The 123869-nt window shown below is 46.2% G+C and overlaps 2 protein-coding genes across 2 annotated transcripts; one reads left to right on the top strand and one right to left on the bottom strand.

Moving 5' to 3' along the window:
• Positions 1 to 8241: 8241 nt before the first annotated feature.
• CTNNA1 (catenin alpha 1) lies at positions 8242 to 120680 on the top strand. The gene is made up of 18 exons (XM_082771825.1): positions 8242 to 8376; positions 23112 to 23218; positions 24965 to 25160; positions 32252 to 32418; positions 33203 to 33322; positions 35451 to 35717; positions 38358 to 38561; positions 73679 to 73759; positions 74557 to 74709; positions 88362 to 88454; positions 98035 to 98191; positions 103225 to 103425; positions 104469 to 104620; positions 107370 to 107480; positions 109019 to 109200; positions 109964 to 110069; positions 116224 to 116358; positions 119228 to 120680. The coding sequence occupies exons 2-18, from the start codon at positions 23114 to 23116 to the stop codon at positions 119513 to 119515; spliced, it is 2718 nt and encodes a 905-aa protein (XP_082627951.1). The 5' UTR covers positions 8242 to 8376; positions 23112 to 23113; the 3' UTR covers positions 119516 to 120680.
• Positions 64226 to 65830, bottom strand: LRRTM2 (leucine rich repeat transmembrane neuronal 2; the record flags this gene model as incomplete). Its single annotated transcript, XM_082771672.1, has 1 exon — positions 64226 to 65830. A coding segment is annotated over one exon (1605 nt), but the record flags the coding sequence as incomplete, so codon positions are not given.
• Positions 120681 to 123869: the final 3189 nt, after the last annotated feature.

Raw genomic sequence — 123869 nt, forward strand, 5'->3', positions numbered from 1 at the left:
CTAAAGCTGTTCAATCTCCCTCTGATGCAACACCCGTAGGTCTACAAAACCTGTCCTTTCTCCCTGAGCTTGACTTAAGGAGCCACCCAGCTAATTGGTGATAATTAGCACCGATAACTAGCAGGCACACCTCAGGACGGTGATAATTTGGGCCTGACCCTGTGTGAACTGCCTCTGCTCTGGGTGCTCACGCCCCATGTTGGGCACTGCTCCCCCTGGGGTCTCGCTGTTCCCGGGCACCGTGCGAGTGCTGCGTGGTGGGGACGGCCGTGCTCGGCTCCAGCAGGACAAACAAGGTTGTCTGGGTTTTTCCCCAGCATTTCAGCTATATTTGAGCACTTTCTGCCATGAGGCTCTGGAAGGGGTTTGGATCTGAGGCGCTGATGTCTTTTTGAACAGCGAGAGGTGGACTTGTGCTGCTCCAACCTGCTCCTGCAGAGGGGAAATGTCCCCGTGCTTGGGGACATGGCAGCGTCCCCAAGCCTGGAGGTGCCTCCTGGGGGTTTGATGCTCTGGACAGGACATGGCTGGGGACAGGGACAGCGCCCAGGGGTGAGCCTGGGCAGAGCTCTCCCATAGCCAGGGTGTTTGTTCCTTTTTTGTGGCTGGTTTCCAGACAGAAATAACAGCTCTGAGCCTCAAGGCCTTTCAACCGGCTCTTCCCGTCGCTGCTCTCTGAAAATAACAATAGTGGGAGGTTTATGTTCCTTCCTTTTTTCCCTAATTCAGTCTTTCCGGTGATGTTACAATTGCTTAAGTGAAGCTTTCCCTGATGCGATGTCAGGGCTGGCCGTGTGGCAGAATTACAGCTGGCTGAATTAGTGCTGCATTTTCTTGCTGCGCTCGAGCCTTTGCAGCAACCGCTGGCTTTGTGTCTTCCACCTGCTCCCAGCCCTCCTGTTTCCCCCATGTGTGGGAAAGATCCGCCCAGAGCTTTCGGGTCAAGCACCTGATGTGCCCTGCCCATGACGATGCCACCTATGGGTGCTGCCACCGAGCTGCTGAGCTGAAATGTGCTGAAATTGCCAATGTTCTCCTGGAAAGACACAAAAGTAAGCAAGTGCCAGGGATATACGCTGTATTCTGCTCTGCCTGTGCTGTAAAGCCATGCAGGTCTCTGGAGAGCTGGGGATGGTTGTTCAGAGGCATGGGGAAACCCCAGACGTGCTCCAACATCAGTGAATCCAGCAGGATGCTTCCGAAGTCGGTGTTACTTTTTCTTCCTTTGCATGAGAGGAAAGCAGATCAGCATAAAATCAGCAAATACATTTGCTGGGCATGATGCTCTTGCTGCAATACCCCAGGGGGTGGGAAACCCCACTAATCCTTCCCCTGGTTAAAAAGTATCCCGCTGAAAGTATTTATTCCAGCCTTCTTGGGAAAACAGGAGGAAATAGCAGGGAAATACTGCCCCATCCTTTCCGTGCCCCAGGATACGGCCGCAGAGCATGGCCAGCTGCCCATGCAGACAAGCTGAAGGATGGGGAGGAAATGTGATTATTTTTTTTTCCCCTGATGACTTTCTTCCCAGTGATCCTAGCTGCTATTTGTAACGGCAGCAGATCCGTGTCCTCAGACAAAATCTGCTTTTCAAGTGATGATGTCCCTTTTTATAATAAATGCTGCCAACTCTCAGAAGTGATAGCTCACAAACAATTGGCGAGAGGACACGAGGACTGCTCTCCAAGATGCCATGCAGAATAGATCTTCCACTGTACAGCAACAAATCAAATTTAGGGAGAAAGGATTTGAAAACAAATTACCAGTGAGATATTTCAAGCTGACAGCAATTTGGAGCAACTTAGGTCTGTCTGGTAAGAACTGTATTCCTTTTATTTCCCTGTCAATAGCAGCTACCTTATAAGATTGGTTTCTCGATGATAACTCTCTTGTCTGAAACAGAAACTCCTGAGTACACTTAAGTTGATAACTCCCTCTTTGATCACATTTCAGCAGCAATACTTTTCACCTTGACGACAGCATGTCTCCCTTTGGAGGGAGTTTCAATGCCCAGAGAGCCATGTGTCAGAGGATTGCCAGCCGCAGGGAGGAGAGGGGCAAGACCTGAGCTTGGACACAGGGGTTGGGGATGGTGGGGACATGAGTTTGGGTTTTTTCCACTGCTTATATCTGAGAGTGCCACCAACCTGCCGTGCCTCAGTTTCCCTGCTGGCACAAAAGAATAAAAAGTGTACACATTTGTCTTCACGAGAAAGAGGTGATTGTCTGCCAGTAATCCCTGCTCCTTGGGAATGCCGAGGCACTCGGCCCACCCGGGGGGTGTTTCTGCAGCTACCCACTGAGAGCTCACCCTGTGGTGAGCGTGCCGGGTGTTTTAAGCACGGAGGCACACCAGCAGTGTCCGTCAGGGGGGACGCAGTGGTGAGGAATGTGTCAGGGCAGGAAGGAATGCAGCAGCACTGACATGCCCCGAGCAGCACAGACATAAAAGGAGTGCGCCAGCCTGTAATTTGCCTGCAATTTCTCCTCAGGAAGCAATGAAAGTTTACGACTCGCCCTGGCCATGCCCGTGTATCTCTTCCAGAAAGAGGCAGATAAAAATAGGCTGGAATTGCATGGAGAAAAAGAGAATGCTGACATCCCTTTGAAATCTCCTTGCAGCCAACTGTTCCCAGCCTATTTTGGCCAAGGGTTTAGCAAGGGGGGTGTCAGCTGCAGCTGACCAGTGCTTCTGTCCCCTCGGTGTAGCACTGCACCGGGCCCAGCTCATGGGCACGAACATCTCTGCTGGGGAGGTCAGCTGGGCAGAAAGCTTCCTCTAATTAGCTCAACCTTTTGGGGGTGGAAGGAAGGGACCGGTGCTGCTGCAGAGCAGCACCAGCTCCCCTCCAGGTCACCTTGGCCATGGGACAGCAGGAGGGTTTCCACGGTGCTTCCTCCATTGTCCCACTTGGTGTTTGGGGCCAGATTTTGTCTTGCTGAAGCCTCTGGATGCTCCAGTGCAGGGCCAGCTGCTGCCAGCACGGGATTTGTTTCCTCCACTGGCTTCTGCCTTTGTCTAGCATTGGGAAATAACATATTCGTCAGGAAGGAGGAAAGCCTTGATCCAATGATGCCTTAAATTTGTGGGTTATCTCAGGGTCCTCTAGCACCCTAAATTAAAATCACCCAGCACTTGTTTTGCACTGCGTCCCCCCCAGGATAAGCACTGTAGATTGCTTTCTTTATTTATTCAAGTGGTGCCTTAGAAACTAAAATCTTCTATTCTCCGTGGATATGAAATGCTCAGTGATATAACGGAGGCTCTATTTAAAATTAAGAATGTTCTCCCAGTGCCCTTGGCTAAGCTTTCCTTCCCTGCACAGTCCCACCTCTCTGGGAACCACATTTCAGTGGTTCTGTATGCCCTTAGTCTTCACAGCATTTTAGTATCTTCCCAGATGGAAAGTGCCAAAGAAATGTAAAACCTTATTAATTAAAGGCTAAAATAGATGCAGCGTGTGGAGGTCAGTGACTCATACAGTAGGATTCTCAGGCTTCTGCTATGCATTGCCTCGGGGCACTTTTTTGAATGTTCCCTTCTCTGGGGCTACGGCAGTTTATTACACAAAGGCTGTGCGAACGGGAGGTGAATGCAAACTGCTCTGGCTGCACTGCTGGCAAAGCAGCAACCAGTGAACCCAGTTCATGCTGACTCTTTTGGGACAGCATAATTTCTCCTCGTTAGGGTTTCCGCCTGTTTTTTCAGGATGCCCATGCCATGGAAGGGGGGAGGATGCTGACCTGTGCTGCCAGCCCCTGGGTTTGGGGTCATGCTGGTTTTACGGATCGCTTTCTCTTTCTGCAGGCCCAAGGAACATTTAGCAGCAGAGGAAGAGACGTGTTTCAGTTAGAATCCAGTAGCTTTCTAAGAATGAAGCACAGCATGTTTCTAGTAGAACATTTTTCTTTGAGAAGGTGGGCAGTGGTGGTGAATGAAGTAGTTGTAAGCCCTGGAGTCACTGGGCAGGACAAGCACCGTGGCTGTAGCCCTGGCTGGAACAGACTGTGCCGAGCTTGGAGGCAGCAAGTCCCATCCCCACGTAGCCCACAATGCCAGCACGAGCCCCTGGTGTAGGTGCAGATGAACCGGTAAAGCTGTTCTCCTGACTCAGGTTTCTTTAATTGAGGTGGGTGCTTTAGCTCTGAAATGCACGGCTCAGGTGGTGCGGCTGCAGTCCCACCAAAAGCAGCACCTACCAGTGTTTCCACTCTGCTAGCACAATCCTGAGGCATCCATCGCCCCAGGACATTGAGATTTATTTCCTGGCTGTGCAGATTCCTAACTGGATCCTGGGAGAGTTTCTTATTCCTTAGTGTGAGGAGCCATGCAGAGGAATGGTGATGTTTCCCAGCTGCATGGGGACACTGAGATTGACACTGGGGAGCCCCTGGGACTCAGTGCCACACCATGCGTGAGATGGTGTTTGTGCCAGACCCTCCACTTTGTCTCACTGTGCTACATCGCTGGCTTCACCAGAGCCACCCGAGGGGATGCTGCTTTTTGGGGTAAGCACCAGACTGAAGCCCATCCAGCTGCAAGGTCCCCACCCTGCCCCTGCCCCCCATGCTGGCAGACCAAGAGATGGGCAGCGAGGCAGGGATGGGCAGAGGTGACAAGTCTCTGCACCCTGTCACTCCTCTGTGGCTGTTCTTCCTGCACGGCATGGCATCGGCTTGCAGAAAGCCTCTACCCCCTGCTATTTGGACCCTCAGATTCTTTTAACTTATTTTTACTCTTCCCACAGACCATTCAGCCTCTTCTGCAGCAACTTCTACCAGCATTGCTCTGCATCCTTCCCACTTCTCTCCCTCATTCCTTTCATTTCCTGCCCTCTCCCATTTTCTCTTGATTCCCCCATTACCACTCCTTGACCCAGCAGTCCTGTCTTTACACTTCTCACTTTGCTTCAATGATGAGTTCTCGGAAATAATAAAACTGAAATGCTTGTATTAAAAACAAACAAACAAAACAAAACAAAAAAAAACACACAACAAAAGCACATATACACAAAGATCAAGCGTACGCTTTGAAACAGGCATGAATGTATGCATAGAGCAACTATTTTACTTTCAGTAATGTTGTCACAGAAACAGAAAATCCAATTCTAGCTAAAGCACATCATTTAGACCCCGTGTATGCGGTGACTAGTAGACAGCACAGGTACACCAGGTGCTATATAAACAAGACCCTTGCTTGGCACACAAACCTACCCTGGGTTATAATGGTGAAAGGGCAGCTTTGCTGCTGTGACTACACCCACACGGGTATCCTTCGGCAGCGCTAGGCAGGGATTGCCCTTGTGCACACCTCTGACTAATGCAGTTATGTTGCCAGCAGTGCGCAATCGCCAGCCGTGGCCTGCTGTGACGTGCTACACCTCGTTTTGCCCTAATAGAGACAGGACTGAAAGCGTTTGTTTGTTTTGTGCTTAACAACCTACTTGCGGTATCACTGCAGCAGCCTCTCCTTGCCTGTTCTCTCCCTGGGTTTATATTTGCTTTTTACCTAGTGAAAAGGGGTGAGAAAAACGCGGAGGAAAAAAAAAAAACAAAAACAAAAACAAAAACCTACAAGAAAATGGAATTACAAAACCACAAACATTGTTAAAAGGGAGATTCAGGGTCAAGCAGAAAACTTCTGACTCATTTCAGAAAATGGATTGGATTTCAGCTGCTGGCACAGCCTGATGCTGTCTTAATGACATTTGCTGGATGGGAAGTGCTAGCTATTGTTCCTGGGTGCCTGTCTAAACAACACCCTGCATTTCAGTCTCGTTGACAGAGCCTGCCACCATGTTCCAGAGCGAGCTGTTAATTAAGAGACAAAGTCCAATCCCAACCTAGCTGGCTCTATTTTTACATGATTTTGTTTTTTGTTTGCTGAGTCTTTTAACTTGATCCACGAACCAACAGAGCTGCCAGCTGATTGCCTACTTTTTGCTTTGCTTTTCAGCAGCACAGTACAGAACGTGTGATTCTCCACCACTCCAGGCCTTCTACCTTTGAGTTTGTAGTTTTAAAAGGGACTTTTTTTTTAATCTGACATTTTGTCCTGAAAGGATGTGAGACGTGCAAAACCGACGAATGTGGAAGCCACCACAGGAGGCCAAGACATGATATTAAAAGGAGTAATGAAAGAAAGCAAGCTATTGAAGTGTAAACTCAATTTTACTGAGAGTATGCTACAGATCAGAAATGAGTACTTTGAATCCCTGGTGCAACTGACACCAAAATATTAATGATTTGGTATAAGCAGGAAGTACAAAGAGCTTAAAAATCTGTTTTCTCTATGTTTCTGAAGGGGAGTCTGTTTGTTAAGACACTGAGCACCCTATATTATTTTAATAACTAACGTTTCAGTATCACGATTATAGATCTCGCTTTCTGTCGATTAACTTTGCTCACAAGGTCGGACTCTTGATCCCTATTTTCTTTCTGGATTGTAAAACAGGGGCATTGCATTTATTTCCCTGTCTTGGATCCCTTTCTTGGATTAAACCTGCAGGAAGGAAAAATGCAATCTAAATCGCTGCAGGACACCGTCTGTCTTCCTGCAGGAACGGCTTGCAGAAGTATGGCAAAAATAGGAAACGGGGTCCTGTTAATGTCATTGAACCCAGACCCGGAGGAAAATCGCAGTCATAAACTGCTGCGTGCCTCTGCGGTGCCTCTGGCTGGGGGCTGGCCACTGGGGAACCTACACAAGCTCTTTGCTCCCTCGGCTAAATTAGAAAGCTCGGACGTACACTCCCCGATGGTTGCCCAGTCTCTGTGTATTTTGATTAATATCAAAGGATGGAGCAAATAGATTCAGGTATCTCAGAAATATCAGTAAATGAGTCATGAAATGTATTAAATTTATTCATTTGTTTTCACAATCCAGTGCAAGCATAAGTTCTGTAGAGATATTTGAATTAAAAGTCATGTCAAAACATACTGTGAAAAATCCCAGTCATTTGGTACAGGATAAAAATGGTCACTGACATTTTTCAAAGCATTTGAAATAAATTACTCCTTAAAGGCAGCTCTTCCTATCCACAAATCTACCTCCATTGACTAATGTTCAGCTCCTAAAAACTCACTCTCTTCTGGCAGGGGCTCTGGTGCTGATTACGCCAGACACTAGAAATAGCAAACCCCAGCTCAGGAAATCCCCCACATCTGCCTTGTCACTGCTTGGCGGTGCTTTTATGTCACGGATTTCCTCCTGTATCCCTTCTTGTCTGCATTTTCATCATTAGAGACATTTGCATGAAAACAAGACTTTTCCTGAAAGCAACGGCTCTCAAGAATGTGAAAATAATATACATTATTTTTCCAAAAGAAAACACCATTTTACATAACCCCAGAGGAACTGAGCTCCATTTTTTTCTCCATTTTTTTCTCCATTTTCTTGTAAGGCCCCTACCAGTTTCCCAGTCGGTTTGCTATCCTTGCACCCTGCAGCAGCCCAGGAAGGTGCCTCAAACTTTTTTTTATGAACTCTCACAACCAAGGGTACAATGGATGTTTTCTCTTGCTGAAATGAGATATCAGAAGATTAATTACGACAACGCCCCAGTCAGCAACCACGGCTTGGACTTTGGATGTCGCCATCCTCGGGCAGCCTACAAACCTCTTCAGCGGAAACAAGACATATGAGGAGTGGCCGAAGGAACTGGGGCTGCTTATTCTGTATAAAAGGAGGCTGAGAGAAGGCCTCACAGCTCTCCAAGACGACCCGATGGGAGGTTGCAGTTGGGAGGTGTTAGTTTCACTCAAGTGAAAGGACCTGGGGCAGTGGCCTCGGGTTGTGCCAGGGGAGGTTTGGCTTGGACATCGGGAAGAATTTCCTCATGGAAAGGGTGGTGGGGCACTGGGACAGGCTGCCAGGGGGTGACGGAGTGTGTTTAACAGACATGGTGCTGAGGGATGTGATTTAGCAGCGGACTTGTGTTAGCTGGCGGTTCTCCTTGGTGGTGTTTCCCAGCACAGTGCCTGATCACCACCACGGCCATTTTCCATCCCCACGAGGAGTTCCCACTGCAAACTTCGATCCCACCTCGGGACCCAGCCCAGCCAGCCTGAAGCAGGCCCTGCTGCGGGCCCGGACCCCCGGGGAAGGGCCGAGGGGAGCCGCGGGGTGCACTGCGACCACCATGGGCCCGGCGGCCCGGCCGCCCCCAGCCCTCACCTGGCCGCGGGCGCTGCGGGGGCGGCGCCGCGGGGAGCGGCCGGGCCGGGCCGGGCGGCGCGGGGCGGGGAGCGGCGGCGGGAGGCGCCGGAAGAGCCCAGAGCCTCCGCGGGACGGCAGCGGGCGGCGGCCGGGACAAAGCGGCCGGGGGCCGGGCAGCAGCGAGTAGAGAGCGGCCGGGGCCCTCCGCCAGCTCCCCGGTAACTCTCGGGGCCGCCCCTCGCCGCCTTGGGGCCGCTTGGAAACTTTTGGCCGGGCCGGAGGGGGGGGAGTCGGGTACGGGGGGGGCGTTTTGGGATCGCTCCGTGCCCGCGGGTCCCTTCGCGGGGGGCTCCTCGGGTGCCCCCTCGGGGTCCGGACCCTGGGGGTGGGCTCCGGGAGCGGGCTGGGGCCTGGGGCGCCGCCCGGGCCTGGCTCTGGGGCCGCGCTTTGGGGCGTGTGGGCTCGGCAGGGGCTGGGGTTTCGGCCAACTCTGGGCGAGTTTCGGTGGCTGGGGGGGGGTGGGGAAAAGGTTTCGGCCCTGGGGAGGGTGGGGGGCGCCGTGGGGTGGGCTCGGGTGGGGGGTGGGGGCGATGCCTCTGTGGGCAGCCCTCCTGAGGCCATAATGTGCCCGTGCCCCCGTGCTCCGAGCACAGCCCGTGCCGGCAGCTCCCCTCAGCACAACTTTGTTTGCCCAGCTCCGACCCGGCAGTGTGTGGTAGAAGTGCAGAGCTCCTCTGCAGGCCACAAGTTTTGTCCTGCTGCTCGTGCCCCAAAAGGCTCCCGGCCCCATTTACCCCGGCCCATTGGGATGGACCGGCCTGCTCCTACCCCTGCCCGCCCCACGGTGCCTCGGGCTGGAAGCCCCCAGGAGCTGTGTGGCTTTGGGGTTTAGCAGGGAGCTGGGGGGCTCCTTGGGCCTCCCCCCTGGGCTGTGTCCCCTGCCGGAGCTGTGTTGTCCCATGCGTGCTGCGAGCGCCCAAATCCTGCTTGCAGCACCCAGACCCACCAGGGGCGGCTGGGTTGGGCTAAGCCAGGGTCTGTGCTGCTTCCCCTCACCTCCCCCCCTTTATTTTCCCTTTTCCCTTTGTGTTTTTGTGAAAGGTGTTCCCGGGGCTCACTCCGGTTCCTTGTTGTTTCCTGCGTTTTTCCTGCGGGGAAGCGGGGGCGGTGGGAGAGGCCCTGCTGGCAGCGCCTTGCTCCCAGCACACAGCCTCCACGGCCAGCCCAGGAAAGGCTGGGGCTCCTCAGCTCCGGCCTGCTCTGAAATGGACCGAAAGCCCAGTTTATGGCCCAAAACGCCGGGTCTTTGGGTGCTAGGGCCGCCTTAAGTGTTTGGTGAGAGTTGTTTCTGCTTGTCGAATTGAAACTTCTTGTTTAAAGAGGGCATTGTTTGATGTTGAGTCATTAACAGTTTGCTATTCACAGAGAAGCCGTTTTGGAAGGAAATGCCTTTGACTTTTCTCAGGAGAAACAGACAATGACTTAGTTTTTGTTTTTAAAATGCTTTGCCCCAACCTTGTCCGTAACAAACAACGTGCCTTCAGTCGTTCATGCTTTTTCAGCCAGCTCTAATAATAGGCCTCCGCATCCGAGATTAAAAGTTTACCCAAGGTGGCAGGGGGGAGCGCAGCGGGCAGAGATTAGAAATCCTGCCCTGACTTTAAAATACTGAAGCATATATTTAGGTCTCGGTACATCCTCCAGCTTTGTGAAACATCAGCGTTTCCAGGGTCTGACGTGTAATGGCAAACGTTAATGTACAGCTTCTTCACAGGGCTTCAGTGGGTCTGATAAAGTGAATTGAAAGATGTAATAGCAAATTAATTTGTGTGTTTTCAGCGGCATGAATATCTTCCTTCTGCAGCTGTGAGATGGAGAAACTGATCTTGCAAAAGAATCCACATAAGTAGAAATGTTTATGGGCTGGAAATAGGCTTCAGTGGAAAGTCAGACCCGCACTGAACTTGTGTCTAATGTTACGATTTGATTTCTAAACTTCTTTTCTTACGGAGAGAATTAGTTAAGCTCACAAGCATTTAACGGCCAAAGCAATCTACTCGTCATAGATGGATAGCGAGGTCAGCCTGGGGTGAGGACATAGGAGGCCGTGCCATCCTGTCAGGGCACTTGCTGTGTTGTGTCAGCTTCAGTCCTGCTGGCATCTCTCAGCATTGCTGGACGCCAGAGGAGACTTGGTGAATGAAAGAGGAGTGACTGTTACTTTGTTGGGACCATACCAGACTGAGACAAAGTCACCCAGCACAGCCTTGAATGGCTGTTACTGTTTTCTGCTATCTTGCCGTGATTGGAAATTGCTCCGAGTCTCGTGTTGTGGAACGTTAATGTATATAACCTTGAGGATTTGGGTTCTTTATTACTTCTGGGAATTCACCCTAATTTAGCTTTATAGCTAATCCGGAATAGCTCCGCTCAGTGAGCTTGTAGCTCGTGCATTGGTTGAACAGAATTGCAGCTTCACAGAAAGTGCAGATGTTTGATAATTACTACTTTTAGCTCCATACTATTTTAATCCAGCGTGTGAGACTGAAAATAAAAAGTACGCACAAAGCCGTGTACCAGCACCCTTGCTGGAGGAAGTAAACAGAAAAGCTGAGCACTGAGGGTGACCTGTGGCACTGGGAAGCAACGGTGGCAGGTAGGAGTAGATGCAGTGAGGTTTTTCTTTGAGGTAAAGGAGTCGCAGCAGGCATGCAGTGACTGCAGCTGCAAAAGGGATCTTTCTCCTGAAAACCTGCGACTCATCGGCTTCCAGTCAGGGTGACAATGGGCGTGACTCTGTTTTCCTGTGCGTAATGGCTTACTATAGCACTCTCCTACTAGCAAATCTGATACTCAAATATGATTCATAATTCCTCCTCGACTGTTCTTTTTAAAGAGCCAGCTACCTTTTATCTGAGCATGATTACATATTTTTGATAGTTAATCCCAGCTGCACCATGTGAAACATCTGCTGGTCCTTTCACAGATGTTTATAAACAGCTCTGGTGGAATCAAAGGGGAGCAACCTTTTTTCTGTGCTGTGTGAAGTGATGGAAATTATTCGGTATTCAGATCTAAACTACCCCAGTTTGCAAAGGGAGGTTCTCCGCTAGGCCCTTGACATCGCCTTAATTCTCTTATCATTTTTCTAATTTATAAGACAGCTACTTGATTAATCATCTAAACTCAGAGTATATTTTGACATGTTTTCTTTAAACCAGGCAGCTACGAATGGGAAAAGCAAGCTTGGGGGCAGTTCTAACTAACGGGGATAACTTACCAAGGTGGAGTGGAACAGCAGTGAGAACATTGAACCAAACTGGATGCCCACCAGCTCCCCAGCAGGGCTGTTTTAATATATTAAATGACACAAAGAGGAGGAGTGTTGATGTACGTGATGATCTAGGAGTGAGTTAAATTCCTTAATGTTTCCGAGGGGGCGAGCAAATAAGCTAGAGCAGTGGCAGCAGCGTGGCAGGTAGGGTTTTGCTGCTGCTAATGAGATACAGATTTAGTTCTGTGTGTTTTTTCCCAACTACATCCAGTTTTCTAAGCTGTCCCTGCCTTGTTAGGGAGCAGAGCAATGCTTTGCTGCTGGTGCTTCAGAAAGCTTTCTGGTCAGCGGGAGCTGATGCCAGGGAGCAAATGAGATGTTGGTGTAAGTTAGGTCTGGGGTGCTGAGAGCCCATTGGTGCTCCCTGCTCTGGAGCAGCCTTCAACAGCTATTTTAAGAAAAAGAGACTGAAATTAGAGGGCTTGTGGAGAGCCGATGAAGGATCGGGAGAAGAAGGTTTTATTTTTTTTTTCTGGAGATGAGAAAGCTTGGGTCAGACGCTTCTGTCCTTGCTGCTGTGCAGCACCAGATTGAGAGGGTGTTCAGGGAAATAGCAGATTTGCTTCCTTTCAATTAATAAAGGAGTCAGAAGTAAAAAGAAGTGGTGCTACCAGGAACATTTTTTTAACCCTTGCCCTTGTACCGCCTTTCCCACCCCCTCAAGGGTTCGAAGTTTTTGTTCGTTCAGTTTATTTTGGGTGCTTTCACAGGTGGTAAAGCAGCTCTAAGGCTTTAAGGGAGGATTTTTTGTGTCCTGTCTTTTTTTCTGGGTGATACAAACTCTGCCTACGAGATCCACTTAAATAGTCTGCACAAAGGCTACGCTAGCAATATAGCTTCGCATACCCAGAAGGGTCAGCTTAATTTTTCATGTAAACAAGGCTGAGCTGTGTGCCTATAAAATGGTGTTTAACCTGCGTAGCACTGGGCAAGTCAGTATTCATCTTTGCAAAGTGCTCTTGAGATTTTCAGCTGGCGCCATAGAAAGGTAATTTTTTTTTTTGACTAGAATAATAATTGTATTCAGAGGCAGCGTTGTCGAGCAGCAGAGGACGGAGCTGGCTGTGTGCTGACAGACGCGGGAAGGTGCACGCGGGTCTCTGCTGCATAAATGCAGCTAATGGAGATGTACAAGCTGCCTGTCCTGTACCATCCTGCTTGCAAATGTGTCATTGTAATGTATGCTTGTAAAACTAATTTCCTCTGGCATGACTCGGAGACCTAGCGAGTCTCATTGCTCAATGTCGAGGAGATGCTTGGGATCTTGGATAATTCATAAAATAACATTTGCGGGTATGCGTGGAGGTGACGAGCTCCGTACGGGCTTCGCGTGTGATTTGTCAGTGTGGAGGAACAGTTCGTTTCCAGCAGTACCTGGTGTCCAGGTGTCTGAGCCGAAGCATCTTGGAATTGAAATAATGTATTTAAAGGATGAGAAGTCAGAACAAGGAGCTGGAGGTGGTGAGCGGGGCGCTTGGTGTGATGTGATGAGTGTGGCTGAGATGCCCGCCCAGCCTCCCGTCCTGCCTGCACGCCCCTGGCTGCGGGGAGGCCTTGGTTGGATGGGTCCCATCGGCTCTGTGCCCGTCACCTGGTCCTTGGTGAGGTCTGAAATTACGGGTCCTCTGCCAGGCTGCCAGGTAACACCGCCAGAAGGAGGGGATAGGGCAGGAACCCCAGGGTCAGTCCCATGCAGTCCCATGCCTTCTGTGTCATGCTAGTGGCTCCATGTGATGCCTCGGAGCTCTGGTGGATGCTCGTAGGTGGTGGCCCCGTTCAGAACTTCTGACCCTGGCCACCTTTCACAATCGTTCAGCTTCTCGTCTCCGTATCCCTCTCTGTCTCTTTCTTGGGCGGTGGGAGTGTGTAATGCCATCCTGAAACGGGAGGGGAACAAGCAAGCAATAAAAGGAGGAAGTACAACGTAAGAAAAGGTCATTGTTTCCAAAAGGCACAGTTCAGTGACTTAACTTCTTTCAAATCCACAAACCTGGCTGGGAGTTGAAAGGCTTGATACAAAGGAGGAACATGCTGGATTTTCTGGGAGAGCAAAAAGCCATCACCTGGTTTGGTCATATGAAAACGGCTGAAATTTCTCTATGAAGTATTGGTTTATAGTTACTGCCACTTGGAAAATGTGTTTTATTACGAATCTCTGCTGTTACAACTGGAAACATGTTTCCGAACTCACATTAAGCAAGGTGCCCTAAGAGCAGAGCTGTGGGGAGCGCTCCTAGGGCAGTGGGCTTAGCCTTTTCTTGTTGGTCCAGGGCACTTCCACTGCTGCTGGAGTCCTCAAAGTGCTCTAATTTTGTACTAATACACTGAAGAGAGCAGTATAATCGTTTTTTTTATTTTTTTCTTCACTTTTAGCTGGGATTAGGGAGAAAAGCAATGAAATTCAATGCAACAAACACCAGCAAAAAAAGAAAAAAGCTGGAAGGCTTATTTGTAGTGAAACAGAGTAATGCAAGCTAGTTGTATGGGGTTAAAAATCCTATAGCCTGAAAGGGCTGGGGGGACAAAAGTTCCTTTCTTGTCTGTGTGTATCAGTACTCTTCCATCAGGTGGCTTAAGCCATTTTACTGAGTTTGCAGGAATTTGCAGGATAGTTTGGTTGTGTTTAATGAACATCGTCGTGGGTCTGGCAAGTCAGTGGCTATCAGTGAAGGGTGCGGAGTTCAGCAGAACCTGAGTGCTGGTGGAAAGGCGGTGGGACAGGACAGGAGCTGTGTCTTGTTTCTTCCTCTTGGAGGTGAGGAGACAGAGAGAAAAGTTTCTTTAAGCAGGCTGTAACTCCTTTTTAACTCAGTAAATCGCTGTTAGCAGATTAACCCTCTCTCTCTTTTTCTCCCCCAGCAAAAACCATCAAGCAATGACTCCTTCCTCTCAAACCTTCCAGTTCCTTCCTCCTGTTTTTGGAAGTGTGGGTGGATTAATGAGATTTATTATTATTTTAAATTCCAAAAGCTGCTTTCACTGGCCATCCACACGTTAAGGCAGTGACAGGCAGAGGCTCCTGTCCGGGCAGACCACTGCGTACTCACAGTGACTTCGTGCCTGGTGGGTCTGGCTGTGGCTTTGCAGACAGCTGTGGTGTGCATCCAAAAATTAATTACAACAGGTTTTTTTTAATTATTACTACCTGATTTGCTCTTCTGGAGAAGCTGTGAAGCTGCTGTTGGTCCATCCCCTCCACGTTGGCAGTGTCTTTGGCTTTGTTCCAGGCTGGTGGGGAGAGGAGAAGGTGTTTGTTAGAACATCCTCCCGTACTTATTCCTCCAGATAATTGCAGTCAGTTAAAAGACACTTAGCTCATCCAAACAACACTTGTGTATTACATTCATGTTCGCTCTTCATCCTGGGGTTTGTTTTTCTGTTTTTCCTTCCTTCTTAACCAGCAGCATGTGTTGGTGGAGCTGCAAGTTGAGAGTTGTCTGGAGGCGTGCAATGATGGTGCAATTCTTATTCCCACATAACTAATTCCTTGTTTATAGTGAAAAGATGTTATTGAAGGTTGCCGTGTGCATAAAGAGAATTTCTGGGCATTATCACTTCTGGATTTTATTCTGTATTTTTCCCCCCACTAATTGCTTTGTCACTTCTTAGATGAGTGTTCCTGAATGAAAGCGAAGGCCTGGGAAAGAAATTCTAAATGACTTGGTTGAAACTTGAGAAAGCATTGTACTTTTGAGGAATCTTTAAGCTCACATTCTTCTTTGCTTTAGTGGCTGTTGCTCTCTCAGTAGCTTATGCAAATGGAAAAGGCAATGGAGAAAATGCTTTCTCACTTTTGTAACGTGATGGTGAGTTCTTGCTCTGTGGTCTTCAGTTGTTTCTGTGCTGGTGGTGCAATTGAGAAGAGTATCGTGTTTACTCTCTCTCAGTATAGACTGTCCATTTTGTCCATGTTTAAGCAAATTCTTTTATCAAACCTCTAATTAGAAGAGTCTCATTTCTCTTCTTTCAAAACATGAGTGTCAGCTCCAACAGCCCCCGTATTTGCATACTGCAGTTCCATAACTGTTAATGAAAGCCCAGATGTAGGAGATGGGGTCAGCGGAAAGCACGGAAGGGTATTGCATAACAGCGCATCCATTTGGGAATAGAAATGTGGTTGGAGTGGGGTCAGGTCCTGGTTATTTCTGACTCCACAGCTTAAACTGCACTTTTATGGAGAGCTGAAGAAGATCTGGATGAAAATACCCTGGGTTTGTTTGCCTTTTATTGCTAGCAATTGTGTGTTTTTTTTTTTGTTTGTTTTTGTTTTTGTTTTTTTTTGCAAGCTAAACAAGAATTAATTTTGCAGAACTGGCAGATTGTTGTGCCAACTGGTAAAGTAGGTCAATTTATTACAAACTTTGAGGAACCTTTTTAACAAATTAATTTCTGCCACAAGGTTGTCCCTTTTTCCTCACGTTCACTCACTGCTAACTTACATCGGTAACGGGAACCTGTGCTGGCAGGGCCTGGGCTTCGTGGCGGTGTGCTCTGTAGCCCCAGCCTAGCTATTACATCTCCAGCTCCTGCGGCTCCCCTAGGGTCTGAAATTCGTGCTGTAAGTGGCAGGCAGCTCTTCTGCCATTAATGGCTTAGGGAAGCCTTACTTCCCCAGGGATTTGAGCTTCAGGGGTGGGAAGAGGGCTCTCAGGAGCGGCACTGAAGTGGTCCCGCAGATGTACAGCTCTCACCTGGGCTCTGACATCCCCGCTCCAGCTGGGTCTGCTTGTCCTGTCTGCAGGTGCTGTCAGCACAAGCTTAAATCTAGGGAGAGTGGTGGCGAGAGGGCTGGGGTTGGGGGGGTGAGATTGCTTTTGCTGCAGAGCTGAGTTAGCGAGGGATGCTGCTCCTCTCTGAAGCTGTGGGTGCGTGGCCCTTCTGGCTGGCTGCAGTCCTGATCCAAAGAGCAGCTGAAATGCATGGGTTAGAAACCTGGTGATTACTTGTGCTGATTTTGGAAGGTGTCTTCTGGGTGTCGGTATTGCATGTTCTGGCATAAATGGCACCAGTATTTTCCTGAAGATGGAATGAGTGGGCTTACTGGGAACGCTGATAGCTCCCTGCGCAGGCTGTGGTGTCTCCCTTCCCCAAAGGTAAAGTTTTGCAGCTAGAATGTGAAAATAAATCTTGGTTATGACAGAGATCCTTGCGCTAAGTAGAAGCCTGTGCGCCTTGTAGAGCAGTGCCCGATACCTCATCAGTTTTCTTTGTGTGTAGTTAGACTCCTAGGTGTATTTTGGAAGCCACAAGCCATACAGAAATAAATGGGAAGCTTGTTGGGCCGTACAGCCGTATCCATCTGGACAGTTAAGCAGGCACAAGCACGAGTTTGGTTCTTGCATCCTGTAAGGATATCAGCCATGACTTGAAGCCTTAATGTGGCATGAATAAACCAGTAATTGCCCGTGCTTGCTGTGATTTGGCTTGCTCCGCCATTCCAGCTCCTTTGAGGCAAGATAATGATGCCAGAACAGAACAATCAAAGCCTAACGCTTACGTAAGGAAGGCGGGAGGCTGCTGCTAGCAGTTACTGCTCCAAAAAAAGTTCACTGGGAGCTGTGCAGTCATTGCTGTGGTCCCAGGAACGCTGGTGAGGTTGCTTCCATCTTCTTAACGATAGCCAGAGGAAATTGCAGGTGTGAAAACCTGCTCTTACAGAACTTATTCCTTTATTTTTTTCCTTCTTTTTTAATGCAAGCTACTTAGAGACTTGCTACAGCAGCAGCTACATGAAGGTGCACGTCTGGGTGCTGGCTGGTGGCTTCAGGTGGCTCCCTGCAGGCCTCCTGCATGGCGGTACCAGGGGTACCTGCAGAAAGGTGCTGGGGGTGGCTGTGGGTGGGCACCGTGCCCCCAGGGGCACTGACGAGATGCAGGCTTACCCAAAGGGAGATTTCCTCCTCCCACTTGGCTGGTTACTACTGCCTGTGCAAAAACTTGTCACGGGGTTGAATACATTCAAGTGATGGAAACAGTTTAATAATTAAGGAGCAGTCAGCGCAGCATCTATAGCTTGTGGTTGCATCTCAGGTGGTGAAATCCCAGTACTAGAGCTCTCTGTAGAGGTAAAAACTTCACTGCATTTGTGGTGGAGAGCACGATTTGGTAGCTGAGCAGAAGGACTTTGAGATTGTTATGTTAGAGGATGGCTGTCTGCTCTTAGTCGCGTATGCTTAGCTTTAAGTAAACAGCTTCAATCAAAACCACTTAAAACCTCCTTGGAAAGCCCCATGTGTGCCCAACAGCCCTGGCCAGCAGCGATTCCTCCTCTGAGAGGAGCGCTGCGTTAGGTGTGGAAGGAGGCAGGCGTGCTGATTAGGGGATGGGTTCGGTGCTTGGGTAATGAAACCAACCAGAAGAATTCCTTTGGGAGTGGAGGAGCGTGGCTTGCCTTCTGGCTGGAGGATGAAGCTGGGTTGTCACGAACCCCGCCCTGTGCCAGGCTTATGACCTGGGTGATGGAACAAGGGATAATCACGCTGCATCGTGCAGAATATCCAGAGAGACTCTGCGAGCACACTAGAGGAGAGGATATAATTCAGAATGACTGTGACTGCATAGGGAAATAGGAGAGGAAGAACTAAGCCACAAAACAATGTGCTGGAGTGCATGTTGCTGGGCCTGGGCACGATCAGCTGCACAAAATGGGGAGCTAGGGTGGCAGACAGGGAGCGAGAATGGAGAGTGTCCTCCCAGGTACAGACAAAATACTGTCAAAACTACTCATGTAATACTCGTTTGTTTTTTGAACAGCATAATGCTCAAGTTCAGCATGCAGGCTGTTGTGCTTGGCCCAGCATTGACCCCGCTGCGTTCCTCAGACCACGGGTGGAAAGCTGTCTTCCTGAAGAGAAGGGCGGTGTGCTTCAGCTCAGTAAGGCTTCGGGAAGCTCCGTGTCAGGGTAGCTGAAATACGAGGACTGGTAGAAGATGATGGGTGAGAGGCTTAGGGAGAGGCCAACTTGTTTGCTGCCGACAGCAGGAGGTGGTAGGGCTTGCCCTGCAGCAGGGGAGCCCCGTGGTTAGGGCTGTGGCTGCCCGGTGGGAGAGGTTTGCTGTGGTGCAGAGCCCAGGAGGCTGGGGGATGGCGTGGTGCAGCGCAGGTCGGCCCTGCTAGCTCAGTGCTGCCTGAGCCAGGGCCAGCTCTGCCTCCGGGTGCATTTGGGAGCCCAGCCTGGATGGAAACCCTGACTGTGAGCACACCTTGCCCTGGTGCTGCGATTGTGTCGGTGCACAGAGCTCGCTGTTGGAGGACGGCTCCTTTGTCAGCCTTGGGTGCCTTCGTTCTTACCCTTGCCAAAGAACAGAAGTTATTTGCATGCCACTATTCTAGCAGTAAGCACCTGTAGTTAGTCTTAAAGCCTCCAATTAGTGGTTCTGGAAAGCGCTGCCACCTCTAGCTGTGCTCCCAGAGCACCGTGGGCCTTCAGCGTGTGCACGGCGTGCCAGCTGCTGAGAGCACAGCATCCTTCAGCCAGGGCGAGCTGCTGCTGGCCGTGCCACAGCCTCTCCCGAGCAGGGCTGGGCACTGCCATGGGTGCAGCTGGGTGGCACGGCATGGCACAGCACATCATGGCACGGCACGGCACAGCACGGCTCACCTCCACCCATGCTGTGCAGCCCCGTGCCCTGCAGGCAGCGCAGCAAGGTCATGTACATGGGCTGGGCTACCCCAAGAGCATTACAGTTCACTGCAGGAGGCTGGGGCAGGTTTATGGCAGGGAAAGGAGGGTCTGTACCCCAACAGCATGTGCTTGAAGTTGGGAGTGTAACGGGAACCTGTTCTTCAGCTTGAACTGTTGATTTGCTGGAGGAGGCAGGGGGTGAGGTACCCAGGGATGGCTCTTGCAGAGATACTGTTTGGCTGGGAACTGAAATTTCTGGAAGCAGCAGGGAGCTTTGAAAGTGGCTTCCTTAAACTCCAGATCTTCCCCCACCTGTCGTGGCCTTGTGTGCATGCCAGAACCAGGAGGATGAAGTGCGTTACTGCGGGGCACCTACAGAAACACCGAGCACCGTCAGGACCGCTGGAACGGCCTGGGGGGTTTGTGGGCAGCCTCTGGGCTGCGAGCGTGGTTTAACCTCGTGGCCTCGTGTCTGAGGCTGAAATGAGCAGGGAGCAGGAATGCCCTCCCAGCCCCTCTTGATGGTGTTTTTTCAGCACCCAGCCTTGCACCGTGTCCCCCTGAATGTCTTTGTAGCAGTCTTCTCGTGCCGTGGCTGCTTCTGCTGGCAGTGCTTGTGGCAGTGCGGTGAGCCAGATGGGCAGCGCGTCCCGCCCCGCAGAAATGGATTTCTTTCCCTCCAGCCAAATCAGTTCTTCCCCATCTGGTTAATCGCTCAGCCATGGGCAGAGCTCTGCCAGCACAGAGCGGGTGGGATGTGAAGCCGGGAATGAGCTCCTGGAGGGCTGTGGGAGGATGAGCGGCGGTTCGGCAGCAGCTTCCCTGCTGCTTCTGGAACCACGGGCAGGGCAAGCGCAGCTTCTTGTGCGGTGACGTCTTTCTGTATATTCCAGTGCTTCAGACTGAGTGTTGCTCACGCTTTTCTGCTTCGTAGCACGCAGTGCTTTGTCCTTGAGAGTCCTGCTTGGGGTATGTCCTGCTCCTGGTAAGTCTGTGGCACAGAGAGGCTCCTCTGCAGCCCTTGGGCTGTCCCAGCTCCGAGAGGCGCTGCGCTGGCCTGCAGTAGTGTCTGGCTTCCAGGGGATGTTCATCTCCGTTAGACATCGCAGCCTTTGCACTGCGACCCCGTCTGCTGGCACTGTGTGCTGGATGTTAGCCTGGGGGGATCCAAGGGGCACAAACTTGAGCAGGCACAAGAAGTGCCACCAAATCGCAGCTTCCTCATCTCAGGTGTACAGCCCTGCTTTCACTTGCCCCTGGCAGCTGTCCCTTTATCCCCCCAAACCTCCCAATTCACACACATATTTGAAGGCTCTCACCTTTGCTGTGTTCTTCGTGAGTATTTAAAGCTTTGTATCTACTGCAGCGTGCGAGTGGTACCCGAGCTGTAGCTGCCAAACGGTGTAGTTGGTACCAAGCCATGTTTTTAAGATAAACTTCAATAAAGTTCATACTAAGTGGTTTTATGGACCATTACTTTTGGCCAATTCGTGAGCCGTCATACGAACTTGTTTTCAGATGAATTGCCTTCATTATCCTCCTAATACAATTAATGTATCTTCTTGCTGTTACCTCCAGCCCCGCGCTTTGTTTCTGAAAGAGGCATAACAGCATTAAACATACAGAAACAGCTTTTACCTGGAAAGCTAATGGGCTTTCCAGAGTCCTGGGTATGTATCTCAGAAACCATAAAGGCTTTCAGCATATTTGTCTTGGCTATTTACATAGGCAGCATTCACAACCAGCTAACCAGGAGGGAGTAAAGCAGTGACATGCCTCGCTCAGGGCAGGGGGATGTGTGTGGGCAGAGGGGGGTTTCTGAATGCATTTTTACAGGCTGGCACCTGAAAAACTTACCTTTGTGGAGGGAGGAGAGCTTGCTGTCACTGACCTTGGGGAGCAGCATGGACGTGCAGGATTTTGGAGAGCCTGAGCCCATGGTTCCTGGTGGTGTGCTGAGGTCGCATTGCAGCCTGCTGCTCTTCCCACGCCAGCCGTGCTGCTCGCCTGGTGCCAGCATCGGCACATCTGGGACCTGGCACGAGCTGGTGCAGAGCTGGAGCAGCAGAACAGAAAGGGGGAGATGAGGACAGTGACCTTGTGAGTCCCTGCCTGGGACTCGCTGTTGTTGGGGTGAGGAAGCGGAGGGAGCCCTCCTCCCCCTGCCATGGCAGGGAGGTGTCGCAGCTCGGCCCTTCGTCCGTGCCTTCCAGCTTTTTGCTTTAAAACCATCAGGAGTATTTCACACGCTAACATTGGCCTCTCCTTATTCCCCTTCTCCAAGCTTCCAGCTTTTAAAGTTTGCATTCCCTGCAGCAGTGTAGGCGCTTGGGGCACGGAGGGAGTGGAGAGGTTTGTGCAGGTGAGGTGGGTGCTCCTGCCCTGCGCCTTGCAGAGCTGTGCTTCGCTATGTGACCGTGTGGACACTTCTCAGGGCAAAGATTTGTTTTGGTATCATAGCGAGTGTTTTATCACTTGTGTCACCTCCTTGGTGTCACCTCCTTGGTGTCGGACACCTGCCGAAGGCGCTGCTGGCTGCAGCCAGGTGATGCTTGGCCCTGACCTCCTGCTGCCTTGCTCTGAGCTTCTCGGGTGCTGGAGATCTTGTTTTGAATGGGAATTAACCATCCGTGTGCATGCTGCTGCTGCTGTGTAACTGCCCGTGCTGCTGTAAAACACTTGGTGGTTGGTGTGTGTTGTAAACATGGTTGGGCACCAAAATTAGCACTTTGCCTCCTGCTTAAAAATAGCGGGCTGCTGTGCTCGCCTGGCAGCTCGGGGACACCGGGTGCTGTCGGAGCAGTCTGTGTTCTGAGATGCTGTGCGGGCAGTGTCCTGTCCAGAGCAAGATGTAAAAATACCAGCTGAGAAGCTTTGAAAGCAACTCTAGCAGGAGTGCTTAGGAGGAGGGGGGAAGGAGGTGTTGAGAATTGATGACTCTTCCCGGCTTTCTGAAAACACCAAGTTTCAAGACAATGCCGAGCCCAGGTTTGTGTTTTGAGGACAACCTAAAGCAGGATGAGCTCAATCTGTGGTGTCTGACGTACCATTAACTGGTCCTGTGTGCTTGTTTTAACTGGAGGTATGGCTGTGATCACCAGCATTAGCTGCTGTGCTATGTAGTGCCGTGGTGTTAACCTGATCGGGGTTCTGTTTCCTTGAGAAGAGGAGAACAGTTGTAGTAATTGCACTAAACCTTTTCCGTGATCGTTTTAGCAGTTCCATTGGGACGTCGGCATAAAAGCGCAATGGGAAGGAAGGGCTCAGTGACAGCTTTTAAGAGATCTCTTCATGCCAATCTGTTCTCTCCCTCCTATGTAAATGTTAAGGGGCAGTGTAACAGCTATCTGAGCCTCTAAACGTGAACCAGCTGAATTCTCAGGCTGCGTGGGGCTGACCTTACATTCGCTCCTTTACTCCTGTACTTCATGAGGCTGAATGGGATGAGCGAGTTGAGCTGGCCCCCGGCTCCTTGTTTGCTGAAGCATTTGCAGCACCAACGTTGAGTGGTGCTGAGTCCCTGGGGCAAGCCAGCAGCTGCTGGGTGCTGCTGGAGCCAGGAGCTGGCTGCCCCAGGGGTGGTGGCGGTGGGCAGGGGTGATGTGCTTCACCTCTAGCTTCAGGTCTCCAGTCCCACCTCGCCTCTGAGGCCCTTTCTCATTGCCTGGGGGCCGATGATCAGCAGCCGGTGTTACCTGTCCTCTCACTGTTCTGATTCACGTACTGGGGCATTGGGGTGCTTCTTTGGTTTTGTAGTTTGCATGGTTTTACTTCCAAACCGGAGCATACGTGGAGTGCCTGTAAATGACAGCAAGCCATCACAGTTCTTTAGCGTTGGCTGAGCTGGTAATAAATAACATTGCCATATGCAGTATAGGCTTAACTTATAGAATGGCCTCGCTGTGGGTTCGATAGCCTCTGGCTCTATACTGTTTCTAAATAAGTTCCAAGGGAGCTGATCAAACCAAGTACTGATGGAGCTCTCTTCCTCTAGAGATGACGGCTGTCACTGCCGGCACCGTGAACTTCAAATGGGACCCCAAGAGCCTGGAGATCAGAACACTGGCGGTGGAGAGACTGCTGGAGCCGCTGGTCACACAGGTAAAAACCAATTAATAGCCTGGTTACCGACCACCTGGTTACCTGTCACATTTTTTTTTCTCACTTATTTTTTGTGCGTTATGTTGCTTATTTGTCACTTGTTTTTAATAGGCTGTGTTGTGTCACTTGTAAACTTTTGTTCAGGATTGACAGACCCCATTTGCATTAAGGCTATTAGTGGTTGTTCGAAGCAAGGTCTTGTAAGTTTTCTTTGAGGTTACCTATGGTTATCGTTCTCTTCGGAAAGATATTCACATAAATGGTGAAATTCCCAGTGGATTGTTTTATTAATTTCAAGGCAATGGGGCAGCAGTTTCCTGTGAAGGAATGCTTGCAACCCGTTTATAGCAGCCTGGTGTTGTATATTGGTTACCAACCCCTCCTAACTGGGTCCCACATGAGAAATATGCTTTTATGGCATTTGTCACTGTTTCAGTACATCTTTTACAAGCTATACATGCTTTTTTGAAATTCTGCCCACGCTTCTTACTGGATTTGTGAATAAAAGCGTATTTCTGCATGGTGTCTGTTGCTCAATGAAATGCACAGAAGAATATAGGGAGGCTACAACGAGTCTTGTAAGTGTAAGCTGTACCTTTTGGGCATTTTGAAGATTCTTTTTCCAAGAACCTTTCTCCTCCAGACCTTCTGAAGTGCACTCAGGAATTAACTCGTGTCTTCTGGTGTTGTTTTCCTGAACTGTGGCGTTCTTAAGCTGACAATATGAACTGGACGCAGCCTGTGCAGGGCAGGAGCTGAAATGATTAAGTTGTTTCCAGTGTTTGCATCCCTGTAATTGCCAAGTTGCAGTCCATACTTCTGAAGTGAGTTGCCATTTGTTCCCCTCTAGATGCTTGGCTGTGCAGTTGGTGATCTGCTGTGTTGCTTTGATGCCAGAGTTGCTGATGGAGCCTTTTCTTAACAGAAATAGTCCTAATTTGGCAAACTTAACTGAGCAGACTTGTTTAAAGGACCTTTTTGTCCAAGTTCAGTGTCTGTAATTCATTCCTCAAGTAGCGTAAAAGGCGGTGCTGGCAATCTCAAATTTTGGGAATGATGAGACTGATAAAATGCAGAGAGGAAAGCTGAGCAAATTGCCTTGCTGCAACTATTTGTAATACATGATGAGCAGAGACTACCAGATAGAAGTGCTTCCCATTCAAGGACAGCTGAGGAACTCCCAGCTGATGGGCTTTCCCTCTCTGAATCAACCTGAACTAACTTACTGATAAGATGGATTCAGCTCTGAGGTCCTTTCTTTGCTTTGCATTTAGTTGGCTGGCTGTAATATTCACTGTTTTGACCTGAAAGGATATTGTGTTGCTCGATTTCTGTAGTTAATGGCTTCAACCTTGTTTTAAGTCTTTTTACGCCTGGAGAACTGTCCCAACCTAATTATCCTCAACTTGGTTGGTTCTTTCTAGTGTAATGCCAAATAGCTGTGGCCTGTTATTGAGATTGCAGTTCATCAAAATATAAATAGAATTCTATTCCTAAAATGAAATTTTCAGGTCTGCTTCTGATAAGAAAGATCTCTAAGTAGTTTAGCTGAATTTAGAAAGCTCATTAATGAATCAGAAAGCATGGTAATGTTTAAAGAGAAGTGAAAAACACTTGTTTGCTAGCCTAACCTTTGGAGCTGACAGTAGTGGAAGCATTACAACTATGCTGCCTAAAACCAGAAAAATGCTTGTGACCTTACTCTCATCTGAAATTATTTTTTTCCCCTTCTGTTCATAACCTTAGGTTACAACATTGGTTAACACAAGTAACAAAGGCCCCTCTAATAAAAAACGAGGGCGCTCTAAGAAGGCCCATGTGCTGGCTGCTTCAGTTGAACAAGCAACAGAGAATTTCCTGGACAAAGGAGACAAGATTGCAAAAGAGAGCCAGTTCCTTAAGGAGGAGCTGGTAGCAGCTGTGGAAGATGTTCGCAAACAAGGTAAGAGAGATGCATCTGATAGCTTTTTGAACTAGAATTTTTCATAGCAAGTAGAAATGTTCCCGTTACCCTTCACTGTTATTTCTAATGTTTATGGTCCTGTTTACTTGTGTAGCTTCTCAGCTTGTCTAGCTGGCTTCCTCTAGCAAAAATTATTAACTGGGCTTATGTGGAAATCAAATCTCCCAAGCAGAGATTCAGAGGAGAGAGAGAGGGAGGAGGGCTGAGTCTTTGAAGAGTATTTAAAGCTCAATTTAGGCTAAGAAGCAACTTTCCCCCCTACAGACTACCACCTATAAATGTTACAGAACTAAGTCTCAAAAACTTGTCGATTACCTTCTGCAAAATTCAGATGTATTCAAAACAGCATTGTAGGAGGAAGAGCTGAGTATTGACTTAGAACTGGATGTCTTGAATATGCAAAATGTAAACAGCGACAAACAGAATGCAAGGACTTTGATTAAATATTCCAGACTTCCTCCCCCACATCTAGTGTTGATTTTTATCATTTTCCTTGTTGCTTTTCTTACAGGTCTTTTCCAAGAAAGCCTATGGAGCTGGCTTACTCTAAAATATGCACTAGTAAATGTTGTTCCTCATAAATCATTTATCATTCTTCCAGTCATGAGCCTTTTCTATGCTTCAGTGAAACCCAGTCAACTGGTATTAATGGTGGCTGCTGCTGCAAAAAAAGAAAAACTCATTAGCATTAATTACTTGTTTGTAGCTGAAGTTGCACAGTGATGAAATATTTCTTGAAAATGGCTTTAAGTTTTAGACGAGCCAGGTTGACAGACCAAAGAAAGATCAACATAAGAAGGCTGCAATGTAAAGGGCTAATTGAGTTGGCTTAATTTAACAACAAGCAACAGCAAAAGAGACCCCATTGTCTCGAAGGACTTTAATTCTTTGGTGCTAGCTTGATTGCTGCTCATTATTGGGAGTCCGAGTTCATCTGTGTATATTTTCACATCGCTCTTAGTGATATTAGTGTGTGAGGGAGGTGTACTTAGTCCTTGGGATTACAAAATTGAATTTTCTGAATTTGTGGTTGTATACTACAGTGAGAAGCTGGTAGGAAAGACTGCTACAGGAAGCTTCAGTATGACCCTTTCACTTCTTGGCCCCATTTGATTTTGAAACTATGCAGGCTTTGTGCCAAAACTTCCCATGGTCTCTGACGGAGGAGCTGGAGTTCAGAGCTGAGAGGTGCTGGAGGAGAAAAAGCACTGCCACCTGAATGTCATGATGCTGCTTCCTCCTGCAGAAGGAGGCTTGCATGAGATCTGGTGCACAGAGGGGACAGCTGCATCCCTTTTAGGAAGATGCATGGGTGATGGTTAGGCTCAAAGATGCACCCGGTATGACTGGTGCCCTCAGCTGCTTGCTGGCTGCTGGGGCAGCACCACTGCCTGAAGCCTGTGTCCCCAGCACGGTGGCAGTGTCTGGGCAGGTGGAGCTGAGTGGAGCAGCCTCTTGTACGGGAATAAAACCTTTGAGATAATTAGAAGCAAGTGGTGGAAAATGAGACAGCAGTCTGAGGAAGGGAGGGTTGTTGTTGCCATGCCCAGGGGTCTGTGCTGGTAGGATTGCGCTTCTGTAGTGCTAATGACAGGAAAAAACTCACAGAACCCATTTATGTACAGGCTCTGCACTTCAGAAGTGCTGCCAGTATTGTGGCAGACCAGTTGGATTCATGAACTGGAGAGATGAGAGAAGTGTGGTAGGTCAGAAGAGTAGTGAGAGAAGCCCCATGCCTGTCAGTGTTCAAGGCGCAACTTGAACAATGCCCTCAATAACAAGGCTAACTTTAGGTTAGTCCTGAAGTGGCCAGGCAGTTGGGCTCGATTTTTTTGTCTAATCTAAATCTACCGTCTTTTAGTTGAAATCCATGACTCCTTGTTCTGTTGCTACATTCCTTGACAAAGAATCCCTCCCCAGCTTTCCTTTAGGCACAGGCTGAACAACCCCAGCTCTCCAGCAACTCTGGATGCCTTGGTCAGCAGAAGGGTGATTGTGGACTGGCTGTGTCTGTGAAGGCAGCAGTAAGATTATAGATGTATAACCCAATTTATCTTCTGCAGAAGACAGGAAAATAGAATTAATAATGCCTCTATTTAGAGTAGGGAGAGGTTTAGATACCGTAATAAAAAAAGATGAATGAATGTAGACAGAGGTTATGAAGATGATTAGGACAATAGATAACTTGTCTCATCAGAGAAAATTAAAAATTTTTTTTTAGCTCAGCAAGAAGATTGAGAGGGTACACGACTTTAGTGAACAGGCTTGTTCATAAAATCCATTTGTTGGGGGTAAAAACAAAGAAGTGAAAAGAGCTATTTAGAATGAGTGATAGTATGGCTACATACTAAATCAATATAAGTGGATCACTTCAAAGTCTTCATGATTTTTAGAATGTAAGAATAAATTACAACTGGCTTTAAATATTAAACAGCTTCATGGAAATCCCAAAGCAGGATTTCTGGCCCTTTAAGGGTTTGGACTTTTGGACTTATTTTGAAGTAGTGAAACTACTTAAGAAGAATATTTTTAAGAGTAGTGGAGACAAAGAACTGAAGATTTTTATTTTTTTTTTTTCTTTCTTCAGAATAGATCCTGCTGTGGTATAGAAAAGCTGTAGTAGTGGGAAAATGTCTGCTGTGAGCTCTGATTTCAGCATCCTTGCAGTGTCTCACGTTGATTTCAGCTGTTCTGGTTTTGCTGGGTAATGGAAGGGGCAATGATGGTCTTGCCCTGCCTTACTCCTCACACTGCAAGCTCCTGTTCCCGAGCCTGTTGTAGGGTTTTACCATCTGGAAGAGACAAGGACTGGCTGTATGTTGAAGCAGCCAGCTCTGCCGGTGCTGTTGGGCAGTTTTGGAACAAATAAGGTTTCTGGGCCAGATGCTTGGCACTGTGACAGGTTGCAAGCTCTGGGGTCAGGTAGGAGATCTCTCAGGTCTGGCTGCCCAAGGTGTTCCTGTTCTCCTGCAGAACTGGCCGTAGCTCACTTCCTCTGTGTATCCGTGTGAGCCTGAGGATCCAGGGTATTACCCGTGTTCTTACTGTTGCCTGTGTTCCAGTGGTAATTTTACATGACAGACCAAAAATTAAAGCTTAAAATTAGAAAGCACGAGCCTGTGTGTAGGGTTTGATGTAAGAGAATGGATGGTTTTATGAGTGTGCCTGTGGGTTTTGATCATGTCGCATGGTTGTGGTTGCAGGGAAGTGGACAGACTGATTCAGCATGGTTCCTTTCAGCCCTGTGTTTGAGTAAGTTTTCTCCAAAACCGAACAGTGGGGCAGATTATGAAAGTGTAAAGCTTTTTTTTTTTTCAGCTGTACTTCACACGAGACGCACAGCTTAAGGATTTCAAAAGACCAGAAGGAAGCCAGCTGCATGAATAGCTTCACGTTAAACACTGAGTTCTTGGAAATACTCAACTTTACAGCTCTGTTGTGACCAGTTAGCTTAATTTCTTGAAAGGCTGCAAAGAGTTCTCACTTGTTTTCCTGCAAGAACAATGTTTGAGGAGTATGCCGCTCCTTGTGTTAGAAGTGATTCCCCAGCCCAGAACTTGAGACCTTTGAAAAGCCGTAACCCAAGGGAGGTCTGACACAAACTGCAGATGAGCCATACGCACAGCATATGGATTTAACTGAAGATAAGATTAAGGAATTAACAAAGCTTTTGTTTCCACAAGTATCAATTCCCACGTTGATATGGCAGAAAGAAGCCTGAAATACAGCCTTTAATACAGTCACTGGCTGCCTGCTGGAGGGCAGAAGAGGCTTTGTCCTTCCCAGTAGGATGCCAGGACAGCCTCTTCCCACCCTCATGGTGGCCAATGAAGGTGGCAGTAGTGGAAGATTGGACTTCAGTACCCAGGGTAATAAAGTCTTCAAGCTGTGGCTTTATCTCCACCATCACTTGGCAGGGAATTGGCAGCCGTGGGGGAAATGAGAGAGGGAGCCATGGGCAGGCAGAGGCATGGCCGGGGTGGGAAGGAGCCATGAGCTGTGGGATCACGGGCAGGGAGCACCAACAGTGACCCAGGCAAAGGCAGGGCTGTGCACGCTGTGTCTGCCAGAGCAGCAGAAGTGGTTCATTGAAATGCTGGGGGAGAGCGTGCAGGAGCTGGCGTGCTGGTGGCACTCCTTGTGCTGCTGATACCGTGACAGGAGCAGCCTGCAGACAGGCTTTAAACTGCAAGGTGCTGAAGGGCACGAGATGATGCATGGGCACCAATTTGTGGCTTAGGGAGGGGAAAAAAAAAAAAGCATCGGTGCCTGTGTGTGTCCTTACTGCACAGAGGGCTTCCCCGCCTCCCCTCTGCCCATCTCCGCCTCCGATCAGCGCCCAGGCGGTGCTCACGTAGAGAAAGCTTTTCTGTCATGGTCATCGTGCACCACGCTGCCGAGGAGGATTAATAGTGCTGTCTGAAAGTGCTGTCAGACCCTGTGGGCATAGTGGGAATGAGACTAGAAAATGGTAATTTTCTTTTGATGGACTAAAATCTTACTATTTCTGAAATGGGCTTTGTTCCATTAGATTTAATTGAATTCTTAGCGTTTTATTGACAGGATCATAGTATGGCTACCATTGCCTCTTCTTCCCTTGACTCTCTTTTATTATCTCTCCCTTATAATATCTAGTGAAAAAAATCTAAGGTGGTATTGGAAAAACAGATTACTCGTATAGGAATTCATATCAGCTGTATAATCTAAGTTGCAGTCTGACTCTCTTGCAGTGTATATTTTTTATTTAATTCTTGAAATCCTACTTTTAAACTTGCTTTGTTGCTTCTGGCTCCAATTTGAAAATGAGAAGACCGTGTTGGTTCAGAGTCGAACTCCTAATGAACACCCACACGCAGTACCTGGCTGCATACAAAGGTCGGGGCACTGTTCCCTACTACCCTTTGAATCTAGTTAAAATAACTGCACCTGCTGAGAGTTCTTTATAAAAAGTCTGAGAGTTAGCTTTCTTTAATTTGTGGAGGAAAAAAAAAAAGGCAACAACTTTCATCTTCCATTAATTCCAGAGAGCTGGTTGTCTTTTGACACTCTGACAAGCTGTTTGAAACTTACTAAATCTTTCAAAATCTCTCATTAAAATAAAAAGGAATAGTGTTTTTTTTTTTTTTTTTTGAGACTGGCATGTGAAATTATGAATTAAAGGATGGGTGGAAGGTAATTTTGTTTTTTAGGGTCGTTTTAGTGATTGCTGAGATTTGAGCGAAGTAAGTGGCCACCTCTAGGTTGTTTGGAATAGGAAATTGGTGAAAACAACATGACTGTTTTGGGGGGATTGGGAAAGTGAGAGTTTTACATGTGGATGAAGGGGGGAATATTTGTCACGAGCTCGGTTGTGGCATATATCTTAAATGCTGCAATGGCTTATCGATTTGTATACCTGGGGTGGTGAAATGAATTTCACTATTATTAGTCTTTTCCAGAATAAATAAAGAGAGTCCTGTCAGCTACATAATTTCATAATTTCATGGCTGGTTGTCATTTTCCAGCACCAGAGGAACATTTGTCTTTTTCACCAGCAGAAAGACTAAAGCTCTTAACGCTTGTTAAAGTAATGAGTCATGGTCCTCAAAAAGTTGGGTAAGGGATGGCTTGAGATTGACATTTATAGCTCATCTGCGCTTGTACAGCAGCTTTTTCATGTGTCACAGTGCTGAAGTGGTGCGTTTTCATCTTAAAATGTTGTGTGCCATTCTTTGTAGTAGTATTTAAGATGATGGAAGGGTGTTGCATAGGAGGGCGCATCTGAACAAAACGGAGTGTCTGGGTACAGCTGCTCGGCCAGGCTGCTGGCTGTGCTGGGGCTGCGCTGAGCTCTGGAGGTGCAGAGAGCTTGGGTGCTGGAAACTCTTCCAGGGCAAGCGTGTGGATGGTTAACCTCGGGCTCTCCAGCTGTAGGGGATTTTTGAGTAGTCAAAATATGTCTCCCAAATAGGGGATGCGCCCCGCTCGCTGCCTGGCTGGGGGAGCGGGCCAGCTCTTGGCAGTGCTGGTGCAGCATCGTCTTGGGATTTAGACGTGGACCTCTCCCAGCCCTGTTTGGTAGTGGGATTGCTGGGAACTGATCAGCTTTCAGTTCTGCAGCACTGGTTGAGGTTCTTCCCTTATCTGTGAAAAATGTGCTATTCTGGTGCTTGCCTGTGGCCACGTGGATGCTTTCGTACAGGTTTGGGAAGCCTCTGACACAGCAATTAGTCATAAAGCAGTTGGTGTGCTTTCCTGGTCACCTCCCCTTGCCCACAGATCTGTGACCTTGGGTACCTAGCGTTTGCTAAACTAAATCCTAGCCGTTTGCCAAACGGTCCTAAAGCACAGCAAAGTCCAAGAGCACTGGAGCGGATGCCAAACCTCCCTGCTGTGACGGTGGGAACAAAACGCTGCCCCTCGGGGGGCGAGGTGTGTGTGTGGGGGGGGGAAGAATCCAAATTTTACATCTGAATACGCACAGAAATGATCCTTCGGGCTTTTAGAGGAATTTCTGCTGTTGTTTAAAGCAGCCTTTGCTTTTCGTGGTTGCCCAACTGCGCTGTTACCATCTGAAGCCCAGTCTCCTCCCGCAGCAGATGCAGCCCCACAGGCTATGAAATGCTGGAGCGTGTCACGAAGCAGAGCCTTGCCCCGAGTGCAAGCGGCGCCGCAGCCAGCCAGGTCATCGCCCCGAGTTGTTTACAGCCCCACGAGCTGTGGCGCTTCCCCGTGTGTTTACAGGACACGCTGCTGCTTTCTGCTTAAAAGCAAAGCTTTCACTGGAGCTTTGAAAGCATTGTAGTCCAAAATAGCCAGAGACTGCAGTTCTGCTCGGAATGGCCGTGCCGTGTTGTGTTTGTGTCCCTAGGGGATTGTGGCTTATTACAGCACCTGTATAATTTGAGATAAGGACCAAAGTGTCGTTACTGAGCCCTTCCTCCCTCCTGCCCCACTCTCCCCATTCTGTGTGGTGCCCTGGCTGTATTTAAGCAAACGCATTTTGTTTTCCAAATCAGGTCCCCCAGGAATCCTTACCACTGTGTCAGGAGTGCCGTGACAATAAAGTGGGACAATCTTTTTTCATGCAGGTGACTTGATGAAGAGTGCCTCTGGGGAGTTTGCCGATGACCCCTGCTCCTCGGTGAAACGAGGGAACATGGTCCGGGCGGCACGCGCCCTCCTCTCCGCTGTCACCCGCCTGCTGATCCTGGCTGACATGGCAGACGTCTACAAGCTGCTTGTCCAGCTCAAAGTAGTAAGTGCAGCTCTGAGCCGTGCCTGGCACGCCGTGCTGGCTCTGCCGCCTGGCTTTGCCTCCTGCCGGTCGTACTGACCCTGGAGCTCACTCCCAGCGGCTTGCCTCTGGAGCGGTGATGCTGGCAGGTTTTTTTTTTCTCTTAGCAGAATGTGTGCGGCTGAGGAGTGTAAAAACATCTGACAGATGTTGTCAGTGGCTTTTGACTCTGCGTTGCACTTCATTCTCAACTTTTAGTATTGAGACTAATGCACTGTGGTCTGTGAACAGCAGATGATAAATCGTTTAATCAAAAGAAATAATTTGGTTTTCTTATTGACTACTACTCCCTTGTATCTAGCAGATGTGACTAGTTATTAGTAGGAACAAGTAGCTTCAGTGGACTAAATCAAATGAATGTGGAATATAGAAGGAAGGCTTTTATTTTTATGAGCAGGAGGTGGGTGGTTTGTGCAGAACCTGAGGTGCAGCACAGCTTGGTGTTGGGCTGGCTTCAGCTGGGGTGTGAGGGCTCCACTCTTACCCTTTGACAGCCGCAGCCGGGGCTCTGCCAGGGCCCTGGGCTCTTTGAGACACGCATGCCTGGCTGTCCCTGCTGGCTGGTGAGCATGGAGCTCAGCCTGAAGTACTGTTAGCCCTTGACACGTCTCTCTCCAAACAGTGAAAGGCGAGAGAGGAAGATCACTTTGTCTGCTATGAAGCCCATTCTGAAAGCCCATAACTTTCTAAACTGTGTACTGGAATGCTCGGAAAAATATGTAAATATATCTGTATATTCTTTCAGGTGGAAGAAGGTATCTTGAAACTAAGGAATGCTGGCACAGAGCAGGATCTGGGTATCCAGTACAAAGCCCTCAAGCCAGAGGTGGACAAACTTAACATCATGGCAGCCAAAAGGCAGCAGGTATAGTGATAGCAACTCTTTCTTCCATATATATAATTTCTTTTTATTTTTCAAAACAAGAAAATAAGGCAGCCTTACTGCTCTTGGGGACTACCTGTTGCTGCTGCTAATTCTTTTTTTTTTTTCTTTTTTCTCAATACATTGTGTTGCACTCAGTGGTTTTTAGGAAATTGAATGGCGCTTGCCTGGTAAGCAGAAAATCTGCTCAGCTGTAGTACATTGCCTCTGACTCAAATTTTCCTGATAGCATTTGTTTGTTAATGCTTTAGTACCTTAATGAAATGCTGCTTCTATAGAACTGCATTGATGGATGTCAAGACTTCCCATTTTGCAGCAGTGCAGGTGTGGGTAAGGAAAGAGAATTGAGACAAATTTGTGGCCGGTGCTCTGACCATGAGACCACACAGCCTTTGTGATTTGCACAGATGTAGTGAACCCTGGTCACTTAAATACGGAACAAAAGGCACGGCTGGGAACAGAATTACAGCTTTTTCCAAGGGAGCACTGTGCCATGCCAAGCAATGCACCATAGCTGGCTAGTCTTGCACGGAAATGCCTGTTTGAGGAAGGGTTTGATATCCTGATTGCTTTGTGCATGTCCTGTATTTGCATAGCTAGCGCTTAACCTTAAGTCACGTGTAAAGGTTTTGTTCAACATCGCCGTTGTGACTCACTCCTTTGTAAGTTAAGCTTCAAAAGAAAGTAGAAATACTGGCAGTCAGAGTTACCTGAAACAGCATAATTCTTTTAGAGCATGTTTCTTATTCTGTTGTTCTGTACAAACCAAAACTGCTTATGCATCTCTGACTGCTTGTTTGCTTGCATGGATTCATCTTTGAAAATAAACTGGATTCAGTTTAAAATGGATTGTTAGTTGGTTATGTATCTAGAATCCGATTGCAGTAAATGGGAGTGGGGTTACGATGGCAATACAATAAATGTTCTTAAACTGCTTCATGATGGATTGTTTTACACTATGGGAAGTGGTTGCATTAAATCTGTAAGCCTGCTTGGCGTGCCCTCCCTGCTTAGTGTGCATCTTACAGAGGTCTTGTATTACACATCCATTTTGAAGGGTCTGTCAGATTTTTTTCCCTGTATGGTAAAGCAGCCCATTTTTTTTCATTTTTGTTGCCTCTTTGTAAGGCTTAAGAAGTAACTTGAAAATGTTCATGTTGCTAATAATTGTGTTCATTCTTCCTTTTCATAAACCTTACTGCTTGTGCTGGACTCAGAACCTCTATCTATTCATGGTACTTCATTCCAAAACAGAGGTGATGATGCTTTAGAGAATTGCAGTAGTGAGTGTTTTGGAAAAGACCTATGGACTCTTAAATCTTTATCTTAAATTAGCAGTAATTATAGTCATTGGATTTATTTTCTCCCTTTGGAGATGAACAAGAAGTTGAATGAGATGATACTCTTGTCCTTCTAAAATTCAGTGTGTGAGTCTCTTAAGGAAAGTGAGCTCCATCTTCTAGGTGTGATTAAAGAAGACATTCTGGTTGTGAGTCTTGGAGTTTAAATTTAAGATCTGGCTTCTCAGATGCAAATTCATGACAAGGCTCTCTTGGTTGAGCTGCTCCATACAGAACAAGCATGTGAATTTTTTAACAAGTATCTCTGTGCTAGTTGCACAAATTAATTGGGTTAATCACTTGTGAAATAGAGCCGATAGACTAATGTTAGCGATTGTCAGAGATTGCCTTTCTTTTTTCTTCCTTCAGTTAAATGATGCTTGCCACTTATGTCTAAGCATCTTAAAGCACATTTTATTTTAAGATGTGGAAGACTGAGGTCGCTACTTATGCATTCTCCTGATGTACCGGTATTGTCTGCTTTCAGAGTGCTGGTCCTGTAGTGTGGCAAGGAGCAAACATGTCTCAGATCTTGAAATGTGAAGCTGTGAATTGCCCTACAGTACTTTTTTGAGTTTTTGTGGAGCTGTTGTGTTCTAAGATGAGTTGAGCTATTAATAATAGGGATATGGGGAGAGCTCAAGGTTGGGTTAGATTTGAGCATACTAGCCAAAGAATCCGCCTGTCTCTTGAAGATGCAGGGAGACAGTGTATGGATTGAATGTGGGGACTGTTTTCAAATGACTTTCTTTCTTTAATTTTCCTAATAGGAATTGAAAGATGTAGGTCACCGTGATCAAATGGCGGCAGCCAGAGGAATACTGCAGAAGAACGTTCCCATTCTCTATACCGCATCTCAGGCCTGTCTGCAGCACCCTGATGTGGCTGCCTACAAAGCTAACAGGGACTTGATCTACAAACAGCTTCAGCAGGCAGTCACTGGCATCTCAAATGCAGCTCAAGCAACCGCATCAGATGATGCTGCCCAGCAGCAGGGTGGAGGTGGAGAGCTGGCTTATGCTCTGAACAACTTTGATGTAAGTTCTGAACCTGTATGTAAAAAGTGGCAGCTCCGACTGCTGCCTTCGCTCACCTGATTTATGAGCAACAGCTTGCTTTTGCTTATATTACCTGAAAAATCACTTTCTGCTGAAATACTGCAAGTCCCAGGTGAAGCAGGCTTTTATTTTTTCGAATATGGCTCTTTTGAAACTAGGATTGATAGAATATAGAAAGGAGCGGTGCTGTTCTCAGTGATTGAAGGCTGTCAAGTTAAACTAGCTCAAAAATAGCTCTTAGCCTACTGATACATTAGATGTAAGTCCTTGGTTTATTTGAAATTGATTATTTCATAATATATTTATGTAATGTATTCTTGTAGGTGACAGAAATGACTTTTTAAAAGTGAATAATATACTTGCAATTGCCCAAACTACCTATTGAGAAGAACTTGAAGTGGGAAGTGTAATATGATCTTTGGTTGGGAATGAAATCACTTCAAACTGATGTGTTGTACTGATCTGTCATATTCTTTATCTTGTATTCTGTAAGTTACTGAGGATAGCCATACACTTTTACTGAGAATACTTTCCTTTTGAAGCCAGTATTTTGTCTACTGCTGATTCGGCCTCAGAATTTTAAACACCTTGGCACCAGCTCACTTCTAAAACTTATTAAATAACACAGGTCTGTTGCTCAGAAAATGCATAATGCTTTTTTCCCCCAAGTGTTGTTCACCTCTATTTTAGCTCGTAGCACCCTTGCTCTTCTGTGTTAATTTCCTGCCATGTTTCTTAACTTCTTTTACCATTTCCCTAAAGGATAAAATGCTATTTGAGGTTTTCCCTATGCCAAGTGTAAAGCCTTTCTATGCGACCTCTTGGGTAACGAGATGTCGTGATTATCTTGATCTTTGGGACTGAATTTGGTTTTAAATCTCCTAAATTCCATCAGTTGAGCATTCAGCTACCTGAGTTTTATTTTAAGACTGTGCCTTGGGTTTGCACCCAAAGGACCACAGGTTTGATCAGAGCCCTGTAGGACAGGAAGGCAGCTCTGGTAACAGCACGTGACATTAAGGCCTGGCTTTGGTATGTAGAAGTAAATCTGAACTGACTTGTTTTTCATGTATTGGCTAATCTAATTCAAAGCATTTAATATGATTTCTGATCCATGTTCATATTTTACTATATGAGCTTTCTAATACATGGCCAGAGACTTTTTTTTTTTTTTTTTTTTGGCTGCAGCCTGCGTTAAGCTTCTGAGCTTTTAGTTCTGTGTGGCACGACTCCCTAATAGCAGCAGGGCTTGTTCAGCAGGCTGGCCTGAATGGGCATTGTGTGCGAGGGCTTTGTCTGCTCATCCTTGCCAAAGGAGATGGACAAAACAAATGTGTTCAGGTTCTCTGCAGATGTTATCCCTGCACTTCATTTCCTGTTAACATTTGAGTGCTATTGTGCTCCTGTAATAGAGGTTGTGCACACGCCCTCCCAAATACTTCAGTGTTTCTACTGTGCTGGTGAAATATTAAGTGATTACCAGAAGATAACAAGATAATCATTATCTCTCTCCCATTCATATGGTGCAGTTTTGGAGTTGTAGCATACTACCATTGGAGTGTCTGCATGGCTAAAATGTTCAGGAGAAAATGGGACTGTTAGAAGAACATGTGCTGTGGCTAAACCTGCTGTGAAGGCCGTGCGGTTACTCAGTAGGGAGACCAATTGTACTGACAGTAACGCTGAAGTTAGCTGGCGTACAAACTGAGTGTGGAAAATTCTTTTTCAAGAAACTTCGGGGCTTCTTTCATAAAAAGTTACCATCATTTTCCCCTCCTGCTCACTTAATTGGAAGAAAACCTATGCAAACCCTAAACAAACCAGCAAAATTTGGAATGGCCAAATCACGCTCCTTAATAAACTGCAGAACCTGTTTATTTAAACTACCTGGAAGTACTCACAAGGTGATGTATGCTCCACACTGCTGCTTGGTCAGCTTTCTATGGAGGGTGATACTTGCCCCTTGAAAAGTAGATGCTTAAGGCTGAATAAGCAGTACTGATTTTTCTTAGTATGATCTGTGCTTACTAATAATCTTTCAAGATAAAGCTGTCTTATTCCACGAAGAAATCTATTTCCCTATTTTAAACATTGATGTTGATGTTTCACTTGAATATTTGAGAACACTATTATATATTTACCTGTATAATTGCTTACTGGTGAAAGGAGGACTGGATAAACTAGGACACCAGAGTACTATATATAGGACTAATTTTGGACATTTGTTTTTCATGTTTTTTGTTCATGATGAGGTAATTATATCTGACAAGTTTAAATAGTGAAGGCATGTCCGGATTGACATGTAGTTAAAAAGAGTTCTGTATTTGAACTTTATTTGTCCTGGCACATTTGATTTTGCCATTCATATAATGAGACTTCTTGTGGCCAAGTTCGGTTTAGCTGTCAAAGCAGCACAAGAAATGACTAGCAACTTAATGTGATGGGGGACCTTTTAGTAATTTTACTAAACTACTCAAGAAAATCACTCTTGGTGCCAGAATGTCATTTTGCTTTTCATGCTTGATCAGGGGGTTGCTGTAAGTGTTGGTCTTTTTGATGACTTAACAGTAACTTACTGCTCAGTCTGATATCTAACTTCCAAAACCTTTATTTTACCAGAAACAAATCATTGTGGATCCATCGACCTTCAGTGAGGAGCGTTTTAGGCCTTCCCTGGAAGAGCGCCTGGAGAGCATCATTAGCGGAGCAGCCCTGATGGCTGATTCATCCTGCACACGTGATGACCGACGGGAACGGATAGTTGCAGAGTGTAATGCAGTGCGACAGGCCTTGCAGGATCTACTTTCAGAGTACATGGGGAATGTGAGTATCTTCTGTTCTGTTTGTTTGTTTGTTTTTTGTGGTTTTAGCTCTGTGAGATCATCCAAAATAGGGGAGTCAAAGCTCCGGGTCTTGAAGCTGGTTTGTTCTACTCCCAAACTGGATTTGAGCGCTAACCAGAAGTACTGAAAGGTTTATCAGAAGGCAAGCCTGGAGGCAGAATCAAACATAGGTTTAAATCATCTATGATACTTAAAATTGATCTCTGTTCTATTGTCATCATAGTACTGTTTTTAGGTTATGATTCTTACATACTGGTTTGTGTAGAAATTCTATAGAATTAGGCCGTCTTCCTCCTCGGTTTGCATAAAGTAACTAGGCCTATGGAAAAAAGTAGTGTTTTTTAACTTTTTTTGAAGCTTGGAAAATTTAAATGTGTTAACTTTTTAGCTGAAGGCATAGGTTTTCAGAATCAAGTTAATTGCAGTTGCTATTCCATTTGAACAGAAGTGATGTAGAAAATTAAAGCTGAAATATTTAGTAGGAAATTTGGAGAGGAGTTTGATATAAATATTGAACTGAGAAGCCTTCCTCCAGTGTTTGTACATTACACTACACGTCGTGTACATAGGGTATTTGGAGCTCGAGTGTGTTTCTACAGTTGGAAAAAGTGGTGTGTCATGAAGATGAGCTTCTGTGTTTGAAGGCATCATGCTATAATATCAGATGATGCCTCTTTTTTGCTTAGCCCAGGGGTTTTTAATTTTAATAGCTTTAGCAGTGTTGAGTGATAAGCTTGGGATTTCATAAGAGTCTTTAAGCTTAATCAGGTTTTTAAACATAAATATTGTAAAAGGGAATTGATTTCAGGTGAGAAGTTGTGGGAATGACAACAGTGAGATGGTTTGTAGCATCATGGCAGCTAAGATTGACTGAAGAAATCATAAGGGGCTGAGGTGAAGCCTTATTTAGACTTCTGAGCATGTTTGAGGTAAAACTTAGCTCAGAGAGATTTTCTTCAGATGGCAGAATTTGTTTAGCAAGGTTGCTGTGTTAGGTACCTTACCTCCTTACCTGTGATTCTGCTGTCTTTTGGTGAAAGCTACTTCAGCGTGAAATAAGCAGTCCGAAGTCTGTGTGTGAGACTTAGGTGGTTGTTATTTGGAGAACAGAGGCGTGCAGTGAAAGGTAGAAAATAAAATGAGGGTTTCTGTTTACCAGTGGAAGACAAGGACAAAGTAATTGAGCAAAACTGAAAGACAAGTCCCACGTAGCCTGTGGGCTGAGCTAGGTGCTTCATGTAGTCTTCCTTAATTGCTTGTGAAAGTAGCTTGTGCTTGGCATTGATATTGTATAGAACTGGAGGTGGCAGCTGGGGAGCAAACCACCACAATGCGCCCTTTGAAATGCCTTTCAGAGCAGGGTGTTTTATTAGTATATGAGGCATCCGTGGTAATCCCTCAAACAAATGTGCTGCTGGACTGGATGCAGGCCTATCAGCACGACTGAGGATAAAGCATCCACCAAATGCTAATTAAAAATGTGGAGGAAGTAAATGCTCAGTCTTGTGCACAACAGATTCGGTTGCGTTTCTCTCCTTGATAGATGGTCAATACCTGCGTAAGATCTCAGAGCTTTGACTTCCCTGTGCCATAATGCCTATCGTGCTCCTCTGGCTGTGTACTCTTGTCTCCGTTATGCAAGTTAAAGTAATCGCGTGGAGATGGAAAGAATGTATTCCCTATGTTATCTCTTTTAACACATTGTGAAATTAGTGGAGCATACTGAATTTTTTAAAGTCAGTGCTATGTTGTGATTGTAGACAGCGTAGTTGGGAAAATGAGATTAGAAATTCAGTGAAATGGAGTGGAAAAAGCAATAGATAAATTATGGTGAAAATGTGGGATGGTGTGTGAAAATCCATACCGAGGGTAGAAAAAACTACAGGATGATGAAGCTGAAGAATGAATAATAGCTGGGGACCTATAAAAGCGTTTGGTTCATCTACAGGAAGAGCAGGGATGTGCTACTTTTAATGTTTCCTCTGCTATTACTGTATTGTGCGTGTACGAGATACCAACAGCACGGCACCCAGCCATCTCCTGTTGTGCATTTCTCCATCCTACCTTTAAAGATGGAAATGAACTGGGCATTAAATCTGTTAATTGCACGATACTCACAGTGCATCATAAATGTTGAATGGTAGAATACGACCAAGAGACCTGTTTTTTCAAAGAGAAAATGGGGATGAGCAATACTCTGAAAAGGTTGAAGCACAGGAGTATCTTGAGGCAGATTCCCTTTTAGTTTTAGATGCCTTCTGTTTTAGTGACTTCCTCTAGCTTCTGGGCTTTCTTTCAGGTCTCTGGTAATAAAAAGGCTTTTTCCACAGGTAGTTTATAACTCCAAGTTTAGTGTTTTGGACCCATGGTTTAGCTGTCTCTTCAGGCCTGTCCCCGAGGGTTCTGTAAGTCTTCAAGCGTTGCTGGCTGTGTTATGATGTGTGGCGGAAACTTCTGTCTGAAAACAATTTTCAGTAATAAAGAAATTGAATCACAGGTCCCCTTGACCCTTGCATTTGCTGGCATGGTGATGAAACCCATAGCTAGAAGAAGGGCAAGAGTTGCTCCTTCACTAGTTTGTTACAGAAGTTTGTATCTTCTTTTCTTGGATTGGTGTCCATCTGGCACACCTGTTACAACTATTTCCAAAACAGAAGACTGGCCCAAATTGGTCAGACTAAATTTACATCAAGGCCAGAATCCTGTCTTGAGAGTAGTGAATGGCGGATGCCTACAGGAAGGAGGACAGTGACAAGGGAAGGATGCAGTCTGACTGGCCCAAAATAGCTCCCAGATGCCAGCAGTCTGTAGCTCGGATAATTCCAGAGCTGGCATTGCTGGCTGTGTTTAATAGCTCCTGCTGGACTTTTCCCCCTTGAATTTCTAGTTTCTTCCTGAACCATCAGGAACTTGCAGCACCCACAAGCTGGAAGGCTCCTTGCTGAAGAAGATGAATCGTGGCGCATGAAGCAGCACCTCCTTTTGTTTGAAGCAGAGCGCCCTTCTGTCTGTTCGGTTTGCTGTTCCCTCCATCTGATTTCAGAAGAGCCTGAGCAGCTATTCCCTGCTTACCCTTCTCTGTGCCATACCACGTAGCAGACTTCTGCCGCCTCTTTCTCAGAATGAAGTGTCCTAGTTTTATTAGTTGCTTGCCATAAGGAAGGCGTTCAACACCACCTTTCAGCTTTGGCTGGGCCCTCGGTGCTAAACAGCACGGTGCAGTAGGACGGGGTTTGTAGGGGGAAGGAGGACTCGATGCCTGCCTAGATCTGTGTCTCTCACAGAGTTTTGCATCAGCTGGTTGTAGCCTGGTCCTGAGGGCTGGGTGCTGGTTATTGTTCGGTGCGAGGGTGGCTGCCCCCTTGCTAAGGGTTGTCCGGAGGGGCTGATGGAACTATGTGAAGATTTAGCTTCTGAGTCGTAGTTGTTGGGGTCTGTTTTTGTGAACGTTAAGTCAGATCGTCTTTCTCTTGTGCATCGCTTAATGCCTCTGTCTGTTGAACTTCATCCACCATTTTGTTAGCTGGTGTCTTGATTTATATCCTAAAAATGCCAACTGTTCATCCCTTAATTGTAGCATTCAATTTTTAGTGTTTTTTTTCCTTCTCCATCTTCCATTTTCCCCCAAGGAGAGCCGGCTTCCATTACGGCTCTTGCTCATTTCAGCCCATGATTCTAACAGAAAATAGTTTTCCTTTTTAAACCAGCACTGCAGATCCCTCCTGGATTCAAATAGCAAACACAAATATCTGAGTGTGATATTTTTTTTTATTACTTTGAGTAAGCTTTATACTTCTTGCTAGTGCTGAATGGCACAGCAAGAATGGGGAGGTTTAACAGAATTCATTATTGATTCTGACTAGCACTGTAAGAGCAGAGTAGTCTGAGGTCTTGGATCCGAGATCAACTGCCTAGAATGCAATAAATTGCCCGCTTCAGTCACAGCTGAATTTGTAATATAACTAATCGATGGCGAGAGCCAGACCTTTGTGTGATGCTGCATTTGAGAGCTCGCAGTGTATATTTTATTAATGAAATTAAAAAAAATAAAATTCACAGCATATGTGAGTTTGGTTGGTCATTGATGACAGACTTTGAGACAGGAGGACAGAACAAAGCATCTCCTTGAATGTTGTTCAAGTTCAGTGTTACACCAAGGAAGCAGTTGGTAAGAGAGCTGGCATTTAGAGTTCAGGAGTAGGCACAGAAGATGGTTTTTATTGTATTTTGTTACAACTTCATAATCTTATGTGGGTAGATATTGATTGGCTCTAGTTTGCCCCCAGATAAAATATATGAAGCAGAAGGGTTTTGGACAGTACTACTAACTTTTCCCAGTATTGCCCTTATGCTAGCAGATGGTGCACCTTCTTCCTCAGCATACAGAGCAGTTACAATGCTTGTTTTTGCTTTTCTGTACTGTATTGGTCAACTCTATCTCAAATTTACACACACAGCTTTCGTCACAAGTTATCTAAAATAGTTAAAGTGAATTCATAAAAAAGAACAGTGGGCTGATGAGAGCCGAACCACTTCTGCAGCTTTAAGAAGCAGGTACGTAGGATGGAGAGGTAACGTGTCCAGCAGCCACAAAACCCCACAAACCTCAAGCTGTGACAGCGTGTGCTCTGTGCGGTAACTCCCCATGGGTGTTATTAGTGCAGAGCTTGGGCAGCTTGTCTTCATCTCAGCCACTGTGTTAAATATGGGAGGCATACAAGGTCATATTTTTTGAGGTTGGGGTTTCGCAGATTAGGAAGTGCAGGATGTCAGCTGGAAGCTAAAGCAGAAATTTTCAGTCTGCTCTGTTTGACTACACTGAACTTGAAAAAGACACCAATTTGCTGTGCTGGGCTAACTGATTGACATGTAAGACTGAAAATAAGGACTTCCTTCGGCTTTTTTGACAGTCCATTTTCTCTGTTTGACGGAGAGGCTTTGGAGGAATGGGGGCTGTTAGGTTTCTTTCCATGAACGCTGCTTTAGAGCCATTTGGCGGCAGTAATCACAGGTGTTTCGATCTATTTAGTATGCACAGAAAGGTGCAGAGAGGTCTCATTTTAAAGTCTATTCCATACCCCACCGATTTCTAATGCCTATAACTACCCTTTCGGGCAGACACAAATAACTCAGCCTGGTACTTGCATAAAGTTTGTCAGAAACTCTAGTTTGGCTAGCATGGAATGTGAACCCAGAGCCCCATTGTGTACAACATGCTCTTGTACAATAAAATCCCTTGTTACTACATTTGGAAACGATAAATCATGTTACATAAAGTAGCTTGACAGGTCCTATTTCAACGGGAATTTTAATGCTTTCATATTATCATTCTGCCTGTGTCCTTGACTGTCTGGATTGCATTAGAGGTGCTTGGCAGCAAATGGAGAAAAACCATTTGGGGCCAGCTTCAGAGCAGGCATTCCAGGCACAGATTATTTCAGCCGATCTTTCCAGTTTCCATTTTCTGCTTGGCCTGAAGCAGGGTGTGTCTGGGCGGGTGGTGCCTGTATTTCTTTTAATATTGGCTTTTAGCACAGCTTGAAGGTAAGTGGGGCAGCTGAACCCCAGGCTGCTGCACTGCACTGCCTGGTAGGAGCTCCTGCGTGCTGGCAGGAGTGCCGTGGCTCTCAGGATACCTGAAGTAGATCTCAGCACTTCTGGTTTTAGACTTGTCTCGTGATTTACTAAATGCTTGTTTTTCACATTGTTTCTGTGTTCAGCACAGCTACAAAAGTGTGCTTCTCCAAACAAGTGCACTGTTTTCCTGATCTTAATTGCCCTGGTTTGCTTTTCTTTCCTAAAGCTTCCTTGAGCATCTCCGGTGCTTGAAAATGAATGGGTGAGAGCATACCTAGCTCACATCTTCAGTATGTTTTGGGAGAAGTAATTTTGTCTTCAGAATGACCATTAAGGGTCACACGTGTGACTTATAGAATGGAGATGGGTTTTCATTCCGAATTTGCCTATTAATAATACTATTAATAATAGTGACCCACAGCTTTATATTCCCATCAAGCTCTGAAAGGAACATGTGAATTTTCACAACTGTTAAACTTGTGTACGATTTATCTGTGTATTTGGAAGGGCTCTTGCATAGCCCTTTCAGGCAACTGTTTCTGTGGAAATAGATACGAAGTAAAATGTCAGACTGATCCATATTTATGATAGATGCTGATAAAAATCTGCCTTGAGATAATCTGCACTTTCTTTTTTTTAATATTGTTTCTGTCAGTTTAAGACACTCGGCTGCTGAAGTGATGGACATGGCTTGAAAGCCTCGATGGATTTTCCTGTCATGGAGCTTGCTGCTCAGGAAAGGGAGCTGTGCTGGTGTGCTGGGCGCTAGTTGCCATAGATGGTACTGGTTTGACAAAGATGATGCTTTTAAAAATAAGTTTCTCAAGTGGTACTGTTTTTAAGCTTGTAATGCTTACAGGGTGGGGTAGAATAAATAACTGAGCATGCTTGGAGTGAAGCCTGATGAGTATGATGAGAATTTCACGTGGCATTAATTGGGTGTTTTTTGAGCCACAAAAAGGAGCTTCCAGGTTGCTTACAGAGGGCATTCTGGAAACTCTTTTTTCTTACATAGTAACACGAGGCCTATGGAAAGAAATGGAAGGATTTAAGAGTCCTGAATACTTCTTCAGGCAGCCTTTGTGCTGTGCAGTGAAAATGCATTCCTTAAAGAAGAATATGACTGTCTTAATGCGTCCTTATGGGAAGTCAGGAAAGCCCAAGGCAGACCTGCAGTCTGGTTCCCGGGTGGGTTGAGCAGCCTGTTGCAGTCTGCAGTCATTGCTCTCCTCCGTGCGCTGCATTCAGCCCATGCTAACCACATTCGGTGCCAAACAGCAGAAATAACTTTTAAACTGAAGAGACTTGACAGCAGTTGGAATTTGGACTAAACTGTATTATGTAACTGGTCTCTACTTGCAGTCTTTACACGCTTCTCAGCATTTTTGTTGTGGATTCTAAATACACAAACAAGAAGGAAGGTCACTGCCCCTTGAGGAGCAGCTGAATTCTGCTGAAGCAGAGCTGAACCTAGTGCTGTCCTTAAACCTGAGAGCAGAGTCCTGCAGGTACCTTGTGTGGCAGTGAAGGCTTCCATCCCACCAGCTCCTTCCTCTCCTGCCCCTACCCTTTAGGTTTGTAACGTTGAAATGTCCACTTCTCCTTTCTTGTTAGGCATGTGCTATCCTCAATGCTAACACATCTAGTATTTCCTAATACTACATAACAAATACAGACCCTTCTTGGTTTAATGTTGTTCAGGTGGCATTTAATATCATAGAATATCAGAGTTGGAAGGGACCCACAAAGATCATCAGGTCCAACTCCTGGGTCCCCGAAGGACTGTTGCCTCCTCCAAAAAAATCAGTCTTAGAGTGTTGTCCAAACACTTCCTGAAGATTGGTGGAAGACTTGAGCTGTGCCCACTTGATCGTGGTGTGCTGCTTGGTCTTTAGCAGCATTTTACTTCTGCTGAGCTGTAAACCATTTTCCATAAATATGCTATAATGTTATGCATGGATTCTGCTTAAAATTCTGTTTTGTGACTTAGTCCACTTCAGAATTCTGCTGTTTTGTAGGAAAATATTTGAACTTTATCTGCCTACGTAAGATAATATATTTAGTTGCCAACTGTGAAGCTTTATTCGGTGATACTTGAGTACTCTCTCAAAGCCAAAATCAGGGAGTATAGATAGAACAGAGCATGTAAGTTTGCACAGTGACTGCTCATCTGTGGATAAACAGCCTTTTAGCCTCTGGCAGGATCATGCTCTCAGTGTGCAGAAGTATTACACACACAACTGGGCTTTTTAATTTCTCTTGTTGGAAGAAAGGGATGATGGAATTATTACAAAGCTGGAATGCTACACTTCTTGCATTACAACAGAATACTTGCATCTCAAGTCCCGGATTCCCCTTTTTTCCTTTAGCCGTGCTCTAATACCAACTTTGGATTAAGTTCCTATCTGCCTGCACAATGGGATTTAGAAGATAAGAGTGAGAGAAGGCACAGGCACTGCGTGTGCACACATGGCTCTGTGTTATGGTCTGCTAACAGTAATATCCTCCCCGGTTCTCTGGTGATAGGCAAAGCTGTTAAGCTTTTTTTTTTTTTTTTTTTGCTTGCTTATATCTCTTCATTTCTAAAAAGACCTCTGTGCAGGCAGTCCAGGTTTTGACCAGAACCTGGGGTACCTGCTCTAGGTGAGGTGGTATTTACCATCCAGACCGTGTTCTTTGCCTAACCTGTTCTCTCCTGTTGAGGAAAGCTGATGTTCTGTAATGCTCATAATGTCTCCTGGAGCTCCAGACCTACTTTGTCCCGGAAAGTCAACTAAATCAATACGGAATAATTAGCACTTGTGGCTTATCCAAGTAGTGGCAGCCCTCTTGAATGTAAATAGGGGCAGAAGAGTGACTTAATCCTCCTCTAGCACGAGGAAAGGATGAGGGTTAAGCCGTATCTTAAAAGGCTGTTGAAATAGAGGAGAAAAATTTGGTTTCCCTCTGGTTTGCACAGGGCCGTGTTTCTGCAGCAGGAGGGACAGGAGGTGGAGGCAAATGGGCAGAGGAGAGGCAGCGCAGAAACAACTTGCTTGTGCCAGGGCTCAGCCCCTTTCTGCTCAGAGCTCCTTGCAAAGCCTCGCTTTGTGCCTGTGGAGGCTGCTTGCTCAGAAAGCCAAGGTTGTCGTTGCTGAATTGATATGGCAACAAAGCTCTGGGCTTTCAGGCTGAGAACTTCCCCGCAAAGGTGCACTAAAAGATGCATTTTTCTCAGCGCCAATTAAAAATAAAACCAACAATCGTTGCCCTGGGCATCCAGCCACGAGGGGGGAGGCAGGGCACTTGTGAAATTAGCAGGAGCCAGTGAAAAGGCAAAGTCCCATCCGTCTAAGCATGCTTTCACGAGGGGCTGTGCCTTTAATATGGTGTGAGTGCTTTTCCCTATCGTCTGTGTGTTTCAGGCTGAACTTAAATGTTGCGTGATGTGCAGCTGCTCGTGGGTTATTGACTCATCCTGCATGTACGTTAGCCTTCGACTGTCAGAAACAGGCTTTTGCCATTCATAGGGTGCTCCGCTGCTTCCATATGTGGCCAGAAAAAGAAAAAAAAAAAAAAAAAAAAGCTTCTCAGCTCTGAATCTCTTCTGTATGCCCGAGGTGCTGTCAGCTGTGTTTTACTGAATATGGTAACTCGAACTGACGTTATCAGTTACTTTATAAAACCTGTGGAAAAAAGCTTGAAAAATGAAGCCTGATGCTGCTTAGGAAAATACAAAGGTTTTGAAAGCAGAAGGGGTTTTTTTCCTGTTCCTTTCAACTTTGTAGGTACAGCGTCTCGAGAGCGAGGTAGCTCTGTGCAGCAAAGGGAGCTCAGGAGACGTGGGGGTGTGCAGGGCGATAATTTGAGAGCTGAGTTCCAGCTCCTGTGCATGCGGACAAGTTGGTCCTGCTGCTTGCAGACTGGTTTATTAGCTGGGGCAGGCAAAGGTGTTCTGGCAGCACGCAGGTGTGCCCGGAGGGAGGTTTCTCTGGCCCTCCTGCTTTTTGCTTGCTCCAGATTTGCATTCTAGCTTGCCTTTCATCTGCCTGACTTCTATGGAATACACGTTGGTCTCTTACTTAAAAGACAGACTCCTTGGAAAAATAAAAGATGTACTTTTTATTGCCTGTGTGCTCAGTTAATTAAATTTTGGACTATGATTCTCACCTACAGTTGGGGCAGGCACTTTTTAACGACAAATTTAGGAACATACTGTATAGTTAGAGGCTGTACCTAGGGGCAGTTGGGGCAAGTCAGGGCATTTAAGACCTTAAAATATACGAGACTAGATAATTCTGATATTTTTAAATTTATTGATGTTGTCTTGATGTGTGAATACAGTTGTCATTGTTCGTGTCTTTAGTTCTCTTTGAGAGAAACATTAAGGAATGCTGGAGATCCTGAAGTGTCTTCTTGTGACTTCTTCCAAGACACCCCTTGCTTAGGTGCTTGAGATTTATCTATATTTTGAGTTTTTTCTTCCCTGGCACCAACTTGTCACCACTTCTGCTGATGGGTTTCAGGTTCACTCCGGAAGATGCCTGTTAGCAACTTTGGTATATCATGCTTTTAAAAATCCTGGTTCCTCAGGAGCGAGATAACCCAGGGCTAGTTTGCAGCCCCCCCAGTCTGCCCTGTGTCCCCAGTTAGGCGGTTGTGATGGACACTTCTCATTTTCAGGCAAGTGAATTATGGCCATGAGCATCAGTGGTGGCCCAAGCCCTGATACCTCCATCTACTCGGTAACCTCTTTTCAACCAAACACTGTGTATTGTTTTAAGGATGCATTAACTTTTCCTCAAAACACCTTCATTAGCAGTCACCACGTGCCTCCAAACCCCAGCAAGCAATTCTGCTGATGTGGAGGCTGAGCAGCCATGTTACAGCATCCAGCCAGGTGCCTTTTGTCAGGTTTGAATTCCCTCTTTTTTTTCTTATTTTTTGGAGGGGGGAGTGGAGGTCATTTGTGTATCTTCCCTACTTCACTGTTCAGCTTCTTGGGCTGTGCAGGGGGAAATTTCCTGAGCCTCTGGCCATACCCTGCATGCTCCTCTGGCAGCCTGGGGCTTGCTCGCTCATCCCTGTGGCAGCTTTGAACCTTTACTTTGAGGACAACTTCAGAAGAATTGTCTTCATTGAGTCATTTCAGGGGAGGAAGGTGACAGGAGAGCTCTGATGTCAAGTACAAAATAAGACTGCAGCTCTATCACTTGATACTGTTCCCCTTAAATGCCAAAATGTGAATTTCCTTAGAGGCAGAATGAGTTCTTGGGCACTTCTCCAGGAGTCAAAGAATCCCAATTCTAGAGGTCAGTGGACTGAAAAAAGCCAAGAAAATGAGAAGTTAATGCGGAAATAACTGAAATGAGGTTCAGGTAGGGGAAAAAAACTGAAGCCATTCTGTCCTGCACCTGAGCAGTTGACCCCTCTGGAGCTAATGGCCTGCGAGGTGCTCACAGCCCTTCCTGGGGGATCTTTTAAATCACATCTGTGACTGAGGAGGACAGGGCCCTCCAGGCTTCCGAATTTACGTTCTTGGGCTGAGTCGGAAGAGGCAGTTTGGAGCAGGCTTTGTATCACAGGGCTCATGCAGCAGGGGCTGAGCTCCCTGCCCAGGCTGACGGCAGTGCTGGCTCCGGGTGGGCGCCGCCTTCTGCTGCTGCTGCTCGGGTGTGCATGGATGCTGCGGGACCAGGTGATGGGAGCTGCTGCTAAAAGGATCAGGAGATCCGAGGGGGAATGCAAATGTAGAAGAAATGGTAGTGATTAAGCAGCAAATCGGCATGGCCTTGGACTCCCCATACACTCTGAAGACTTATTTGTGGATAATGTAAAAAGCACCTTTTTGGTGACAGACGCTGAAATCTCTAAACCTCTGCGTTTTTATCTTCAGCTGCTTTTATGGAGCTGTGAAAACATCTCCTGGCGTTGTCAGGCATTGGGAACATCTCGCCCCTCCTGCTCCCCCAAATCAGCCAGAGTTCAGGAAACCTTTCTGAAAGGGCAAGGCTATATCAAGTGTACAAGGGACTCATGCTGCCCCAGAGTGTTCCCGGTGTCATTTCTAGCAGACAGATTAATTTATCTTATTCTTCTTGTAGCCTTTCTCTGTGGCTTTGGTTATATTCCCCACGTCGGAAGCAGGGTGTGTGTAAAGGAAAGCCTTCAGTACTAGGCTGCAGCGAGCTCTGCGTTCAGTTACAGCTTATTGCTTGGTGTGAAACTGAATTTAACCAACTGTGTTTTTCAGATCATTATCAGCTTAAGTGCATTCAATTTCCCTGTTTCACTGCACCAGATTGTACAGTTCTGTACATTAATTGTTTGTTTTGAATAGCTGCTTCTTTATCATCTCTCATGATAATTTAAGTCATCTATCTAATGATTTCTTTGTGAGTAGTGGCTGCTACAATACAAACGGGAGGTACCTCTGCATCCCCTATTTGTCTGATTTGCTTTGCTTCCTTTTTCTGAACACTTAGATGATGCCACGGTGCCGCTCCTCCTCAGATGTGCTGACTGTTCCTAAATGGTTTATTTCCTTTGACACTAGTTTTCTTTTGAAGAAGGGCAGCCACTTTGTATGTGTCAGGCTTGTGCTAGAATTTTAAATACTTTAATGCATCCTCATTATCCGCAAGGGTGGCTGTCTAATTAGTTAACTTAGTAAATAATGGCTTGATAGTGTCTCTGCAAAGTATGACATTATGCATGCCACGGTTTAGTGCCTTTCTGATCCTGGACAGTTGCTTGGAGTCGCTCGCTTTAGGTAAGCGGAGCAGCTACGAGGTTGCTGGCTTCCTTCAGCATCAGCAGCCTCGTGGTCAGCCAGGTTGTTCCTGGTTCAAGCAATTTCCTCTTCCGTGGAGGAGAGTGAAGTTCCCAAGATCTGTGTGTAGGAGGGAGAGGAGATGTTTCTCAGCTTTTTGGTGCTGGTAAGGCTAGAGGTGCTCGTTAGCTAGTCCCTCAGCAGTTAGTCAGCTTTTGGTGCTATTTCCAGTTATTTTGGTGCCTCTTGCTTCCTGTTGAAGACAACTTCATGTCTAGTTTTTCGTTGCTATGTTGCAGGGTAAGTGTGCTGAATCCTTTTCTACAGGAAATACTTAAAAATCTGTCATAAACTAAAGCTATTTATATTTCTAATAATGAATAAAGGATACATTAATTCTCGCTTTGAATGTCTTATGACTGTATGGGTAGGATTGTTTTATTATCTGTTTCTCTGAGCTGTCTTGCCAGGAGTTAGGTGGCTTTATTCCCAGATTTATAATGCATTCTCTTCCTCTTGGAAAGGGCATATGCTGTCTTGGCTCACTGCTTTTAATTTGAGTTTTGCAGGGGTCTGTGTTGTTCCAATTTTAGTTGTTCTATTTCTAAAGCCTTTCACATGCACGTAAAGTATGATAAAAACTAAAATATTTCAAGGCTTTTACAATGACTTTGGGTGTAAGCCTCAGACTGCTTTTCATACTTCTGGATATATCTATTAGTTCGTGTAATTCACAGAGGGAAAACTTGAGATATTCTTTAGACTAGGTTACCAATTAACATAAAAATGAAAAATCAAGCCTGTTAAAAGAGACTCCACGGTAGCAGATTACTCACCACCCCCAGCAGCTGTCTTGTGGCTCAGCAGCACTTTGTCCCTCTGGTTTGGTGTTCTGGGACGTTCCCCCATCCATCCTTCCACGCGATCTGCCCAGCGATACTGCAAGTGAGACGAATTGACCTGTGTCCAAGCTCAACTAGCTGTCATTCAGCAAACCCGCTGCTGGGGAAACAGCCGTAAGTATTGACAAAAATATTGTGCTGCCCTCCTGCAGCTCCTCCGCTGTCAGTCGAGGGCGGTGTGGATGAGGCCTCACCCGATGGCTGTGCGGTCAGAGGTGGGCCAGAGCAGTTCTCGCCTGCAAGGAGGAGCTCCCCGGGGCTAAACGGAGCTTTTAGCAGCAAGTTGGGTGGGTACTTCTCAGGGCTCTGAGCAGACCCACCTTGTAAAGCTGCAGAGAGTTTTCTTTTCACTACAGAATGGTGCTAATTCACCGGTTTTCCATTGCACGTTGTCTTTTTGCTTTCTGCTGCATCGAGGGAGAGCTGGGCTTGAAGCCCTGGTCCAGGAGGAGACCTCCTCTTGGCTTAGCACAGCAGGGAGCAGCCTGAGCCCGGCATCCTGAGCACCCACAGCAGGGGAAGGATGGTGGGGAGATGGAAGGAATACAACAGGTCTGCAAACTCACTTCGAGGTGCTGTAGGGCACTGAGCCCACTGCAAAATAACCTCTTTGCAGCTGGAGTCCTGTAAAGTAGAGCTTGGGTGCCTCTCCTTCCTACCTGATGGCTGGATGTGAACTGATAGAGCTGTCCAGGGAGAATGGGTGGGGAAGGAGTTTGCTGCTTGAGGAGGGGTGGGGGAAACCTGCCAGATTTAACCAGTTTCAAGTTAGAGCCTTGCAGCCTGGCTGTCAGAGCTCAACTGGAAAATGTTCAAGGTGCTAAGTACAAACCTCTTGCATTTTGCAAAAGATTCCGGATGTGCTGGGTTGAAATCCTGCTTTTAGAGGTTGTCCTAACTGTGCCTCAGTCCTGGTTTTGCCCCTGAATTGTGATTTCATGTAAACTAGGAAAACTCGGTTTTAGGGTGTGCTGTACTGCCCATCTCAGCTTTCCTTTTGGCTTTTAAGGAGATGAGGATGCATGCTGAGAAAGGTTGACTTTCCTAGCATTACTCCTCATCTGTATGGCTAAATGTTTTTGCCTTTGTGGTGGAAATGTGTTGCAGAGGCATAGAGCCTGTATGTGTGTTACCATGAAACCCATGCCCTTGACTTCTTTAGATATAAGAATAAGCCTCGAGAGAAGACTGCTAACTCCATTACCTGGTAAAGCTCTTTCGCAAACATTTTGTACCACTTTAATCTGTTCTATTTTCCAGACCAGAGATCTTTTTCATCTCTTCCCCTCCTCCCCAAGATCAGTAGTGAATATAATGGTAAAAAAAATTACTTTGTGCTGTCGCAATATCATTTTTCCCTCAAGAAATAATACATCGATAGCACTGCACAGTAATTTTAAAGCTTTGATTTCACCTTTGCTTATAGGAGCACTTGCTCAGTTGCTATTGCCTGTGAAGACATTTGAATGAAACTGGTAGTTACCCGTGCAGCTGGAGCCAAGCAGGGTTTGTGTGTGCGGATGTGTTACAGGTTAGTAGTTATTTAGGAGCTGGGCTCCTGCCTGGGCTTGGAATGAAACTTGGCACCTCGCATGAAGAGATGAGCAGCTTACCAACCAGCCCTGTGTGGTGGTGAACCAGCCCTGGTATTTCCCAGTGCTTCCAGCATTGCCCTGGAGCGGCAGTTCTGGAGCAAGGTAGGTGGGATTAGGAATGGGTTTTAGCCTGGGGTGGTCCTGAGGATTTTGGTGAGCTGCCATTGAAGATAAAATGTCGTGAAATTTGGTAGACGAGTAACTAGTGTGTTCTGATTTTCCTGTTAGGGAACAGACTGTGCAAGAGTAAAACTGCAAATTGTAGCCCTCAGATGAGGAAGTAAGACTTCCAGAGCATTTTATATTAATGGAAAGACTACAAATATGTTACTAATTTAAAATATCTGTTTCAAAGGCAGTAGAATGCTTTTGATAAAAGATAATGGTAAAATAGGCCTTTCCCAATGCATTGCATTTGAATTTTTTTAAAGCTTGTCAAAACATAAATCTATCTATGTAATGGCCTTGGAAGAAGCTGTTTTAATAATCAAAAAACTTCTTTTTTTCTGCTCAGAATGTTTTTTTTGAGTCAGATCGCAGGAAGCTATTGTCGTTTCTCGCATATTGTGCTTTGTGAGCAGGCTTTGTCAGGTATGTGGTCTTGTTACTTAGTCCGAGTCCTTTCACTAGTTTAAAACATGTCTTGCATAAGCAAATGTAGGAAACTCAGTATCAACAAAACCCAGGATAAAAATGAGTAATAGTTTAGCAGAGTTTACCCACTTAAAGCAGGGTATGGCAACCAGCAACACGTAGGCTGGCTGCAGGGTTAGATGACCAGGAAATAGCCAAGGTGCAGGACAGATGGCCTGCAGCTGCTAATAAGTAAAAAGCTCAGAAAAAAGGTGGTTGAGAAGTAGGCACGCAATCTTACCAGACATAGGTTAGGGTAGGATATGACCAGATGTGGTTTATACAGATGAAAATAACGTGAACTTACTGACTAACGTAATACTGGAGGAGTCTGGTGCCACAATTACATCTGTGCCGCGTGCAGGTCCCCATCAGCTGAGGCACAAACCCTCCTACAAGCTGAATTGCTGGAGGTTTTGTCTGCACTGCCTAGGAGAACTTCCTTGCTATTGATTTTTTTTTTTTTCTTTTTCTTTTGAGATTTAACTTTTGATTTTTAAATGTTATTTGCAGTTAGTCCCCCGGGGGCACCGGTTGTGTATGCTCTGCATTGTTTCATGTGCACTCTGCTGTGTCACATCTCCATTACGGTTTTTACATGTTCCTTACGTGTATAGCATTAAGTATTTTAGAGGAATGGAGTGGTTGGGTTGTTTCATTACCTAATCTCATCCTTTTTGAGTGGTTCCCTCTGCTTTCCTGGGTTCCCAGCTGCAGTCTCCACGTTGCTATCCCGCCTGTCACGGTGCGGGCTGCGGTCAGGGGAGTTGCAGTGAGCAGAAGGAATGTGCTGTGATCTAGTTAAGTTTGCATAAACAACTGAAACTGTTTTTTGCTGATGATCACTTACTAATTTGCCTGATGAAGATGACTGGTTTGGAATAAATGGACAGTGAAAATAGGTGTCCGAGAGTTCCTCTTCTGATGATGCAGCTTTACTTGGGCTTATTTAAATGATAGAGAGCCCACTGAGAAGAAGCAAGCATTCAGCACTCTAATAGCACCAGCTCATCTGAATGTAGTATAAAACTTTTTCATGTGTCTCTGGACACTCTCATTGGCACGCTTTGTCAAATTAATTGTTGTCCACGGACAGTTGTAGATATGAAGGGGTAATATCCCTGAAATTTATCTGCGTGCTGCACTGGAGTAGTTCTCCGCTTCGTCAGTGCTTTCATTTGTCTTCAGTGTTTTACAGCGTGCTGTCAGGTGGCTGTTAGTCACGGGAAGATCCCCGAGTCGTCTTGAGCTGTGTCAGAAGACGGCACGGAGCGCTTCCAGGTCTGCACCTACTGCTGCTGTGGGTGTGCGTGCAGCTGCAGCACGTCGGGACCTCGCTGCTCCTCCGGGGGCTGTGCTGTGCCAGCTCCTGCTGGTGAGGGTAACTCCGTGGCATGGGAGCAGAGCTGTGAATTCATTCCATAAATGCTTCTCCCATTTGGAACAAAGTGGTGGTTTTCTCCAGGTTCCAGATCTGTCAACAAACGCCAGTGCTGCCAGTGAATCTGAAACGTGGCGTCACAGCTTGTTCGGTACTTCCCCAGGCTGAGGGGTATTTCAGCTGCAGCATGTGGCCCCCAGATCCCTGGAATGCCTTACTCCTGACCACATTGTTGCGGGCTGCATGGGTGTCCAGTGAGTTTAGCTATGGGCAGCAGATGTCCCTAATCCAAAGGAATGACACATTTCAGCTGCTCTGAAGTAGAGAATTACTCTCCACTTACAGGCAGGCTAACACTTGGCAAAAGCTCACTACGTAGAGCACACTGAGCATGCTGCTCTGCGCTGCCAGTAAAGGATGGGCTGGGAAGTTAGCTGCCACCATAACCTACAGCAACTTGCTGAAGGTGCGGTGCTTTTTATTTTCCTCGGGTGGTGTGTCAGAGATGCAGTGCCTGCCGCTGTATTTTTTCCTGTAGTCCAGCCTAATCAAATGTCTAACCTTAACCTTTTTAATAACCTTTTTAAGTTTCTGGTGTCTTAGGAGTAGATGCTAATTGCAGGGAAAAGGCATCTGTCATACAGTCAGCGCTCCCCGATTTCCAAGTTTCACAGCTGCCATGGTGCTGATAGATGTCCCAGAGCTAAATCGGTCATCTGTAGAGAAGAATATAAATGAGAGGTGGCTTTCTCTGCCTGCCTACCCTGTGGCTGTTAAATTCCTGAAGGTCTGAACCCTGAAAGTATGCACTTGATACCCATACAGCTTCCAGTTATTGAAAGGAGGGAGCAGTTTTGGCAGCCCGTGCCCCATCTCTGGCAGCAGCGTCCCTGTTTTCCTCTCCCGCCAGGTGCTGAGCTGGGTGACACCTTTCTGTCCTACCCAGGAAGGCAGTGGCACGGCCGTTTCCATCTGCAGGACTACCTGGAAAGATTGAAGAGGAATTCCTTCGCTCTTAAATTATTCAGCCAGCATTTCAAGTATGGAGGGAATCCTAAGCCTCTGTAGACCTTGGCACAACAGCTGTGGCTGTTGGTTTGGGGATGCTGCGCTTCAGGGCTGGGCTTGATCAATGAATAGCTCCACGCCTTTCCCGAGGCATCACATCTTATGCGAAGGGAAAGCAGAGGTGGTGCTTCATCTCCCTGGGGGGCTAGGCACAGGACCTTTGCAGCAAGCCCCGCAGCGTGGCTTCCCCACCTTGCGGGTTCGTTCCTGGTTTGGCACATGCTGAGGATGCGCCCGCTGCACGGCTCCTCGTGGGGCAGGAGAGCTGACTCGGGGATCTCAGCAGCACTTTACGCTGAGCTGAGTGCTAACAAACCTTCCGGAGGTGTCTTCACCGGAGGGGAATGCATGCGTATTTTCCTGTTGTGAGCCATCGTGCCGTGCCTTCGGTGATGGGAGCTCGTTTACAGTCTGCGTCCCGATCCTTTCGCCCATATTCCCGCTGCTAACAGATTGGATCATTATTAGCTTAGTAAGAGCTCTATTAATACGACAGTTTTTCTTCTCTTAAAGATTAAAATCTTAAGGTGGTATCAGGGTTGAAGGAGTCTGTTTGAGGGCAGGAAATGATAGTCCCAGTTAACCAGCACATGGCTTTTGAGCCAGAGGTTCAGGGCGTGTGATGGATTATTTAGGAGCTAAAGGAGAGAGCAAATAGCTCATAATAAAAGTACTTACTGTAGGGCTGAGCTGGATTTCATTTTCACACTCTTCTCAATATTTTTAGCTCTTTGCAATCATATAAGTAGCGCTGCTTCTTGCAATAAGCTTTTCTGCAATAGTTTGTACACTTCGTAAAGGATATTTCAGGATTTCTGTAGCTGTATGGTTGGGAAGCGTCTTGGAAGGACCTTTCTACTTGAAATGCATTTCCTGTATCTAGTGGTGGCTTTAATCTCAAGCGGTCTCACAAAACCTGTTCTACCTATTAAATATGCAGTAAAGCTGTTCTGTTTGGTAGAAGATTGTATGTTTAAACAGCAGAAGTCCTCGTTGCTCTTGTATTTTAAAATTAAAAATTCAGCTGCCATGCTACCTTCAGATTCAGAGCCATTAGAATGGATTTTTCAGATTTATTCTTCTGATTATAATACAGAAAATTAATTGCTTTTGACTGTAAAGAATTGACCCATTCATTATTTAGGAACCTTCTTGATGGATGAACATTTTCTGCTTCCAGACCTTTAATGAAATAAAGCTGCTTTCTAAATTGATATAAAACATAATACACCCATGTCAAACAGTGGATGCACAGCACCCTTCTTTAGGGGAGAGAAAAATAAAAACACTTTGTCTAGTTTGTCTAAGTATTCAGCATACAAGTTGTGGAGTCGGCTGGGAGAAAACAGGATTAACTTGCTCGAACTGCATTTAAAATAATATAATTTGGTAATTTTAAAAGGAGGATGTACCAGTTTCTTAAAATGTTCTGGCGGTGCAGAATACCACTCTAGTTCTGCGTGCGTGTGCCACATATTGGAGAGATGACCTTGTGTTGGGCTCGAGATGGACGGCCAGACACAGCTGTGGTCTCCGCTCAGCTCCTTGCTGTGCTTGCGATGCCGGTTCAGAAGCTCTCAAATGATTTGTGTGTATTTAAGTCTTGGGTCTCATCCTTTTAACAGGTTAAGAAAGATGAAAAAAAAAAAAGAATTTGTAAGACCGTATTGGTTTAAAACAGCAGAAGAACTAAAATATTTTGGTTACCTTTAAGCCTGGAAGTGTTTGCTGAGTGCCCTCAGTAGCCAAACCTCTTCAGTCATTCAGCACAGAAATAAAGGCAGAATTCAGTGCATGAGGCAATTGTAGTCAGTTTTTGTTTCATGGGATAATTCCCAGAGCACAGGGCTCTCGATGTCAAATATGACAGGTAAAGCTTTTTAATAGTACAACTGTTTTCCTACTACCTAATGGCAATGAAACTGTTGACAGGGAACAACTTAATAAAGACCCTTTCCTCATGAACATAACTTGAGGCTTTTATGGGCAGATGAAGGTTTGTGCCGAGCCCTGTCCCTGCCCTGCACGCCTGCTGGGAGGAGGCGGGCGGCGCTCGCCTGGGTGTGCTTCAGCTCCCAGTCCGTTTGTGCAGTCCTCTCTGGCCAGATTCTGGAGTCTCAAATTTTTTTTGCAGTTGTCTTAACACAGCCTACGTTTAAAAGCTAGCTGCTAGGGATGTTGGTATTTCCTTGTTACTAATTGGTTTTAAGAGTTTTGCATAGTATTTTCTGAGCATCGTTTTTTTCCTCTTACGCATCCTGCCTTTCCCTGTGAAAGCAACTGGCTTTGCATTTTAGAAAGATGGCCTTTGTCTTAAAATTGGTCTCTTTGAATGTTTAAGAAAATAGGCTTATCATGTGCTGCTTTGAAGTATGAGAAGGATTTGAGGAGTGGTTAGCCAGCTGGCATTGAGAACCTAGGAGAATTTGTTGTAGCCAAACCTTTTGCACAAGGAAAATGCAAATGCAGCTCAGGCTCAGTCACTAAACTGACTTTAGCAGGCAGTTCAGTGTGTGTAGTCACCTTAGAACATCCTGAAACTCCTCCTTTTTCAGCTGTTATATCAAGTCTGTTGGGTTGTGTCTGCAAACTTGTCACTTGCCTACGTGAGAAATTTCCCTCGTGCTGTTGAAGCGCCGCTCCTGTTCATTACAGGAGCCCACATAAAGGACACTCGTCAGGGAGGTGCAGGCCATGTGCTTCCTGGGCTGCTGCAATTCAAAGCCAGGGCGACGTGCTGCTCGTTTGACATCTCTAAGTGGTAGGGGTCTCTTGTCCCTGCACATCTCCTGGCAGGGCACGGCGGTCCCCCTGGACCTGCTGCGCCCCAGCTGCTGCCCCACCAGGGACTGAGGGTCCACGCTCCTTCCCCTGCTGTATGAGCAACTCCTGCTAGTCAAGAGGCATTCAGGCTGAGAAGAGCTCTGCTTCCTGCAGGGAAGCAGCAAGGGCCGTGTGTGCTGCAGTTCCAGCAAATGGGCCAGCTCAGACCTGGCATGGAAAATGTTGAGGCGCTCTGAGACCCGAGGGATGTAGGCAGCACTCAGTGTAAGACAGCTTTGGGCACCTCTATTTGGAAAAGGAGGAAGAAAGAGGCGAGTTCAGTTTTACAGTATACACAATTTTAATAACAAAATCTTTCTGTACACTGCACTTTTTTTTTTTACTCCATTTTGCTCCGTTACTCGTACCCCCTCCCACCAGGAATCGGCTCGTTAACCGTAACTTAATTACAGTGCGCATAGGACTCTTAATCTCTGGTTGCCACGCTGGTAGAATAGTTCACTCACTAATGTTTTCATGATGGTGAAAAGAAAAAGTGTGGTGTTTTCTGTCTTTTTTTAACAAAAGAGTAGTTGAAGGCTAGCAGTTTCAGTGTGTACATCACAGGTGCACAAGCCACATGGTGTTTTGCTCTTAAATCACACAAGTTTTGCCCTGTCTGAGGCCAGATTATATCCATCAAAGCTTCTGTCACCTCTCCCTAGATCTCTCTCTCGGAAGGTTTTTATACCAGACACGAAGTGCTGTGTTTCCAGCTGACTCTGAGATGATCTCCAGGCATCCCGCTGGCATGGTGCTTAAAAAGCCTGGCACCGCTTTTGGTGCATGGGACTGCAGCGCAGAGGGGCACGGGGAGGGAGGGAGGGAGGAGCTGCTGCTGGGCACTGCCACTGGGTTTTGCTGCTGTACCCTTGCTTGTTCTTCTTTCTGGGGCAGGAGATGTGCCATGTACCTTCCTGAACTCTAATTTTTATGGAAAGCTGAAGATGAAGCTCAGCTTTCTGGGTAGGTTTCATAGGTCTGAACAGATGGATTTTAATAGCTGTGCAGCTCGCAAAATTAAATCAACTTTATTTCTGTGCTACTTTAATGAAAATAAACTCAGGCACATTAAAAAACAAGCACATAGTGCAGATTTCTGATTAAAGCCACCGGATGTTTCTGTTGCACGTGTCAGCAATAGGGGGCTGTCTTCCAGGGACGTCATGGGACGGGAGCTGAGATGCTGGGGATGCGGGCAGGCTGGGCCTAGCTCTGCAAAATCGGGTAACTTCTGCTTGGGGGAAAAGCAAAACAACCAAATATGGATAGGGTGGCGTGAATCGTGCTTCCTTCTGATAGGAAACGGGAGCTCTGCTGCCACTGGCAGAGGAGCCCTTCAGTCGGAGGCTCAGCGCTCACCCGTTTTACTCCTGATCAAGTAATTCCTAGTTGTGTGCGTTTAAAGGATGATCTAATGCAGAGCGACTAACGAGAGGGGAGCTGAAAGCATTAATTCAGACCTGTTCCAACACGATGACTCAAAAATGGAGCTTGTGCTGCTGGGTTTGCATTTCACTGACACAAGGGTGGGGAGGAGGAAGCGGGGGAAAGCAGGGAGGCTGGAGGAGGTCTCTGGGTGGGACAGGCAGGAGCAGGGGAACGAGTTTTCCTTCCTAAAAGGCCCTGAAGGCTTGAAGATGCTGTGCCAGGAGGTGGTGAGGCACCTGTAGTGCCACTTAGGATGGTAGAAACTGAGGCTGTAGAACAGATGATATTTGGGGAGGACAATTTAACAACCTCTTGTCATCAGGCAGCGCTCATACAGGAATGCCGATAACTGAAGCCAAATCATCCTGGTTCCCGTTCCCTAAACAAGGCAATTATTACAATCCCTGCTTTGGAAGAGTCACAAGCCATTGCGAACGGAAGACAGTGACTTAAAAATGAATAAATGAAACAAAAACTAACAGCCTCTTGTGGTGCCCTGGTGTAGGATGATGGCTTTCCCTGCAGTTTGCTGTCCCTCCCAAGGGACTTCCAGTTGACTTTGCTGCTCATGTTTGACATCCCGTGGGTTTTGTTGTACCCGTTACCCTAAACATAATGGTTATGGACTGACTTTATTTATGCCTGGAACCTGGCTACAAGTGGTTTGGGAAATGGCAGATGTGAGCCATGGTATTTGGGTACGAGGGGCTTACAGTTGGGATGGGACGCAGAAGAGGATTGACCCAGCACTGCCTGTTGGCTGGAGCACCTGTCAGTACTCTTGGGCAGAATTACAAGGTGCTAAGGATGGAGAGGGCTTTGGGGGAGTTGGGAAGGCACCTCCTGGGCGCCCTGGTGGAGGAGGGTTGGGTTGGTACCTTTCAAACCGCCCTGCAGGGTGGCTGGGCAGGGAGCAGCAGGGCGCAATTCCCTCCAGCACGCGGCTGGGGGCACCTGGCTCAGTATGGACCTGCTGGGAGGAGCTGGAGGAGTAAGATCGTTAGGCTGCCAGCATAATTAATGAGCTCAGTCCTAACTCTGTCTCTGCTGGTGCCTACGTGGAAATCACTCCCCAGAGCATCTGCTCCCCTGTTCCCCAGCACAGAGCGTGGGGACGGCTGGCACGAGGCGAGGGGCTGGCGCTGCACGTGGTCTGCCCAGGCCAGAGGGAAGAGCAGCGAGCTCTTGCTCCTGGTGAGGAATGAAGCAAGGCTCTCCGCAAGCAGCTACATGCACAAAGTTTTTGTGTCTGTCACCTTAGGTCCGGCCTTTTGGATCTCGTGGGATTTTATCATAGGGAATATTCCCTCATTGCCCACCTGTCTCGCCAGATTTATTGTACTAAAATCAGGAATTGACTTCCTAGAAGGGATGCAAATTGGCTCATCGTGTTATAAACAGTTAAGGGGGTTCAAAGTTGTCTTATGGAAAACCACAGTCTTCACTGAACCTCTTCTATTAAAGTACAGAGTCACAGGAAGTAAACAAAAATATTTGTTTTATAATAAGGGCACTGTATGTAAAAGTAAAGTGATGCAAATTAATATCTTCAAAACCAGTAATTGAAAAAACCTTTATGTAAAATCTGAACAGAAGTCACACTTATCTTGCTATAATTGCCTTGGACGAATTCATTTCACAATAAAACATCAAACTGTTGTATAATTGCACCCTAAATACCTCACTAAGTGGTAATACAGATATATAAAAGCAGAGTGAAATAGCAAACAGATTTTTATGCAGTGATTTTCTGTTTAAAAAGTTTGCAGAATAGTTTAGTACAACACAATTAGCATACTGTAATTACTGATTCGTTCAAGGTATGTCAACACCGTGAGGAATTTCTCTTCATCTGTGTTTGCTGGTAATCGTTTAACACTGCAGCATTGGACACAACACGGTTTTTAGTTATACATACATGTATATATATACTTAAAAAAAATAATAAGCCGTCCCTCTGGTCCTTTGAACTTTGGTTAGGATGTTTACAATATTTGAGCAGTTGACTTAAAAATAATGTCATCCTGTGCAGCCCCCCCGCCCGCCCACCCCCGTGGCATCTCTGTACCACTGTCGCTGCATAGATCTGCTAATATTTACATATAATTTCAGAATATATTATAAATAGCAGTATGGTACTTCTGGCTGAAGAAATCAAATTGCTCCTTAGGAACGAGGTGCGTGTGTGTCTATATATATTTATATATGATTTTTAATGGCATCCTAGTTTAGGTTCTGTCCCGTATCAAGTAAGAAACGAAGCATTTTTCAGTGAACTATTCTATAAACTAATTATATCGTCCTAACTTATCAGAAGGTACACGGTTCTGAATTGGTAATTACCTTGAATTTTGGAAGAGGAGGACAAGTGAGAGCTTATATTACAGGGGCTAATTCTGTCTCCAGAGAAACCAGCGGAGTTAGTGCATGAAAATAGCTTCCAGGCAAGAGGAAGCCTCAGCCGGGGGGGCAGCGGGGGGACAAAGAGAGGTTTCTTCCTTCCTTCCCTCTCTCTTAACCTCGCAGTTGATATTTACTTTTCATTAAGAAAAACTTGCATCAAGGGTATTTACACATGAAAAGGTGTGGAAATGTTTGTTCATAGGCGTGAGTAATGAGGCTGAATTCATGAAAAGCATTACCCAGTCAGACCAGAGATCCAATGCAATTTAAATGCCTTTAATATTTAGAATCGATCACATCGTACCGAGCCTTCCTAATTGAGCCACGCTGGCTACTTTGCAAGCGCCGGGAGAGTCATCCTGATTAATTTGTGATCGTGTGAACCGCTCCTGTCTGTGTTTGCTGTGAGCTTTAGCAAGGTACGTTTAAGCAAGCCAAACTATGAATATGGAGGTAGGAAAACTGTAGTTAAAATAAATTCACCGGTCCCCAATGCATCGAAATCCCCACCTGAACATCTGTTACTTTTTTTTTCCCCCTCCCTTCTCCCCTTTTTACTCTCGAGTGGAAATGATCAGAGGAGGAAAACCTTCCTCCAAGTCTGCCTTTTAAAGTGAGCTGAGCCAGCTGGGATGTTTGGGATCGTACAGCTGCAGGCGAACAAATGCAGTGTATGTTCCTCTGCAGATCTCTGTGCAGATACCCAATCTCCTTCCACTCGGGCTGTTTTCATTAGAAAAAGTAGAATATGGAGACTCCGGTATAAATGTTTACACACAGTCATAGAATTACATAACATGAAACATTGTACATAGTTTGAGGTGAGCATCTTTTTAGACTCTTAAACATTAGGAGTGCAAGTTGAATGTAATCATTGCTTCTTTAACACTGAAAATATTATGGATTTATTTTTTAAAAAAACTTAAAAATACTGCACCACTCCATAAACAATGCTTCCATTAAGTAGCTTGGAAAATTAGGCTTTATGTCAACATTTGTAAAAATTAGAATCTGATGTAGGTCCCCTACAATTTTAAAATAGGTTACTTATCTGGTTTAATTTTTGATGGCATGTAGGTATTATACTTCACATTCTTTGTATGGCAGCTGCTGACACTTGCATTGTCCATAGCCATTAATGATGATGAAGGGTCCTTCGTGGGTGGGTTCGTATTCATTATACGGTCCTTGGTCTGACATATTTGCCATATGTAGCCGTGTTTGGGATCGGAGTTGCCTGTGGTTTTGAATCATTGAGCACTGCCTAATTCTTCTTAATGTGGGAGGGCAGCATTTCCTGGAGATGAAGACTATAAAAATGATAAAAAAGAAAGAAAACAATAAAGCCATTGTCCCTGTAATTACCCTTTGAGTGAAGATGGCATTGTTTGGCTCCGGGAAAGGTTCTTCGGTGGTGACGACCATGCCTGCCGTGGTTGGAATTTCTTTGTCTCCCATATGGAAATTAGAGGAGCTTATTCTTTTTGTGTACTCGGTGGTGGGGACCGCGGAGGTCGGAGCCGCGGACGTAACCCCGGCCGATAAATTCCAGCAAAGCTGAAAGCCGTGCACGGCGTCCAGGATGTCCTCTCCCTGGGTGTGGTCGGGGCTGTGGCAGAGGATGGGGTGCTCCCAGCGGCCGCGGAAGCCGCTCAGCCAGGTGGCCAGGGCGCAGATCTTGGGGCTGCACTCCCACAGATTGCCCGAGAGGCCCACGGTGGTGAGGGACGGGAGCGAGCCGAGGATCTTGGAGTCCAGGGTGGTCAGCTTGTTGTTATCCATGAGCAGGGTCTTAAGGTTAGGCATAGTTTCAAAAACCGTGAGGTCGATGGCTTTGATCTCGTTTCCAGTCAAATCGAGCTTTTCTAAGGTGCCCCAGGTCCACTCCATCCCACACGTCAAGTTGCTAATTTTGTTCCACTGCAAGAAGAGCGTGTGCAGGCTGCTCAGCCGGAGGAAATGAGCAAAATTAATCTTTGTCAGCTGGTTGTGCTCTAGGTGAAGCTCCCTCAGCTTGATTAATCCTGCAAATCCATTGCGAGCCAAACTTCGCAAGCGGTTTGTGCTCAGATCCAGGAACTCGAGGCTACGGCAGTCCCAGAACAGGCGGACGGGGATCGTCCGCAGGGAGTTGGAGCGCAAATGCAAGGTCTGCAGCTTGCGGAGGCCGTAGAGCAGCTCGGGGTGCAGAGAGGACAACTGATTAAAAGAGAGGTCCAAATTCTGCAGGTTAAGCAGCTGGCTAAAAGTTGTGTTTGGCAAATGAAAGATTTTGTTGGAACTTAAGACTAATTCCTTAAGTTTATATAGTCCTTGAAAAGAATCTTCTCTGACTGTTGCAATTTGATTATGATCTAAGTGAAGCCAAGTAAGTTGACTGAAGCTTGCAAATTGATCCCTTTCAAGTTCAGTAATAAAATTGTGCCTCAGTGACAAACCTAGAGAGCCCTTTTCAGTGGTGTTTGGCACTGAGTGAAACCCCTGAGAGTCACAGTAAAAGAGCAGCTTCTCACAGCGACATTTTGGTGGACAAGCCATGCCCAAGGCAGGCAGCATTTTTAAAACCATACTCATTGCATATAGTGCTGCCAGCATACGAGCCCCTAATGGCCACTTGAAATGTAAGCCTGCAGAATATAATTTAGGAAAACAACAAGATAGGATATCCTTATCAGTATACTTTGAACATCACGGTGGAAGATTTCACTGCAGATAACATTTCCATGCATTTCCGAAAAGCTTACTCTAAATGCAAGAAACAACTTACTACTAAGCACAGCATACTCGGATATTACACTTAGGATGAGCCTTTAGCGCTATCACGGAGGATTACAGCGGCACGATCGGAAAACATTTCTTTCACAAGGTTCACTTCAGCAAAACGTGCGTTAGCACCTAGCTGCTGCTGTAACACACAGCCGATCATTCATTTAAAAGGTAGAGAGAAAGGCATACACTTACCCATTCTTTTGAGTACATTGGAGGTTGCATTCAGTCGTAGTTTTAGACTCAACGCAGTGAGTCTGTGAAAGGCTCTAATGTAAGATAGCCTTTGAATAATTTACTGCGTTTTAGGGTCCTTTGATATTAGTGCAAAATTGAATCCACGATGCTCTCTTGGAATATTCCTTTTGAAATCGCTGGCTTGATCTCCTCTGACAGGTCTGTAATTTTAAAATCGATGCTTAATACAAGTTTTCTTCCTCTGTGGCTGCTCAGCTGTTTAATTGAAGCTCACGTTTTCTTTTTCCGCAGCTGTGGGTTCCTTTAGTCCTAACTTGTTGATGGCAGATGGGTGGCTTATTGCTGAGAGAAGCTCCTGGAGTAGCATGAGTGCATTTACTGAAAAGCTTTTCAGGGAAGCGGTACAAGAATGGGTTTGCTTATGCGCTGCGACCACACAGGACTGTATATAGGCTGACGTCACCTGGTGACGTTCCTTTTGTTTGGGTTTTCCAGAAGCTTTGCTGTTTTAAAGCATTGTGCTGCATCCTGTGATCGCGTTAAAGACCACTGATGGAGGGGGAGAAAAATCAACTGTAGGAGTCCTTCGTCCCCGCGATGCGAGGCAGGGGAGAGCCTTGCACCACCCCGCTCCCCCCCGCACCCTCGCTCGATTCAGCCGGCGCTGGGAGCAGCGCAGAGCTGCGGCTGGGAGCGCCTCGCCGCTAGCTGCTGCCGGCTGCCTGTTAAACCTGGCTGCGGGAAAGCAACTTTTGGATGGCGAGTGCACACGGTGTGAATAGGGGATGCTGATTAGCACCGGCCTCTCGGGGAGGTGAGAGGGATCTGGCAGCCCGGAGCTCCGCAGAACAACAGCCTGCGTGCGACCGGGGTCCCTGCAAAAGTGGGAAAGGGGGAGAGAAAGAGCACTCCTCTAGGGGAAGCTGCCATGTCGGGAAGTGCAGCACACGTCCCCGGAACAAAGGACGGGAGCTAATGTTTCAAATGATGGGAAATTTCTGGAAAAAAAGGAAAGCTGGCGGTAGAGCACAGGAAAGAACTTAATTGGAATCCAGCTTGACAGCACGCAGTTACAAAACTGGGAAATCTTTTCTCTTTTTTTTCCCCCTTTTATTCCCACAAGCCCTGACTCCTGGGCTCGCTTGTTGCTGGGCACTGGAGCGTAGGGGAGCGAGTTGGGAGCCTGGCATTCCCAGCTGGGGCTCGGAGCAGTTTGAGGGCTTCCTGGCAGTCCCCCTGCACCCCGGGAGCAGGGGCACGGTGCCTTAGCAGCTCGCGGGGTGGGTGCAGGAGCTGGCGGGCAGCGTGCGCGCTGTCGAGCCGAGATGCATTTGCAGAACCCGTGACCCTGCAAAGCTGGCGGCACGGCCCAGTTCCTGGCTGCTGGTCCCAAATTTCCCCGGTCCCTTTATCCCCAGCGAGCTCTCCTGCGGGACAGCTGGCACCGAGGGGTGTGTGAATAGACGGCGTCGGGGCTGTCTGGGGGTTTTAGGATTTGGGGGCGAGCAGCAGCCATTCGGAGAGGCTGCCCTGGCCTTGACTTGCTCTGGGTGAGCCGGGGGTGTCAGCTTCCTGCTGCCAGCGCCTCGGAGCAGCTCTCATCTTTTACTCTTGTCTTTTATTTTCACCTTGAGATGTAAAGCGACGGTGCGACGCGAGGCACTTGACGATGTTTGCTCTGTAGCAGCGAGGGATCATTTATGACCTCGGGACTGGGATGAGCTGAGAATAACAAACTGCCCGTGCTGACAGGGGGAGATGATGAATTGTCAGAGGAGGTCTTAGAAGAAAGCAGCCATTTACCTTTGTTATTAAACTTTGGCTCTTAATTTAAACTCAGACTTCTCGTTTTCTGCCTGCTTCTTCTCCCTTCTGTGTCCCACAGCACAACTAACCCACACTGCCTGCAGCACCTGCGTTCTGTGGCATTGTCCCTTCCAGAGCATGCCTGAGGAGGAAGCATTAGGTGAAGTGGAGGCATGGAGAAAGGTGAACTGCTTAAAAACAAGGGAAACCCCAAACAAAAAAACACCCCGGGAAAATAATTATCTTTAATGATAAATCAGCAAATGCTAGGTAAATGTACTGAATCGCACCGTCATGGTAACTATTCTCACATTTGCTGCAGACTGAAAGAAACACACACAAAGAAGTTGCACAAACCTATTCAAAGAGTTTCTCCGTGGTTAACATTCACTGTGCAAAAAATATGCAAACTGAAATCCAGCCTGAGCCGCCAGCTGTCTTGTGGGACTACTGCAGCAATGTACCTGTAGCTGTGCTTCTCACAGCGCTAAGCTGGTGCAAAACCCTGATTTGAAGCCTTGATTTGAATTTTAATAACGCCTAAATGCGATAACACGATATTTAAAATAACGTTCCAAGGGTGTAATTTAATAAAATGAAAAGAGCTCGGAGATCAAAGGTGGTTACTCTCCTGTGCCACTCTTCCCATTATTCCCAGGAGGCTGAGTTTAGGTAACTTTTGGAAGGGTTCTGCTTTTTTGCATTGCTGCCTGGTGGTAGGTTCCTCCCACGTGAAGATTGTGTAATCTGGCACGGAGTTAAGAGTTAGTGTTCAAACACGGTAAGTTGCTTCCTTTCTGAAGCTCTCAGTTCTTTGGCCCGTAACCAAACAAGGGCTATTTAGCACCTTGCCAGCAGGTTTCCTGTTTGGGAAACAGTTAACGCGAACTTTATGGGCGCTTTTCTCAGCAAAACATGTTTTTATGCACGCTTGTCGTGAAGTACCAGCTATTACCGAAAGCACACATCTGATTCTTTTTTAAATCCGAAACTCTGTGCTGATATTCGCGTTGTGCCTTGGGAGCTGCCTGGGGTGTCAAGGTGCAATAGGCTGGGAAGAAACTCCAGCTGCCTGCAGAGTTCACACCGTTGCATTTCTTCGGAGACTGCAAACTCGCTTGCGTGCTGGGGAAAGCCACGTACGAGTGCCATCTGGAGCCTCCCGCCAGAACAGGCGCTTCGAGGTGACAACCAAAATCCTCACGTGTAGCACCCAAGAGGGAAAATGGGGGAAAACCAGCTTGTTCTCGAGCATAAGCGTGCTCGGACCAAATGCCTCTCTCGGGGGCTTCTCCCTTGCCCTGCTCGCTGCCCAGCAGTGGAGCTGGTTTCCCTGCTAGATGCGCGCGCTCACAAAGTAGAGCTGCACCCCGAGGCCAGCAGTGTCATTTCGTTAGGCTGACATCTTGTGGAAGCCTTCCTAGCATATTGAGTACAACAAATGAGCTAATTTGACTCGATGGAGATGTGGGCTGGGCGACCTCCTTGCGCTGTTGGCATGGAGGAGATGCCATGCAGCCCCCGTGTTTTGGGGAGCTGTGGTGGAGCTGCAGGAGACTCTGCATTCGTGTCCATAAGGAACTGGGACATGTTCCTGTCTCCTCGGCCGTCAGGTATCAGATAGGTGAACGCTGCTGGAATTCACGCATCATGCTTCGGTGCTTACCCTTCCTGGTCTTGAATCAGCACTGTTGCATCTGGAATTTGTTTGCAGCCCTGCTATGGGGGTAATGAAGGAGTACGGGCGGTCATCCTTCGTAGCCATGCAATTAGGCGAGGCGTCAAGGTGAAAATTAAGCATGTGACAAACGTGAATCCGAGCACTACATCTTAATGCCTCGCCACCAAGCCCTGCTTCAGCGGCCGCACGCTGATGTACAACTTCCCCCGCCTGCCCAGAGGAAGGTTTGCCAAGCGCACATTTGTCACTTGTTCAATCACAGCCATTAACCATGGTGCTGCCTGCTCTACCAACAGGGTAGAAGACAATTTGGAGATTACCTGAAGCAGAAATCCCTCTGTGAATGACCTTTTTTTAATTTGGGTAGAGCAGCATGAGGGATGGCTGTGGGGCAGGGGGCACCGGTCCTCAATAGCTCCCCGGTCTTAGGTGAAACTCCGAGATGAATAATGGAAGTTTTTGATATTTAGCTATAAAAACATGGCTGCATAACTGCGTCGTAGGACGTGCACTGCTGATCCTGGTCGCTTTAAGATAGCGTTCATTTACTACCACCGCCGTGCTCTCCGTTTTTACATTTGTGAATCAGTTGAGGTTGGATTTTAACGTTAGTAGCTGCAGGAAAAACTTGTTTGGGGTTTTGTTTCTGAGTCAGATGGCAGGCCTACAAAGGGAATGCTTTGTTGAGTTAGTGATTCCACTTTGCCTCCTTGTATACAAATCCCCTTTCTTTGCTTTAAGCAATTAAAAAAAAAAAAAATAGAGGGGATAGCTGCGTGAGCTGGAACAGCAAGGATGTGACAGGGAGTGCTTGTGTTGCTTCCCAAGCAGCCTAGCGATGGTGGTGGGAGAGCAAAAAATGACGGGGTGAGGGAAACGTGCAATTTTTAATGCCAGTTCTAGCCTTTTTTATGAAGATCTGATTTAAAAGAAAGTAAATTTGCCACGTGGCTAAGCTAGTTACCCGTTGTACTGGACAGCACGGTGGTGTCATGATGCAAAATGAGTGGCGTGGTCAGCGTGACCCCATGAAACCCACTGAATCTGTCAGCTGCTGCCGGCACCGCTGCCTGCGGAGCTTGTGATCCCCTCAGAGATAGCAGCACGCCGTGCTGGATAGCCAACAGTCCCCAGCAATCCCAGCAGCAGCCTGAATATTCAGGGTTTGCCGTTGTCAGTCCTGATCCCGTGCGTAGAAGCTGCTTGCTGGGAGATGTTCCTCTCCGTGGCATCAGGGGGCTTCTGAGGAAGTTCAGGCTAGGAACAAGGGCCAAGTTTTTAATAGCAAGAGTAATTGGTTACTGGAACAAATTACCCAGAGGTGCTGAGCACTCACTTGGAGCCTTTAAAGCGTGATTTATTGCTGTAGAGCCCAGCTTAAAGCGGGAATTGTTGAGCCGTAGGGTGGAACCCGGGGGTGAAATTCATGGGGCTTGGACAAGGTGATCAGCATGGCCAAGGAGGGTGCGTAACTCCTCCAGGTGCTGTCGAGGGTCAGAGCAGCCAGTGTCCTGGCTCCACTCAGACTTTATGGGGTGCACGTGGCCCCACAGCTAGCGTGCTGTGTTTAATTGTATGCAAATAATACGTATATATTAAAAAAAGCCAAGCAACTTTAGACTGGCACAACTTGACATCCTTGTCTTCAGGCCAGGGCCTCGCTTAGAATTGGTTTGGTGGTTTCGGGTGGGAATGACACAGGTCCCCTCTGTGCAGCTGCAGAGGGGTGTTTGGTGTTCGTCCCGTGCTCCTGCCCCTGCCCCAGCCCTAGGGAAGGTGTGGGGTTAGCAGCTGACTCAGGAGGTGCTAAATTACCGCGGCTCAATTAGCGGGGTGGTTGGTGTTGTGACTGTCCCAAGTGCTCTTAATTCTTTCTGACGAGCTTCTGTGCTAAAATTTCTGAATGCCAACAGGATGGAAATAAAGCAGAGCTGCCTTGCTTGAATGTGCTGGGTTGGGATTATACAGCTACTTCTGTGTTAGTACATGGCGCGGCTTAATAGGAACAGATCAACGGCATGAAATTGGAGCTGCCTGGGCTCTAATGTATGCGTTGCACGCTTTTCAGGGCATTTTATGTAGGGCTGGCTGTGGTCAGGTCTCATGAACTGAACATCCATTAGTGGAAGCCATCTCCTAGTTTCCTTTCATCCGAAAGGGACCCAGACCTTGCGCGCCGAGGCTGCTCCGTGCTGTGAAGCCGGGGACGGCAAAGTGGAAGCGATCGGTGGATTCACATCAAAAGCGTGCTCCTGCCTCCCGTTCAGATGGTAATGCAGGGGCACCCAGGGAGAAGTAAAATGGCACTTTGTGGAGCAGCCGAATGTTTGGCTTTCTGTTTAATGGACGAGTATATATCTCGTCTCCAAAGGTGCGCCTGGAAAAAATGCCCAGGCGTACTGGGGTGGATGCTCGGGGTTCATTAAAATGGTTGTGCTGCAGGGCTGTTAGAGCATATGGAGCAGGGGCAATCACAGGTTTGTGACTCCTAGCAGGATGTCAGTTTGTTTGGTGACACTGGGCAGATTTCAGTCGTTTCAGGTGGCTTGGTGGCTGCAAGGAGCCCTCTGCCTGCCCCGGGGCGCATCGGGTGCAGACGGACAGAGCCCAGCGCCGTCGGACGGCCGCCTTCAGTGCAGGCTGAACAAATCCCTCCCAGCCTCACTGGGCTTCGGGTTTTGTGTCTACCGGGCATGGGAACAGCATGCTGTTCAATAAAAAGCAGCATTAATTTTCACTTTATTTCAAGATTTCTGCTTTCATTTTTGAGTGTGAAGAATGGCCCAGCATCGGGTCTGCTGGAGCCTGTGGCATGGTTGGAACAAGCTCCTGGTTTTAATTTCAGCCAGCTTTCAGTTACCTTTTGTGATGAGAATCAAATTGCTTGATCAGGGAAGTGACAAAACTTCAAAAATTCATTAAACTATAATGACTTGACAACATCCCAATTTCCCCCTCTCGGTTTTTGTTTAATTTTTATTTCTGCTTCGTGTTTTAGATTCAAGGCTGCCTGTGCAAGGGCTTCAAACCAGCCTGGCATCTGCAGAACTGCTTATTGGCATGCCTTCACTTCAGTGCTGCAAATTGATTTATCTGTTTATTTCCCACCAGGACAATTATCCTGATCATGGCGTAGAAGTTCAGAAATTAGTTTGTGGTCACGTAAAATGTGCTGCATAAAACTCTCGTACCAGCCGTATTACATAGGAAAAAAAAACAAAAAACAAACCTCCTTGTGACACTGTAAGGCCACCACTGTTGTGTCTGGCTCTCCCATTTTGGTACATACTAGGACATTTTTAGCCCACCATCTGCTTAGGGGCAGAGAAGCTGCCACTGCACCTTGTCCCCTTTCTGTCTTTTGACAACGGTGCTAACATGAAACCTGCTGCACCGAGCCTCGGTGAGATCCAGCTCCCAGCGGGTGAGCCTGGATACTTATTTGATGTTGGATTTCATCCCTGACAAATGTCTTATAAGGATTTTACCTTAATATAATTGATTTCTGGCTTACAATTGGCTGCTCAAGAACAGCCTTCTGTGATAGTCAGGCCTGAAGCTGTGCAAGGGAGCTCCGTTGCATGGGCTGCACAGCCCCCGGGGCTGCTCATACCCTGCCTCATCTGCAGCATGGGGGTATTTGGGTCCAATCCATCGACCTGGGCAATCTCAGCAGCCAAGATGGGGAAAGACTGAGGGCTGAAGCAGGGAGAGCTGTTTGGGGCTTGAGATCCAGGGCAAACCGTGTGGTTGTTGACAGAGCTGTCGGAGAAATCTCAAACTTGCAGCTTAAATATGGGCTCTGGCTGCTGAGGAGCAAAAAGCAGTCTCAGTGTAAGAAATCATCCTTTTTTCCAGAAAGGGAGCTGATGAGTGCTAAAGATGCAGCCTTCTGTTGTCAGATGCTCTTGAGCTGCTGAAACCTGCCAGGAGGAATGGTGCTGGATCAGGGAGGCAGGGGCTCTGCTTCTGACCTGTGTAATCTCTTACATCAGTAAGGAAGCTGACGGTCTTGAAATGAATAATGCTGGTTTTATTTTGGGACCCTGAACACTTTTTTACATCTGCCTCTTGTTTTTCAGGCTGGACGTAAGGAAAGAAGCGATGCGCTGAACTCTGCAATCGATAAAATGACCAAAAAGACCAGAGACTTGCGTAGACAGGTAATTAGTGTGTGAAGTTAATACTCGTTGAAACGAATGGATGCGTTTCTGCATGTTTTCTCTCTTGGAAGTATTTCATCTGTTGATTTGCTTCCAACTGTAAAGGGCTTGCCTGCTTCTTGTGAATTAAGAAGTGAATTAAAAGCTAGAAACTTCCAGTACCTGGTTCATATGGCAGCGTGGGGTGGAGATGTAGCCCTGTTAACTGTGTGATAAAGGTATTGGAGTCTTTACCATCCTCATGGCAAAAGGGATAAAAAAATAAAAAAAACAAACATATTTTATGGCTTTTAAACATAACCAGTTACATTTTATAATTCTGTTGGTCTTGTAGAGCTTATTTTCATTGAGAACTGTAATGTAATGTCAGTTGTTTTCTCTGTTTTTTTATAGCAGCATATTCCCTTTTTCAAGTAAATGTGAACATGGATCAAGCTTATTCAAAAATATTTTTATTCTAGTAGAGAAAAATTAAAAGCTAAATCAGCATGTTACTTAATCAGCTGAGGGAAAGTGGCAAATTTGCTCAGGCAAAACCAATATGAGTTGCTAAATCAATATTTGTGGCCAAGCTGGTGACTCGCACTTGTATAACTAATCCTTTTTTTTTTAAGGAGATTTAATTTAAATTGAAGCAAAAAGTGTATAGACAAGACTTAGACCAGAGAAAATCTTGGTCACACAAAGAAAGAAGGATCAACACCAGAAGTACTTAAGCTTTATATATTAATACAGTGAAAGGAAAATAGCAGTGGAACACTAGTGAAAAATTACTCATTCTTTCATTTTTATTTCAGCTCCGCAAAGCTGTTATGGACCATGTATCAGATTCTTTTCTGGAAACAAATGTTCCACTTCTAGTATTGATTGAAGCTGCCAAGAATGGGAACGAAAAAGAAGTTAAAGAATATGCCCAGGTTTTCCGTGAACATGCCAATAAATTGATTGAGGTAAGATGGTACGAATTAAAATTAAATTAGCACTCTTTAAATTAAGGCAAAACTGAGCAAAATACTATTTTCAATTCTGTTGAAACAACTAGTAAACACGTAAAAGAAAATAGTAGAAAGTAAGTTTGATTTCTAGTTTTATTTTAATGGATTTAAATACAATTTAATATTTAAAAAATTGTGAGCTTGTTGCAGCTACTTCTATACAGCCCGTGTAATTTTAGAGATTATATAATGTAAGTATGTTATGCTGTTACTTTTACTTTAAAAAGATAGAGTGTAAGGGAGATGGTGGCATGACCTTCATTTTACCTGTTGCTTGAAGCCTGGAGTTGGTTTTTTTTTTTTCTTTTTTTTTTTTTCTGTAAAATATCAGTGCCTGTGAACAGGCCTTTTAAATGAAGGCTCCCTGATGAAGACCTGCTCGCATGTGTGTCAAGAGCAAACAATGGACATAAAAAAAAAATAATATTTCAACAACAAAACCAAATCCCTCCCACCTTTTCCTAATAAAAGAAACAAAGGCTGTTGAACACATGTTGCTGCACACATTAAAGCTAATCGGTGGGAGCATTTAACTTGCATGAGACTGAGTCTTAACTAAAATGCATTAAAGTCCATTAGTCTACCACGATGGGTAATACTTTACAACAGATAAGTGCATTTAAAAGAGAAAGCTAAGTTCATGCCTGGTATTTATAAAATTTTGGTAACCTTGTCCTCTTGCCATTTTTTTCATGACAGTTTTGTGCATGTTCATGCTAAATGCCAAGGAGCAAACAAACATCTCTAGTTATTGCTGAAGAAACATGCCATCAGGAATAAACTTCAAAAAATTCCTGTGCATTTCACTGCACTTGGAGGCATCTGCTTGCTCATTGTGTTTAACCCCAGCAGATACCCAGAAACTGTCAGAAAGTGCTTAGCATATTTTTGTTGTCGTAGTGTCACTGCTTCTGAACTGTAATTGAGCCCGTGCAGCTCTTAGGCTCATTGGGAGTTGCTTCATGCGACTTGACAAATTTAAATTACTCAAGAATAAGACTTACCTACTATCAGTAAGCATAGTCTCTGACTCCTCTTGTTGTATTTTTGCTCCTTTTTGAAGCCTTAGGGGCGCTGAGCACAGTGCATGGAACTGTCCCATAGTCTTGGGTACACGGAGCTAATCCAGCTCTTCAGGGCTGCTGGGGAGGTCAGGAATATCTTCATTTTTTTTGAAGTTCTCAGTTCTTCTTGGTTGGCCTGACATGTTTCAGTGTAAATGCCATCCTCAGGTAGTTTCAAAGTTATTTAATCCTAAATAGTGACTCATGGCTTTTGGTTGTTTGGCAGAGCAGCAGGGGGAGGGCACCACAGCGCTGAGACGGCCGTCCCGTGTCAGGGGGTGGGAATGCTTTGCGGGGGCTCTGCCTAAAGCCTCCCCTCTTATGTTACAAAGCTAATTTGTGCGTCTTCTGCTGTAGATGCACCTCTTCAAGGGATGCACAGCACCCACACAAGACATTTATCAGCAGAGGCAGAGGAGCAGGTGCCCTGCTGCACCCTTCCCCTCGCTCCCTGCCCGCTCACGTTACGTGTGGCTTCTGGAAAGCAGTGGGTAGCTGTAGGCATTGGCGTGCAAGGACGGTTTTTACTGACCTTACCTTGCGTGCAAAATGCCAAACTGCAAATGGATTTTACAGAACCTCTATTCAGGCAAACAGCCTGCCTTTCAAGAAGGGCTGCTCCTGTGGAAATATGTGTTAAACAATATTTCTGACTGATAGCAAAAGGTTCTGCTGAAATGATGTGCTTCTGAAACAATTTTTTGAAGGCTTGCTTATTGCTTTTGCTGTCTAAAATGTAACTGTAACTACAGAGTAGCATGACTTGGGTGACTTATGAGCCTCTTCCATGAATGTAGCTGGATTAATATTGCTGCTTAGCTTAGGAGGGGAATAGTACTCCTGGCGAGCCCCTCTCTCAGGGGGATAGAGAGCGGCTGCGGAGTCATCTGGTGTCAAATTCACGGTGAAGGAAGGCACGGCGGGGTGGGAAGGGATGCACTTACAGCATCTCTGCATGTCTCTGCCAGAACGGAGAGGGCTGTTGGCGACTTCCCCTACCAGTCTGCTCTCGGGCAGAAAACCCAACTGCAGGTATCCAGAGAAACAACAGAGGTTGTGTAAGAGCAGAAGAGGAGACGTTCCACGTGGTGAGGTTAGGAGTGATTGCTTCCACCTGTTTTCAGGGGAAGATAAGTGTGCTGGGGAGTTTCCCGTACCTACCCTCCGAAGCGCTGCTGGGTGACTCAGGGCATCAAATGTGACAAAACAGCTGCAGTGCAGCACCGGGTGGTGGTGTGTAGCACGCCGTGACTGACAGGCTCCTGTGTTTTAGACGCAGAACAGAATGTGCCCTTTCCTTTAATACTAGGAAAAGGGAAGAAATGTGCATCAGAGATGCAGGCTGCAAGAGGGAACTTGGAGGATTCCCAGCTGAATTAATTAAAAGTTTTGCAGCTTGATTGTGGTACCCAGTGCTCCGTCCTGGGACCTGGAGGAGCCAGTGCTGTGTTCCTGGTGAACCAGGCACCAGAGGGGACGTGGTTTTATTTTATTTTTGTCACTAAACTGTTGCAGGTATTGCCTAAACAGAGCTGGCTCTGCCCTGGGTTAGCATGGGGAGCTCTTGCTCCTGCACTGTAGAGGTGTTCATGGGCCCTCCAAGCAGCTACAAAGATATCCAGGCATGCGGTTAGGGTATTTTTATTTTTAAAATCTTCCCTTCTTGGCAGCAAACCACTGCCTAGCTTTTGTAGTTCCTAAAGGCCAGGCAGACAAATTTCAGCCAACGTAAGTAATGACCCCAGCAGTCTGCTTTGCCCTCTGGGTCTGTATCTTTTAGATGAGCCATGCCAAAGCCGTATCCAAACGAGCTTCCATTTAATTTTTCTCTTGTGGTTAAATAACAGCCCCCTTATCCTGTTTTTTGAAAACTGAGAAATGGTGAAACAGTGAGATCAGATGAATAATATATTTCCAAGATAGCTTTCAGAATTGCACTAACAGCCCATTAACTAGCTAGCACTCTTCCCGAGTCTGATTCAGGGATAGAGAAGCCGATTTAAACGCAGGAGATGAGAATAATGGAAGAGATACCACTTTGGGAACCAGTGCAAGAGAGAGAGGTAAATTTACTTGTGAACTCTGAAAGTCTTCCTAATTTACTGATTGTAAAGTGTCTACTTCTGTTCTGGTGGGTTTTCTGGTGGTGGGTGAAGCAGCCGTGGCTCTCCAACCCGTAACTTTGCTCTTGAGGAAAGATATGTCCTTAAATTAAATTTTTCATCCTAGAAACTAGACTGTCCTGAAACGCGGTGCTTGTTTTTCAGTGTTGTCACTTAGCACGGTGCTGACTTTTCACTCATCCCAGTCTTTGAAGTGTGCTTATGTACAAACCGCCTCCCTGCCGCTCGCTGTAGCCGCTGTAATGGCACTTCTGGCTATTCTCAGAAAAGTGAGAAAGCCATAAATGTCAGAGAAGAAACATTTTGCTACACTATTGAATGCTCTAGAAAAAATAAAAATTAGATTTTGATTTGTCTCTGTAGTGTGTAATCTTAATTTAAAAGTTTTTTCAGACCTTAAGAAATTAGGTAGTGAAAAGACAGCTGAGGACAGAGTGCAGGTAAAAGCTCACAATAGCTGTTTGCTTGCCGAAGAGGATTTTGGAAAAGGAGAGTTTGTAGTTTCTTGAAAATAGAGAATAATCTTGTACAGGAATGAGTCCAGTACCCTGTGTCAGATGTTTTTCCTGACTTGAATTTTATTCTTAAATCTCTCTTGGAGAAACTTTGATAAGAGCAGGGAGGTGAACGCTCTCAATGATTTTTCATAAGCATCATTTTTTTCCCAATTACTTTAATTTATCTGATGCCTTTTTTAATGCATTGGGTTGTATTTTGCATACAGAGAGATGATTTTCTCATCTCCAGTGAAAACCCATGAACAGATGCAGACTGCAAATTTATTTGCTTGGAAAGAATCACATTTGGGCACTTTTAACTCCGTAAGCTATCCATAGCCTCTCATGCTGACATTTTCCCCTTCTGTTGCCCTAACTGTCTAGCCCAGTACTCTGGAATAATTCTTCAGACCTCAGTCTAAAAATACCATGCTCCAAAAGCCCAAAGCCTTGCACACTTACAACATTTTTTTGTGTCTTTTTTTTTTTTTTTTTTTTTTTTTTTTTTTTTTAACCCTGATTTGTTCATACTTGCAGCCTGTATGTTCTTCAGGGAGCCTAACAGCTGCGGGGTTGGTTTTTTGTTTTTCATGTTGTATTTTTTCTTCTTCTCTTCATGTGAAAGGCTTTTAAAAAATCTGAAGTGGGTAAAGCATAGCTTGGGGTTTAAAATAACAGCTAGCTTTGGGCACCTGGAGAATGGCTTGAGACACAAAGGTTTTGAAAAACTGAGGTTTGCCTATCCTGTGGTCATGAGATGCAGCTTACCTCAGTGTGGCCAGTTATCTTTCTACTAAAGGTAGAAAGGTTAAAGTTTGGACATTGTGCACACTTATTAAAAATGAAGCACAGGACTAGCAGGTCTAGACATAAATCTGGGCTCATAGGATTATAATTTGTTGTCTGTTTTTTAACTGATTTCCAAAGCTATATAAAGTGTATAAAACCAGCATCTTTGGAGGCGGGAGGGGACTGGCTTTGCTCATTCTTTAAATATCCTTTCTTCATGCTTGCCATTAGAGGTATGTATCAATACTGAAAGACAAACAAGTGTTGGGAGAAAAGTGCACAGCCCTTGACACCCAAATCAAACACCGACGTGAAATGCTTTTCTGAATTTTGGGGTATATTAGTCTCAAAGCTTGGCATTTACCAGGCTAGGCTCATTATCAGTCATTACCATGGTGTCTGAGCTCCTGTTTTTCCTCTTCAGTGAGCTAATTTACAGGGGGGGGAGAAAATTTGCAAAATGAAGTTTGTCATCATCTTGCTTTTATTTTGAAGATAAGTGTGTATTGCAAGAGAAATGTCCTTGTGCTGTGGTCTGGAGAGGAGAGGCAGAGTTGGTTCGACTTGAGAGTAATTTCCCATTTTAAGACACACAGCAAAATAGCTCTTCCAAAGAACAAGCACGTTTTCTCTAATTTGTCTATGGATAACCTTGGCAGCAATTTAAAACAAATGTCTTCAGTAAATGACCAGCATAACTCTAATATGCCCTCTAAAATCTGACACTCTTCAAGAACCAATGCACTTCCCTTGCAAGTTCATTTGATTAGTCAACTAATTCATAAATAAATTAAGTTTTACTCATAAAACATGCTTTCCTTATACACATTCATAATCAGTAAAGTAGGAAAGCCTCAGCAAAAAAAAAAACTTAATTTTCCAACAAAACTGCGTGTACAAGTTTAATCCAGTATACATAAATAAAATGAAGTGACCTTTAATAGGGTGACTTTTGGTTTTGTAAGGGTTTTTTTTTCTCAGCCCATGTTCCATGCTACACCAAATTACGTATGATAGGGCTTGAGGAATGGTGGTGGAGATTGAAAATCCAGTAGGAAGAAATCTGGAAGAAAGAATAATAAGAGACTTTAGCATAATCTTGCTATCTAGATTCTATCACAAATACACATACAAGAAGCAAAGTAATCAATCTAACAGTGAAACTAATGGAGGGGTGAAGTGATTGAAGAAGTTAAACCCTCATGTATCTGGACAGTGACTGGGTTTTGGATACATGTTCTTCTGTTTGAAAATCACCCCGGTTAGCTACTGCTCCCTGGAGGAGAGGTATTTCTGCTGTTCCTTTTCCCCAGGGGCAGTCGTTACGTTATCCGTGTGATTGCTGAGAGTGAGGGGCTTGGCCCTTAACCTCTTGGGCCAAGGGTGTAGAAATTGGAGGTGAGTGATGTTAGGGTCTGGAAAACTGTGTTAATGTCCTTTTACCCTGCTAGAAGCAGCTGTGTATTTCCTCTCTTCCTTCTTCCTTTGGAAACAGCATTTGGTAGGGCAGGGGAATTCCCTTAAAGCTGTCAGGAAATGTAAGCATGGCTGAGCATGGGTGCTGTTGGTGTGATGGCTTCAGAGGTAGGTAGAAAGCACTGGAGTCCTGGACTGCTTTCTTATCCAGATATTTGAGTCTTTGGATTTTGAACAGCGTTTTAAAATAGCTTTTTGGGTACAATATTTATAGATGTGGCATAAATGTTTTAATTCTTAATATATTAAAAACCTTGATGCAATACTGGATTTTCATCATCTTACTCATTAGCAATATTGGACTATTAGTCATGTAGTGCCATCAAGGAGTTGCCTGAAGTCTGTGTAGAGCTCATTCCTCTTAGTATTTTGTCACCTTCGTCAAGAGCATAATGTATTTATAATTCCCATTAAATTTGCCACAAGCAGGTGGCTGAATCACCAAAAACTGGTTTAAACAGCTAACGATAGGTATCAAGCTGGAAACCTTCGGTAATATGATAACACAGTATGCTGAGCGATAAGCAAAGCGAGATAGGAAAGATTTCCAGTTTCATAAACACAGAGGCTTTTTTGGATAAAGATACTTATCCGGGTAGTGTCCAGATAGCACTATTAGAAATGGTTTGATTTTACAGAAAAACATCTGTGTTGCTAAGAGGCATCCGAGGTGAGGATTTGCTATTGCTTAGGATCAGATCCGCGCTACATACCAGTGGTGTGATTTCTGTCATGGTAGCTCAGATCAGCTTGTGTAACTAATGTGTTTTGTGCTTATAACAACATTTTATCACTTTAGCTTGTTTGTTTGAGGAAGGAATAGCTCCCGTGCCAATCGTTACATCTGCTGCTCCAGCTGCAGCTCCGAGGGGCACAGTGCCCACGTCGTACACTGGTTCTCCTTTACCAGCTCTGCTCTATAGGTCAGGTCAGTAGAAAAGATAATCTACCAGGATGTGAATAAAGGTATTTCTGTACAGTTAGCACATTCCTACTGTGTGTTTTATGCTGCAGATACACACCTCTTTGCACACCTCTTCCACCCTCTTTGATTGCAAATGGGAATTGCAAGAAAGGGAGAAGCGCTCTCCCTTCTGTGCTAGCTGCTCTGTTAATGGAGCCCTGTTCAGTTTGTCATGATGCAAAACCACTTTATTTCCAGAACTACATGAAAAAGTGCCTTTTTCTGTGCAGCTTTGGCAACATGTGAGATTGACTGTTGGAGAAAGATGTTTTCTTGTGGTATGGAAGATGCTCACCAGTGTTGAACAGGGCTTTCACAGGACAGCACTGGATAGCTGGTGAGGCAGTTGTAGACAGCTCATCTGGGTTGAGAGCCAAACGGGATGCTTTCTTCATTAACTAGATCTTTATACACCCAGACACAGCTTACAGTATGTAAGTTTTGAGATTTTATCTCAAGAGCAAGGTTGCTGTGAAAATATAACGTGGATGCTTCCAAATTATGGAGAGCAGAAAGTTCACAGCACAACCATTGCTCGTTGTTCACAACCCCCATTCCGCATTGCCTGTGAACTGTTGAATGAAAAAGGAAAACAGTTTGCTTGCCAGTTTTGTTCTGTCTAGGTTAAATTTCCCAACCATGTGTTTATAACAAAACTTGATATTGAAGTTGCTATCGTCTTCTGCGCGAGAGTAATCATGAGTTTGCAGCACTCTAGAAATAGCCCTTATCTCAGTTTTAGTCCATCGTTCCCCACGGTGCTTTACGTCTGGAGTTTTTCTATGCATGTGGCTTGTTTTATTTAAAGCCTTTACTATTTTAAGTTAATACACTAGGATACTGGTGCCCACAACAATCTCTTGCAAGGCACCTGCTACGGAGCTGCAGCCACTTGCAACTACTTAAGTCATATAAAATCACGGAGCACTTGACAGCATGACTCCTGGTGACTTGCTCCAAGTCCCTGCGGACCTGGACGGACGTCCTCGCTGCCAGCCCTCCGCACACACCAGCAGTGGAGCTGCTCTGCCTAATTCCTAATTGGCCGTGCCTCTGCAAAACTGGGGCACTCGCAGAGCTGTAGGCAGAGGGCAAGCTCAATCACACAGTACCTTGTAGGGCTGGGCGTTAGAATGCTTGTATTTATCTTGAATCATCCTGAATATTGTGGTACATAAACAAATTAATAAATATAGGGACTTGCTGAATAATAAAAGCCTTTATTTCCAAGATAGGTGGAAATTGCATAATTTACACATCTCTTCTGGAAGTATACAGTTGCCACATTTGCCAGAACAGTTGTTCCTGCAGTTAAATGAATTTCTGGGCTCTGACCATCCTGCATTGCACTGTTTTCTTAACATGGGGGAGGAAAAAAATTTCAGCTACAGCACATGTAATCTGTGAGCATCTGATACACTTTTCTGTGGCAGGTCCTCAAGAGGAAAGTATCTGATGGCTGCTTGTCTTTTTTTTTTTTTTTTAATCATCTAAAGTGGGCAATTTTAGCTTGTAAAAGCAGGAATTTGGATTCCCAGAGAAACTGTAGTTAAAAAAAAAAAAAAAAAAAAAAAAAAAAAAAAAAAAATTTTGAAGTTTAATCAGAAATTAAAAAGTGAAAGGACACTTTTTGAAAGCTTTGTTTCCACGTTACTGAAATTCCTGAATCACCTGTGCATAAAGGAACATGGCTTTTGTGTTATTTTTGCTTGGGGTTTGTGGGCATCGCTTGCGACAGGATACTGGTTGATGTGAAATGTTTTTTCCATAGGAAGACTCTGAAAACTCTGCAATGGTATTTTTTCAACTGTGGCTTCAAAGCAAGAGTAGTCAGACTCTTAAATTCAATTAGTGTCTCCTGCATAGCCATATATAACCCTTATTTATAACGGTGCCGTGTGGCTGGGGCAGGCTCTGCCAATTTGAAGTAAATTATGGAACAGCAAACACTACAGAGCCTTCTGGGGGCTACGCTTGCTGGCTGGTTGCATGCAGCACCCACTTCAGAGCGCGTGGTGCGTTTGGCTTGCTGAAGAAGTTGTGCTGAAAATACGACCTGTAAGCAAGGAGAAGCTCGGTGCTGCTGCTTTGAAGTCAGTCCACATGCACAAAGCAAAAATTGTAATGCAAGTTTTCAGTATCAGCCTTCAAAATCCTTGGGGGGGAAAAAAAAAAAAAAAGAAGAGTTAATGTGTTAGGTTATGGTTCCTTTTTTCTCTTGCGCTTTTTGTCTTTTATTGAAAAAACATTTTGTTAAGACTTTAATAAACAGTCCTGTATAAAGTAACCCCTCTCCCTAAGCTAGGATGTCCAGTGCAGAGGCAGTTTAACTGCTGCAAAGCTGCGGCTGTATTTCTTCAAAATTTCCAACAGTGTAATTGAGAAGGTTGGCGATGATCCCAAGCTCGTGGAGGTGAGGCTGCTGGAGTCTTTGTGTTGCTGGAAGACACAGCTCCTTAACTGGCATCAGAACAAACTTCAAGGTAAAAAAATAAATAACTAAAAGAACTTCAGGTGAAAAAGGTGAAACCTTCCTAATGTCAGAGGAGGCAATTGTCTAGAACAGCCGGCACCACACACGTGGGCGGGCAAATTGTTGCTAATGGAGGAAAAAATTGCTGTAAAAATACCAGGACTCTTCATGATTAAAAATAGAAAATTCTGCAGAAAACTAACTAGAATTGAAGATGGGATCTCTGTGACAGATGGCGTGATTTTTCTCTATTTTTTAATTTTGGAAACATATCTTGTTGCTAATGGCTTCTGGCTGACCCTTTGCACGGGCCTGCCGCTGGGAGGAATTGGTTGACCAGTGCCGCCTCCAAAGGCGTCCCTTGTCTCGCAGTGCTCCCATGTCATCGCTAATAACAATCACATTTGAGTTCCAAAAGCAGATCAGTTCATCCAGCTTGGGGTTTCACTCGGCACGATTCCTTAACGTAGTTTGTAGCAAGGAGCGGCGCTGACGTGGCTGTGCCCGTGCGCATCCTGCTGCTGCCCGGCGCCTTTGTCCTTGGGCTGGGCTGAAGCTCATCCATCCAAACTGCAGCTGTGTGGGGTCTGTCCGGCCCTTTAGGGTATGTGAGGCAGTCTCTGGCAGGTGGCTGTGTACTCCACTGTTAGAGTCTTCATACTGCATCAAAAAGAGGCTTTTAATTTGGTCTGTCTGTGCTGCAAGAGGTATCTGAGCTGCCTCGCTCTCACTTCTCCAGCCTGTCCTCATCTCCCTATGTATTTTTAACTTCTTTCAAGAAATTGGTCATTATGGCTGATTACATTATTTGCAATTTTTTTTTTTTTGTCTCCTTTGATGCCTGTGCCAGCAGTGCTTATGTAAAGGGGCTTGATGATATTGAATGGTAAGAATGAACAAATGCAGCGGGAATTCAATTGCTATTTTGCTCTCAAGCACAAGTGTTCTTTCTAAATCAAATCTGACCACTTACTATGTCAGTCAGCTACGTTGTTGGCGAGATGGAAAAACTATTTCATTTCCACTTGATTTAAAGGGAACTTCTGTTTGCTTGAGGTGCTCTGTTTTATTTGAAAGAAATATATGTGATCTCCAGGTGCTCTGCATGCTTTAGAACAAATTTAGTCACATTTGATCTTCATCTGGGCTGCAAAACTCTATGTATTATGTGCACGTGCCAGATAACTGGCTGGGAGTTCCTTATCCTTTCCTCTGACAGGGAGTTTGAAGCTGTTTGTCAAACATCACACAGGAGTTATTGATGAACTGTGCTTTCGGATACTCTTAAAATTCAATTTCTTAATCGTAGAGCCACCCGCTGCAGCTGGTACGTGCCCTTTCAGGATTCAAGCCATAGAGCACCTGATAGTTAACGACGATTTAAAAGATGTAATTGTAATGTCATTTGCGACTTGATTAATAATTTGAAATAGCATTTAATGTTTGAATTTTAAGAGGTTTGAGTTCTTTCAACAGATTGAGAGCGTCTGCCCCTGGGTGCAGTAAGCGCTGCGTTGCTGTGGATGTAGGGCTCGGTCCATTGCGCTCTGAAGTCATCCCCACCTCCCCGCCTTTGGTCTGGTGTTCAGCAAATGGTTTGCTGGGACGTTTGCGTGCTAATCTGGCAGGGAAGCTAATCTGCCAGAGCGAATAGCTTTCTCTTGGACTAGCATGCTGAAATGAAGTGTTGAGATTTGGAGGCACAGAAGTAGGATGGGATGTGGCAGCCAGCAACTGGATTGTTTTAAACTGCCAAAGAAGCTCAGTCACGGAAGCACACACACTTCTTTCATGAAGGTTGGCAGTCCCAGTCGGGCAGTTTCTAAAGAAGAATTGCCATCAGTGAGGTATTCAGGAGAAAAATGACTGTACAAAAATGACTGTGCAAAAAAGCAAAATTTCATAGTACCATGGCGGGGACACTCAATTACCAACTTCTTTGCCTCTCTGTATTCAGACAGAGCGAGGATTCTCTGTGCTTGATTCATCACACTTGGCTTGAGAGAGAGCACAACATCTCCAGATAGCGGAGAGGCTGATTTTGTAGTGCCTCAATGTAGCTTTTATTCAGCCCCTAGTCAATAGGGCTTTGTGTTCTTCTCACTTCTAGAAACTGTAACTGCTGCCGGGGAGGCAGAAATGACGTGAAAATATGGACCATAAAAAGTATTGGCAAACTGGTATTTCTCCAAAATATGACCTGTGCTTAAAACAACAACAAAATCTTTATTTGACTTTTAAATCATGGCATCTTATTGTCTCTTTATTTTTGAGCCTCTAAACAAAAGCTTAATATACTGCAGCTCGCTGTGAACTGGGGATTTAAGATACAGCAAAGCTAGAAGACAAAACCCCTCTTGTTCAAAATAAAATCCCTTCCTGACGAGTTGTTACTGTTTGCTTGTCGGTGGTCATGCCCTGCAGAGGGGAGCAGGGTGTGGGGCTGCAGCAAACGTGCCAACGGAGGAGAGGCAAAAGAGCCTTTGGTGAGCTGGGCGCAAGCTGCACAACCTTGCAGTGAGCTCAAGACTTGCAGCAGCTTCACCTAGAGATATGGAGGTCTTTTCTCTGCAGGCTGGTGGAAAAGAAAGCTGGGAAGTAAAGCACGGATATCTGAAAGCTGGCCGAGTTCCGCATGCCGCGTGTTGATGCTGCATAGTCTTTCTCTCAACTTCAGTTTGTTTTCATCCAAATATATGCCACTGCATCTGTTTACTGAGCCATTCAGCGCTGGAAACCTACCTCTCGTCTTGACAGCTGACAGTTTTACATCCTCTGTAACTTGATTTGGCTCTGGGGGGAGGAGGATGCTGCGTGCCTCACGATGGGAACTTGCCGTGGTCCCAAAATTAATAACGGAATTGATGAAAGAGTGTGCAGGCATGTTGGCATGTGGTTGGTGGGACAGTAATGTATTCCGTGTGGGAACATCTGCTGTAAAGGGAACAACTTGGGGAGGGGGGAAAGCATACGCTGTAGCTGCCGATACTACTTCAAAGCAACTTGAATACGAACGCACAGGATGGTTTAATTAGAGGGAGGATGGAATTTTCCCAGGTTATGGAGAGAAGGACGTGGAGAAATCTGGTTCACTGGTGCTGGCGAGCATCTGCTGGTTTACAGTGGGGCTTCTACAACACATTTACTGTTTTCTTTTGCAGGTTGCTCTGTCTCTGAAAGGACAGTACTCAGTGTTCATCTCAGTTCACTTCGTACTATTTTTACAGCTCTGTCTTCAAATGGCTCAGAATAACATGCTTGTCATTCACCTGTCAGCCACGAAACGTAACTTAGTTCAGACTTCCTTCCCCTGAGAGTAGCTCCAATATGAGGAACATCTCCAATTACCAAAAAAGTCTGTGCTGTCCCCATCCTGTGTACTCTTAAAAGGCAGTTGATAACAAAAGGTCCTCTGTTTCAAGATGCCCTACTTAGGGATGCTGCTGTGCAGCAGGTCAAGGTTTTGGAGTAAAGCTGTAGCATCACGAGATGCTATTCTGATTTTAGGGGATTGTGGATGGCTCTTCAAATCACCTGTACCAGCACGTGCCTTTGTTTGAAGCACAGCACAAATGGAGGGCTGGAGGAACACCTCTCTGATTCTGCAGCCTTTGACTAAATAAGAAGTGCATCAAGTAGTTTTAAGCAGTGTGTTCAAACACCGGTATCCTGTAGCTAACGTACGCCATTCTGCTGATGCTGCACAAAGCCTGAGCTTTGCAGCACCTCGGCACCGCTTGCACACGTGAATTGCTTGGTGTGCCGATCTGCAGGGTTCACGCGCAGCAGGGTGTAGAAATCTTTTAAGAAAAATTGAGTTTCCGTATAGTTACAAGCATCAGATTTAATCCCGAGGTGCATTGGAGCAGGATTTTTTTTTAATTGTGTGATTGCTGCTGTCTCGCTCCTGAATTGGAGTGGGCATTTTCACTGTGACTTCAAGTGCTGCCAGTGACGCTCTTGTCTGTTTTACTGGTGAGAACTTTGCTGAAAGGGTGGTAACACAAATCTCTGTCTTCTTTGTATGGCTATGGTTTTATGACCTGATGTTTTATGGCTCGAGACAGAACAAATGTCATTAGTGATTTCAAAATTTGTTAAAACCGAATCGATGTGGGCACTTTGCATTTTAGTGGTCACTGTTGGGGGGGGTAAAAAGTTTCCTATAGAGGAAAAGAACAATCAGTTCTAACTGTTCTGTTTTCTTTTCCCCTGACACAGGTTGCTAACCTGGCCTGCTCCATCTCGAATAACGAAGAAGGTGTGAAGTTGGTCCGCATGTCAGCCAGCCAGCTCGAGGCCCTGTGTCCCCAGGTAACAAAGAGCATGCGGCTCGCCCAGGTTGTTTGGGCGAGTGGGCCTGCGCCGTACACAGTGCTGGCCTTTGGTGTACCTTTACGGACCTGTCTGCCTGCAGAACTTGGTGTTTTCCTTTACGCGGGTAGTAAATAAAATGCATCAAAACTTAGAAATCTAGAACTACTTGACAGAAAGTCATTAGTGATGAGAATGAATCTTTGGCTCTTCTTCACATAATAACTGTAACTTCCTTGTGCCTGAGTATTCTGGTAACCTCCGAGACAGCAACCCAGTGAAGCTTCAGTGATTTACTCTGCACGTTCATGCTGTGGGAAGATGTGTTGTGAAGACACTACCTCTGCTCTGATATATGCTATAAGATGAATTGCTTTTTTTTTTTTTCCTGAGTAGATTGTAAATATGTCAAAAAAACCTTCCTGATAGACTAGGATCAGAGGAAGCTGGCTATGCATGAAGAGTTTGAACCTGGCTGAGACTATCCTTTAATTAATAACTTCTTAATGGCACGAAGGAAATTAGGTTTATATAAGAACTAGGCTATCCTCTTTCATTTTGATACTACTGATGTTTTAAATGTCAACAACTAGATACTTGAATGAACCCCTGAAGACTGCGGAGTGCTGTCAGTTCTTGCGATTATGTCTTTAAAAGCATCAGGAAGTTCAGGTCTAAAACACACAAATTAGCTGCTGTTGGTAACTGGATGCTAATGGAAAATACGTACTCAGAAGTTGTCAAATGTCATTTAATGAAAATAAGGTTCATCATCTCAGAATTATTTGGAGTTTATTCAAGTTCTCCCATAGATATATATATTTGAAATCAGTCTAAAGGAAGTGAGATGTGTGCACCTACCTATAGGTAGGTGCACATAGGAGGAGGACTAGTTTAATTTTTCCTATTACTTTCTACTATCAGTGTTATTAAATAGGTATTAAATAGGTGAAGATCAGCACCTAAACATAAAACATTAAATACTATCCAGGAGACCTTTTGTTGTCCTGGGGTGGACTTGTGTGGTTTGCACTCCTGGATCAGACCCTGGGACCGGTGCATCAGCTGTGCTGTTACCGTCCTCCCACATCCAGGGCAGGTGGTATATATGGCTTGTTAAAAGTAAAGGTCCCAATTTTTAGAGCTGGAAGAAAGCATGTATAAGAAATAGATTTTTAAAAGTCAAAGTCATCATACTTGGTATGAGGGCTTGCACTTTCCTAAAGAAACTAACCAGGCTAGACATAAATTTTTTTTATCTATCTCCAAGAATATGGGAGTATAATGCATGTTCCTCTAAATGAATGCTGGTGCTTTTGAAAATAAGCATCTTAAAGTTAGGATTTATTTGAATCTAAATGCCTCTGGGACATATTCAAGTTGGGTAGTGGTCTGTCACCTTTATAAAATTACCGTCGTAATCAAGTCAACATGAAATAATCAACTACAGTCAGTAGTCACAAAGACTGAAGTGCAGTTGTTAACCTTTGTTTTCAGGGATTGTGCTAACACATGTAGGATGTGTTGGAAGCTTTGATTATCTATAAACAGGTGAGGAGGGTTAGAACTGATGGGTTTGGGCTTATGTAAGTTCCATAGCTGAGTTTCCAAGCCTTCAGTTCTGCTGCTCCACAGTGCAGTCTGCCTTGATTTTAGGGTAGTCACCAAGAGATCAGTAAATGACACTATAGATGTTCCTAGTACTTCAAAGAACGCTTTTATGTTACATTATGTGTTCTCCAATAGATAGTTTAATGCTCTAGGAGTATTTAAACGCGTTGTGAATCCTGAGATAATTAGGGACACTTGTTTAAACTGTTTTACAAATGGCATCTGTGTTTTTTCCTAACAGTACAGGAGTTTGTCCAATGCCAGCATGAGCGATGCAGCACACTTGTCCTCACTGAGTGTTGCTGATCACCCCCAAACTCTGATCATTCTGTATAATCTCTAAATGCTTCTAGTTACACAGCTTAGTGAGGTGCTTTTTTTAAAGGCAATTATATGCTTATTTAGCAGTTTATTCCTGACAAGAAGCACAGCTTGTTCTTGGATCTCTCTAGGTGACAAACATGTGAATTAGGCATAAAATACAAATTTACTCCAATATTATCTACATTTTTTTTTTTTGCTTAGATGGTATTTTTCCAGAAAGATGCTGCATTCAGAATGAGTCAAGTCAATCAGTAATTACAATACACTCTGAAACTCAAGCGAATATATCAATATCACATGGACGTACGACGTATGAAATTTAATTCAGGGCATTGCTCTGGTAGAAAGGATGAAACTGAAATTTAATGCGCTTGATTAAGTTCCCAGGTAACCTCTTAAATAGCTTAGCAGTGTAGAGGCCATTCTGGGAGTAGGGAACTCCTGGTTAAAGAATGATTTCTGCAGAAATCAATCTGTAGAGTTAATTATAAAAGCTGTATCTCGGGCAGAGCAGTTAGTCAGTCCCTTGCCGTAACTAGCCTTCCAGAGCTGGCAGCAGGAGTAAGGAATGTGCAACACTTCAAACTGTTTCTTTAGGCAAAGCTTGGAAGTTTTGTTGGTACAGACGAGAATTCATTCATTGCCCCTGTCACCTAAGGGCTCAGACGTTCTCAGATTTGAAATTTAATTCTTTGAGCAAAAAAGTGCAGAAAATGGTCTGAAAAGTCACTGCACCGGCAAGCAGTTAAATTGGGATCGTGTGGCTTGCTGCAAATCGTTGTTTCCTCCAGAAAAGCCGTGTGAGTAACATCATCCTTGCTGTTTGCGAGTCCCCAGCCAATTAGCAGGGAATCAAAAGCAAAGTTGGAGGCTAAATATAGCATTTAGAGCCTCCTCTGATGGCCCGGGAAGGGTTGTTAGGACGAGCTGCGTGCTCTGCAGCAGCCCGCTGGGTCGCTTCTGCCAGGCTGGGCGTGCAGGGGAGAAATCACGCAGCGCTCGGGGGGCACTGGTGCTGCTCTGTGAAGCTTTGGCTTGGAAGCCAGCCCGAGTTCTGTTTGTGAAGGCATGTGTTGCTGAAAATCTGCTTGTGGAAGTGAAAGGACTTTTTTCCAGCATCCCCCAGGGTTTACCTGCCTTCCTGCATCCGTGTGCCTTGCTAGGTGTGTCTGCGGTGTGTCAGGAGGAAGGAACAAAAGTCCTCGATCATTACAGCTAAGCATTTTGTTTTTTAAACATTTAAGATGTTTTCGTAGTGGAAATGGAAAAGTACTGCTGCGAAATACTTGGAATAGTTGCCTGTGCTTCCATTTGCCTAGCAGAGTGCTGGGGGAAGTTTTCTTTGCCTTCTTGCTAAACACAGAGCTTGCCAATGGTAAATTAGTGAAAGATTTTGTTTATCTCAACTCAAAAACCTGGATCCTTGCTTGCAACTTTGGCTTCTGAGTTCTGTTTCCAAGAAGTACTTGCTTTGGGAGCCTGCGAAAGCTGTTTTGTAACAGCGTTTTGAATTAAAGATGTCTGAGAAGAGAGCTTAACCATAGCAGTCTTTCTGATCATACAAGCTGTAGGTGTTTAGAAAGCAACAGTGAAAATGCCCCAGTATAGCTCTTGAAGGGAAAGGATTGCTCCATCCTTTTGATGTGACAGTCTGCTGTCACTTGCAGCTGCTTCTACCAGCTATTTGTTGACTTTCGCATTCTTTAAAGCCTCTGTAAAGTTCATCTGTCGACTCCTAGCCAAATTGTAGGCGACTGGGAGTTTCAGAAAATAATTACGGGATAGAGCTTCTGTCGGTTGGGTGCTTGCTTCTTCCAGAACAGGCTGGGTCCTGGCACCCCTGGGACCAACATCCCCTGGGTGGCAGCCTGCAGGAGCAGGGTGGACCCACACCTCCCTGGCACGGGCACTTGGGACCTGCTCTCCCAGCTGCAGGGCACCAAGGGGTGGCTCTGAGCACCATGGACAGCCTCGCCAGGGCACCAGGCACCGTCTCCACCTCTGCTTTCCGTGCTCGCTCCATGCCTGCTGTAGCACAGGCAGCAGTTGGTGCAGCTCGCCCACCCTGCACACTCAGTGAGTGGCACCGATTAAGCAGGCTTCCGATGATTCTTGCATTAAATTACATTTTTTATTAAAAAAAAAAATAAAAAAAAATAAATTGGCTCTTTTCATATTAATGTCTTGTTTTAATGACTGCTGTTCCACATCCATACATTCCAATTTGGAAAAGCTTGAAAAGCAATTTGCTGCGTATAGATTTCTGATGAGGCAGATGGTTACATATGCTGATCACACCTACTGCCACAGACAAACAAAATGCAAAAGCATATGAGGAGTCCCATGTAGAGGCTCCAAAGTGCATGAAAACTTCTGTTGAAAAATTAACGTTGAGGTGCAGATCTGGGCCGTGCAGGCTCCCTGTGAAGAACCACCACAGGACAGGGGTGGCCATCCAAGGAATAATAGTAGAAGCTTGAGCAGTTACTGATTCTCTGCATGTACATTAAAAGAATCAATGATAGGAGAAAGGGATTCAGTTCTGAGGTAAGAGGCATGTCAGTGGGTAAGGACTGTGTCTCTTCATCACTGGCACAGTGTAATGTGGGGAGTGCTGTAGCAGAACATCTTCCAGAAAAAACATCGTGCCCTGAAACTCCCAGAGCTTCATTGCTTCAAGTCAGTGAAACACAGAACAAAGCAGCACAAAGGGACACCAAGACAAATGCCTCCAACATTCTTGCAGCTTCAGCAGTGGCTGGTATTATAATGCGAGCCTTCAGCTACAAAAGAAAATGCTTTTCTTTATATAGGAAACTGATAGGATAATTATGCATGCACAGGATATAAATAGAAAATCACTTTGACAGCAGCAGAAGCTAGACTGGAAAAGGTCATGTTATTCCAGTAAAAGCCTGTCAGTGACCAACAGCAGCAAGCATCCTCTGTGTAGACACCTAAAGTAACCACAGGAAGGGAAAGTGGTCAGAGAACCTCTCATATACAGGAGCGCAGAACTGGAAGTCAGGAGCAAACTTTTCCCTTTGGTGCCTCAGCATCCAGGCACTTGCTGGTCGCTGCCATTAAAGCTGGCGAAAGTGCAAAACAATCTGCTGTGTGTTTTGCTTCCAGGCATCTCAGCTCATCAGTCTCTGCAGAGTGCTTTTTGCTGTATAGAGGTACAGAGAGGGTTAGCGCACACGGACATGCGAATGCGAGCCCGGGGTTGGATGTAAGTGGAAGTGACTGAAATGTCCTGCTCACAGCCCGTGTTCCTTCTCGGAGCAAAATGCAACTAGGAGCAGAGGGGGGACAGGAGGAGGGTGGATGCTGGAGGTAACTTTGGGACCTGGGGTGTGGAAAATCAAGTTATGAGCAGCTTTTTACAAGCTGTCAGTAAGCTAACAGAAAAATACCGGTGTTAGCATCCACCTGAGCTGGGCTCGGCTGCTGTGGCAGCTTTGGAGGTACAGGGCACGAACTGGTTCGGTGCCGAACTGAAGGCTGGGCTCCCTCTGCTTCTGTTCCCCCTTCCTCGTTTTATCAGGTTTTTTTGTTGGGTTGCTTCGGGGTTGGTTTGGTTTTGTTTCTACAAATGTAAAATACCCTAAATTGGAAGGCCATGTAGCTACTTTTCCACCTCATTACCCAAATGGCCACAAGAAAGTTGATGCACCAAGATCTTTATTTAAAAACAAAACAAATAAAAAAAATCTCAAATATTTGAACTGAGCAGAGCAGGTGTTCAGTGAGCAGGGGGGAGGTGGCTGGGTGCTTCTTGCTGTGGGACAGCAACACCCTAAAGCCAGTGCAGAAGGAACAGTGCCCTATAAAGATCAAAAGTCCCTATAAAAATACTGAGGCAACAGTGAAATGAGTGCCTGCAGCCACCGACCCAGGGAGCTACGTGGCTTCTGGGTGTTGTGTGCACCGAGACGACGTTAAGGGGAAGAGGTGAGGATTGCAAGGCGAAATAAATAGGCAATAATTTCCTTCTGCCAGGTGAGGTTTCTTCCTCTGGCTGTGCCAGCCCAGTGTTCAGAAGGGTTCTCTAGGAAAGCACAGCGTGCAAGAGCTTCCTTCAGGCCTTCCTGTCACTCTTCCAGATGGGGGGCAGAAGGGTTTTGTCTTCGATCTTTAGTTTCAGCGAGGAGGAAGGCGGCAGGTTCTTCCCAGGAGGATGTGAGGTGCAGATTGAGCCATCAGCTGCAAGGTTTTTGGATCCCCAGCCTCGCAGATCTCAGGGCAGGAGCTGCCAAGCCCTGGCTGTGCTGGAGGCAGAGGAAAGGCGCTCCAAGCAACTGGCTGGAACCACGCTACCGAGCGCTGGGCTGACTTGAACATTGCAATTGCTACATGAAACAAAGCACCGATAAAAATAGTGTGCTTTCTTGCCATGCTTCATTTCCTTCTGGATAGTCTCAAAATGTCCCTGTTTGATTCTTTGCTTTGTACAACTTCAGTGAGTCATTGTGATCACAGTGCTCTGGCAGAATTTTGAGGAGCTCTGAGATACAGAATATGTCCCTGCAATTGCCAAATGTTTTACATGGAAACAGCCACATTTCAGGTAGTCTTGCCATGTTCTTCCTATTTTTGGACTATATATATCCTTCCTGTAAGTTATTCATATCTTAAATTAATTCTTACAATTAAATGCTCAGTGCTTCATGTTTTTGGAGGAGCAATAGTGTACTTTAGTCAATCCTTTAACCCTTACCTCCAAAGCGTTCATTTTTAGATAATAAAGGAATTACAGTGCTGACCACCCACCATACCCACAGACTAGGTATAATCCGGTATTTCTGTCCTTTTGCCATGCCTTCCTAAGCATCTGTTGGCAAATCAGTCACTGGATACCAGCCATGATGCAAGAGCATATTTACCTGAATAGATATTTTTTAGGATTTTATCAGTAATCCCTGGGATATTTCACCCAAATAGATGTGAGCGATGTCCAGGATAACTTGTCTGTGTAAATCTTAAGCTTTGCATATTTGACAGAGTGAAGGTTGTGATCATCCTTGCTAAAACTGAACATTTTGACCGCTTTGCAGATGGAGATAAGATGCTAGATGTGTAGAAATGGATTCAGGACTGTGAGATGGAATACGTGCTATAAAAAGGGCTCTTGGGCTGCATCAGCCGTCCTGAGTTTCCTCCTGAGCACGCATGGGAGCACACCTACAAAACCCACAAACCTTTGTGGGTTTGTGAGAACTGAGCTGTATTTTGTATTTAGCTCTGCAGAGATACTCAGTAGCCTTCGATGTCCCCACCAGCGCATTGCCTTTGTCTCTAGCACTGCTGGCTGCTTTCTAAGCACAGGAGGGGTCCGTGGGCAAGGCAGGTCTTGCCTGCTGGTTTTGCTGGGCAGATTTTTTAAGGCGCATTTGAGTTGACCATCATTTTTTGCTGGTGTCACGTACAAAATGAGAATCTTATTCCAGCTGGATAAGCGGCCTGCCTGGAGGACAGCGGTGCAGCTTGTGCCTCCTGCATTTGGGTTTGGGGTGATGCCTTATTTGAGCGTTTTGGGTGCTTGCTGAGCCCTCTCTCTCTGACAGCTCTCGTGTTAGATATGAGGAGTTGCTTAATGTGGGCATCTGGGGCTGGACAGGGGCTGTTGACGAAGATTAATTGTTCAGACAGCTGCTGCTGCCCAGACATACAGCACACAGGTACAGAGGCAATATGTTCCTTCAGCACGAGGGCTGACCTGTCTCAGTGCCTAAAGTGTGTTTGCTGGGCCAATATTAGCCAAGGTAGCTACAGGAGAGGAGGATAAAACATCCCGAGCCCTGGTATCACCATCTCTGTCTCTGTAGCAGTGGTTACTAGCTGCGGAACAGCGCAGAGCAGATTGCTGGAACACTGCCTGTCTCACCCTTTTTGTTTGCATAATGCCTCTTATTTGTATTCATCTTCATAAAATTTGGATATCTCGATTTTCATTGATAGATAGTGCATTACAGAAATGAGTCTGGAGCAAGAAATGGCATTGGCTAGACTGAAGAAACAGGAGCTTTGAGCAGAGAGTGGGCTTCCCTTTCTAAAAACTCCATTTCTGATTGATTTTAGAGTTCTGAACTTCATTTCTGTGGGTGTCACAAGGCTTCTTTCAGAGCCTGCAGGACCTGGGAGCCACAGACCCCATGGGCAGTGTGAGGCTGGTCGGAGCAGCCAGCACCCCAGCAGGCAGCAGCTCTCCTGGAAGGGGACTCCTGGTTCCCACAGCTGCTTACCCTCAAAGTGAGAATTCATGGTTTAATTTGGGGGAAGGGGAAGCAGCAGCAGACCCACGTGTTGCTTGGTCAGCACAGGGACGGTGTCGTTATTGCCAGGATTTCAAGGTGTGTTTCAGCCCTGCAGGTCTCCCTCAGGTGTGACCCCAGCTCCCAGCCTGTCTGGAGGCAGGCTGGCAGCTCGCAGAGCAGGGTAGCTTCGCTCAGCCAGTGCCATTCCTCGCGTCCCTCGGGTGAATCAGCCTCCTTCTCCTGCCTGACTCACTCAGTGCCATCATGACACGTTTGACATCACCATCATTCCCGCGTTTAGTGAGTTCTGGATTTTTTTAAATGCTTTGTGACACTTCCAAATGAAGCAGGTAGAAAAAGTAGATCTTGTAAACGCGGGAACATCTGGTGCTTGCATGTTTTGTTCAACGGCTTCGTGAAATTAATGCAGTCCTAAAGTGGAGAAGAAAAATTACACGCTGAGCTTAGGAGTTAATTAGCTCCAGCGCCCAGGTGTTTGAAAACAAGGCTGGGATTGTCGTGTCGGTCTGACGGGAGGTTTTCTCGTGCCTGGCATGTTCCCAGGTCACTTTGCTGAAGCATAGCGGAGCCAGAGCTGATGCTGGAAGAGGAACAGGCTTTTGTGATTGCTTCCTTCCCACACGTGAGGAGACTATTGTAGACATTTACCTGATGAGTTAGCACAGCAAAAAGTTTGTTGCCCAGCAGTGTGTGTAACATTTCTTCTGCTCAGAAAATCAACAGGATCGGAGGAAATTACAGGCTGAAGGTTTGAAAAAAAAAGCTTGTAGGGGGTTTGGAAGGAGCATCAGATAAAAAAACCTCCTGTTTTCTGGCCAATTCAGCTTTTCCAGAGCCATAATAGGAATCCTAAGCTGTTGTAAGAATTACTGGCAAGGTACAGATTAAGATTTTAAATAAAAGAAGGTAAATTATAAAATCTGTCCTTATTTTTTGTGTTTGTATATTGTTCCTACTTCAAACCGTGTAAACTTAATCCTATTTTGACCTTTTTTCCTCAGGTTCTAGTGCCTAGCTTAGGAAATGCAGCCTCCAATGTACTAAATGTCATCCTGTGTGAAATGTGTAACAGCATGACCCGTGTTCAGAGAGCTGCACCTCTTTAACATGAGCTGTTAAAGAAAGGTGAAGCTGGCTGGTGTGAATACGGGCCAAGTGTCCTTGCATGTAATAACTGCCCATAATAAACGCGGGAGCAGGTATGAGCTGGGCATGAAAGCATCAAAATAAACACTTTTGTGTTTAAACATCAAGTTCCAGAAAACTTATTAAACTTGCTTTGTTTGCTGCTGATTTCATTGGATAAACACAAAGAACCTTTCTGTCGAGTTCAGAACATGCTTTAAAAATCCAGAGGTGTTTTGCAGGTCATTAATGCCGCACTGGCTCTGGCTGCTAAACCCCAAAGCAAGCTGGCTCAGGAAAACATGGAGCTCTTCAAGGAGCAGTGGGAGAGGCAGGTCCGCGTGCTGACCGACGCCGTCGATGACATTACTTCCATTGATGACTTCCTGGCTGTATCAGGTAAGGGGGTGACCTGAGACACAGTAACCCAGCTTATTCCTGGAATAAAAGCCTTCTGGAGCCTTCCCCGGCGTTTGGAAGGGATGGTGTTGGTACACTTCACCTGGCACATGTTGTCTGCTGCCGAGTGTGGTGTAAAAATAGAGCGGGAGTTGTTGGAACAAGGAGAAAAGGTATTTTTCCAAGTGTGAAAACAGCGCTAGTTTAGTTAGCAGGTACTCTGGAAACTTGTCATTGCACTTACAGAGTGAGCATGCATAAATGTATATATTTACATGTCAGTAGACAGATCCGCTTAAATATAGTGGAAGACACTTCATGTCTCTGGATCTTGAATCGCTAGCTGAGCTTCCAGTGAGCTGCCGTGTAGCTACTGGAGACAAGCCTCGCTCTAACACTGGGGGAAATAGAAAACGTTCACATTCAAGTTAGGAACTAGCAGAAAAAAGGATCCCTCAGTTCAACTCAGACTCTTCTTGCAAAAACAAAAATTAATATCAAACTATGATCATACAAGTTAATTAAAACTGTTCGCACAGAAAATGTTCAGTGAATATTTTTAATCCCGTCAGTTCTCCCAACGTTTTTAAAGAAGATCATGTACTTATCATGATACAGTAATAATTCCTTTTGTCACAGTGCTTGCCGAGATAACCTGTTTTATCAGCATCAAGTGATAAAGACCCACTAGTAGCTGCAGTGACCTAGAAATAATAGGGGCATTTTTATTTTCATGTCCTCTAATTCCGTTGTAGTCAGAGGACACAGTGCTATAACCACATGAGTTGTGCCTGCGCTAGCTTTCACAAATTACCACTACAAATTGAGGGTCTGATTTTCCTAGAGCAGACTGGAGCATCTCCAGTGACCTAGAAACCCCAGCCGTAAGGAGGGATTTTAGAGAAGGATGTGTGGGATCAGAGGTACCAAGTGAACATACCTAGAAAATGTACATGAAATACTGAGGTCCTGAATTAAAAGACCCTCTTTAAAAAAAAAATAAATATTCAAAATAAATTTAAAAAGGTAGTGTTTCTACAAAGAGTCACCTGTTTACATGTTTTATTGTGGTTCCCTGGGTTCTGAACACCAGGTTCCTTTGCAATGAGTTAGCAGAAACTTTCTCAGCAATTGCATGTCCTCCTTCTCTCTCTCTTTCTGCGTGCTCTTCGTTGCAGCAGCAGTTGAAATGGCACAGCTGCGAGGAGCCTATTTCTGGGGAAATATATTTAGAGAGAATTGCGTGCTGAAGTTCACGGCTCCATTTGGAGTTTGCCCACAAGTGTGCAAAACGTTTCAAAGGGAAAAAACTCTCGGTCTGTGAAAACACAGCCCGTACCGAGCCACCTGGCTGTGTTCACTTGGAGGTGTGCCTCAAAATGGGGCAAACCACGGGGACTGGCTGGTCCTTTTCCCTGTGTAGGTCCCTCAAAGAGATGGGTACCGGCTTTTGAGGGACAGGATGCGGTGCTGGCTCACTGTTGAATTGCTCTGGGAAGTGTCAAGGGTTTGGCGATAGGCTGGGACCGTTTCTTTGCTGGGGTGACAGCAGGCTGCCTCGCAGACAGCACCTCCTAGGTGTGCGTGCTCCCCAAAACAGTGCCAGGGCAGTGCTGTGGTTTGGGACTGCTTCAGATGCTCAACTGCATCCAGCAATTACTGGTTTTGCTGCGCTATCAAAGAGATGTTTGAAAAATATTAAAGCAATAAATACTGCTTCGAGTATTATTTGTTTGAACTTTGATAAATGTTTTCCATATAAATGCCACCACTCCAGTTCTCTGCTAAAAGCCTAAACGTGTCTTTGGATTAGATTGTGATGGGTATGATTTATGCCAGGTTCCTCGTGGGGTTATGAGGATCTTGGTGCACAGAAGGGTTTAAATTGATAACTAACTGGGATGTAAGCAAAATTAAAAAGCGTTCTTGTAGGTCTGTGTGCATGTGTATAATACCACATTCCTACAATTTGTTGTGCTGTCTAGCAGGAAGTGTATGCTTTGTTGTCCAATTTAGGCTGGAATTGTATTAATTGTGCAGGCTCGATGGAAGAGGTGCTGGGTTTAGATAATAGCAGGAGACTGTACAGGAACCAGGAAGCTTGAACGCGCAGTCTTGCAGCTAAGCTTGCAGGTTACAACAAATTTTTTCAATTTTTTCCCTTTTCAGTTTCTTCATGCTGTTCGTAAGTGTACAGACTTCTGTCATGTGCTTACTCAGTCATCTCTTAATCGTCTGCAAAGACTTTGCCTGGTTCATTGCTCATTTCAGAGCTCTTCTGTACCTCCCACAATACTTATCCCCTTGTCAGTCCCCTCCCTAGCTCTCTGCGTGTGTTTGTGTTCCCACTGACTGTTCTTCAGAGCAGTTGCTGATGGCACCGTGTAATCATCACATTCAGGGCTCTAAAATTACCTGGATTTCCTTCCAAACCTCTTAAAACCCATCCCGTGTGCTGCCTCCTGTTCTTCTGGAGCTGACAGAGGTGTAAGCTCGAGGTTGCTCATCATGACAGTGCTGATCTTAAGAGCGTGTGGCTGAAGCCTTCATGGTCCCCGTGGTTATCCTTCTTCATTACAAAATGCATCCTGTGTTTTGAAATGTGCAAACATGCAAGGATTCGGATTATAACAGTGTCTGCTGACACTACAGCTCCACCTGGTTTCACCAGTGTCCCTTGTCAAGAAAAGGTCCACCATGGGAATGGTCCTGAGCCCTTCCCCAGGGAACACAGCAGAAAAGCAGGGTTATATTTTTGTATCTGTGGCTTCAGCTTCTGGATGTTGCTCCACATTTTGGTCCTCCTCTAGCCTCCAGACCCCCTGGCTGACTTCGTACGATGCTTGGGGAAGGAGTCCCTGATTGCTGTGATGGGGAGGCGGTGGAAGGTGTGTTGAGGTGGTGAGCTGAGGAGTGACAGGCATGGGGACTTCCAACTGTTACCTTTTCACTGTTCTTTGTATTTCTTTGTTTGCTCTAAAAATATTCTTACTGGAAAAATGTGGTCTTTCCACTTTATCCTCTCGTACCTCAGTACCAACCTGCACCATTTTTTCCCTACACTTCCTTGGGTAGGACACGATCCCTTTGCTGTTGCTGCTGTTCCGTTCTGTGTTACCTTTCGTTGCTGTGAGATTTTTCTCCCGCTCAGCAGCACGAGAGCTGTGAGCTTTGATGTAGGACAGCTCCGTAACGGCCCTGCAGGTACTGGCGCTGAACCTGTGTCAGCATTTCCCCGGCGCTGCCACCCTGGCCTCAGCAGATGGCATTTTGTGCCAGACACTCGTGGTCCATATGCCTGTAGGACACGTAGTAGCGTGTGTGTAGACGAGCACACAGAACGGTGTCAAGTCTTATTTGTTATCATCCAGCTGGAGAATATAACCTGAGTAGATGCACATGACAGCCCCGTTCTTCCCAGGGCCCCTCGCAGACCTCCCTGCGGAGGATTATCTGTCTTCCCACAGAATTACCTTTCTGGCCATTTTGCATCTGCGAAAGACATCAGCTGATCAGCCGGCATTTAGATACCAATCCTCATTTTGTCAGTGCCTTTTATTAAAGTTCACATCATCTGAGGAGGCTTTCCAATGTACTTTATTCTTGTAGGAATTCAGGCAATAAGCAGTCCCTGTTTTGGCCTGACACTGATGCTTTTCTTTTTGTTTTTGTAACTTGCAGGGATGTCTGCCTCTTGCTTTAATACCGACACTGCGTGTGCTCCTTGCTGGAGCTCTTGTAGCCTGGCTGTCTGCTCACCGAGTTGTCAGATTACTGATGAACCTGCACTTTTCTCTCTTAGGGCCACATCCTGCCCTCAGCTGAACTTGCTCATTCCCAGTTGCTTCAGAGGTGTTTCACAAGTGTCATTTTTGTCCAGGCTGCTTACAGAAGTCTTGCAATATTGCATCTGGCTCTGTTAATTTTATGTAAATTATGCAGGACTCTTCCAGCAGCAGTCCTTCCAGCCAGTTCATACAAATCCTCTATCAGCCAACTCAATGGGCTGCTCAGCTCTACCAGCTCTTGCAAAATGTCTCTTTTACTACCTGTGTAGGGAATAAAAGCCACTTCGGTAGCACAGATTGGCAGCGTGGTGTGATTAAGGCAATGGTAAGTAACGCTGGAAACTATTTAAAGGACATAGCAGAAATGTTTCCAAGGAGGTTTCTTACAAAGCAGCAGAAATGTTGGATTGTGATGTCAAATCATTGGTACTGATACATTAAAGAAGTGCCTAACGGAGTTTGGAAAACATCCTGGGTAGGTGTCAGCAGATGAGCATCCAAACCTCGTTAGGCATCCTCAGAAATCTCTTGAGGGTTTTTACTCATTTGGACCTCTTGAGCTTGATAAATGAGGGAAAATATCTTTGTATAAAAACGTATATCCTGAAAGTAAATTACAAACGGAGGTTTTGGCTTTATTTTCTGTTTTCTTGGGAGGCAGTGAGCACTCTGGTGCTGGAACGCTTTCTGCATAAATCACTGCATATGTTGCATGTCTCGAAAGTGTATCCAGGACTAACAGTGTAATACTCTGCTGGTAAGTGTCTGGTTGTGGGAAAACACTATGTTGGAAGCTAGAAATGTGCAACAAGCACCCCAGTCTGCCAGGGCATTAGTGGATGAGGTGTGGCACTGGGGCCGGTGCCTCATCGTCCCACCCCCGCGTAATGACAGCGGGAGTGGCCTGCAAATATTTGGAGCGAGGGCTTCGGCAGTTGAGGGGAGGAATATGGAAAGAAACATGTTTAGGGAGGGTTGGGCTGAACTCAGCTTTTCTGTTGGTAAAATAGAGTACAGAGAGGGGACAAGAGCGTTGGATGCCACCAGATGAATGGACTGACCTTTGTCTGACAGCCGGTTTGGAAGGGCAGCTGTTTGCTGGTTGTAGCAAGGTTAAAAATTAATGCTTTACAGCATCTGTCTGGAGGTCTTTTAGTGCAGGTCACAAACTGAGAAATTGTAATGCTGATGTGCATGGCAGAAAAGAAGATATTACTGTCTAAATCTTCCTTCTTTCACCACCAGAGAACCATATTTTAGAAGATGTAAACAAATGTGTCATTGCTCTCCAAGAAAAAGATGTTGATGGCTTAGACCGCACAGCTGGTGCAATCCGAGGACGTGCTGCTAGAGTCATTCATGTTGTCACTTCTGAAATGGATAACTACGAGCCTGGAGTCTACACTGAGAAGGTGTTGGAAGCAACGAAGTTACTGTCCAACACAGGTAAGAGTGGTTCCTCCAGGACCCCTGAGTTCGTATTGCTTACAAGTGGATGGGCAGATGGATCCTACTGTACCCGTGAAATCTATTAACGGCTCCATTTACATACTATAATGAAAATTAGGGGGAGTTATTTGCAGAGCTGTTGCAAAATGAGAAAAGTAATTTTGCTTTGTTGACTGGCTCAAAACTCAGCAATGCGAAAGGTCTCCCTGGATGTGCCGGCTGTCATTGACTGAGCCGCAGAAAGTCAGAGAACCAGAGGGTGAGTCAGGGCCCGAAGGATGTGCTGACCATCTTGCAGCACTGTACCCAGGGCTGGAAAGGTTTCGGTGGCACTGACACAACAGAACGGAGAGTAAATTTTGTAATATGTCTGTAGAGCTTTTAAAAGAAGCCTTGTAGGTTCTTGTCCCCCACCCCATAACAACACATGTGGGCGTTGCCTGTGAACTAGCCGGTAACATCCATGTAGGGTAAGGAATGATTCTGGTTGCCTCAGTGAGTGCTGTGCCAAGCGTTGGTTGTTGTTTTTATTTTAATTACAACTTTGATGAAGAATCACGGGTGACACTGAGGAACCGAACAGACTGTAAATGGTTCTGTGATGTTCTTCCTGTGGCTGCAGTGAGTCACTGGAGCACAGAAGTGCAAACTGCCCTGCCTCAGTGGCTTGTTCAGCTCGAGCTTCATGGCTCCCCCCCATTGATGTGTATCTGCAGGGGATGTTAAATAAACACTTAATGTTTTATCCCATAGATTCTAACTGCTTCCCTGGGCGTTTTCCCCTTGTCCACGAAAAGGGTGTGACAAATTTTTCACTGTGCAGGGGGGAGGAACAAATAGCAGCAGGGTAAACAGAAAACAAAATGAAGTTAAGACTGGAGCAACAGCATTGGTATTTATTTGTAACAAATGTTTTGAGTTTAAAGGGAACCGTTGGAGAGTTTCCAGTAGTAGTTAACAATGAGACATGCACATGGGGGTATGTAGCAGCAAATGGTATTGGGGTGGGGACTGACTGTTGGTTTGTGTCCTTCATACAGTTATGCCACGGTTTACTGAGCAAGTAGAAGCTGCTGTGGAAGCACTGAGTTCAGACCCTGCTCAGCCAATGGATGAAAACGAGTTTATCGATGCTTCACGACTGGTGTACGATGGAATAAGAGATATCCGGAAAGCTGTATTGATGATCAGAGTGAGTGCAACTTTACTGAACACCTCTCTTATTTCTCCACTCACTTTCCCCCACCTTCATTGAACTGACAGGCATCACTTTTATTCAGAGCAGACAGCGTAAGATTTTCATTTAGCTCATACTAACATTCTCAGTCTAAAAACTGCTAATAACTCCGTGTAGTACTGCAGAAGTACGTTTTGACTCAAATTCATTAAAGAGATGTGAGTAGCAATGATAGCCATGAGAGGTGATGCTAAATGCTCTTCACACATCTTCTATAAAATCGTGTTTAATGCCTTGCTTATTAACGTGCTAAAATCAGTGACCTTTGATTTAACAATAGCGAGTGGATTCCTGGTATAGGTGCTTCTTGATGCTTTGAGAGCATAGAAATAAAACCTGATGTCTCTTAAGTAAGTTTTGAGAATTAATGCTAGTTAGTCGAAAACAGGTTTAGGTGAGCTCAGCTATAGTTCTCTGTGTGTTTCTGTAGCATGTGATTCATTAATTAGCTAAACACATTGAACAGGGACCAGTTGATGGAAGCTTTGTCCTTTCTGTACGTGCATGTTTCATTCAGGTGCAGTCGGTGTCCTACTTGCTGGTAGGTCAGGCAGCATTGGTCTGGTGGGAGGCATGAGGTGAAGATGCAGAAGAGCTCCTGCAGTTAATTGCAGGGATGCAGAAAAGAAAGTTCTGGTTGAGGCTGACCTATCGGCTGGTTTCTTGAATATTAGCATGGTAAAAATGGTCAGGAGGTAGGCACAGCAAAGATAAATGTAGTGGTTTTATTCCTTGTTTCCTTTTTCCCTTGTACCCCTGTGACTCTAATGCAAATGCCGTGCAGATAAACTCTCGTCATCTCTCAGAGTGGTAACCATTGCAGATGCATTTTGGTGATAAGCAAATCGACAAAATCCAGCCGCAGAATATATGTGATTATAGGAACCATTGCAATGCTATCTGCCATGTTTGCTGCTTAAAGCAAAGAATCGGACAGAAAATCAGAAAAGCTGACAGCCACATATGTGCTCCCCATAGAATGCTCTTCATACTTATGCCCAGGATTTACAGACAGCCAACGCTATATGAAGATATCAGTGCTTTCCTGCTATGCAGACAAACTAATTGGATTCACCCCCTGCTAGAGTCCTTGTTATTCAGGACATGAAAGTACGACTGCCAATTCCACGCCGCCAGTAATTAGCAGCGCTGGCAGTGCCAGGAATCCTGACATCTCCCCTCGCGCCGCGCCTCCCATCTCAGGGTGCCACGGCTGCGTCGCGGCTGCCAAGAGCTAACGGCAGCATGCTGCTGCACATCGGTGACCTATAAAAAAAGCCAGAATGTTAGCATTTGTTGTCCAAAGGGCTTGAAGGTATAGAAAGCACTTGGGCTAAAAGAGAAGGTGCCAGACCACCGCTTCCCCAGGACGCTGTGACTGAGCCCCAGGAGTAACCACGCTTGCGGGGGGCTGCTGGGGCAAACGAGCTGGTTCACTTGTTCTTTACAGAAACTGGAAGGAAAAGTCATTCCAACACCTACTTTTTGTGCTTAGGCAGCCTGTTTTCGGAATTAAAATCTTCCTGTACCTGTAGGTTATTGAAATAAAGCTCTTTTCTCCCTGATGCCCAGGCAATCTCCCGTCAGCCCCCAGAGCAGTTTTTGCCCTTGGCTGTGAGATAGATGGGAAGAGAAGGGGCTTGAATACTGTAAGCATTTCTCTAAAGATGCAACAGAATAGTTTTGGTTTTGTTTTTCACTTTTTTTTTTAAATACTGACACACACCCATCTACTCATTAGTGTATGTCCTTACTCTAATTTTGCGGATATACTCTATTAAAGGCGTGGAAAGGAGCTGGGGGCTGAGATTCTCTAGGTCTTGATGTCAGCATAGTCAGCCACCTTTGATTTTTGGCAATTGTTTTGCGTAACTATCTTTAAGTGCATTGCAAGATGTCTGTATTGGAAAACAAGTTTATAAAAATCAAATCATAGGAAAGAAATCGGAAGAACAGGGACTTTATTTGCATCTTGTCTATTAATCACAACTCATTGCATTTATCAGTGAAGTTCTTTGTTGATCCAGCTCTGCAAAATTGTCATGAAGTACCACTCTAGGCAAAGATGTAGTATTTTAACAAACATGCTGTTTAAACTGATAAGCTTTATAAAAATTTCGCCAGCTGTAGACTGGCAGTAACAAAAATAAATTCTAGGCAAGCAGGAACTAGGTCAGATGAGTTTAGCCTACAGCATAAAAGCTGGCCCTTACTAGCTAAAAATTTTAAGCTTTTCCTGGGGGATAAGAATAAATTTCGATATATTTTGTCTGTTGTTAATTCAATCGATGCTTTGATTCATAATTGTGCTAAAGAAGACATCTGTGGTTGTGAAGCAGGGCTTGAAGTTGTATGTAATTTTAGCTTCAGAATGTCAGGTGAGGCTTTTACTGTTAACCAAGTCACGAATAGCGAGATTCATTTTGTATAGGCTTTTTGTGTGTGTGTCTTTCAACTCTTGAGTGCATTAGTGTCCTTTGACAAATGTCAGATGTTTAGTTACTGGTCAGTAATTTTGGGGATCCCTAGCATGTTTTAACCTGAGCAGTGCCATGTACATAGTCTCACACTGATAAGCTGGGTATGGTCCTAATTTTTTTGTTGAAAACACTGAATATTTTTTACAGGAACTTATTTCCATTCTCTCTTTGCTTTTTAGAGCCATTTAATCTGTTTGACTCTTACTGAATTTATCTTTTCTCAGACTCCTGAAGAGCTGGATGATTCTGACTTTGAGACTGAGGATTTTGATGTCCGAAGCAGAACAAGCATTCAGACTGAAGATGATCAGCTCATTGCTGGACAAAGTGCAAGGGTAAGGAAGAAATTTGAGTATTACTTAAGCGTGTCCCACCTTCAAGAAACAATTTAGCTTGCCTTGAAAATCCACCTTATTTTACCTTCTTTGGTGAAAACATTGGATCAGAAAACAGACGTGCTCTGTTTCTAATTGTCTTCTGAAAAGGAGTTTAAGAAAAATGTAGCAGTGTTGGTCTCATGGACATCACTGGTGTCTGCATTTTATCTTGAATGTTCTGAAAGATCAAAATCCTTTTAATAGCGATGAACTACGTGATACTTTGGCTTCAGACATTGTAGTAGGCACTGCCATTTAGTTAGGCAAGTGAGTTTCTGCAGGGAGATATGGGGCAAATAATTCCATTGTACAAACATTTTTTTACAACAGGCAAATGCTAAATTTGTGGGCAAGAAGCAGATAACTTTACAGTTCAGGCATTTTTTACAAAATGTCTTCTTACGCATGTGTTTGGCCACTGAGCATTTAATCAAGATGATGTTCGAAGCAGCCTGAAAATGAAATAATTTAAACTAACCACATTCCCTATGACTGCTAAAAATGAAAGCATTGATATGCAATATATAATCATTAATAGATGAAAACTTTAAATTGGTACATTGAGGGAAAAACAGGCCTTACGTATTGTTTTTATTTCACATGTTCCTTTCTGGATCAATAACAATTTTATCCTCTTGGGGAAAGTGCCATGAAAGATTTTTGAGAAGGCTCTTTTGGTCTGAAACCAGCCAAGGAGTAGTGAGGCCTTATTTATCAAACTTCTGCCACATTGGCTTTGGAATTACACTAACTCAGAGTGGTTTTTATGCTCTCCTTCCTTGGGCAAACACTCTACTCCTATATCCCTCTTCCCCCTTCTATTTAAATGCAGACATTTCTAATTTACTTTTTAGTACTGCAGCTGCCAGATGCTTTTTCATCCTAAGACTCCTTTTCGTGTGCTCCTGGAGGCATGAAGGCCCCTACTATTTAAGAAGGCAAGGGCATTGAGACTTACACAGGCTGTAAACCTGGTGTAATAGATTTTATTCAGGAGTAAGCACATACTCTTTATTTTCACTTAGTCTTTTCTCAGCGTGCATGCTTCTAAATAGCATTTCTAGCGTTTTGCAGGAAAGAGATTCATAATGTTTCTTTTGTGTATTCCAACACTGAAAGATACCCAAGTGGATCTTCCTTTTAAAACACTTAAATTTTACAGAAAAGGCAAGTCCCTCCTCTTCATGCAGTTTTTCTTTGAGGGATAGCAACATGTGGCAAACTTGCACATTTTTTTACTATGCAGTGCCCATGTTTCAGATGTCAACTTGTCTTTGTGGGCACTTTTTCTTCTCTGGTGCTGGTAGTAATGCATACAGCATAAACTTGGTGTTTGAAATGGAAGGAAATAGTTCTGTGAACCCTCTAGGTAGAGGGTTGCTATTAAAATTTTATCCCCCCCATCTACATGACTTAAATTGGTTATTAGTGAAATGTTCCAAGAAGCCTTCTACAAGCAGCTGGAGAAGGAAATGTGAGAAAACTCTCTCTTTCAGGCTATCATGGCTCAGCTCCCTCAAGAGCAAAAAGCTAAGATTGCTGAGCAAGTAGCAAGCTTCCAGGAAGAAAAGAGTAAATTGGATGCTGAAGTATCAAAATGGGATGACAGCGGTAATGATATAATTGTTCTGGCAAAACAAATGTGTATGATTATGATGGAAATGACAGACTTCACCAGGTGAGTCCTAGTTTGTGCACACACCACCTTGTCTCGGCATTGGCTGAGCTGGTGATCCTTCAGTGAAATATTTTGCAAGTGCTCTTAAGAGTCTTACTTCTTATAATTTCCTTTAAATGTTACCCTATTAAAGCCTGTGTATTAACTTGGGAGATGCATTACTATGCAGTGACTGGGTGGTAATAACTGTTTAAATTGATCTATAGATACATAGCAGTTATTTCCTGCCATTCTTTCTTCCTTAAGGGCGATTTTTGTCCCAAAGAGTATATATATATATTTGCTCAGTTCTTTAAAACATTAAATTCTATGGGCTTCTTGATATTGCTATACTACAGAAACAGTTCCTAGTACAGTGATTTGCAAAAGAAAGAGTGTTCTTTTGATGCCTTTTGAAATCCATTTACTAGACTTCATACAACGCTATTTTTTAAACTTGATGTTGCATTCCATGCAAATTACAAATCTGTCTTGTAAAATGTTATCTCTCATCATAATTAGGTTGCTCGAAACAGTAAAATTTAAGTTGTTTTTATTCCTAGATTTAATCTGAACATGGTGAGAGTCTGGGGGTGGGGTGGAGGGGTGGGAACTGACTGGGAAATGAGGCTGCTGTAATGGTCACACCGGTGACCTGCCTATTGCTGTGCAACCTTCGCGCAGTCAGGTGTACTGCCAGTGTAATATGGAGTAGAAACAGCAGTGTATTGTTCATTTTTCTGCTTTTCTGGTGCTAGGAGGTAGACTCTGTTCTGTTTTGCAGAGGTAAAGGTCCACTAAAAAATACATCAGATGTGATTAGTGCAGCCAAGAAGATTGCAGAGGCTGGGTCAAGGATGGACAAGCTGGGACGGACTATTGCTGACCATGTAAGTCACAATTCATTTTCATAACCCTCCAGCACAAATGAGCAATAGGAGATCTTTCAGTACTGCAGACATAGTGAATACAAGAATATATGGTTAGTTTTGAGGTTTTTCATTTTATTTTTTAAACTGATTTTTTCAGAGCCGTCTAATAGTCTTTTCTTTCTAGCTGTTCTCCTGCCACCCTAAGCAGTGCAAAATGTTAAATGTGTCCAGCAATGAAACTAGCAGCTCCCTGGCTTAAATCAAACACCTACCATTTTAAGGTAGCAATATGACAACACTGCTTCATGTCACATAGTATCTAGGCCAGTTTCTCTAACTGAACAGGACTGAAACTAAATTCAAGCTGCTTTTGTCACGCTCAGAATATGCCCGAGTACTTTCCAAAGCAATGGCAAGACTGTGTAGGCAATACTGTAATTATTACATGTGTCCTATTGCACAACCCTTAATATTATTTCTGAGGCAGCTTTATAATATTAAACAATTTTTAAATGCCCCCTAGACTGAATGATCAGATTATCGAAGCTCTCTAGTGTATTTTTGTTGTCCAGTCAGAGCTGATGGAGACTTAAGCAAGGCTTGGCGTGAGCTGAGCATTTGCTGCACTGTCACAGGCTGTGGTGCACGGTGCTGTGCTGTGTGCACCAAGGTGTTTGAGAAGAGTTCTCTAGGTCTGAGTATGGCCAGCTGGGGGTTTGATGTAATGCATCTGCCTGTCCTGTGCCACTTCAGAAACTGGGTTGGGCTGAGCAAAAGCGCCTTTGGTCTCAGCCCACACCCAAATTGCAGAGAGACATCAGCATTAGTAATAATGCTCTGCCTGCAAGGGAGACCCTGAAATGCAAGTAGGTTAAGTCTGAGATCATAACCGACTGACTATGAACTATATTTTGTACAGCTCTTGCTTGCTTTTCGGTCTTTCTTTGAATGTAAATTCGTAATACAAGGTTTCAACTAAAGCTGTCTTTGGAAGTAAATCTTCGTAATGCAGATCTTTCTTAAGTGTTGCATCCAGAGGATGTTGTGTTCACCCGAATATATTAATGATGCGGTGAAGTGTTTGATGAGGAGGTAAAGTTGAAAAGTGGTTTTTAAAATGGGTCTCCTTGCTACAGCATTTTGACAACCATATTTCTGGGAGAATCAGGTGTCACTGCTACCTTAGGTAAATGAAGCAAGGAACAGTTTGTGTTATAGATCTCAGGAGATCTTATGCTGAAGGTTTACAATGCTTTTTTTTTTTTTTAATTCATGTGTTTTATGCAAACTTGATGTACGGTTTTCTGCACTGAGCCATGTCAAAAGATAGAAGGGGAGCTAAATGGTTGCTTTTAGTAGACATAAAGTCCTTACAAATATAAAAGATTAAGCACAGGTTTGAAGATAAATACGAGCAGGAGTGTACAGTTAGTCATTTTGACAAGAATATAGCTTTTTTTTCTAACTCCATCCCCTACTAATACTTTCAGCCTGCATATTTCATTAGATATGCTTACATACTCTTTAGAAACTTGTAGCAATCTGTTAATGCAGACCTGTCTGACAGCCACAGAGGACTTACAGTACGGCCGTTCTGGTGGAGCACTAATGCCTTCCTGTGCCTAATACAGGGTTTTAACGAATGGAGGTGTTTTTGGGTCCTGTTAACCATGTGACACCGGGTGAATCATGACCCCTCGTGTTCACATGTCAGGAGCTCCTAACTTGTGCTGTCAGGCAGTTTTACGACACATTTCCTTTGAAACCATAAAAGCTATTACACAAGGTATTTCACGTCTGCTGAGAAGTGTCTAGCCATCAGCCTGCAAATTTCCCCAAAGGTATTCCATCTTTCACTCAAAATAGCAGTCTGCTTGTTTTGAATGGGAGAATGTTAAGAAGTTATGAGTACAACACAAATGAAAATGATTTCCAGCAAGACAGCGATTCGTCATGTATTTCGCTCACTGTTGAAATACTCGCAAAGTTAAAAAAAGGTTGCTTTTGCTCTTTGATAGCGGTGGGAGGTTGCTACCAGTTACCTGATAACAGCATCGGGGTGGAGCTGAGGGGCTGCCCCGTGTCTCCTGTCCCAGCAAAGGGCTCCAGCAGCCTCCTGCGGGTCGGTAAGCACGGAGGCTGGCCTGGGGACACGTGCTGGGTGCCACGCTGTCCTGCTCCGTCGCCAGAACCACAGCCACTGCCCGGCCTGCAGCAAGAGCTGCTCCCCCTGCACGCCTTTTCTTGGCATCTAGAACCGAGCAGTGCCAGGCCCAGCTGCTGCACAGCGTCACAGTGGCATTCATACCCTAAAAGCAGTGAGAAAGTCTGCGGTTGGTCCCGTACAGCCACCAGGTGTGGGGATGGAGCCTGCCTGCAGGAAGCAGACCCTGTCGGAGAGCTCTTCTGTCCCTCCCTGCCCCTTTCCTTCGCACAAAGGGAGGAAGAAAGTGGTTCTGCTTCTGCAGAAGCTCAGCCGGGTGGTGGGATGTGAATGTGTGCGTGCATTTGGTGAGGGTCAAGGACAGCTCCTGGGTGTGAAGGGGAGCAGCCAGCACAGCTTTGCCAGCAGCCAGCACCGAGGCTGTAGCAGCATCTTGGCAAGGTCTGCCATCAGGACACAAAATACCTGCTCACAGACATCTCGTGTCCTCCTTGGGCTTCTTTAGGGGGTGGTGCTGTTAGGGGTGCCCCCAACACACGCTTGTTGCTGTCTGTGGCACAGCTTTCTGCTGGTGCCCTGCTGTGGGAGCCTCCCAGCTCGTCCTGGCTGCTGGCTTTTGCAGCAGCGTGTTAATCGGGGGTGAAATTGTTGCCTTTTGGGTGTTTTTCTGAGTGTTCCTATGTAGAAACAGGGATTATAGAGGCATACACAGGTGCCTTTTGTTGTTGTCTTTTATCTCGTGTTATATATCTCTTTTCAAACACCATCAGTCTTTGAACTGAGCTTTCCATTCTGCTCACAGAAATGGCACACACAGTAAGGAGGTGGTTTGCCAAGTCCTGTCACGCTGATCTATGCAGCTGAATAACATTCCCTATTCCATTTTTTACTACCCCACTAATGTTTTGTTGCCTTCTTCAGCCATTGGTAAACATGCAGCAGACTCTTCCCTGGAAAGTGCCTTCCCTTAAATGCTTTCCATAAACCCACAGCCCATCAAGCACCTGGCGTTCAGCGATGCTCGCGCCGTGCCGCACTGTGCGCCTGTCAGCGTGCAGCTCCAGCCACGGCCGTGCCACTCGCTCGCCTTGTTAGATGAGCTGTTTGGGAGATGGAGAGCATTTTCCAAAATGCTAATTCCAGCTTTTCATTAGCTCTTTGGCCAGCAGTGTTTATGGACTTCCTCTGAAACACCCTGCGCTGCTGACTAATACTGATTCACTTAAGAAATTAACCTGTAAACTTTGCTGCTTTGTTACCCGCAGTTCGCACTTCACTGATGGGATCAACGCACCCAGGAACGAGCTGCAGCCGCCTCAGGTGCTTTCATTAGCTTTCCTTGGGAGTAAGAAGGTGATTGCAGCCTCTCTGTGCTCACACGGGCTCAGATGCCCCCAGAGCTCCGCACATGTCGCTGTGCTTGTCGCAGCACGCCCGCAGCCCCGTGGTGGTGCTTTGTGTGTGTGTGTGCCGGGGCTGCCTTCAATCACGGCTCAGCAGGCTGCCATACAACATGTAATACAGCTGTTTTGTCTTTGCTCTGCTGAAATACCATCTTGGCTTTAAAAAACACTTGTTCAGGCCCTGGAAAATGCATTTATTACCTACCCTTGCCTCGCTCCTAGAGTTAAAAGGCTGCTAGAGCAGATCAGTTGCTTGGTTCACATCGCCCCACCTGTGCACACCGTGGCAGCGCAGGGGTCTGCTCGGGTGCCTTCTTTTCTGGCTTTTTGTTCAGAGAAGCTTGGGTTGCTGCACCCATCTTGTAGAGCCAGAGCTGCAGCTAACAGGAGGTCCGTGGTGAGAATTTGGGGTCAGCCCCTGCTGCTGATGGGGTTTTGCCTTTCTCTGAAAGGCGAGCAGAGGCTGTGGGGTGGTAGGCAATAAACCTGACTCCGAGCGGAGCATGGAGTAGTAAATTGCTGCCACATTTAAGGTTATTCTTCCCAGCCTACTGTGTCCATTATGAATCTTCATTTGCTGGTGCCTTGTACTGCATCAGAGAGTAGTGGATGAGATGGGATTTGGCAGTGAATGAGGGTGTTTGTAGAAGAGCTCTCGCAGCCTGCTCAGCTCTCTGCATTTCAGCAGAATCTGGGGAGAGCAAGCAAGAAGTGAGTGCTGCTCAGAGTCAGGCTCTTCCATCCCTCTCACATCCGACACTGGTAAATCACTGCAGCCACTTGCTCTGCAGAGCTCTTGGTGCTGCTCTGGGGCAGGCAGTGCCAGGCAGAGCTCAGCCAGCACACGGCTCCGGGGCTGTCTGCCCTGGCCAGCACAGCCTGGAGGGGAAAAGCTGAGGGTGCTGTGCTCTGCTTGCCGTCAGGCTCTGCCATGGGGCCAGGGAAAGGTGTTTGAATTTTGTATGTGAGAGCCTGGCAAGGCTGCCTTGGGTGATCAAAGGGTTGTACAAAGACCCTGATGCAAGAGCTCGAGGAGTTCCTGGTTGAAGTGTGACCACCCGGGAAGGATGGAGATTGTGGCAGGGGTTGGCCTTAGCCCTGCTCCTGATCAGCGCTGCCTGGATTCCTGCTCTGCCGTGATGCTGGGCACGGCACTGCCTGCCCTAGGGCAGAAAGCAAAGCCTCGTTGGGTCTGACGCTGGCTTTGTGAGGAGGGGGAGCTGTGAATGCCCGGTGGGACGATGCGAGGAAGATGTTTAGAGGAGGAACTGGCACGTGAGCTGGCAGTGCCGTGCCCCCAGCCCCACCTGCTTGGGGCCAGGTTGGGGTGTAAGGGGTGGTGCGTGGGGCACGGCGCCACGTGCAGCACGTCGAGCTGGAGCTGAAGGCGTTCGCTCGTGTGTGGGCACAGTGCCTGAACCGCCGGCTTCTCTCAGAGATGGGACAGTTGTCAGCCGTGGTGTGCCTTGCCGTGGGCACGAGAGCACAGCCTGCCAGACCGCAGCACCCCGTGCACCCACTGCAGCAGCTTCTGCCCTTGTGAGTACATCCAGAGTCATTTAAAATGTGTTGTCCTGGGTGAGCACAGCCGGCAATGTCTGGGGCTCCGAGCTGGCCGCCCCTGTGTTCATTTATCAGCAGCAGCACAGGAGGCTGACAGGCAGAGGCTTTTCAGAGCTCAGGGCACGTCAGTCCTTCATCCCCCAGCCTCCACACACCCGAGTGTGCCAGCAGCCCTGAGGTGGGCAGCTGTCCCTAGGCCTGCTGCTCACCCCCGTGCTCGCTGCCGTGCGTAACGGGGCTGCGGGACCGGCATGGGCAGCAAAAGGCTTCGTGTCACCTCTTGGGTGTAGGCGTGCAGAGCTGTTTGGGACTGTGGCTGCCCCTCAGCCGGGCTCCTCTTTCAAGACCCAGCACGAGGCCGACTCATCAATCATCCAGCTGCCAGCCAAGGGACCGTCCTTCCTTTGGGCTGGGGAAGGCAGCTCTCCGAGCTGCACTGCGGCCCCTGAAACCGCTGCGGTCTCAATTGCTCAGCTGGCAAAGAGACTTCTGCCGTCTGTATGGCTGAGTGCCTCGGCGTGCACTTGAAACATTTTATGTCATGGTGAGGAATCCGGTTCCCACACCGCTACAGAACGGGAGCAGAAGGCAGGGAAATAGCTGTTTTGCGGGATATAATCGAGTAACTGGCGGGTTTGTCATTTGCTAGCGTCAGGTACTTAAGACTGGGAATTGAGGCTGGACTCGGTAACTTCTGTGAGTCGCAGTTTGAGATCCGGATGCCGAATCACGGCTGCTGTGTCCTGCATCGTGTACGGGAAGGGCTCTGGCAGTCAGTGACCCTGCTCTGGGAGGGCTGGGCACCCCCTGTGTCCTCGCAGGGAGCTGGGGTTGCGATGGCCGAATTCATTGCCTGTGGGTGTTTGTGTGCGTTCAGCTTTGCCTGTGTGTTGCTCGGTTGTCTTTTGGCAACCAAAGCTCCACAGAAAGCGTAGTGCTGTCCGGACCGGCACCGCATGCACTTGGCTGCTTTCTCGCTGAGTGGCTCAGCTCCGGTTCTGTCGATCTCCGAGTGAAACCTCACCTTTGGTTTTCCTTCCAGTGCCCCGACTCCGCCTGCAAGCAGGACCTGCTCGCCTACCTGCAGCGCATCGCCCTGTACTGCCACCAGCTGAACATCTGCAGCAAAGTGAAGGCTGAAGTGCAGAACCTCGGCGGGGAGCTGGTTGTGTCCGGGGTACGTAGGAGCTGCAGCGTGCCCGCTCCACGCGGTTTTTCCTCCAGGGGTAACAATTACTCCAGGCTAAGCTATTCTGCTAAATATTACAGAATATCAACAAGGTGTTTTGGGGCTTTCAGTCCAAGTTTCAGTGCATGCCAAGTCTGTAATCCCGCCTGCCCTGCCTCACTGGTTTTGTTACCGTTTGAAAGGGGGAAAACACAGAAATGCAGAAAAACACTTCACGTTTCCATACTCAGCAGTGTGTGTGGAGAGATTCACTTTACCTCTGTGTGATCTACCATTTTTTCAGACTGTTTTTCACTTTCAGTGAGGTTAAATCACTTTAATCAGCACAGCTAACCCTACCCCATGTGTCTGCACAGCCTTGGAACATGCTGGGGTCCTGAAATGCTCCAGAGATGTTAATATTTCAAAATAGCTTTGCCCTGAAGAGTGCAGGGATTTTTAGTGGCTGCTCTGTTTTATGACAGCTGAAAGCTGCCGTAGGCCAGCCTGCTTCCTTATTCTAGCCATTACTTAGCAAATATTTTTTTTCACTGTACTTCATGAAACGCTTCTTCCAAAGAGGAATCTATTTGGGGTCATCTGGGGGGAGGAGAGCAGAACTAAATTCTTAATTTCTTCTGGCATATTCCTCCTTGCCCTAGACAGTCACGTGTGACCTCCAGTGCTTTTGCCCATCCTTGTCATGACTGAGGCAGGAAATTCGGAGAAGGGACAGAAGGGGCTGGTAGTCCCAGACTGCTGTCTGAATCCTTAAAATCAAGCAGAAGTCACCACCCCCTGCCACTCAGATGCTTCAGATCCTTGGACTTACAGCCCCTTTCTCCCCACAGACAGGCCCGAGGTGTAGAGCTCTGAGGAGCCGTAGCTGGGGGAGGTCTGCACAAGGAGCTGCAGAGGCAGCGATGGGCCACGCTGCCGTGAGCTGAGCTCCCTCGCGGGGTGCTGGCCGTCTGCAGCTCCTCCTGCCAGCCCCACACGCTCGTGCTGCCAGCACCGCGGTGCTGAGTGATGGGATGTGCTGGAACATGTGTTGCTGTGCAGCTCTGTTGCATGCCTGATGTCCTATTATCTGCAAGGCTGAAGGCATTGTGCTGTCAAAGTAGTAGATGTGTCATTGTGCAATAATATGTACTCCAGGGTTTTACTGCAGTTATTCAGTGTCTTTAGAATTTACATACCCTTCTGCCATAAATTAGTTATATGAACAGGCTGGCATCTGTAGTCTAATCTCCTGGTTTTATCTGTTCTCCACGAATCTGTCCACTGGGGCTGAATGCTGCCAGTAGTGGTGCTAAGCCTCTGTCAGATTATCAGGTGAAGACCTGCTTGTGGAGGCTGATCCAGGGACTTCTGAAAGCGCTGTCTAAAAGTGAAATTCTCTCCAGCGCTGGCATCCTCCCCGATCTGGATGCAGCAAACATCCTGTGGAAGCAGAGCTATAACCAAGGCAGTAAGAGCTTGCACCCTGAGCAATCTGGCAGTTCATTTAGAAAAGCACCTCCTTGCTTTCATTGCGTTTAATACGATTCTTCCCACTGTGAAGAATCATGGCACTAGTAACATGCAGTGAAAGTGTTTTCCAGCATGATGGCTGGGGCAGGGAAAGCAGATGACACTGGTTTGCTGGAGGGTGCAGATCAGATCTGCCGCTGTCAGGCTCAGAACACGGCGTGATGGAAGGGAAGGTCCCAGCGCCATGCAAAGCAACCAGCCCCTGCTGCATCGGCTTTGCTGCTGGGTGAGCCATGGCTTCGAGATCTTCCCCTGAATCTTCCTTAGATGCAGTCAGTGCTGGAATTGAAATGCATGGAGGCAGCCGGGTTCTTGTGTAAGCTGAGCAGAGATGCTGAAATCCTGCCAAAGACTGTTTGGCATTCGCACGCCGCAGGTCCTGATCTTGCATGTGGCAGCTGAGATGGCACCAAACACACACAGACACGGCACCCGCGGCCACCAGCATTCGGGACCCAGCCCGCCTCCTGCACTGAAACGCTCCTGCCCGAGCCTGGAGGCGGTCCTTCCCTTTGCCTTTGAGCATTTAGACCCAAATCTCCCGACGAGGCTGATGGCCAGGCTCAGCTGGAAGTGCTCCGTGCCATCTCTGCTGGCGCTCGGCTGCTTTTCAGCCAGGGTCATAAATCATCGAGCGGGAGCATCAGTGAGTGGGGGAGCGGGTGGGGGCTGCTGCTGAGGGCATGGAGCTGCAGGGAGGCGAGGGTGGGCACGCACCTGACTGCCTGGGCTGCCGATGTGTGTTAGGTTCATTGGTTGGGTGCTGTCACCCAGCAGAGCAGGGCGCTGGAACCCTCATGTCCCCTTCCCTGCACCCCGCTGCCAGCCTCCCCATTGGTCGCTCTGCCACACACCAAAGCTGCAGCAAACACAGCTTTTTTTTTCTCATTTTAATGCTGTTGTCGATCAGGAACCACCTCGGCCTGAAGAGGCAATTACATCCCTTCCTTTCTAATACAACTTAATATTCTAGGGTGATTTAAATGTTTATTACCAGTGATTAAGATATTACCACGACTTTATTAATTTCATTAGAGAATAAGCTACTGTTAAAGCTTAGTCACAAAAGCAAACAGCGGAATACAAATCTTTTCAATTGCCGTGAATATGGAAAAGGCACAGATAATGTGCAAATGCTGCTCTTTTTATTTCCTGGTGCACAAGGCAGGTCCTTACCGCGGGGTGTCGAAGGGAAAGTACTGCCTTGAGGTCGGAAGCTCAGATTTCAAAAGAAAGCCCAGTCACTTGTGGTGCTCGTACAAAATGCACCCCAGGCCCATCGTGTGTTCTGGAATACCGTGTGTGCACGTTAACAGTGGGTAACTCTCGCGTTGATGTTTGGCAGGTGGACAGTGCCATGTCTCTGATCCAAGCAGCCAAGAACCTGATGAACGCCGTGGTGCAAACCGTGAAGGCTTCCTACGTGGCATCCACCAAGTACCAGAAGTCCCAGGGAATGGCTTCGCTCAACCTCCCCGCCGTCTCCTGGAAAATGAAGGCTCCGGAGAAGAAGCCCCTGGTCAAGAGGGAGAAACAAGACGAGACCCAAACTAAGATCAAAAGAGCGTCCCAGAAGAAACACGTTAACCCGGTGCAGGCTCTCAGTGAATTCAAGGCTATGGAGAGTATTTAAAGCGGTGTCTCTGTTGGTTATTTTTCCTTTAGCCCACTACTGCTACTTCCTGAACTCTAACTTTTAATATTCTAAGGATTTTCAAAAGTTTACTATTCCTCAAAATGTATTTACTTAATATAATTTTGATAACTTTGTTTAGATCATGTGGGGAAATACTCAAATTATAAGTCCTTTCAGTATAGCTTCAGCCTACAAGAGTGTGTTAATTTAGATTGCTTTTAGATTTCAGGGGTGTATTTCTAGCTGAAAAATATTTTGTATAATCTTGCTTTAAATAAAATATTCTATAACCAAAGAGGGTTTTACAATAACACTAACAGTTAACATTGATAGTTGAATCATTCTGCTTGGAGACTGCAGTTTTGCATTGTGATCAAGAGGGAAAAATTAGATCTTTTCACTCGAGAATGAGAAAAAAAAAATGTATTATTGTATGTATTAGTGTATTCCTGCTGGGGATGGAGAGGGACTAAGCTCTGTACGCTGAAAGGAGAATGGAAACACAGCGGGCGCTGGCTGCGCTGCCCCGGCCACGTGCTCACGCCTGGCCAGCACCTGCAGAAGCGCTCGCCTGGCCCCGGGGAGCCGGGGTGGCCTTGGCTGGGGGCGAGGAAAGGGGCAGCGGGCCCGGGAGAGCTTCGTGCTGCCCGTGCCACGCGTTGCTGCTGCTCCCTGCCCGAGCCTGAGCCCCAGCCCACGCCCCGGCCCTGTGCTGGGGCTGTCGTGTTCGCGGGGGACAATCTGGTGAGACACTCGATGCGTCACGAAAGGAAAGCGATTACTTTTGTATGACACGAGATGAGAATTTTAATGCCTGGTTACAAATTACTAATGTATTTTGCTGCGGGACACTAATAAAGTTGCTTTTACCAGCCGGTGTATTGTCGTGCTGTGAATGGAGCGTGTTTGCAGCCCGCCCCGCTCCCCCTCCCCGGCATTCAGATGCAAATTGGCATTGTGCTCATTTCTAATAATTGCTGTGCATCCTGCCTTGGGCTTGCGAAGGAGCCCAGCGAATAATGTTTGTTCAGGCTGCAATTTAGACTATACATTATTTGTGATAACTGTAGCTACAAGGTATAATTTTGCTGTCTTATTTAAATTTTATGAATTTCAGTGTGTTTTACACTTACCAATAAAGTCCGGCATTCCCGAGGAAAGGTTTGAGCAGGTCAAAGTCTTGTTTGTTGTTTTTGTAAAGCATCCATTAAAATGGAAAGAGGCCTGTTCTGTATTTAATGTTTTTAACTGCAACTAAATCTGGGAGCCAGTCGCTGGCAGTGTTTAAGTTATAATTTGATTTATCTTGATCAGCTTACAATTTACTATATCAAGCTTATTGCTGTCAGGTTACCAAATTGCTGATCAGAATCAGACTAAATAGTTACTGGGATAATTTTGCTGAATTTATTATGCTTCCAAGCATTTCAGCCTCTTGAGTATAACTGATAAATAGCTGGATTTCCTAACAGTTTCTGTAAGCCTTTAACATCTGAACAGGCATCTACCTAAAAGGGCAAGCTAATGAGCTCGTCCCGCTGGCAGTCAAGGGTTAATGAAGTAGCTACGTTGCAGATCTTATTTGTAATTGTTTTCTGCTTTTATACAATATGACCTTTTTTTCTCTCCTGGTTTTAATATAATTGTCTTAAAGGTTATATTCCCTGGGCTGCTCAGTAGCTCTCTTCAAAATAAATGCATTATTCCCCCCAAATTCCATCAGTTGGCTTTAAAAAATAAAAAACTGTATATTAAAAGGAACGGACATCTATATCCATTTAGACTTTGAGTAGACACGGGTTGGTTTTATGCTACAGACTTCCGCAGCACCAGGTCAGCTCCCAGTTAATGCGGCTCCACCTGAGCCAGGACCCGGAGCCGCTCTCGCCGCGCCTGCGCTGCTCCTGCGGGAGAGGAGCGCGGGTTTGCGGAGGGGAGGCGCATCAGGGTAAACGTTTAATGGATGGAACTTAATCGGTCCATTTAGAAATGCACTGTCAGCGGCTGGTGGGGAAGCAGAGCCCTACCTTGCAGAAGCAGGGAGGATTTAGGTAATGTTAAAGCCGATGTTCGGTTCCTGTGCTGCCCTACAAATGGCCGGGCACTGGGTTACCGATACTCAGCTCCTGAGCTGCTGCTGTTCACCAGAGCTGTGTCTGAAGGGAGGTGCTCCATCTATTACCTTAACGAAGATCTGCTTTTACATCTGGGGCAAATTCCTGGGTTTCCTGCTCACGGCTTACTGCTCCTCCAGGGTGAAGCCGAATCCAGGCTCGTGCAGAGGGCACACTGAGAGCAGCAGCAGCTCGTGCTGCGAGAGCAGCGGTGCTCAGGGTGCCCGGGGACAGACGGAGCCACCGTCACCGCCCAGCCAAGCCTCACACCTCGGCCTCTCCCCACATGGGCTTCCCTCGCTCTCCTGAGAGCTCCCAGGACGTCGGTACTGGGAAGATCGGCACAGCTCCCTCCCCAGCAGCTCCTCCGTGCTGGGTGGCGATGGGGGCCAGGCGGTGAGCTGCTGCCTTGACACAGGAGTGAAGCTGTAACTTTATTAGAGCCAATTGAAAAGAATTACAGTAATTACTGCTTGATGTAATTAAGCGCTGGGGAAGGACTTGTGCAGTTTGTCTCATCTGCGGCTGCTGGAGGGGAATGCTCTTCTTCCTGCAGCAGCGAATGAGCACAACTGAGACAAGTTTTAAAAAATGTGCATGTAGGAACTGGGAAGGTTTTCAGCCACGTTCCCAGATGGCGCATGAGGAAGCGAGCTGCTCCTTCCCTGGCCCTGCTATGGGAACGCGTCTGCACTTAACAGGAAAAGAAACTGGGGAGGCCGAGCGCTGGGGTGGATGCAGGCAGCGGCCTCAGGGAGGGCAGGGCTGCGAGGTCACCCAGCAGGGACCTGTCCTGCACAGGTGCACATGTCCCCAGCCTCACCGTGTCCTCTCCACAGTCCCCAAGCCCTGGGACACAGCTGGCGGGGGCTGACCGTGGGCAGGTGTCGTTGGGCTTCCCTGCGGGGCAGCATTAGTGCCCACGGAGGGGCTGCTGCAGCCCTGTCCCGGCGTGGGGCCGCGCTCAGCACAGCGCTGACACCGGGCACGAGCATCACGCCGCTGCCTGGCACCGTCCCGCCTGCCCCAGCCCTGGGGAGATGAACCCGCGGTAGCCGTGAAGGCAATTAGTGAAACCACATTAACTCCCCCAGCAGATAGTCCTCGTCGCAATTCAAAGGGGTCTTAATTCAATTCAGCGGTGAGTTAAGCCGCATTGAATTTATGCCGCTTTAATTGCGTGTGAAGGTTTCCGCACCGGGGATTAATGCCATTTAACAGCTCCTTTTAATTTCAAGGCTTTCTGCTCACCGGGGCCGGCCTCGCTGCTTGGAGCTCGCACCCTGCATGGCCCAGGTGGGATCCCACGGGGTTGGGGCTGACCCAGGAGCACTGCTGAGACGCTCGTGGGAGCGTGGCCGCTGGCAGAGCAGAAGTGACACCGCTGCTCCCCCCTGCTCCCCGCTGCTGGGCTGCTGCTGGCCAGGGGGCACGGGAAGGGGGCACGGCCGCAGGGCAGGGAGGCAGCAGCCAGGCTCAGGGCTGATGCTGCTCGCATCGCCCACGGCCCCAGCTGAGTAACACACGGCACCGTGGGCACGGGAACTACAACACAGTGAATAGCATGGTGAGGGAAGAACTGGTTTGATTTGCTTTCTGTTCTTCTAAATTTCAGCTGGTTAAGTTACGAAAAATAGTAACCGTAGAGCAGCTACGCGTGGTCTCTTGACATGGTTTCCAAGCAGAAAGCTGGAGCTGGTCCTGCCTGAAAAGCCCAAACCCATGTCTGAGAGCCGGGGTGCAGGCGGGTGCTCCCTGCGTACCCGGTGACCCCCACTTGTCACCCGTCCCGGCCACGTCTCACCCACGGCTCCGTCACCGAGGCCGAGCACTGACTGCCGTGTGGACTGTAAGTGCCAGCAGCTGGCCAAACCGATCCGAGGTGCTGGATTTGCGGGGGCTTTGCGAGTGCTGCCGGGAGCAGTCCCCACTCTGCTGCCAGGCCCCGTGCACGCGGCTGGGGGCTCGGTGCCACCCCAGGGCACTGGGAGCTGTGGCGGGCTCCAGCAAAGCCCTGCAGGGTTGTGGGGTGCCCAGAGCCATGGGGGCTCTGCACCCGCATCCTCCAGACCTGGCAGGGGCCTGGCCCCACCACAGACCCCTTTGGGGTGGAGGATGCAGGTTTGGGGCATGGCCACTGAGAGCAAAGCCCAGCAGCGTGGGCTGAGCACTTCAGCCAGCCTTTGCTCAGCATCTTCAGAGAGCTTCAGCATGCTTTTTGGTAAGCAATGCCAGGA

This window comes from Aythya marila (assembly GCF_965140915.1).
Source record: "Aythya marila genome assembly, chromosome: 14".
In the NCBI taxonomy this organism is placed as follows: domain Eukaryota; kingdom Metazoa; phylum Chordata; class Aves; order Anseriformes; family Anatidae; genus Aythya; species Aythya marila.

Excerpts from the sequence above, each read along its gene's own strand:
- CTNNA1 (XM_082771825.1), top strand. The coding sequence starts at position 23,114 with ATGACGGCTGTCACTGCCGGCACCGTGAACTTCAAATGGGACCCCAAG. Across the intron at positions 74,710-88,361 it reads ATGCCAATAAATTGATTGAG|GTTGCTAACCTGGCCTGCTC; the intron begins GTAAGATGGTAC and ends CCCCTGACACAG. Across the intron at positions 103,426-104,468 it reads GAAGTTACTGTCCAACACAG|TTATGCCACGGTTTACTGAG; the intron begins GTAAGAGTGGTT and ends TCCTTCATACAG.